The sequence below is a fragment of the Arvicanthis niloticus genome, chromosome 1 (genome assembly GCF_011762505.2).
Source record: "Arvicanthis niloticus isolate mArvNil1 chromosome 1, mArvNil1.pat.X, whole genome shotgun sequence".
NCBI classification, from domain to species: Eukaryota; Metazoa; Chordata; class Mammalia; order Rodentia; family Muridae; genus Arvicanthis; species Arvicanthis niloticus.
In genome coordinates, this window is record NC_047658.1 from 162207661 (window position 1) to 162332688 (window position 125028).

The 125028-nt window shown below is 46.4% G+C and overlaps 2 protein-coding genes across 6 annotated transcripts; one reads left to right on the forward strand and one right to left on the reverse strand.

The window, feature by feature from the left end:
- Positions 1-7562: 7562 nt before the first annotated feature.
- Habp2 (hyaluronan binding protein 2) lies at positions 7563-38933 on the forward strand. 2 transcript variants are annotated; one of them, XM_034489379.2, is made up of 13 exons: positions 7563-7720; positions 18080-18116; positions 25817-25927; positions 27951-28058; positions 29076-29192; positions 29913-30032; positions 30488-30659; positions 31365-31462; positions 32501-32756; positions 33757-33899; positions 35139-35273; positions 36636-36781; positions 38407-38933. In XM_034489379.2, exons 1-13 carry the CDS (start codon positions 7652-7654, stop codon positions 38569-38571), a joined length of 1677 nt encoding a protein of 558 aa, XP_034345270.2. In that variant the 5' UTR covers positions 7563-7651; the 3' UTR covers positions 38572-38933. The 2 variants fall into 2 exon arrangements, with proteins under 2 accessions (XP_034345270.2, XP_076781357.1); XM_076925242.1 differs by lacking the exon at positions 25817-25927.
- Nrap (nebulin related anchoring protein) lies at positions 38626-116657 on the reverse strand. 4 transcript variants are annotated; one of them, XM_034483760.2, is made up of 42 exons: positions 116424-116657; positions 116028-116122; positions 115390-115477; positions 112824-112922; positions 109870-109974; positions 108139-108243; positions 107379-107483; positions 106040-106147; positions 105665-105766; positions 101815-101919; positions 100791-100907; positions 95407-95511; positions 93978-94085; positions 92954-93058; positions 87213-87311; positions 86234-86338; positions 84925-85032; positions 84563-84664; positions 82100-82297; positions 81532-81636; positions 77718-77816; positions 76051-76155; positions 74698-74805; positions 72206-72517; positions 70567-70671; positions 67486-67584; positions 65816-65920; positions 64950-65057; positions 64296-64409; positions 61898-62095; positions 60250-60354; positions 57543-57641; positions 56025-56129; positions 55582-55689; positions 54448-54759; positions 48168-48272; positions 46855-46953; positions 45554-45658; positions 42585-42692; positions 40556-40867; positions 39692-39823; positions 38626-39111 (listed from the first exon to the last, which is right to left on the reverse strand). In XM_034483760.2, the coding sequence occupies exons 1-42, from the start codon at positions 116496-116498 to the stop codon at positions 39007-39009; spliced, it is 5187 nt and encodes a 1728-aa protein (XP_034339651.1). In that variant the 5' UTR covers positions 116499-116657; the 3' UTR covers positions 38626-39006. The 4 variants fall into 4 exon arrangements, with proteins under 4 accessions (XP_034339651.1, XP_034339642.1, XP_076781338.1 ...); XM_034483751.2 differs by having other exon boundaries at positions 108139-108246; XM_076925223.1 differs by lacking the exon at positions 95407-95511.
- Positions 116658-125028: the final 8371 nt, after the last annotated feature.

Below are 125028 nucleotides of genomic sequence, written 5' to 3' on the forward strand. Positions count from 1 at the left end.
TGCCAGCGAGGATCGGACTTGGTGTGTGCTTCAGACTGGGTTGAGCTACACCAGGGCTCCCATATCTCTCCAATGCTCACAGTGCATAGAAGTCAGAACTACCAGTGACTTCAAGCTACAGTTAATGTGGCTAAGGGGAGCACACCACAGTTTGGAGCTCAAAGCTTGACCATGAATTTGGCCAAAGGATAGCGTCTATCTTCTGATCGAGCATGTCTGCCCCCGTTCCTTCATGCATCTATCTATTTATCAAGCCCTTCATACATCAACCCATATATCCATCAATCCATCCACTCATCCATCCATCCATCCATTCATCCATCTACCCTGAATACATTCATTCATCTTTTCCTGTCTGTCTGTCCATCGGTCCAGTCCTCATTAATGCATTTGTCCATATATACATGCATTCACATATTTACCTATCAGCCCACATATTTGTTGATTTATCCAGCCAGCCACAAGCCCTACCTATTCACCCCATCTATCATTTTCCCATCTATCCATCCATCTATCCCTCTGTCCATCCATTACTTTATCCATCTGTCCATCTACCCATTCATACATCCTTTTTTGTTATTCCCCACCCATTCATTCATCATCCAACCATTTCTTTACCAACTAGCCCATCTGTTTAGCTCCCACACCTCACCTATTTATCCAACAGATATTTATCAATGATTGCTTCATGGCACCCTAAGTGGCAAGGAGAAGAGCATATTAATTAAGTGGCAGGGCACAGAGCAAGGCTGGTAGAGTCGGTGGGAGCCAGATCAAGCAGGGACTTGGTAGAAAGTGGGACTTGTTCACAGTTCAAAGGAAAGATACTGAAGAGTTTCATGTAGGGCCATGATGTAATCGCATTGAGTTTTAATGGCTGGAAAATGAATGTAACAGCAAACAGAAGTAAAAGCAGGCTGCCCAACAAGGGCTGCAGGAGGGGAGCCAGTAGGTGGTATTCAAGCACTTGTCCACAGGGCACACAGAGCTGGAGGGACTTGAAGACCTTTCTGGAGATAAAAACATGCCTATGACTTGGGTTGGGGAGGAGAAAAGGAAGAATTCAAGTGACTTTTAAGTTTGTAACTTTCAAAGTCAACATGTGCTCCTGAAAATGGCTGGCTTGGAAGAGGCAAGTCACTCCTTCCATTCTTTAGCTGCCACTACCTAAGCACCATTGCATGCTTGGAATTCAAAACTTGACTTGGAGAAGAGGATGGCTGTCACAGGTCCATCTGGCCTCCTGGTTCAGCTCTACGGCAGGGCACACTTCCTCTGGCCATGCCAAAGCACCACCGGGAATCCAGGATTTTCAGTGTCTTTGAGCCTTCCCATCTTGCACATCCAACTCAGGTCTGTGCCTATCAGATCATGACATTTCTTAAAGATCAAGATTAACCAGGAGTTGTCCATGGGGGCAGGAAACCACTTCTCTCCTACAAACATGGCTTTTGTATGGTGTAAACCATGACAGATGTCAGACGTCTCCTTCTCCATCAGGAACTCAACTATAGTTAAAGCAATATTGAACAAGTGTTCCTACAATAGTATCCTGACTTTCTCTTGGGTATCTGTTAATCTACTGAACATCTGCCATCTGCCCATGAATCTACCTGACCATGCCTGTGACTTCAGCCATCTCTTATTAGACCATACAGAGACTAGGGATGTTTATCTAAAACCCAACTATCCTAGTTTGGGTTTCTATTGCTGTGATGAAACACTGTGACTGAAAACAGGTTGGGGAGGAAAGGGTTATTTGGCTTATACTTCCACGCTGTAGCACAGCATTGAAGGAACTCAAACAAGGCACAAGTCTGGAGACAGGAGCTGGTGCAGAAGCCATGGAGGGATGCTGCTTACTGACTTGCTCCCCATAACTTGCCCAGCTTGCCTTCTTAAAGAACTCAGGGCCACCAGCCCAGAGGTGCAACCATCCACAGTGGGTTAGGCCCTCCCCTATCAATCACTAATTATGAAAGTACCTTCCGGATGGATCTTCTGGAGGTGTTTTTCTCAATTGATGTTCCCTCCTTTCAGATAACTCTAGTGTGTGTCAAGTTGACACAAGACAGACCAGCACAACTGACCCCTTGTCAACTTGACGCAAATCGCTGTAAGTCATACCTTTCCTTTCTTATTTATGCTCAAGATCTCACAATAAAAACATAAATAACATTAAAAAATCTTACATTTTTTACTAATTAAAACACATTATATTTTCAATTTTTTTAAAAAAAAAAAATATCCACTCTTTCTGCAAATGTAAAATCTCTTTTAAAAGTTCCAAGTCTTTCCGGCGTGGGCTTCTATAGAAATCAAAATTATGTTAAATACCTTCTTCAAGAGAAGAATCCGGTCACATTCACAACCTGAACAAAGCAAACACAAACTCCAACAGTGTAAATAATTCCATGTCCAATTATCTGGGATTCACTCACGATCTTCTGGGCTCCTCTAAGGAACTCTCTTCCCCAGTTCTGCCCTCTGCAGCACACACAGCTGGTCTTCAAGGCTCCTCCTGGCTCCACTGCTGCTGCTGCTCTTGGTGGTCATCCCATGGTACTGTCATCTCCCAAACTCTGGGGTCTTCAGTACAGGAATTCAAACAGAGTAGGAGACAAGAACTGATCCAGAGGTCATGGAAGGATGCTGCTGACTGCCTTGCTCCCCATGACTTGCTCAACCTGCTTTCTTATAGAATCCAGGACCACCAGCCCAGGGGTGGAACCACCCACAATGGGCTGGACCTTCCCCATCAATCATTAATTAAAATGCCCTACAGCTGGATCTTAGGAAGGCATTTTCTCAATTAGGCTCTTTTCTCTCAGTTAACTCTAGTTTGTGTGTCGGGTACAGAGGCTGTGGCTCCTCAGTTCACAGTAGGACAATTCTGAGGGGTGCCATGGCTCCAAAACTTTACAGAGAATAAGCCCCTGCTTATTCTCTGTAAAGTCTCATTATTCTTATGACTAGTGCAGCCCAACCCCTCCCTCTGTTTACCTGCCTTCCCCACCCCCAGTGGATGTGCATCCTAAAAGCACCACCCAAACAAGCTTCCACACCCAAATTTCAGCAGCTCTGTCTCCCAGGATTCCCAACCTAAGACCACAGTGATGCTACTGCCACTAGGACATGCTTCTTCAATTAACACTGTGGACTGGCTACCCCGACAATCAATAGTAAGAGGGAAAGGAGGCTGCTGAATAGGAAACAGGTAACCTTTGCTGATAAGTCCTCATGGCGAACACACCCCAATACCCAAGAGTCAGTGCTGTGCCAAAAGAAGAGGAGTCGCCTGCAAACAGAAGGCTTGAAATCCTGGCCTTGTCTCAAGCTATGTGACTTTTAACAAATTGCTTACCAAATTTCTCCTGGTCCCACTTAGCTAAAACGTGGGCCAAAACACCTTACATGGCAGTTAGAAAGACTTCCATGAGCTTGTAGATGTTCCTGGAGAGAAAAGATGTCCAGTAAACGTTGATGTCTTTCTTCTCTGCTCTGTTCTGGGTACACCCTAGCATCTCCCAGGCCAGAGAACATAGAATGTAACAAATCTGAAAACAGTGACTGGCCAGGGTCCTTAAACAGAGAAAAGTTAACACCCCTTGTCCTTCCCAGGTGAGGGCTCCTGGAAGTTAATGGAAGGGACCGGAAGCTATAAGCACAAGCGGGTATTGAGGGTAATTAGAAGAATTCTGCCCCACACCTGTGTTCTTACTGGGATGACATAAAGAACCAATCTGAGACCAGCCACTCCATGGGAGTTTTTGTAAGATGATAACTCTCTTCCTTATTCCCCAGATCATTGTCCAACGGTAAGGTAGGCACTTTGTAAATGCTTGCAGCTTGAATGGCTTAGCAAGCTCCCATCTTTCACCCCCACAAAGCCCCACGCCGCTGTGGCACTGAGAAATCAAGGTTCTTCTGAGTTAGCTTTTTGAGGAAGACCATGTGACATCAGTCCAGAGCCCTTCTCTTCTTGTCCAGATTACTGTGTATTGTCTGTGTACCTCCTTCTATAGCAGCACTGTGGAAGCATGGGCCTGCTGTTTGCATACTTACACTGGAACATAACCGTGTTCTTGACATGAACCTGGTCCGTGGTTACAATCATGGCAGGACTGAGAAACTGCTGTAAAAACTCTGTGGCCAAAAACAACCCGAAATATTTATATTCTCTGAACTGTTTAGAAAATGTGTTCACCTTCCTCCCAGAGAGGCCAGTTAAGAATGCAGGACTTCCCCAAAAGGTGGCCATCCCATAGGGGAGTCTCGCTGTCACAAGCAACCTATTCTGAAGATCTCTACTCTTGTCAGTTCCCTCAATAAGCACGAAGCCCTTGGCCCTGACTTCTCCTGCACACCTCTCAGTAAAGCCATGAAGAAGAAACTGCTTCCATTTTACAGATGGGAAAACTGACACTCTGAGAAAGTAGATAATTGACCCCAAGTTACATGGTAGGTGTGGCCAAGAGTCTGGACCCTAGGTCAGTTCTGATTCTAGGCTGCCATCTATCCCAGGGTCTTGTCTCTTCCAGGTTGCCATCTCTCCCAGGCTGCTGTCTCTCCACACTGAAGGCTTAGCAGGAAGAAGACTGGCTTTGAAGACAAGGATCGAACATGAGTCATGTCCATTCACTCGTGACATGCTTCTACTAACGAGAGTCCTGGGCACATCAGAAAGGACCTGTCCTAGCCAGGACTCTGCGAGTGTGTCTTTCCTGAGGGCAGAAGGAACAGCTCAGTGGAAACCAGCTTCCCAGCTTGTTGTTCAGGACAGAGCTCCATTCAGAGGCATGTAACCCAACACATGAGAACCTGACTCCCAGAGAGCCCAGAACACAGACCAGTGGGGACCCCTGAAACCTCCACCACACAGCCTCAAGGAGAAACCCAGGGCTCCCAGGTGGCTCTGTTTCAACTCCCCAGCTAAGCACAGATTACACAGTAAGCCAGTCCCCTTTGTCCTAGGGAACTAAAAGGACTGTCTTATAAAGAATTATCTCTAGAGAGTGTAGTGTAGACATGTATTCAGTTCATATCATCATGATGATAAAATTTTGGAGAAACAAGAGACAATATATTGGAGGCCTGTAGTTATTTTTTTAAAAAAAGTGGAAAAATGCTCCTTTTTTTTTTAAGTAAGAAAGGAAAGATGGCCTGACAGGAAACAAGTCCAGCTTGCAGAGATAAGCAGCAAATACATTCTGCTCACTTCCTGTTGAGGACTGCACTGCCCTACACTTTGGAGCTACTATGTTGCTGTCCACACTGCCCCACGCTTTGGGGCTACTAAGTGCTCTGGTCAAGAGAGAGAGTGGGAATGAAGTGGCAAGAGACGCGAAGAATGGAGACAAGACAGGATATGTGGTCAGGTCTTAAGTCTCGTCCCGTCTCGTTTATTGAAAGGAAATCTGGGGTATTTATAAGCACAAGCAGGAGAACACAGGTGAAAACATTTTACCACGTGCACCATGCAGCTGGGGTCCTTAAACAGCAAAACAAGCTATGTGGGATAAACAAGATGTTTCAGCTGTTGTAGGCTTTTGAAAAACAAGTCTCTCATTAGGGTATATGGTTCCAGATGGCTGCAAAGTTGATCTAGCCGCTTTCTGCTAAAGTAGGCTCCCAACAACTTCCTTTTGACACAGGAAGAGAAGCTTCTGGTTTGTTTTCTGGGAATCTCTCCACCAAGTGAGATTCACTGGTATACATCAGGAGAGGAAACGGAGATGCCGAGTTGGTGAGTCAGAGCGGCGGCTTTACCCTCGATGTCTGCAGATGCTCCAGCTTCAAACCCGGAAAGTGGGGGTGACTCGCATGGCCTCTCACCTTGCTTTACAGTCACATAACCACAGAGAGCACCCTCAGAACACCCCAGTGAGCCACTGAACTGCCACTGTCACCTCCCTGTCTCCTTAAAGCTTCTGTCTGTGCGATTTCGATACCACTGACTAGTTATCCGTCTTTTATGCTTACTGCCAACCAAAGTTAACTGATTTACTTTTCCAATAGCAACCTGCTCCTTAAGAATGAAGCACGAAGCCTAGGGCTATGGTTTGGTAGGTAAAGTGTCCTGAATTTGGTTCCCCAGCACCCACATCAAAGCTAGGCATGGCGGCACACACCTGTGACCTCAGCATGGAGAGATGGAGACAGAAAGTTCACACACACTTGCTGGCCAGCCAGTCTGGCTGAAATGATGAGCTTGGGTTTAATCTCTCTCTCTCTCTCTCTCTCTCTCTCTCTCTCTCTCTCTCTCTCTCCCTCCCTCTCTCTCTCTCTCTCTCTCTCTCTCTCTCTCTCTCTCTCTCTCACACACACACACACACACACACACTGCTTTTTCACATCCAATTTGGTCTTCACATGGATCTGCTTCTACTTAGTCCTTGGCTGTCATCTTGAGATAAAATACCCATCTGCTGAACCAATTGTTCACCTGTTCATGTCCCCTACCTAAATCTACTGAGTGTCCATCTATCTCGGGAGCTCACTGGTCATCTCCCTCAGCCCCATGAACATTCCATCTAAGGGAACAGAGAGAGGAGCTATTGATGAGATAGGAGAAATTGTCCTCACTATGGCCTTGTGAAGTCTGCAGAGCAAAACCCATCTAGTGAGTGGCTTTGACTTAAGGCCCCTGCATGGGGCTTGTGGGGTTCACTGCTGTGGTCAGTGGCTTCTAGAGGGAGGAGCAGCCTCTGGCTGAGCAGCGTGAGTGCACATACCCTATAGGGTGGCTGACGTGAGAAGTCATTTGGCATCATTTCAAGCCTACATTGAAGAATCGGGTTGGAGGATTCCTGGAGCCTATCCATAGATTACTGTGGACAGACAGGAGCTTGGGATCTGCTCTAGCTGAGATCCATTGAGTCCACAAGAACCCATCCTTCCCAGGTCATCACTGTTTCTGTAGCCTGCCCACAACCTGTGGTGCTAGGCTGGGACACACTGGGAACAATTGTCCCCAAAGTGAGCACCATGGTTGTCGAAGAAAGTCTCCAACAAAAGGGGGAAATAAATAAAAGTAAAAACCTTCTGTAATGAAATTTAAAGGAAGACTTTTGAAGCCAACACGCTGCTGTGGGCAGCTCTTCAAAGGGCCCGGGATCAATGTCTGTCGATAGCAGTTTGGCATTCTTTAATTTATCGTTCATGAATATAAAGTGTGATGTTATTAGGGGCCCGTCCATGCCTCGGTTCTGGTTGAGATTTGAAGATCAGAAATCTAGCAGTAATCTCAGAAGTGGCAGCGGTCCTTGCCCTATCTGGAGTCCTTTATCCTGTGGCTGAGACGCCACCCGTGCATCCAGGCCTCAACAGCACTGAACATTCCCGCGCTCCTACCTGCACCCACAAGCCATGTGGCCCTTTATTTTGCCTCCTGTCTTTGGAGACTTTTTTTTCTGCAGAAGACAAGGCACCCCTTGACTCTGCCCAACCCCCAAGTTGCCATTTGTTTAATCAAGATAGTTGGTTCGCAAAACATTAAACAGTATTTGATGCCTAGTTAATAATTTGCATCCTCTTCATTTGTTCCGGAATCCCCAGAGACTGACATCCCCACCCCCACTCCCACCCCCAAAGGAAGAGACAAGAAGAAAAACTGCAGAGGGATCGAACTGAGAGGCCTTCAACTGCACAGATGTTTGTCAGGATGTTGGTGATCCGAGTTCTGCTGCTAATCACCTTCGTGGGGAAGTCATCCGTCGGGGTAAGTGGCCATCTCTCATTTCTATGGTTGAGAGACTCTGAGGGTTTTAGCAAAATCAAACCATCTGGGTTAGAAGCAAGGAAAATCTTAAATTGGGAAAGGCTGGTGTTGCCAAGTTGCGTGTGTTCTGACCACAAGAGCTAAACAGGCTGTATCCTGGACTTCTGGGCAGTCAGGTTTGTCATGACGTGTGTGACATGAGTTCCTGTGGCAGAGCCTCCATGAATTCATTCCCACAGAGGTGACTAGGGCACACAAATACTCTGTAGCATGGATGAAATCCGGCATACACCTCAAGGAATCCTCTGAGAAGTCATGGAGAGAAACCCACATACTCTGTCCCTAGGAGATTATATTAGGGGACCAGCCTTAGCTCACAGGTCAGATCATCTAGCCATCTGGGGCTGACATTAAGGACTCCTGAGCTCTGACCTCAGGGGGATACCCTGGTGCCTGAAAGGATCCCAGCAAAGGATTTACTTAGCTGCCTTCATTTGTGGAGAAGCCCCATGGTTAATACTTACTTTTCTTTTTCCCATGACCACAGTAGATGAGACAGGAAAGATGAGCCAGGGCCCAAGGTAGCTTGTGGTGAGCCAGAAAGGGAAACATTGTAAGGGGGCTTTGACCAAGGGACTGAGGCCTTTGTGTCGAATGAGTAGTGGAGATGCTGGTGCATCTAAGCAGGGAGCAGAGCTTCCTGGAGTCTCCACACTGGCTATGGACCGAGGCTTGAGTGTTGAGCCTTGGAGCCAGAAACAGTCTTGGTTTTGTCATAATATAACTGCGGAATATACGGCCGTAATAATCTTCCCTGAGCCTCCAGGGAATCACCAACAACCAACTGCTAGTGTAGCCATGGTGACAAAAGGTTGCAGACATGGCGTCTTCCAGTAAGCTCTTTCTGCTTTTGTTTCTCTTGGTGCTGCTGCTGCTGCTTAAACCCAAGATCTTTATCATGTGTGCTAGGCAAACTGTTTACTGGGGAGCCAATCCCCACCCTAGAGTCAGTTCTTCTCAGAGAAAATGCCCAGAATGAGCATAACTCCCCTATAAAAATCAGAACATAGTCCCTTTGACGAAGAGACGCAGAGGAGAGCTGGGAGAGGGTGGGAGTCCTTGTAAACTTCTTGCATCAGGTTAAGCACTTTTGAATTGGATTTCCCCTTTTACAGTGTTTCCTGAGGGAATGCAATGAAAGCACAGCCTTGCTTATTAGCATTTCCATAAGATAATAGTTGAACCTCACCTGTCAGCCAGTTAACCCAGCTCAGCCACCTTCCATAGGCCCAGGTTCAGTTGCCAAGTGATCTGCTTTAGAAAGGAGTTTCTTTCCAAACTATGAGGTGGAGGCTGCAATTATAGATAGCTATCAAGCCCGGTGACCTGGTCTTCTAATTTCTTGGTGGGCACGTGGGCCTAAGAAAGAGCAGCTATCACACAGGTGTACAAAAAGGCAGTGGAAATTTTCAGAGGCCCAGAGAGAACACTAGCAGAAAACAACTGAGCCTCAAGTTTGTAGGCAGGAAGGGATGGCACAATGTTTGATGTTTACAAAAGGATAATATTGCCCCAGCCCCCAACTCTCCCACACACGTCTTTTTGTAAGATCCTGGGAATTTTTATGGTTATCAATGAAGCTGTAGGTCAATAATGGATAAAAGAAAACATCTGAGGGCTAGCCTCTAGCCTCTGGGCAGTGAGCTTAGTCGATTCCAGAGAGAAGACTCGAAGTCTTCCCAGTGTCTGCATGTTTGCTTACCCAGGTGTGTGCCAAACAGGTGGTTGGGACATCTTTTCATGTTCCACAGGCTGGTGCACTGCACTGGGACAAAGCAGCCAAGTTGGATGCTTAGGAGAGTTTCAGGTTTCACTGGGGACAAAGCTGCAAAGCTTGATGGGCTGAGTGGCCTTTTCTACATACATAACTAAAAATAATAACCAGTGCAGCACTCAGGAGATTTAGGCGGGAGGATTATGAGCGCCAGGCCACTCTTGGCTATATAGTGAGCTACATGGGCCAGCTTGTCCTATGCAGCCAGATCCTATATCAATATAATAATAATAATAATAATAATAATAATAATAATAATAATAATGAACTGATAGTACATAGTAGAGTCAGTCCTAGTGCTAGCCCCTAAGTTTGCTATGGATTGGTTCACTGCCAAAAGGGCCCCCCAAGCCATAGGTGACCCATTTTACAGAACTGGATAACATGGCCCCAAGCCCCATAGCTGGGAAATAACATGGTTAAACTTTAAGCTTGTAGAGGAAAGGCCTGGGTCCCTAAGTACAAGACCTCTTGGTGATTGTGGTTTCAGGACCCACATCCTTTCAGGAGGCACAAGGTCATTTGTAGGGCAGAGGGTAGTGGGCTCCATGTACCTCTGAAGCTGAAAGAAGGGAGTCTTGGCATCAGGACTACCTCAGGCATCATGCCAACTTATCCTTAGGGTCATGTACATAAGAGGCTCTTTTTAAAAGCATTTATCACCATCATCTTCGTCAGTGTGTGTGTGTGTGTGTGTGTGTGTGTGTATGTACAAAAGGACAACCAGTGAGGATCAGGTATCTCTTTCCACCCTGTGGGTTCCTGGGATTTGAACTCAAATAGTCAGGCTTGGTACCAAGCCCCTTTAGCTTCTAAGCATCTCCCTGGCCTCTGCCTAAGACTTTATTTAGAATTTAATTCTCAGATACCACGGCAGGGAGCTCCAGGCATCCTTCATATGCCTTCATGCCTAGTCTAGACTGGTTTGTGCACATATTTTGCAAATCATGTTGAGAGTCCATCAGCATAGCTGTGAGACATTGTTCCTGGTCTCCAGAGAAGAACATAAGACCCGAGCAGAGCTGCTGGGCTTTTGTGCCAGGCCTGAGACAGAGTCTGTCTGACCCTCATCCTTACAGGAAGACCACCCAGCTGCCAAAAAGTCAGGCACTGTCCTAGAAATCTCTTCAACAGTGATTCTTAGGATGTTTGGTGGTTCGGTACACTGAGCTTGACCACAGTGAAATTCTACCTCTTTCAGGATCAGAATGAGAGAATAATGCTTGTAAGTCCTGTCCTGCTTCTATGAAGATGCTGGTTTCTCCATTACTGCATAAAAGGGATGTGTAAGCAAATGCTTGCTTGCTTACAAATTTGTATTGTTTGACTTCCGTAATCTTCCTAAGGGCCGGACCACAGAAATGGCCTGTGTAGACAAGAGATTGCACACTGGGAGCTTGGAGTACGTGCTTCTGCTCACAGCCTACTTTTGCGTGTTGTGAAGAAGGTCAGATGGCAGAGCATTCTCTTTGTCTTTCAGTTGCCAGGCAGCATTTAAGAAGCAGAACATCTCAAATAAAGATAGAGATTTCCAAGGTTTCATAAAAGTTGCACATTCTGGTAACAGTGAGCATCATTCCTGTCCACACCACACCATGAAGGGGATGCCTATGGTCCAACTCTGTATCTTTCATCACATGATTGGTAGAGGGAAAGGGGGAAGGAGGGAGGGAGGGAAGGAAGAGAGACAGGTGCACAGAGGCAAAGTAGACTTACACAGTTTTTGCCCAAACACACCACAAAGGGTAAAGTATTAATGCCAGTTTGGAGTGGGCCAGTCCCCAGTCTCAACACTCAAATCCACGTGGGTAGAACCTCTGAGCCCCCTTTTGGGTGAAACCCCAACACCCCAGAATGCAGCTTTTTTTTTCATGCTTTGGGGTTCCCCTCTTCTCTAATCCAGGCAAAGATTTCTGGAGAAGGGGAAAGATTGAATTTCCCTGAAACCTCTCATAAATTTAAGGGGGAAAATCCCCCCAAAACAAAAACTTGATTGCAAACAGGAGGACAACTCATTAGCTTAGCAGTGTACACTGGTATTTAGGGAAATCGGGTCGCTGAAGTCACATGTGTATGTAAGCAGGAATATATTTATATTCTAAATGCATTAGGGTTTCCCAGATGCAAAAGAAATTCTGCTGTCACAGAGAAACAGCATGGCAGAAGACTCAGCAGCCGGGATTTTAAATAAAACATGTTTTCTCTTCATAATTAATATAACAAAGTTTCCTGGCTTAGGGTTTGGCAAAGATCCCAGGGAAAAACAGCAAGGGGGGGGGCTGTGTGACTCGCTATGATCGACCCAACCTCGGAGTTTCCTGTGCTCAGAGGGCTCTCCTGGGCCCGCCCCTCCCATGCTGTGCACCGAGCGATTTGAAAATAACAGCAGTAGAATAAACTTGTTGACACTGATATCTTGTAACGGTACCACCATCATCTATTGACTTTTACCACATCTTTCTTGTGGTCTGAACTTCCTGACAAGCCCGCGAGGTAGGGCCATGACCAATTTCATAGATAATAAAGCGAGCTACAGAGATGAGGTAAGCTGTCCAAGATGGTGCCCACGGCAGGCCAGGGCACTGGGCTCAAACACACCTATCCAAAGCCGGTTTCAAGGTTTGTACCCAAGGTGACATCGGTGGGTGGTCACACCAGGTCTGTTTGATGTGGACCCAAAGGTGGCAGGCTAGAGTATGGCTGCTGATTCCTGCTTACGCCGAGGCTCCCTCTAAGAGGTGAAGGTGGTTCATTCTGGCAGCCTCCCTTCAGCCCAGGAAGTTTCCCTTCCTGACATCAGAAGAATCAGTCATGCCGGACAACCAAGTAATTAAACTTCAGTCACGGATGAATCTGCTTCAGAAATTCTGCCACAGCCTATGCTGATAATGTCTTAATACTTTTGTTAAACAGACTTAACCTTTACCTACTTTATTTTTTAAAATTTATTCTTACTACTTTCCGTGTGTATGTACATGCATATGTGTGTATGTGTGTGTACATGCATGTGAGTGTACATGCATGTGTGTGGACCTGAGTGTACATGTATGCATGTGTGTGTGCCAGTGTACTTTCATGCATGTGTGCATGAGTGTACATGTATGTGTGTGCATGTGTGTACATGCATGTGTGTCACCTGAGTGTGCATGCATGTGTGTACGTGAACATAAATGCATGTGTGTGTACTTGGGTGTATTTGCATGAATGTGTACCTGATTGTACATGCATGCATGTGTGCATGAATGTATATGCATGTGAACATGTGTGTACATGCATGCATCCTTGCATGAGTGTGCATGCACATGGAGTCCAGAAGTTGGTGTTAAATATCTCCTCTGTCACTCTTCATCTTGTTCTTTCTTTCTCACTATGTAGCCCCAGGGAGCCTAGAAACCAGAGAGCTCTACCTGGCTCTGCTTCCCAATTGCCAACATTAAAGACGTGTGCCACTGTCCCTCCTTATTTTTTGAGACAGGGTCTCTCTCTGAGTCTGGGGCTCACCTACTCAGCCAAGATGGCTGGCCTGCAAGTTCCAGGAATCCTGCTGTTTCCATCCCTCGCCTGTGAGATCGCAGGCACATGCTACTGTCATGCCTAGCTTTCCACAGCAGTTCTTGGGAACTGAATCCATATCTTTATGCTTGCATGACAAACACTTTACTGATTAAACCAAATCCCCAATCCCTATGCATGTATACACACACACACACACAACTAATAAAAACAAGGGCAAAGGTCAGAGACACCTGTCCCTGGTTAAGAATGCATTTTCTGGCTCCATGGGATCCTGAAGGCCTCGCTTCTCCACAGGGTCCCTATGCACTACAGTGTGAAACCTAGGGATGTTAAACCAGAAGTGCTCCACATCCGGAGATGCTCTTTTGTCTTCCCTGCCCATCTCTGCCTGCTCTTGTCACATGAAACATAGCTCTCAGGCCGCTGGGCAGAGGCCTAGTGAGACAACTCTGGCCCTTGTAGCAAGGGAACCGCTTGGAGTCCCTCTGAGCTAGGTACAGAGGGTCAGTTAGAACTAGGGGACCTGAGCCCCCAAAGTCCTCCCAGATCTTCCAATAGCCACTTTGCTGATGTCAGCTTCCTCTCCTCGTTTGAAGTCTGTTCAGCTCCTCTCTATAAAGGGATTCCTGCAGGTCCCCAAGAAGGAATTTATCTGCAGTACCTTTGGGGCATCCACCCCACAAGAGCCTTCCCCTCCCCACCTGAGCGTGAAGGCAGCACAGCCATGCTGAGCCTACCAACTGAGGCGGCACTGAGAACATTCCGGAAAACCGAGACACCTTCTGGTAAAGAAGTGGTGGCTTTGTACCAACCCCAGTGGCTATAATTTCTTCCAGTGGAAAATAACAAATATGGCTTGGATGTGAAATGCACCCCAGACCCTGGGGTCATTTTGAACACCTGTTCCCTAGTTGGTGATACTATTTTGAAAGGTTACAAACAGAGCTTTTGAGACATGGGCTCTAGCTGCTTGGTAAAGACCACTAGAGGCAGTCATTGAAGACTACAGACTAGCCCCACCTCTGGCCAAGTATCTCCACTCTCTGCTCTTGCTGGGATATGCTCAAAGCGTGCGCCCAGCTCCTGCAACCACAGAGACGACGCTGCACCAGCTATCCTGATAGACTGTGAGCAAGAACAAACCCGCCCTCCTTTAAATTGCTTGCTAGGTATTTGGCCAGGGCGACGCAAGTGTAATGAATACAAGTGTTGTTGCAGATCCAAGGAACCAGAAGCTCGTGCATCCCCCAGTGGGAGGAGCATGAGATGGTGCACCTGTGGAAAACAGCACAGCAGCTCTCAGGAAATACAGGCAGACCACACCTGAACCTCAAGTTTCCATCTAGGGACACGTATCCAGAAAACTAGGGAGAAGGGATGTGTGCACATAGAAATCCAGGATTCAGAGCTGGAATAGTTCTAAATCCATGGCTAAAAGTTCTCTCTCCACTCTGGAGAGGCAACCAGGCCCAGTCCTTTAAGCGAGACCAATCAGTTGTGATTACGTATTGTTTAAATCCCACTGAAACCAGGAACGGAGGTCAAGGGAGAAATAAGACTGACAAAAATGTTTCTTGAGACGTGTTTACCACACTGGACTGGCAGAGACACCCTTTCACACTCTCCCCCAGCTGCCACTGTGGCAATGTGGCTCCCCCTGCCACCTCCCAAGCCTAGACCCTTCCAGATAGAACATCAATGAAGTGTCCCAATAACAGAGTCCTTGGTATTTTCATCTCACTCCAAACCTGTTCTTTGGGATTGAGGAGCTGTTCTGTCTTCTCTGTGCTGGGTAATTTCTGTCGATTTGACACAAACTACAGTCACCTGTGAGAAAGGTCCCTCAGTTGAGAAATTGCCTCCACCAGATTGCCCTGTGGACAAGTCTGTGTGGCATTTTGTTGACTGTTGATTGTTGTGAAAAGGCCCAGGTTCCACCCTTGGGCAGGTGATCCTGGAAGATGTAAAAGAAGCAATTGAACGTGAGCCTGTGATGGGGCCAGCAAGCGTGTTCCCCCATGGCTTCTTCCTCTGCTCCTCTGTGCTCCTCAGTGATATCCAACAATGGGGGCAAGTGAGACAAGTTAACCCTTTCTCCCATGTGGCTCTCGGTCATACTTACCACAGCAAGAGAAACCAAACCAGGACAGTCTCCATCCTTCTACTGCAATGTGAGCCATGTGATGACCCCTAATCTCTCTCCCTGGTGGCTAAGAACCAGGACTCTGATGGACAATGGACACTCACATTCCAAGGCTATGTTAATGCTTTGGGGTAAGTTGATAATTACAGTATTGTAATGATCAATTGCTTTGGGGGATAAACAAGACAGTGTATATGGAACATTTTACCGCCACCCCTGGCTCACTGCCAGTTCTTCATAATTCTACAGAGAGCTCCATTTTCGCATTTGCTTCTTGGCTCTCCCCCCCCACACACCACTTCCTCCACTGAGTCTCATCTTCAGAGTCTTAAGTCCCAGGAGGAAGGGCTCTTCTATTATTCCCTTCCTGAGAAAGGTCAGAATAGAATGGCGGGTGGAAAGAGACAAATGGTATCTGTTCTTCCTGCTTCTGATACAGTGGGGGTTAATATGTAGATACCTAGATACCAGCCAGGTGTAGGGCCACTTCCACCTGGCACCATGGCCTCTCTGTGAGTGGAAACAGGGCCATACAATGAGTACACAGCCCTTTCAGGGGGTATGGGCTGGAGGGAAGAGGGGGGAGGGTTTCCAAGGGGTCAGGCTGGTTCTTCTGGGAAGCCTGCCTATTTCCAGTTTAAATTCCTTCAGCGGCCATGCCTAGAAAGGACATGTCTGCCACCTGCTGGCTTCAGGCAGAACAGCTGCAGCTGTCCCTCAGACTCCCCATGTAGCCAAGGTTTGAGATTCTTAACTCTGGCACAAGTAACATAGAGCTTTTCTCTGCTGCAGAAAAGATATCTCTCCTGTCCTGCCCACCACTCAGGGGTGGCAGCAGCCGGGCATGCCCATCCTAGTCAGTTGAAAACCCGAGTGGTATCTACCTGAGAAGGACACAGACCGTGGGTTCCCCACAAGTTCAATGGAGGGGAGATAAAGCCAAGCAGAGAACCAGATCCGAGGTGCAGTCACTGGCCATACTGGGGGGCGGGATCATTCCCCAGGGACCCCCAGCCTTTCTTCTAGCACCCCGTAACACCCATTTCCCCGGGCCTAAGAATACCCCTTCCCACCTCCAGTGAAGTATGTGTCCCTATCTCATTCCCTATAAAAACAGGGGTGGGGAACCACAAGGTAATTAAACAGAGACACACCCCAAATAGTGGAGACCATTTCCCTTCTTCCTTTTTGTCCCTTTCCTTCCCAAGTTTCATCTTGTCACAATTCCAACCTAAGGAAAGGGGGAGAGAGATGCCAGAGCCCCCCGCCCCGTTCACTTTGTCACCCCACACTTGCATTCACTCTCCAGAGTATCCTTTGTTTGTTTCCTTGTGGTTTCCAAATAGAGGGCAGACAGAACCTAACCCAACTCTAAAGACACTGGGCTACAGAAGTGCAATGCCCCATCCACTCTCAGGAAATTCAGCAGCGACACAACACTATCTAGTACATCTGTATTTGGATTCCCCGGTGATCTCAACAATGCCTGAATCCAGGATCACACCCTGAGTTCAGCGGTCCCCAGCGCTTGAGCTAGAATAGCCAGCCCTCCATCCTTTGCTCTCAGTGGTGTTGAGACCTCAGTGGTGTCGAGACAGGAGGTCCTGTAGAGGTCTTGTGATCTGCAGAGCAGAATGGGCACCTGCTCCACCCCAAGGATGCATTTCTGTCAAGGATGCTATTTAATGATTTTACATCCTCACTGTGCTGCACCCAGACGTTTCCTTTCACTTTCTCTGTAACATGACATCTGCCCAGTCCCCAATATGGGTCAACAGAAAACCACAACCTAAGTGGGGAGTTGTCACAGACAGCTTAGTACAAGCGCAGGGACCTGCATGTGAGCCCTGGAATCTGTGTACAAGTGTGGCCCGTGATAGTGTATGCGTGGAGTCCTAACATTTGGGAGCCAAGGATGGGATGATCTCTGGACCCTTGGCCATCCAGTCTGGCCTTGTCCAGCTCCAAGCCCATAAAAACCCTGTCTCAAAAAAAAAAAAAAAAAAGGATTACATTTAAGGAATGGTATAAAGAAATCTTTGGCTCCCACATGTGTGTCCATACAAGTGCATGCACAGCACATGTGTGTCCATACAAGTGCTTGCACACCACGTGTGTGTCCATACAAGTGCATGCACATCTGTGCCCACGGGTGCCCTCACACATGTTCATCTGCATACATGTGTATGAGAGAGAGAGAGAGAGAGAGAGAGAGAGAGAGAGAGAAGAAATGAATGGAGATGATAGGAAGCTGTTCTGACAGGGCCTCTACTGAGACTTGGTCAAGAATGTAAAAGACAGTTTCAGGTAGAGGGAACCATCAGTGCAGAGGCTTGGGGTGGGTGGAGCCTGGCTTGATCCAGTCTAAAGCCAGATGTGGCAGCTGTTCTCTAGGGGCAGGGAGGAGCATGGGAAAAGATTTGCATGTCAAGGCAGGTGTTTGTATTTTATTTCAAGAATACTGGGAAACCTCTGGAGAGCTTTAAGCATTTGCTCATTCCCAATTCACAGGGGCAGTCCCCCCAAAATCACTTAGACTAGAACATAAATCTTAAGTGTCTTCCTCTGTAAATGGGGTTGTCATGGGAGCATAATATACAACCATGCTACTCATGATCTGGGAGCAAACGCTTAGTATTGCGGCAGATCCCAGGGCTGCCATGTTCCAACAGGTGTGTGTGTGTGAGGGACATGCGTCTGCAGAGAGGAAGGTTAAGAAGTGTGCACAGGAGAAGGAGTATCTTCCAGTGGGCTCTGCATCTCCTTCAGCATGCCGGTGTCTGGGAATGGTGATTTCAGGCCGAGGGCATCAGAGGAAGATGCCAGCAGCTCTTTCACACACTCACTGTGTTGTTTTGTTTTGCAGTTCTCACTGATGTCCTTCATTGCACCCCCAGACCCAGGTGAGTGTGCCACCACCCCAGGCTTCCACCAGCCAAGGCCAGAGCATAGAAGCACTTATGGGACCTTGGGACTCAGCTGGCTTCAGGGCATCACAGAGACTATTGAGAATTATCCAGAAACACTGCAGCTGTATAACACCCCACACAGCTTTGAGCTGCCGGTCTCGGCCACCTAAGGGAGACTACAAATGTGGTTAAACACCCTGTTTTTACAGAGGCCCAGGCGAGGGAAGCAAGTGGGTCCTTGTCCATTAGTGACTGGGGAGAGAAAGAATGTGACTGAGAAAGCCACCCTACTAACTCCATTTCCCCATAGGGAAGCAAAGACACTAACAGGTAGCTTCATGATGAGCTACTCCAGTGTTGCCTCCCCGCCCCCGATCACCACCCCCACTGCTGTACTTGGGCTTAGGGTGTCCAGAAACTCCACAGAAAGTCTCAGGTTAATAACAAGGCACATGGTACTGAGAATCAGGTAGACCCAAGGTGTCCAGCATTGGCACGGTGTTAGGATTGCGTTCAAAACTGGGCATGATGGACGTACCTGTAATCCCGACGCTTGGGAAATGGAGGTGGGAGAATCAGGAGTTCAAGACAGGCTTTAGCTACATAGCAGATTTGAAGCCAGCCTACACTAAAGAGAGTCTGTCTCAAAACAAAGAAAAAGCAGCAACAACAACCACAAACCCACAAAATGATTGCATCAAAGTAGATTGTATAGCAGAATAAGCCCAATGGCCTGCTTCATAGGCTCTGTCTCTCCCGGTCCCTGTCACCTTGAACCCTCTCCGTTTCTTCTGCCTAATGGCACACCATAGTGGACCAAACAGTATAGCACCCTTTGCCCTGCTCTGAGTTTGGGGTAGAAACTCCTCACTATTCCAAGGGAGCAAAGACAGACATCCCCACAGGTAAGGGACTAGTTGGTCAAGCTCGAAAGACCAGAGCCCGCAGCCTGTGCATGGAGAGGACAGCTGTGATTTGAGCTTTCGTCAAGGACTTACTTAGAACAAAGATGGTAACTACAAGCCAAATCTTGATCAGCCATCAATATTCTCCAGGAAAGAGTTCTCTCGATGGGCAGATAGATGGCAGATAGATGGGCAGATAGATGGTTCAGAGCAGATGACCCAGACCTTCATCCCACGTGCTCATGAAATAGAATAGAAGCGTGTGTCCAGGTGAGCATGGACCATAGAGGGACTCTGCCTCTCTCCCCAGAGCAAAGCAGAAAGGCACAACTGCTCAGAGGTCCCACTTCAGACCCCTGGCATGCATGGAGTTCAGAGAGAAACCAAGGCCAAGGTTGGAAGGGGATCATGTCTCCAGCCTCAAGAACAACTTTCTCAGACACCAGCAAAGGGTTCTTGGACTTAGGAAGTCAGAAAGACAGTAAGACATAGCTATAGATGCTATGGGGTGACAAGGAAAAGATGGGGGCATAGAAGCATCAAAGAACCTCGGTTTCAAGTGTCCAGATGTGTCTTTATGTGCCAGGGAGATGGCTCAGTGGATCAAGTGCTCGCTCTGAAGCAAAAGGCGTCAATCCAGAACCCGTGCGAATGCAATTCTCACCTTGGAAGATGGGAACAGGGATCTCTGGGGCAAGGCGGCTGGTGAGACTAGCTGTAGCAATGAGCTCTGGGTTTGATTAGTTGTGGCAATGAGCTCTGGGTTTGATTGAGAGGCCCTACCTCAGTGAGCAAAGTGGAAGAACAGTTAAGGATGATTCTTGATATCACTCTGTCCTCCACATGCACATGTACTCATGTATACACACACATACCACACACACATACCACACACACGTACCACACACACGTACCACACATATGCCACACACACATACCACACACACATGTACCACACATATGCCACACACACATACCACACACACACACACGTACCACACACATATACACATGTGCCCACAGACTTGCAAAAATGCATATACACATGCACCACACATGCACATGTACCACACACATGCATACACACATACCACGCACACATGTACCACACACACATACATACCACACATACATACCACATACACACATACCAAACACACACACACACACACACACGTGCGCGCATACACACACACACACACCACATGAAAAAGAAGAAAATATATTCAAGAAGTGTCTTCACCACGAGGCACTTTACTACTGTCTTCCAGAATGTTGTATATGACGTCTATAGGGGTTTGTGACATTCTGGAATTAGTCAGTGAACTGGTTGCAAAAGAGAAAGGATTCATTCAGTGTGTCTATATGGCTTTAGCTGAACAGATTACAAAGCACAGTGTCAGATTTGGCTCACAGACAGACTTTCCTAACCTTAGACTATCTAAACTTTGAATGGACTGGAGGGCTCTTGAGAAGAAGGAGTGAGCCCCGCAACACCAGAGGCATTTAAGACAAAACCTTCAGTTGGAAAACAACTTAGGAAAGCACGGACAACTGAGCACACCAAGACACCGACTCTAAGAATGCCACAGATAACATCTGAGAGTCAGTGAGCAAAAGAAGAGGGTTGGCCCTGGCTAAAACCTATCTCCAGATGCTCTGTTAGCCTCTGGCTGTGGACTGAGAAAGTTAGAGTTAAGGTGTATCCTTATCTGGTTCCATTGCACATGGGGCTGTCCTTTGATGAAATTCATCAGCTCCATGATCCCCTCAGACAGCAGCATGCTGAAGAGACACTCAAATCATGCCCTCAGGCAAACTGTTTCCTTGGTTGGTCTTACTGGTACCAGTACATGGCAAGGACCTTGCTGGAGCAGAAGGTTCCTGGTCCCTGGTCCCCAGTGTGCAGTAGAGGAGGTGGCCATCAAAAAGCATACACTCTGCCTGTCTCCCCAAAGCAGGTGATACACAGCCAGCAGGCCTGCAGAAATGCATCTTCAAAGCTGGCTTGGCTCTGCCCAGCACCACAGGCTATGCCCATCCATCAGCTGTCCCGCTGCCTGCCAGCAAGGCTCTTGGCTGCAGTTACCTGCCAGCAGGGCTGGAAATGTCACAGGCAGGCCGACAGGGCTGGGGTTTGGGGATAGCATCTCAGAGGAGCCCAGCTGTGGCACGGTGATGGATGAAGCCACCCGGAATGACATTCCAGGGATGTTCATTCCGGCCCACACATCTGGCAAGCTCCTTTCACAGAGCATCTGCAGAGTTCCCATGGCACCGGCGGCTATGGAACTCTTTCCAAGAGGCCTTCCCGTGGACCACAGGAATCCCGGAGAGGGACGAGGGGCATGTGTTAGCTGAAGATTTCCTGAGTAGGCCACTTCCTGAAAGCCAAAAGGCCAAAGGGTTTCTAACCTGAACCACGAGAAGCCAGGCTCATGAAAAGGCACACGGGACTTGGAGTTAGATGAACCTGGATGTGGATGCCCTTCTGCCTGGGTGTTTCGATCTGTAGGACATGAATGATGATTTATCTTCGCCGAGGAGGTTGACCGTTACATGGAATTTTGTTTACACGCAGTTTTGTAGAGTATCTGGCACACAGAAAGTATTTAGTATGCAATAACCCACCATTAGAACTATTTGTGTTAATGCAGAACACCCCCAATACTCTTTGTACTTATTTCTAGCTAGACTCTGGTAAAGGAGCAAGGCCATAGAATCTCTTTTTATACCTAATGTAAAATGCTTCTGAGAGTCATACTTTCTTCCCAAGGTTCTCTCATTCTCAGCATATAGACTGGACAAAGATCATCAGTTGTTTTTTTTTTTAAGTATAAATCTCACCTACATTCTTCCTAAGGTCCCTGCTCATGCTGCTTCAAGCTGGGCCAATCAGAAGGCAAGGAGGCTTGGTCACAGGTAGAATCAACCTGCCACACATGGCAACTGTACATAGGGCTCTGTTCTGAACACTGTAGGAAGACAGAACAGAGGCAGCCTCATTTTTAAGATTCCAGGAAACAAATCAGATAGATGTGTTAAGGCCCAGAGCAAAACAAAGATGTTCCAGCTAAGACATCCATACCCCACAGTCAACAAGGCTAGTGAAGAACACCCCTGTATCTTAACCCCCAATCCCATAACAACCCAATGTCAATCACACCCTGTTTATCTGTCATTATAATGCAGGACCCCAACTTGGAGATATCCATCAATAACCATGTATTTAGATATTAATTCCTTGGGTGCCGTTTAATCTGTGTTCTTCTGGTCTAGACCAGGTCTAGCTGATCTGAGCTGGATATCCTTGCATCTTCAGTCAGCTAGAGGTTGTTCTGGCATCTCATTTTGCTACTGGCTGGCTGTTTTGTGTCTGAGGCTTCATCTGGGCTGTTGATTCATTTGACAAAATAGGCCAGACTATTTCCACAGGAGTCAGGAGGGCAAGAGGAACAGGGAAGAAGGAGGAGGAAAGGAAGGAGGGAGGGAGGGAAGGAGGGAGGGAGGGAGGAGGGGGATAAAGAAAGGAGGAAGGAAGGGAAGGAGGGAAGAAAAAAGGAAGGAAGGAAGGAAGGAAGGAAGGAAGGAAGGAAGGAAGGAAGGGGGGAGGGAGGGAGGGAGGGAGGGAGGGAGGGAGGGAGGGAGGGAGGGAGGGAGGGAGGGAGGGGAAAAGGCAGAAGGACAGAGAACAAGGTTTCAGGGTCAGCCTTAGAGCCAGTCCCAAAGTCAGCAAAGAACCAAGAAGTGGGATATGAACTATCTCTGGCTAAAATAAACTGGGAAGTCCTGCTCTAAGAGAGGAAAGATGCAGGAGGCTGGAGAATTGGGGCATCCATGTTTGGTTCAAACCAGGTCAAATACCCAGTACTGAAAGCAAAGACACCAGGCTTCCATGTGGCCACACCCACTCTTCCTCTGCGCCATCCTCAGTCTGCTCATCTTGCTTTCTCCTCAAGGCTATTCAAAGTGGAGGCTCCTTTAGGACAAGGCCATGTCCACGCTTGTTACTCTAACTTTATAACACTCTGTGTCTCCAGTGCATCCACCACCCAGCATAACATGGCATCCACTGTAGGCTTGCTATATACTGTTCAAACATGGAGTGGGATGGAGTGTCAACATTACAGAAGAGGTAGGGGTCTGCCCATATGGAGAGGCCTTGGTAACATCCTTGTGCAGTCCCCTAAGTGAATGGCTTCTCCTTCCCTGATGATTTGAAGCCTTCACTGAGTCTATCTCAACCTGGGACCCTCACAAACTATCGGACTTAACACATCTCCTCTATTTCATGCTTCTAAAATGTGTGAGTGGTAAGTGTATGTGTACAGATTTGTGTTTGATTTTTATATATGTGGGCAGTGTGTGCATGTGTGTAGGTTTCTGTGTGCATGCCCATGTGTTTATGATAAGTGCATGCACATACAGGTTTGTGTGTTTCGTGTGATTTTTATAGGTGTGTGCATGTACTTGTGTGTACAAGTGCACACATTTATGTGTTTGTGTTTGTATGTCCATACACGTGTAGAGGACCTCAGTTAATGGTGGGCATCTTTCACTATCACTTGCCATCTATTTTATTTTTAATAGAATCTCTCATTGGACATAAATCTCACCAATTCAGGAAGAGTATCTGGAGCTCCAGGGATCTCCCATCTCCAACCCACCCCACGAAGCACTAGAATTATAGACATAAATCACCATGTTCTTCTTACATATATATACAGTAGATAGCTGAACTCAGGCCTCAAGCTTGTGCAGAAAGCACTTGCCAATGGGGCGTCTTCCTAACCAAAAAGCAGAGCTGTGGAGTGGGAATCCTTAATAACACAGTCAAGATTAGCCAACTGACCCTCCAATCTGTGGGACTGCTGAGAGGGGTTCTATGAGTTCCCTGAGAGACTCTTTATCTGTAAATACCTGTAAGAAAAACAAAATAAGTCTGGGAGTGAAAAAAGATATAAATCAATGTTGCAATCAACTGTCTCTTTCAAATGTCAGTTTGTAATCTTTCATGGCCAACTCAGAAAAACAGTTTTTTCTGTCACCTTCTCCTTCCTTCCTCTACTTTATTATATTTATGGAAGGAAACTTTATTGCTCTAGGAAGACAGCAGTCTTATCTTCAACCAAGACCCTCATCCCTGGAAAGGTGGCCTCCTCTGGGAATATTTTCATAGTGGGGGAAAAGCAGCCAGGGAAAAATAATGAGCAAGCAAAGAGAGTCTTGACTTGACACTCTGATAAATGAGGTGAAATTTTGCCAAGGAACCAGGGTTGGCGTATTAAAAAAAAAAAGAAAGAAAGAAAGAAAATGATAATTCCATTTTTAGTGGGAAATATAAAACAGTCATGGTGCAAAAGTCGATTCTTCAGAAGCCAGAGATATAAAGACTATTACAGAATGCTGGGAAGATGCACAAGGCAGCGTGTTTAGTAACCAGGCTTGGCCGGAGAGTGGTTCTCCACGCCATTGCCGCCTCGTCGGATGGCCTTTCCGGTGTCGGCATCTGCTCCTGCCTCATTATCATGTGTCTCTCTGAAGAGCACCTTCCCGGCTCCCTGTGCCAACTTGCCATCCTCTCATCAGCTGGCAGAAGCAAAATGAAGTCAACTTTCTCCCAGTTCCAAACTCCTCTCTGCCAGCCACAGAGCCTCCAGCATCGTTCAAGACTCCAAGTAACCAAGAGCTCAGACACACACGCCTGCTTGTCTCAAAGTCCCACGTAACTGAACTGTAACTCTCCATCTGTGGGCATCATGGCACTCTTGTCTCCATTGGTAACCAAGATCCAGGAACAGTCTGAGGGCATGTATGTGAGGAGTCAGTACATTGATTGGGTTCATTGAGAAGAGTTCACCATTTCCTGGCTTTAGACCTAGGCTGTCTAAAACGGAGACAGTGAGCCGGGCGCTAATGCTTACTCATCTCTCTATTCCTTCTGACTGAATCCAACGAGACCCCTGCGCTAAGCCTCTGGTACTTTGACTTCCTCACCATGGGCAACTGTACCCCTAACCTGTGAGCCAAAATAAACCCTCCCTCCCTTAAGTGGATTCGTTGGGGGTCTCTTTATTTCATATCACATTGAAAGAAATTAAGACATTTAGGATTACAGTGTTCCACCACAGCCGGTCCACGCAGAACTAGAATCTGTATATAAAGGCATTCTACCAGCTGAGCTACAGCCCTGGCCCAGCTTCCCTGAATTTTATGAGGATAAATGAGGAGGTTCCTGCAAAAAGCTCACTAAAGATTGGCTGTTAAATGCTCTGTAGGAGCAACTAAGAGATGCTTAACCCGAGAGGAGAGTGACAAGTGTCTTAGTCTTCATTAAGCTAAGACTAGTGAAGTCTCATGGGGAAATACCATGTCACTCACGGTGACAGCACCATGTGCTCTATCCTTGGTAGACCCTATGTAGATAGGTGATGACCTAGAGGCCACAGGATGCTTCCTGCTGTTCAGAGCTGAGAAACCTGAGGCACAGAGAATAAATAGCCATAGTCAAGGTCACACTTAGTGCAAGGTTGGAACTTGATCTCCATTTCTAACCAGGCGCTACCATGCCAAATACCAGCACTGCCTTGCTAGATCATAACATATCCCAAATTAAACATCACCAACCTGACCCTCCTGCCTTCCAGTGTTGTTGGGGAGAGGTGAAAAGAAAGGTAATTCTTCCTTAAAGCAATTGAGCTCACAGGGAAGAGGTGGTCCCCTAAATCAAGGATGACTTCCTTAGGCCTAATGACGAGGGTGTCTTCTGTCCTATTCCTGTCCCTGCAGACTGGACCCCTGATGACTATTACTACAGCTATGAGCACTCCAGCCCAGACAAAGATCCCAGTGTCACGCCGACTTCCCTTGAGAACCCCGACTGGTACTATGAAGATGATGGTGGGTCAATTCGGAGGGAGCGGGCATGACTGGTTTTATGTGTGGCCATGTGCAAGAGCCTTTCTCTCCCCTCTCTGACCTGCGTGGTAAAATAGGTATTGGAGAGCCTCATAAACTGGAAGCCCTACACAGCGAAGGTGCTTAGAAGCATCTCCCTACCTCTATTACCAAGTGAAGTAAGGAAGGCCAAGAGAGGAGCAGATGCGACCAAGTTCATGCAGTAAGGCAACGCCTCGTCATGTGGCTCTCCTGACACTGCCAAGAGATCTCAAGTTCAACATCAGTTCTGTGTCTTTCACCTCAAGCTGTGTCCTAACCATGCAAAAGAATTTAACTTTGAGTATTTACATCCCAGTATATGTGAATGTAGTTGCATGTGTGTTTGTGTGTATATGTGAGTGTGTTTCTGTGTGTGTTTATATGTATATGTGATGTAGTTGTGTCTTCATCCTTTTTCTTTCTCTTTTTGCTATTTATAATCTCTGTGTGTGCATGCCTGTTCGTGTGTGTGTGTGTGTGTGTAAGTCTGTGTGTATGTGTACATGTTCATGTACATGTGTGCATAAAAGGCAGGCAACCTCTGATGTCCTGCTTCAGGATGTCTTCTTCAGTTTTCAAGACAGGAGCTCTCACTGGCCAGGGCTTACCCTGATTAAACTGCACCGACTGATCAATGAGCCTCGAGTTCTGTCTGCTTCTACCTCCTGGGCACGAGGATTATAAATATTTGCTACCATGCCCAGCTTTTTATTCAGAATCTTTTCACAGTTGTTAGTGTGGTTGTATGAAGGTTTGTAGGTATTTGTTTGTATGTTTTATGTGTTTATATGATGTGATTGTGTATATATATATATGTGTGTGTGTGTGTGTGTGTGTGTGTATCTGTGTATTTGTGAGTGTGGTTGTGTGCATACATGTGTGTATATGTATGAGTGTACTTGTATATATGTGTGTGTATATGTGAATGTGGTTGTGTGTATAGGTGTGTCTCTGTGTGTGTTTGTGTGTATATGTGACGTAGTTGCGTTTGCATGTGTGAGTGTTGTGTGTGTTTGTGTATATGTGATTGTGCTGGTGTATGTGTGTGTTAGTGTGGTTGTGTGCATGTGTGTGCAGTCACACACTTAGTTTTGGTTTATGTCTCCTTAGACTGACCAATAGGACAGAAAAGGAAGGTAAGAGGCTAGATCCAAGCAAAGCCACGTGACTGAGGCAGGAGAAGGCGTGGAAAGCACTTAGCAGCTGCATAAAAAGCTGTGTTACTGCAAAGTGGTCTGGAAGGCAGAGCCAAGATACAGGGCACAGGGGAACATCAGAAGAGACCATCAAAACAGGAGCCAGGCCCCGGGATCCTACCTCCCGAACCAAAGAACAATGAGTGTGAGCACAGGACAAAGGATTCCCCAAGGGAGGATCCATTCAGACAACCATGAAAAAGCCAAAGGCACAGATGAAATATGACAAAATCTAACTGAACAAGGAGTTGAAGAAAGGCGAAGGCCACTGGGTCATCTCCTCTGAGCTGTCAATTCTCTGTCACCCTCTTGCCTTTGCTCTTCCTTCCTGATGTTCAGAAAGCGTGTTTCATGAGGGGTGGGTTAGCTTTGCACACTTCTGCCTGACCTCCACCCCTGGGCACTGGAAGTAGGGGAGGTCTTCAGGCTTATGAAATGCCTTTAGCATCAGAGACAGACCCCAATGTACTCCCGGCGAGGTGGGAGGGGAAAAACACTCACAAGGGGAAGGGAACTTTCTCAATGAGAAAGCCAGGTCCAAAGCAGGGCTGAGGGATGCAGTCACAATTGTGTCTGCCTGCCTCCCCTCTTACTCGCCTGCACTGCTCTCCCCGGCATGTGACTGTGGTTGTCCTTGATCTCGAAGGATGATACAGTTTTTGCCTTTGTCCGAGCAACAGTTCTATTGTTGATCTCCCGTTTGGGGCAGGAGGCCGACTTTAGGTGAGAAGTGGGTCTTCTCTTTGGCTTCCCCCTCTCTGACCTTGACTTCTGCCTTTGTGTCTTAGATCCATGCCAGTCCAACCCCTGTGAACACGGCGGGGACTGTGTCATCAGAGGGGCTACCTTCAGTTGCAACTGCCTGGCCCCGTTCTCGGGGAACCGGTGTCAGACTGGTGAGCACATTGCTTTGCATCCTTCATCCATTAGGGTTAACCATGACACCCTCAGGAAAGCACTGGATGATCCCGGGACAAAGGTTATAATTCCACAGGCTATGATCATGCATGGTGGCATCAGGCTATGTGTGGTCACAGGTGGCATCCTTGTAAATCCTGTGCCCAATACTGTGACATGGGGCTCATGGTTCCATTCTGCAGAGAAGAATGCTGAGGCCAAGAGAGGATGAGAAACTTGGAAATTTGCTTTTAGACTACCTTCAGCTGAGAAGTGTGATCCTCAAATGCAATGACAGGAATATCCCAGGGCACATAAGGCCCAATTTAGAACAGGGTGCACAGGAGCTACAAACCTGCCCCTGACCACATAGCTGGTCAGGATGTAAGCAGAAACCAGAGCAGCCAGCCTGACTCCTGGGCTCCTTCATCCACTACCCTCCTAGTGTCTGCATTTAGAACTCCTGTAGGGCTGTATAATAGTGAGAGTAGGGACACAGGCGAGGAGCTGGCAAGTGCAGAGAGTGTCATCGTGGCCTCTGGCCTTTGTGACCCTTCCACTTATTCCTTCCATTTTGACCCTTAGGGTCCTTCAGGAAATGGTTGTGATCATTTAGGAACACAGCCGAGAACACCCGATCAGTGAGAGCGGGGAGAACACAGCCTTTGGTTCACCCCTCTCCTCACACCTCAGGAGAATGACCAAAACTGGAAAATCAAATATATGCAGTAAGGGGCAGAAATCACAACTGCCTATTGAAGGTGTGAACATGGAGGTGTGAACAGCTATCAGAGTTTATGTTAGGATGGGGAAAAAAATCAGCCAGGACTCAAAGTTAAGTGGGAATCCTTGTCCTGGAGCAGCCTGACATCCCAGGACTGCGGACAAAGCCACAGAAACAGTCGGCTTGCCCTGCCTCCAAAATTAAGCTAAGCAGGTGCCCCTCTAAGTCAAATGTGCCCCAAGTAATGTCCCACCCCACTCCCATTCTCCACTTCTCTGTGTATCTCACACAGCACAAAACAAGTGCAAGGACAACCCATGTGTCCACGGTGATTGCCTCATCACCCAGAAGCCTCCCTACTACCGCTGTGCCTGCAGATACCCTTACACGGGGCCAGACTGCTCCAAAGGTGAGTGGCAGGATGTTTTCTCTGCTCTAACTGGTGCCTCTGGTGTCTGCACCTTACTGCATGGGTGTGGGTAGAAGAGTGTCTGAAGTTTTTGTGGCATCCAAGACAGCCCTTTTCATTAGGATCCTAGAAAAGGAATCCTCCCTGGGGAACTCAGGGAGAATTCACTAATCTGTATTCACAAACACACACACACACACACACACACACACACACACACACACACACAGTCACCTTGGAAGTTGATTCCTCCAGGAAGTAGGCACTGATCTATTCCTGAGACGGGTTGTATGTGGGACTTACACACTGAGTCACTGCTCTGAGTAGGTATACAATCCCAAGAGATTTACTCTTGTCTAGAAGACATAGAAATTCATAAACAAAGAACCTAATATTCAGAGAGGTTAACTTGCCTGTGGTCACATAGTTCTCAAGGGCCACAGACAAGTTCCTATCCAGATCAGACTATCTTCCAGATCAGTCCATAAGGACTCTGCGACCCATTCTGGGGTTGTTTGTTTGTTTGTTTTTTCCTGTTGAAAATTTCCTCCATCCATCTGGCTTTATGCAGTTGGTCTATGCTTTCTGTGGCATTTGACAGGGTGTCAATGATCTGTCTATGCCCTATGGTATCCTGTCATTTAGGAGAGGATGACTCTAGAAGAGTGCCACCATTAGGGGGTGTTACACCCCCTCCTAACTCATTTTCTGTTTCCACAGTACTTCCGGCATGCAGACCAAATCCCTGCCAGAATGGCGGGGTCTGTTCCCGGCACAGACGGAGGTCCAGGTTTAGCTGTGCCTGTCCAGACCAGTATAAGGGGAGATTCTGTGAAATAGGTATGGGTCTTCACTACTATTACATCTGCAAAGAATCTAGGACAAGTGAGACCTCCGGTGCCTTTTCTGTTCAAGTGACTCCTACACACATGGCTCAGAGTTTCCCAAGCTCTATCCTCCCCAGTCTTCCAACCTCAGAGCACAGAGCCTGCCATCTCCCTGCCAAGGAAGTGATGGTCTGGAGTGTGGTGTAGCAAATCAACCCTCCACCCAGACCACACCAGGACCCCTCCCACCTCCCCCAATGGTTTTGTAAGCACCCACCTTGTCACACTAGAGGATTTTATATTTTAAATTCTGGTTAAATGTGGAACATTCTGGAGCTTTGTGATGACACCTAGGGATAACCCATGATCAAGCCCAGTCCTGTGACCCATCTGATATCCCCACGAACCCTAATTGAGGCCAATGAGTCCAGGACTGACCGTTCTCATAGGCGGCCTGCTCTCTCCGAGGTCCGGACGACTGTTATGTTGGCGACGGCTACTCTTACCGAGGCAAAGTGAGTAAGACAGTCAACCAGAACCCATGCCTTTACTGGAACTCCCACCTCCTCTTGCAGGAGAATTACAACACGTTTATGGAGGATGCGGAGACCCATGGGATCTCAGATCACAACTTCTGCAGGTACAAATGACTGCTTCCCGGAGGTTCCCCATCTTGGTTGCTTGACTTTGAAACTGACTGCAAGCCAGCAGCCTTCCTCCAAACCACACTCCTGGTTTCCTAGCTCTACTTTAGTCTAACTAAGGTCAATGGCGTGCATGATTTGCCTATGGAAAGGGAGGGTGTTTTGCTTGCCTTCATGCTGGCCCCATGAACAAGGTGTCTCCTTTGCACGCGATAGCCTACCTCTGTTCCCCTAATGCTCAATGGGAGCTGCCTTCTTGAGGAGCTATCTTCATGGAGAAAGCTTTGCCTACTTCCCAAAGGATTCTCATGCCTGGGTCTCAGAGGCTGGGGCCAGCTCTCACCATGTCTGTCTGTCTGTCTGTCTGTCTGTCTGTCTGTCTGTCTGTAACACTTTCCTAAACACATTGAGTGGGGATCTTCAGTAGAAACTCCACTTCTCCCATGTTTTATGTCTCCCATGGTCCAGCACACTAGTTGGAAATTACTTTCTGATCCTCAGGATTCTCCTCCTGAAGTTAAGATTTTTGCCAAAAATCTGTGAGCATGCTTGTATTGCCAAGGTTTGCTAACCTGTTGGAGGATTCCAGTGGAGAACGGTTCCAGGCCGTGTGGGGATTGGGTATCTTCTGACTCGGGGTGCTTCCCTGATGCAAAACTCTCTGAGTATTGATGGTCGCTCACTTTAATTTTGTATTTTAGAAACCCAGATGGAGACCACAAACCCTGGTGTTTTGTCAAGGTGAACAGTGAGAAGGTGAAGTGGGAGTACTGTGATGTCACAGTCTGTCCAGTGCCGGGTGAGTCTGTGCTGCTATCTGTAGGGCCTGGGGAGGAGATGGCCAGTCCTGGGCAGTCCTGGTGGGAGTCTTGGTGCTTAACCACTCCTGCCCTACATGTCCCTTGACCCTCGCTTCACAAACATCCATATCACTCCTCCTAGTCTTCTGTAGCCTTCAGGACAATGAGCTAGCCTCTGCACTTCCATCATCTCAGGCTAGATCTAAAACTTTCTGTCCTAACCCGGGGTCAGTACCCTCTGAATCATATACTGTGTGTGTCAGTATATGATGACCATCATATGCTGTTGATCACTGGCTGTGTCAGGTGGACAATGACCATCACTGGCTTGGCCCTCGTGGCCTCTCAGAACGAGCTGTGTTCTGAAGTCCAGCTTCGCATCTTTTCTGACAATCTTCACTGGTGCATCTCTCCACCCACATCTGAAGGAGCCGATCGATCTGACCAAAGGGATCCACGCCCTGTTTCACACACGCAGCTCTGCTCTGTGGGTACCTGTGATGCTCCATCTCACACCTGCTTTTGCTTGGTTTTTAACCATTCTTTGAGAACTGGCCCAAGCATCCCTTCCCCTGACCCGCCCTCTTGAGCCCTTGAATCAGGTGTTATATGTCTCTCTGCACAACCTCAACGAACAGAACAAGGTCGCAGCCACATAACCTCACACTCTTTGCTTGCCACAAATTTCCAGGCGAACCTCCTACCTCCTCTAATCTGCTAAAAATAAAAACCCTGAAGACACATATTAATGATGAGACAGTATGCAAGTCCATGATGGGTTTGTGCATTTTGTGTATATGTTTGTACATCCGAGGAGTAACGCACTTCAAAATGTGGAAATAAAAACAACATCTTTCACATCAATTCTATATGAACTTGCTTTCTATTACCTAAGTCATCCAACAAGACTCAGTCACTCGCCAAACAACAAATCAAAGGTGTGCAGTCTCTCGGCTCTGGCTTGTGGTCAGAGTCGTGACTCCAGCTATGTCCTCCAAAGGAACAGCTTGTGTGATTTACCTTCATGTGCCCCACAGACACTCCTAACCCATTGGAAAGCCTTCTGGAGCCTGTGATGGATCTGCCAGGGTTTGACTCCTGTGGGAAGACGGAGATGGCTGAACGCACAGTCAAGCGGATCTACGGAGGCTTTAAGAGCACAGCGGGCAAGCACCCGTGGCAGGTGTCCCTGCAGACCTCACTGCCGCTGACCACCTCCATGCCCCAAGGCCACTTCTGTGGGGGTGCCCTGATCCACCCCTGCTGGGTGCTCACTGCAGCCCACTGTACCGAGTAGGTATCCATGGGGAAGGGAGAATATCACAACATGAGTGGGCACAAAACAGGCTCTCTTCTCACCAAGTGATATCCCTCAGAAGTTTGGCAGGACTGGGGCTAAATGCCCAGAAGAGAAAGAACAGAGCCTTGAATGAGAGTGGATATACCTACCACGGCTTACCACAGCTGTTCCATGAAGTTTACCATATATAGCTAACTACCCAGAGAGGTCAGGGTTTGTGTGTCTTGTTATTTGTGACATCCCCGATGCCTTCAGTACAGAGGTCTTTCCATGTAGCAAGTATTTAGTATGTATGTTAAAGGAAAGATATAGTTATTCTCTTTTTATAAAAGACACTTGGGTCTTAGGAAAGTTTAATGTCTTAACTAAAGTCTCACGGAAAGAAGGCCACTGAGTGAGACTGAATTCAGCTCTGTCTTCTTCTTGAGCTTCTTGAGTCTACTCTGAATGGGTAAAATGGCCCGTCATCATCAGTGAACCACCAGGTCAGGCATTCTCATATGTACCTCTGGTGACTTCTAGGAGCTGAGATATCATCACCTCTTCCAGATTCTCTAAGTTCAGAGTCAGGGCTGGTCTCATGAGCCTCCTCGGCTTGAGAGACAGATTGTATAACGTCTGGTCTACTCTATCCTTTGGGATTCTAGCGTGGTCCCCAAGAGAAATTAGACTCATGAACATTAGCACCTACCCACGAATTGTAGCAGACTTGCTCAAGACTTCAATGGCTGACTTTTAGCCAAGCCCAGAGAGAAAAGAGATCTCCCAGGAAAAGCGAGTGTATGCCTGCACTCTCCGTCCACTGATGAAACGTTCCCTTGCGTTGTGTTATCTGGAACCCAAAGAGAGTTTTCTAAGGGAGCAAAGAACTTCAGATAAGGTGCTGAAGCTGAAGGTCAGGCGCTTTACCAGGGACACAGGGCTTCTTAATTGCATAGCTCCTGCCTCTGACATCCCAGGGCAATTTCCCGAGCATCGTATTTTACCTTGTAGCATGAACAGCAAGCATCTAAAAGTCGTGCTAGGGGACCAGGACCTAAAGAAGACAGAATCCCATGAGCAGACCTTCAGAGTGGAAAAAATCCTGAAGTACAGTCAGTATAATGAAAGAGATGAGATTCCTCACAATGACATTGGCAAGTATCCCCCGGCCTCCTCTGGGTCTTACCCTGGGTGGATTTCTCCACAGGTAAGAATCTAGGGTTTGGTTATAGAAAGTTCCATGAAAAGTTTGCTTTATATCCCTTGGGGATCCTGTAATGTAGATAATTTATTTCAAAGCTTATTATGTCTTGGGAGTGTATGATAGTGTCTTAGTTAGGGTCTTACTGCTGTGAACAGACACCATGACCAATGGAAGTCTTATAAGGACAACATTTAATTGGGGCTGCCTTACAGGTTCAGAGATTCAGCCCATTATCGTCAAGGCAAGAACATGGCAGCATCCAGGCAGGCATGGTGCAGGAGGAGCTGAGAGTTCTACATCTTCACCTGAAGGCTGCTAGTGGAAGACTGATTTCCAAGCAGCTAGGATGAGGGTCTTAAAGCCCACACCCACGGTGACACACCTACTCCAACAAAGCCACACCTCCTAATAGAGCCACTCCCTGGGCCAAGCATATACAAACCATCACAATAGAATTGTTAATAATTGGGTAAAACTTTTCAGTTGCGGGAAAGAGATGTGAAGACTATTATATCATGGGAAGTGCTTAGCCTTGAACCCCAGCTCACCGGCTTAATAGCTAGAATTTGGATCATCTTCCTGACCCTCGGTTTTTTGTTCCATAAAATGAGGTTGCTACAACATGGCTTGAGACTATGTGTTGTGACATAATGTGTATGTGCACTTGTGTGGCACCTACTAGGTGCTTGGGTGCAGAGGCAGGGCTGTTTTCCGCTGCTGGATGCTCAGGTCTGTGGTGCTGTGCCCTGACCTGTTCACATTATGGGTTCTCTCTCTCTCTCTCTCTCTCTATATATATATATATATATATATATATATATATATATATATATATATATAGTATCTCTCTCTCTCTCTCTCTATATATATATATATATATAATATATATATATATTCTGTGTCTCTTCCTTCTTTATCAGTAACCCCTTCCATACAGCCTGCTTTTGAAAAGTGAATCAGGAATGATTTTGAATCCAATTAGTTTTATTGACTATTGATATTCTTTTTGTATTGTGTTACCCCTTTCTGGAAGTTTAAAACACAAAATGTGGATGAGAACATTTTTCAGTTGTGGAAGAAATAATATGGCTTGCCAACTCTCTTTCCAAAGCAACATGAAGCCGACACTTCTCTGATCAAGAGATGACATCACTCCCAATTCTCCCCACCCCTTCTGTCTCTCATCCAGCTTTGCTCAAGTTAAAGCCAGTGGGCGGTCATTGTGCTCTGGAGTCCAAATATGTGAAGACCATATGTTTGCCCAGTGACCCCTTTCCCTCTGGGACTGAGTGCCACATCTCTGGCTGGGGCGTAACAGAAACAGGTGAGTCTCCATATACACAGGAGAGCTATACCATCCAGAGAATAAAGGAGCAATGGCATCTGTCCTCCTGCTCCTGAAACAAGTTCAAAATGCATCACCAAGAATGTGTCTGCCTCATTGCCCAGGCCCTAGTTGAATATAACCATTTCATGGAGCTTGCCCTGTAGGCCTCTGATCTCTACAGTGGTCTCTGGCCTCCTGTTCTAGACATATGACCTTTCTCAAGCACGGAGTGTACACCAGGGAAGACCACGCTCCTTCTCTAAGGAGATTGCAAAGATGCTGGGTACGTCACACATGTGGGCACTTGTGGCATCGGACAGGCACTCTGGATAATGCTGTTGTAAGCTTCTGGCACTGACAACTCTTCAGTGTCAGGCAAAGAGTCTTGGTTGCTTCTCAAGCATCTCAGTTTTACTTTCTCAATTGTCATTTCTACCTTCGGGGCTTGGATTACGTGCACCGAAATTATATCTTGAATACAAAGAAGTTCATAAGAGTATTTTCAAATTTTTGCCAAATACTCAAAACATGTCACCTCCTACTAGTAGAGTATCCTTAATAATGGGCAGGAAAAATCACTTTGAATAGGTTTAGATTCATAAAGAAAAGGAAACAGAATGTATGTGATACATTTGCCAGAGGCTCGGGGAGAGAAAATCTCTGACTAACTGGACGCAAGGTCGACCAGGAAGTTGTTTGTAGCCCCTTGTTGTAGTCCGTCTAAGCCTTTCCACTGTCGCTCTCCTTAATGGGGTCTGCTCAGCGTGGTGATGTCTTCCTTGGGAAACCTTTAGGGCCTCAGATTAGAATGCCTTTATTTTTCCACAAATAGCTCTTAAGATTGTATGTTCAAAGTCAACGATGCTTCGAGCAATTTCGTTATCCTTAAGAAGGGGATAGATTTTCTAGGAAGCAGATAATTTACTGTATCTGGGCACTTCACCTATTCACCCACCCATGTACGTATGCACGATTCCATCCGTCTGTCTATCCTCATCCATCTACGCATTCATCTATTCATTTCTTCAGGACCTACTATGTGTTAGCCCTTCTGCTAGATACAGGAAATTTAAAGATGGTTATGAACCATCTCCCCTTTCCAGAATTCGCAATCAGGTTGAAAAGGCAGAGTATGGAGCGAGTGATTTGTTCAACTGTGATCAGAAGGGCTTTGAAAGTGCACGTAGGGGTAAGGAGGGTGCAGTGAAGTCGGCTCTGGTGTTGGAAGATGGGATGTTTCTCCCCTCCTCTATAAGAATGCCATTTTCCCTGAACTGAGAGTTGGTGGCTTCTTACTAATGGTGAGTAGGGCGGGTATCATTCCAGTCTTCATGGTAGTGACTGTTTCCTCTCCCACAGGGGAAGGGTCCCGCCAGCTCCTGGATGCTAAAGTCAAGCTGATTGCTAACCCTTTGTGCAACTCCCGACAACTCTATGACCATACAATCGATGACAGTATGATTTGTGCAGGGAACCTTCAGAAGCCTGGATCAGACACCTGCCAGGTCAGAAACTCCACATGGTACTTGGAGGTAAAGGCTCACTGAATATCAAGCTAAGCAGAGAGGCCTATGGTAGCTCTGGAATGGGAACCAGGGTCAACAGGCCACCTGCTTCAGCATCAAGACACAGAAGGGTATATCTGTCTGAGCCTACATCAAGATGGGGTATTGTAATAACTGTAATCACATATTGCTGCACCAGCATCCTATGATGTCACCATCATGCATTACAAAGGCTTGTAGATATTATCAATGTCAGTAGCAGCAGAGTACAAAGTGACAGACAGGAACGAGATCAGAACAACCCAGGTGTGTGCAACACCAGAGCCTTTGCTACCCTGCTCCACTCTAATAACGGCAAATCCTCAGCAGCTAAGGTCTATGGAGATTCAAACATGATCCTGGAGACAGAGGAGGTAGTGATTCCATCACCTGTAGGCTAAGGGGAACTCAGGTCCCTGCCCCAAATCCAATCCCACACCCCATTTAACTCAGGGCTTGTATCACATGGAATGCATTATCCCTAGACTCCCAGGATCAGCTCCGTTTAGGCTTTCTGCTTGTCCTTACACACTGCCCAGCTGTCCTAAAAAAACCCAGCATAGCCGCATCCTGATCCTGTACCGTGACAGAGCCTCCCTACAAATGGACCCAATGACAACCAGCCAACACAGAGCCTGTTTGGGCTTGGAAACTGGAATTCCTCTCTCCAGAGTTTACGGCTCTGTTTTGATCCTCTATACCTCTATAATATAATATAATATAATATAATAGTCACATACTCAGAATGGAGAAGAGAAAGTAGGTGTGGTTTTTCCTAAGCTCTTGGAGGATAAGCAGGGTCACCAGGGTCACAGTTTGCTAGGTTTTCTGCATAACTCAACTCACGTCTATACTGAAAGGAAGCCCTGATAGCTATGGTCTTGAAGACTGATTCTGTCTTGTATTATAAGACCTCGATCAATCATTGAAAAGGTGTGTCAGACTTCAGATAGCTATAATGTGACCATAAGATCACAAGGTATTGATTGGTTATAATTAGGAGAGTAAGTTATGTAATGAAAGTTGTTAGTTGTGATGACTGAGCAAGCTGTTTCCTCCCTGCTTCCCTCCTGCCCATCTCTCTGCCCTGGCCTACACACCTCCGAGAGAATCTCCACAATTCCCCTCAGGAACAGAATTCCTCTGTGGTTGTCCATAGCTCTCTACTGAAAAAGCAAGGCCTCAGGTCACAGGTCAACAGGCAGTAGGTTGAAGATACAGGCTACCTCTGAGTCTCTGCCCTACTCCTTAAATGTGGGTTTGTCCAAACAAACCATCACCCACCTTTGGTCAGCTACTAAAAGACGTTGAGGAGACCTGGGAACTGAAAATTCTAGAATTGAGAGTTAGGAAGCATTACTTATCCACAGTTCAGGGCTTCAAGCTTTTTCCAAACTAAGGAACTGAAGCTGGGGTTAGCTTCTCTCCCTCTGGAGCCATGCATCATGGGAAGCTTGAAAAGAGCCTTGGTACTGGTATCTAGAGAAGCCCAGAGTAGCTAGCAGGCTCTACCATCCCCTCATAGGCAGTTTGGGACATGTCTGAACCTATTTCCCAAGGCTGAACCTCTTTTGCTCTTCCTTTAGGGCGACTCGGGGGGCCCTCTAACCTGTGAGAAGGATGGAATTTACTACGTCTATGGGATTGTAAGCTGGGGTCAGGAATGTGGGAAGAAGCCAGGAGTCTACACTCAAGTTACCAAGTTCCTGAATTGGATAAAGACCACCATGCACAGGGAGGCTGGCCTCTGAGGTGCTGTCTGCAGAGCCTTGAAGCCCCTCTTGTTTGGTGCTAAAGAAGAGGGGCTTTATCTCATGAGACCCACTCTGCCCTTCTCTCCCTGGGAACCAACAAGAAATACATTACCTTGCTCTGCTCCTGACAAGTGTACCTTCTAGAAAACCAGAATTCAGAGACATTCTTCACCATGGAGACCTGCAAATCTGAGATTCCCGCATCCCTAGCACCAGGGAATGTTACTCTTCTGCCCACAGCATCAGGGTCCTCCACAGAACGAGCCAGTCTCATGCAGCCATCAGAGAAAAACCCCCCAAATCACAAGCTCTTTGTTTGCTTCCAGAGTTGTTTTAATAAAGGCAGATGTGAAAGTGGGGAGGATGTGACATTTTTTAAACACTCGCTCATGCAGACTGAAGCCCTCAAGGTGGCTTCTTTCTCAAGGAGGCTCACATCAGCAGAGTCTTCTTCCTGTTGATATGCAGGATCTCCGAGGCATCTGGGTTCACTCCCCTGCTCTGATGATCTCCAAGCTCCACTGCCTCTGGTTCCACCTGCAGAAGCCACACATAGTGCCCCCACTCCCTGAGTTCACACAAAATCCCCTTGCTGCTCACACAAGCCGTGCTAAGATGCCCGGCAAACATCTAACACATTTCCCTCCCCTCCTTTGTCCTCTCTTCCACCCTCCCCAAGAAAAAGGAACCTCAAGGCAAAGATGAGACAGAAGCAAAGCCTGTTTCTCATTTAGATGTGGCGTCTCTCTCCTGAACAAAGTAGGGTTCAAAATGTAGACTGCTGGAGCCAGCAAGTCCCTGACCCTTTCCGAGAATGTAACGAGCAAGCAGTCAGCGCAGCCTGGGCTGCCCTGGCCCGGGATTGATGTCGCCCTGGTAGGTTTGCCTCTGCAGAACTAATGGCTGTGACTTCAGAGGAAGCCCGCAGGAAGTTTAACCCACGTGTCATCTGCCCGGTCATCTCAGACCCATGAAATTAGGCGCCTTGTTCAGCTGCCTTTCACGCTTCCTTAGAACTAGCTGACCTTTGGCCAAAAATAAACTTTGAAAAGCAACAATGAGTTTGTGTTTCCCGTGGTCTCGCAAGGCAGGGTGCAGCTTGTGGCTTGTTACTCACAGAAGCCCCCTGGATTCCCAGGCCCCTCCTGTTGGCCAGTTCTGCAGCCCGTCGAGCCATTTCCACTTTGTAGGAGCCAGGAGGGGTCCAGCCAACACCTCGAGTCAGGTTTAAGTCAGATTTGTACTTGACCTTGAGGGAAGGAAGAAACAAGAGGAAAATCAGCGGGATTGGGTGCTTTGACCGCCAAGTGAGGGATTGAAAGGCAGCCTGGAGATGCAGACGACACTGACATCATTAAAGTCAGGACAAAGAGCAGTCAGGTGATGCACAGAGGACCTGAACAATGAGCCCGGCATGCCTGAAATCCTCCCATTGAAACAGTGGGAATTCCAGTGGGGTAGAATACCCTGGGGACACATGGTTCAAGTCTAAGTGCCTACTGAATGTGCTCTGTGTCCTTGGGAAACTCCCCTCCCCTCTCTGAGCTTCAGTTGCTTATCAGGGAAAGCATAAAACTAGCTTCTGTAATTATCAAGACCCCATGAAAATAGCAGAATGGAACCATCGGGGGGGTCAAGCCTTCAGACTGGACAGCTCTGAGTGGCTGAGCACACGAGGAACATGCATAAGGCCCTTGGCTCAATCCCCAATGCCAATTAATTAATTAAGAAAAATAAGAAGTTGGGCTGTCACAACAAATACACTGGAGCTGCTGCTTATTTCCCTTGTGATCTTAGGTTGCTGACTCCTCCTGGCTTGGGTTTCTTGTCTGTTAAAAAGACAGCACTGGAACCGGAAATAACACGCTGCCCAATCCTGAGAAAGCATTTGATACAGGTGTGGCTGAATTGGGAATGGCTGTCATGCCTTCTCAGCCTGCTCCCCCCAGAATGTGACGGGGCATATATGGAGGCAGCTCACATCACTCTGTAGCTGGTGGGCTTTCTGGGCATGCTTCAGGCCCAGTTGTTCTGGGTCGCTGGTGTGCTGGGGCAGCGGCTGCCTATAGAGCACATCACTGGCCAGTTGCTGGCTCCTCTTGGCCTGGAGAAAGCCAGGTTGGTCAGCGCGGCTGTGGAACTGGGAGCAAGCTTTGGCAAAGTCCTTCCTGTACTCGTTGTCACTCTGGAGCCTGCTGACTTGGAGGAAATGCCTCATCCTCGGGTCGTCATTGATGCTGCGGTACCCAATCTGTAGGCCCCGGTCCCTCAGAAATGCCTCTTTGTACCGGAACTGCAAATCAGAGAGGCAGAGAGAGGTGATGAGGGTGCCCTTCCCCTTCAAAGCCAGCCTCCCTACAGAGGATAGACTGCAGGATTTCAGCAGGAAGCGCAACGGTGGATAAGGGAGTAAGCTTTGGAATCAAAGCAAACTGTATGGTCTTGGAGCAGCTGTGGAGCCTCTCTGAACATCTGATAAAACAGGAGAATAAATCTTCACCCCATGGGATGTTGAGAGAGGTCAAAGATACAGGACTGAAATGCAATCCACATCCATTGATGATGCCCTGTATGTATACTTGTAACCTAGGATGTGGTAGGATGCACCTGTAACCTCAGGTGTGTGGTGTGCACCTGTAACCTCAGGTGTGTGGTGTGCACCTGTAACCTCAGGTGTGTGGTGTGCACCTGTAACCTCAGGTGTGTGGTGTGCACCTGTAACCTCAGGTGTGTGGTGTGCACCTGTAACCTCAGGTGTGGTAGTGTGCACCTGTAACCTCAGGTGTGTGGTGTGCACCTGTAACCTCAGGTGTGTGGTGTGCACCTGTAACCTCAGGTGTGTGGTGTGCACCTGTAACCTCAGGTGTGTAGTGTGCACCTGTAACCTTAGGTGTGGTAGGATGCACCTGTAACCTCAGGTGTGTAGTGTGCACCTGTAACCTCAGGTGTGTAGTGTGCACCTGTAACCTCAGGTGTGTGGTGTGCACCTGTAACCTCAGGTGTGTGGTATGCACCTGTAACCTCAGGTGTGTGGTGTGCACCTGTAACCTTAGGTGTGGTAGGATGCACCTGTAACCTCAGGTGTGGTAGGATGCACCTGTAACCTCAGGTGTGTAGTGTGCACCTGTAACCTCAGGTGTGGTAGTGTGCACCTGTAACCTCAGGTGTAGTAGAATGCACCTGTGACCTCAGGTGTGGTAGGATGCACCTGTAACCTCAGGTGTGTAGTGTGCACCTGTAACCTCAGGTGTGGAAGAATGCACCTGTAACCCTGTGTGGCTGCTGTAAGTACCACTCCAACAGGAATGGAAGTGAGTCATTCTTTCTTCTGTTCTCCCTACATTCGGGGACCAAGGCTAATGCTTTTCAAATCACTTAAAAGTGAAGAATCTAGTTCATTTTACACAGTCACACTTCTTATTTTATCTTGTGTATATGTGTATATGTATCAATTTGTGTGTGTGTGAGTTGGGGAATATATGTGCCACAGTGTACTTGTGGAGGTCAGAGGACAGCACTTGGCCTTCTACAGTGTTAGAGATAGTCTCATGTTAGCTAGTATATGTGTCAGGCTAGCACATCTGCAGCTACAGACACATACCACCACACCTGGCTTTACATGAGATCTGTGAGTTTGAACATGAGTCCTCATGCTTGCACAGAAGCAATTTCACAAGAGGTTCATTACTACAAACTGATCAGACACAAAAGCACAGATTCCTTGGCTTCCAGATGACCCTCACCAACTACTGTGTACCTCTCCTAAAAACGTTGCCAAAACCAAACCAAACCAAACCAAACCAAACCAAACCAAACCAAACCAAACCCTTCGCAAGCCCCTATTTGTGGCTACAATCCTAAGAGCCAGGCCCATGTTCTCCATGCATTCCACTTCCCTTTTAGTGTGGAGAAACACAGTCTGGTGGCCCACGAGTCTTTCCTGTGCCTTTTGGCTCACTCGGATAACCAGGGAGAACTCTATCATCTGCAGACAGGGTTTGGAGTCTTACATCACTGGCAATATCCCTGGATGCCCTCGCAGTCTGGAATGGGATAGCATCCAGCCTGAAGTCATAGCCGCCAGCCCGGTTCTGCTCCCAGGCATTCCTGTAGACTTTCTGGTGAGAGAACAAGAACACTTGAGTGAGGAGCAACCACTGCTTACATGCTATTTGGTCTCAGCTGATCCCAGATGATCCCAGCTGGTCTCATCTGGTCTCAGCTGGTCTCATCTGGTCTCATCTGGTCTCATCTGGTCTCAGCTGGTCTCAGCTGGTCTCAGCTGGTCTCAGCTGGTCTCAGCTGGTCTCAGCAGGAATCAGGCTCCAGGGATATCTGAGTTCATGGCCCTTTTGAGGCTAGGGACTTCCTAACTCTAGGATTGATGGGACTGGCCATAAAGGGTTTCTGCTCTTCAGGAGTTGGGGTCTGTGGGTCTAGCTTGCTTACCACACCCTGCTATTCTCAGGGGCCTTACACCATCCATTCTTTGTCTGGATCTCTTGTCGGTCTTATCTTTTCAGGCTCCTGACCCAAGAAACATGAGGTGCTCCCACATGTTAGAAGTGCTCTCTCTCTCCCACCTCTTGTTCCACTGACTCCCTGAGGTTCAGTCTAGCTGTGATACCTCACCCCACCACTAGGAGGCACGGTATATCGCTCAAGCACTCCAGAGCTGTGCAGGGAGGTCAGAGCTTTCATCTCAGTTAAATGAATTGTCAAGAACATGATAGATACTTGGGGAATGAAACAAGGGAAGACAGGCAGCTGAAAAGCAAAGTGCTCCGCCCACTTTTATTCTGGCCCTAGCACTGAAAGAGAAGCAGGAAGTAAGTGCCTGGGCCAAGCAGAGCAGATCTTATCCTCTACCTGTGACTGCTATGATCACACCACCTTGACCTCCAACTCTAACACTCAAATACACCAGTCCCAAGAAACACAGAACCAAGCCTTGCAATGGGAACCATCTAACTCCGGTCACGGTCAGAGCCAACTGCTTCCACGGACTGGGTCACTATCTAGCTTAATTTAACAGTGTGGACCGGAAGATATTCAAGAGGAGGAGGAGTCAGAATATAATCCAGCAACAACCCCTTCTAGCAGTCTGCTTCCTGTCCCGAAGGCTTCCAAGGATGTGTGAGTGGGAAGTGGAGACAAGAACCCCAAACACTTTATGGGGGGGGGGGACCCAGTGCTTTCCCGATAAGAGCCTCTGCCCCACATCTGGGCCAGTTAATGATGCCAAACTTTCCACCAGCTTCAAGTCTAACACCAAGCTGTGTCAGTGGCCTGTGCACTCCAGCCTCGGGTAACTTGGGGACACCTGTAGACGCAGTGGCCTGAACTGGGGTTGTCCTCAGTGCATGAGCTCTCTTTCTCCAGTGCCCCCCCACCCCCACTGCTTGCTTATGGCGGCATCCTCTTGTGTTTTCTATGCTACTGAGGTCTCTGGCATTCTTTACATTCCACAGGCGTGGCGGCGGGCTTTGATTCGGAACCCTGGGCGCCCCTCTTCTTGATCACAGTTTTGTCCGCGGCCTCACACATTAGAGTCATTTGATTTTTGAGTTATTTCGGCTGCCTTGCACATCTCAATGGCTTTCTTTGCTCGGGAAGGTCACTTTGCCTCCACATCCTCCGCACAGCGCACTTGATCCAATTGTACACAGCCCACACGCCCCTGAAGAAGTGCTCTTTCAAACGAGGTTCACGAGTTCTCCACACCCCATGAGCCCTGGTGGCTAATTTCAGCTCCAGGACTCTGCAGGCTGTCCCCTCCACCTTGTGAGAGCAAGCACACTGCTCTTGCCAGCCCAGGGTAGTTGTCCTCCTTAAACTGGGACCCTCATGAACTAGTACTTTCCTCCCATCCGTGGGCTGAGGGCTGGATAGTTGCTTCAGTAGAGACCTGGCCTCCCCATCCTTGGGAATTAATGAGCTGGGCCTTCTGTGCCAGTTCTGCAGAGGGGGCGGTCCAGCTTCCCCAGATGGAGGCCAGCCCACCAGAGCTGCTTTCTAAAATTATCCCTCGCTCGTCGCTCGTTCCTCAAAAGCATCAAATGGTCGTAATAACTCATATTTACAAAGCACGAAAGCATTCACCGTGCGGGATCCCACAGGGCTTTACAACTACAACAAACTAATACACACGCTAACTAGAAGGCGCCTCTCTCCAACCCCTGCAAGGCAGCCACCTCTGGGGTGAACAGCAGCAGCTGTCGATCCACACACAGCCCCAGGACACAATGGCCAGGCCAGGCAAGGAAGAATGTCTGGACGCCAGGAGGCCGCTCGCTGCCCCAGGCCGACACACTCAGCCTGTGTTATTCCGACCTGACGGTGTCTTTTGATTGCACCGTTTCTTTACCTGTCATCTGGGGATCACAGCGTCGCTGGCTGAGCGGCTGCCTGTTCTATTAAACCAGGGGCCTCCAACCCCTGCCAACAACAAGCCCGAGTTTAGGAAACAGTGTGTTGGTTATGCACGCAAAGGGCAGGTGTCCAAGGGAAGCTGGACTGTTGGCAGGCACGGTTCCGTGCACAAAGGAGCCGGCGACGTTGGGAACATCTTTTCAAACCTAAAGTAAGATGGTGTCATTCCATCCACCAGACGTCTCTGAATGGCTAAAGAGAGGTGACCAAGAAATTAACAGAGCAGGTATGTCTACACCTGCGAGCTCCTGGGACTATACCCCTGACCATTGCCAGGCACATGACTGAGGCCTTCGAAGCCCAGCCTAGAATCAGAACGTTAGAGCCACCAGAGACTTTCATTTAGCTCAGCTCTCTCGCTTTCCCTCAGGGAGGGAAAATGATAGGAAATCACGGGAGCAGTTTGTCCTGCTCTGGGTACAGGGATTTTTTTCACTTCTACATCCTCCTTCTTGGACTTAAAAAGAAAAAGTCAATAAATCACTTGAGGGCTGGAAGTGTTACAGAAGCTGGCACACAGCACCCGTGCCTGCCTATGGCTACTTACGTCACTCAGATGCATTGCGTTCATGCGGGCTCGGGTGAAATCCGGGTGGTCTGGGATTGGGGTGTACCTATGCAGGGAGTCTGCGTCTCCCAACCTGTACAGGCGCTGCGGGCAAGACAAAACAGTCACGGCAGAGCTGAGGTAGAGCTGTCCTTGGTTCCCTCCCCTGGGCCTTCCCATCAGCTATGTGAAGCAGAATTCAGCACTGTTCTTTGAGACAATCCTAGAATTTTCTGCTGAGTAGAAGGTGCCTACGTGGCCAGGATCACGCGATAGTGAACACTGTTGAAATAGTCACATGATCTGTTCCAAAATGGACCACAAACCAACAACTCCCTCATTGGTCATGCCTGTGTATGTCACTTGGCCACAAGTGGGTGGCTATGTCTCAGACCCTCTGCAACTCAATGCATGTGTTCACTGGTAACTAGAGACAACCCCCAGCCTCGAAGCCCAGTTGTTGAGCATGAATTGTTGTAATAAGGAACAGAAAACCTTTTTTATTAATCATAAGTCTTGGTGCTTACTAAGGTTTCCATAGTTTACCCAGATCCCACAAAGACACAATTTTAAAATTGATGCTTCGCCTTGGTTTACATTCTTAGAGCAGCAATGTAAGTAAAGCCTTGCCAACAGCTCCAAGAAGCAGTTGGATCCTGTTTATTTCTACAGGTGTAAGCATCCTATTTCTGATCACTCCCAACACCAGTTAGGCTTGGAAAATGGGAACCGTTCAGGACAGCATTCGGGACTCTGGACGTCCTGTAACTGTGTGGGGAATAAAACCTCTTGGCAATTCAAAGGGGAAAATATACATGCAGTTTCCTGTCTCTTGAAAGAGGAAATGGGGCTAAAATACACAGGGAACACAGGCAGAAGGAAGCTTTGAATATAACAATCCTCTTTTTCACTAGCGGGTTACATGAGGCCTTTTAATTCCATTGCAAACATCAGTAATTAGGACGCGTCTGATCTCACGTTTGGTATTACCAGGTATCATTATGATTAAAACTCAAACCATAATAATGGGATTTATAGAGGACTCACTGTGTTCCTGGGCCTTGCTTAAAGCTGTATTTGTTTTTTCTCATCTAATCCTCTGTAAATTCACTCAACCATATGAAATGACTGCTGTCTCTATTCTCCCACCCCATCCCTCCTTCAGGTAAGGAGAAGGGGAGAATTCGGTCAGAGGAGCTTAGCAACTGGCCCACGATCGCCCAGATGGCTTGCATGCCGGTCTGGCACCAAGCCACAGCGCCTCACTGCACGGCCTAGGTGGGTGGGGTTGAGGAACCCACCTCGTTACAGTGCACATAGCTCTCCCTGGCATGAATGAGGTCTGGAGAGTCAACCACGGTTGTGAACTTGATGCTGTCTGGTCTTTTACGGTACTTGGTCTATAAAAGAAAGGATTCCCATGGGAGATGATTAAATACGACTTCCATCTTTAATCCCAGCTTCTTGGTTCCAAATGTATATCAGGAGACCAGCCACTAGGACTGATAGGCACCTGAAAATCAGGAGTCTGGGAGGGGCTCAAGCTTTCTGCTATGATTAAAAGCATGTAACAAATATTTAGCCTGACCAATACAGATGAGGATTCTTCAACCATTGGACTGGGCATGGGGACCCCAATGGAGGAGTTAGAGAAAGGACTGAAAGAGCTGAAGGGGTTCATAACCCCATAGGAAGAACAAAATCAACCAACTAGACTCCCCCCCCCCCGCCCCCAGAGCTCCCAAGGACTAAACCACCAACCTAAGAGTGCATATCAGAGGGACCCATGATTCCAGCTGCATATGGATGATGCCTTGTCTGGCATCAGTGGGAGGGGAAGCCCTTGATCCTGTGGAGGTTCATTGGTGCTAGGGTGGTGAGGCGGGAGTGGGTGGGTGGGTTGGGGAACTTCCTCATAGAAGCAGGGTGGAGGGAGGATGAGATAGGGGGTTTGTAGAGAGGAAACTGGGAAGGGAGATAACATTTGAAATGTAAATAAATTATATATTAAATATATATTAAATATATATTAAATATATATATGGCTCAGATATATATATATATATATATATATATATATATATATATATATAAAATTCTGTAAAGGAGTCCTCTTGTTAAGGAAAGTGGAGCCTTGCTTAGACCCTCTCCAAGCAAGTTCTGTTGTTAATAAAAAAAAAAAAAAACCCAAAGATGGCAGTATTTTCTCAAGGGGACTCTAGGGCAGAGGTTCTAGGCCATCAATCAGTTGGTATTGCTATACCTATGCAACTTTAATACCCATATGGGAGCCAAGTGACCTCACAACACTGGACCAACTCTTGGGTAGATAGAGATTCCCCACATCGGATGATGACTGGTCACAATGTATTTAGTAAGAAGCTCCTAATATCTTTAATGCCCTCAACTCCCAGGCAATGAATTAGTTATAGGAAAAAATATTGTTTTAGGTTTGGCTTGCAAATGGCTCAGAAAAGATGCACCCAGAAAAGATGCTGGGTGTCTGTCAGCTGTGGGTCTGTCTTGGCATGGTCTCTACTGTGTAAACAGGTTCCCTATTCAAAAAGGAATGCTCCAGTTGCACGTGCCACTCAGGAAGATGCGCAGATGGTACCTCACTGATGAGCTCTCCAGCCTTCTTTGCACTCTCTATCTGAGGAGATCGTAGAGCCAGCCATCCTGTTCCCTTCATGCCCATCAAGTCTGCCTTGTAGCGAAACTGCAGAAAGAAAATCAGGGGCTTCTGTCAAGACCATGCCTAGGACCATAGGGCATCTCAGGGAGGCCTTTGCTGTGTAATAATAACAATAAAGAAGAATGATAAGGCCTTTGCAGTCATGCTTCATCCCGTCAGCTCACTGTCTTCACTAAAAGAAGACTCTGGACACCAAGTCCAGCTGTTGTGGGTTTGTGCATTTTTCCACGAATAAAGGAATAACCTAAAGGTACACGAAGGCCCGTCAGCAAGACTTGAAACTGGCAGCAATGACATCCATGGAGAAGAAGCGTTTAAAGGAAGAGCTACGTGCTCAAATCCAAGGATCAACCAGGATTATTCGGGTTCATTCTGCCAGTGAGGTAATCTACCACCTGTCAACCCAGGACGATCTGCACTCGGGGTGAACTGATCAAACGGTTTTGAGCCCCGGATCGAAGCTGCCGTGACTCAGATCAGAGCAAATTACTTTTCCAAAATGCAACTCAGTCTCTGTCATGTGTGAAGGCCAAGACAACTCTTCTTGTGAACACACACACACACACACACACACACACACCACATGTTAAGAGTCCCCGGGGACAAGAAACAGTCAGATTTTTTTTTGTTGTTCTTGATATAGTAGCCACACAGGGTGCCAGAGTCAACTACAAGACAAATTTAAAAACTAAAACAAATTCCAATATGACGGGCCAGCAATGAGCAGGCCCTTTAATCTCCTCAGGCCTCAGTTTACTCTTACCCCCAGCTATAACTTAGTACGATTTGCTCATATTGCAAAACCAGGCAGTCTTCTCTGCTTTCTTTATTTTAAAGGCTTAGAAGGTTAGGCCAGTAACACCATCCCTGGGAGAAAATAAATAGGCTCTTTCCAGCGGTGGCTCTGATTCAAGCCCCCAACCTGTCGAATCTCATTAGGAGTCCTTGATCTACCTGCATCACCTAAATGATGCCGTCACCCAGCTCCCTTTCTTCTCCTCTTTATGGAAATTGGGTATTTTTTTTTTAAAGGTAGAAAAAGCGTCTCTAAGGAAATCTGAAATTCGGCACTAAACGAAGTTTGATGGAGTCTGTCTAATTTAGATATAAGCCCTGCTATAACGCAAAATATCGTTCCAGATGTCAGCCTCTCGGTCTCTTTAGCTGGCTTTCATTTCAGGATCCACAGTGCTCCTCACAGCCGGCCTCAAAGAGGGTCTGTTTCTGATCTACTGTCTGCTGGTTAATGCCCCTGTGTCAATCCCACACTGGTCTCCGACCGGCGAAGGGGAGGGCATTCCTCATGCTCGGGAGCAGGTTTCAAAACCCCATGTCAGTAAGATTGCTTTTCATACCGTGTCTTTTCAGTCTACCGCGGCAATGCTTTTGCCTTCGACTCTGATAAAGAACAGAGAAAATTGGATAAATTTCTAAGTTGGAGAGAATAATCCTACAGGGCCTCTTCATAGCCAGGCTCTGCTCCTTTTATGAGCGAGATGAAGTGCGGGGCACCCTTTCAACTCGCCTCTTGTTCAGCGGAACAGTCCGATTACAGGTAAGACAGAAAGCAAGATGCAGGTTCCCCGAAGGGCTGACTGTGCCTTGACTGCTATAAACAGATCATCCATTGATATCTCAGCCCCCAGCCCAGCTTTCGCTATCCACGCAGACCCTAAAAACAACACCCCCACCCCAGACTTCACAATGAAAGAAAGGAGAAAGTAGGGGAGCCGAGAAGACTGAGCTATCCAAAGATGGTTTCAGAGAATTAGTCTAAGAAAGGAATAAACCTTCTCAGACTGCCCAAGCTCATCTGACTTACCCAAATGGCAGATTCCCTTTCCCCTTACACAAACTAAGGCCTGGAGGCCCACTAGAGACATCACATATAGAGCTTTCCCAACAGCTCCATCTTGGAGCAATCTCATGGAAATTCTGTAAGCACAACATTCACTTTCTGAATAGCAGTGATTGTAAGCACTGTGCAAGCAATTGTTCCCAGGAGGTACCTGGAAGAAACTGAGTATTTGTCATTTGAATACACAAAATGCATCCTGACTACCTAGGCAGTGCTTGCGTAGAATCTGTCTCAACGCATGCCCATCCCGCCTTGCAGAGAGGTTCTTGTTCTCACCCACAGAGCAACTTTAATGACCAAATGCTGTTTCATAGACTAAGAGCCACGGGCTGTTGTGATCTTGGTGAGGCCACCAGAAGCCCTCAGGAACACAGACTAGAGCATCTGGGTCATAATATAGCCACCTATGGAAGCCAGAGAGACTGACTGATCATGAAACTAGAGCCGGAAGCCCTGCTCCATCTCTTTCTAGCTGTAGGGCCCTGGGAAAGCCATTTTCTGACAGCTTGTGACCCAAGGCAGATGACGTAGGTGATGATGGTATTATATCTGCTCCTGCAAAAATATGAGTGATATGTGTTCTTTTATATTAAATGAGATTGCAAAGTCTTTATACTAACACCTGGCCCAGGAAGTAGTAAGGGGTCTGTATGTTTTAGCTATTCTTTCCCCTCATGGAGGAACTGAAGCCTGGAGTATTTCAAGAGTCAACTCAAGGTTACCACCCTGGGGAAGGGTGGGGCATGTATGCTTTAAGATTTTCTACAGCCCTGGGATGAGATTACACAGGAGCAGGGAATAACAAACGGACCAAAGAGGTCATGGGAGGCTCTGCCAAGTGTTCATAATGGATGTCCCCAGGCCAGAGTGTACAGGTCGTGACCCTCAAAGGAAAGCAGAGCTTGGGCATGACAGCAGCAATCACGACCTTGTGACGTTTAGCCCAAGCCTGGAACATGTCTCAGACCTTCTGGTACAACCTAATGCTTTCTTCTGGTCAGGGCAGGGAAACACAGAAGCAGCTCAACTAACAAACTCCTGTGGTAGGTGTGGTGCTTAAGAGCACTTGCTGCTTCTGCAGAGGACTGCTCCTTTGACCCCTGCACCAACACAAGCCAACTCCCATCTGCCCATAACGTCAGTTCTGGGAAATAGGGTGCCCTCTTCTGGTCTCTGCAGGCACTACACTCATATAGTTTATGTATGTATGTATGTATGCATGTAAGTATGTATGTATGTATGTATGTATGTATGTATGTATTTATGTATGCATGTATGTATATCAATCATATATATATATATATATATATATATATATATATATATATATATATTAATGAATGAAATTATGAATGAAAAACGGATATGATGATGACTACAATAAAGTTAACACCCGGAACGCTATCACTGTTCATCACAGCTGGGAGTTTGGACTTCTTAACATTCAACCAATCGTAGGCTAAAAACAGTATGAGAGCATCATGTGGTCATTTCTTAGAATGAATTTACAATCCAGAATTGTAAATCTGACCCTGTTGTTAACATGTAAATATTCGGTTTCCAGCTACTGTTTCTCCTATGAAACTATGGTCTCCATACTTTTCAAATGTTAAACTTTTTCTTCTTTCTTTTCAAAAATAAAAGTAATATAAATCATACCTTTGGGTGGTATTTATTTTTTTTTCTCTTTTTTTCCTTCATAAAATAAAACTTGGCATTATGCTGATCCTTTGGTTAAAAGAGAATTTCCTGTGACTCTCAAAAGTCTAATATCATGGGACAGATCAAACTTTGCTTCTTTTCTGATTCTGGGATGGAGTATAGGAAATATAATGACTGCTCAGGTTCACCAAGCTAGCCTAGGGCAGAGCTGGGTATGCATCCACCTGCTGGCTCAGCAATGAGGTATGGTGAATTGTTCATCAATAAGATTATTATTCTACTATTCCCTGGCCATTTCTGTGTCTGTGATACCCTGCTTATTGCCTTGAACTAAGAGCAGGCTATCACAGACACAGAAATGGCCAGGGACTAGTAGAATAATAATGTAGTATTATTACTCTGCCCGGGGGGCAGCAGAACTGAGGTCAGGTGGGGGAACTTATGAGAGCAGCCTGTTTCTTCTAGGATTTTTGTGGACCAGGCTTTAGGCTAAGTTTTTCGAATAGACCAGCCCTCAGCTACAAACTGGGTTCTCAACCTAAGTTAATTTCACTCCCCTGAGGATTTCTTGGAGGCACTTCATTACTTTAGTAAATATAGGCTTGAGACATGGGTGCTCTAAGTGCCTTGTGGTGCTCTGAACACACTTCCACTGTTGGGCCTAAGATCTTCCAATGGTAGGAAGACATGACAAGGGCCAGATGCCTATAGCTTACCGTCTAAAGTGGGAGTACCTTTTGCTTAGGGTTGGCATAGGGCCCAGAGAGATGGTGGTGGTGCTATCTTCCACTCTGCGTGTCCTATACAACCACAGCACACGATCACCGAAGTATCATCACCATGTCCAAGGCTGGGCGAGGATAATGGGCCTGTGCAAGCTCACATGGATGGTGTGGAGGAATGGGAGGTATACCTCAGAAATAGAACTGCAGAGCCTTCCTCCAGGGACGTGGAGCCCAACTGCATCCTCTTCTCCCCACACCTGCCACTGCTCTTGATTAGGGAAAGAGTTCTCCTTCAGGAGCCTTGGGGCCTATACCTGTTGCTACTGTTTTTAGATCCTTTTACAAGAGAGCCAGAGTTCAGAGGGTGAGATCTGAGCCCACCTTACCAAGCCTCCCTAGCAGCTGTAAGCAAAGAATAGCTGTCAGTGTGAGCCACGGTCGGATTCTCTTTAGATCCTCAGCTCCACCCTGTGCTCTCTGCCAATCCACGAAACTTCGCTTTGTTCACCCACTTTCATGTGTATGTAGTGTTCATGGTGTGTATGTGCATGTTCACATGTATGTGGGCATAAGCTTATTCATGGGGGATGTACACTGTGTATGTGCGTGTTCACATGTGTGTGGGCATGAGCATGTTTATGTGGGGTGCACATAGTGTATGTGCATACTCACATGTGTATGAGCATGAGCATGTTCGTGAGGAATGCACACTGTGTACACATGTGTTCACATGTGTATGGGCATGAGGGTGTTTGGGATTCACATTGTATATGTACATGCTCACATGTATACGGGCATAAGTGTGTTCATAGGGTGTACACTGTGTATGTGCATGTTCACATGTGTGTGGGCATGAGCATGTTCGTGGGAGATGTACACTGTGTATGTGCGTGTTCAAGCCTGGAGTTGTCACCAGCTACATTCTGCAGACATTCTCTGCTTTCTTTATTGAGGCAGGGTCTCTCACTGAACCTCAAGTTTGCTGATTTCTGGTGAGCCAAGCTCTCCAGCTTGTCCTGGAGACCCCCGTCTCTGCTTTCCGAGTGCTGAAATGACAGCTGGCTACTATCATCATCTGGCTTTTATGTGGGTTCTGGGGACCCGACCTCTGGCCCCCACACTCGCTTGTCCAGTGCTGTCCACTGAGCTGTCCCCCGCTGGCTTCTGTTTGACATCAAACATATTACAACTGGTCCTGCTCATGGTTTAGCCTTGAAACTTACTGCTCTGGCTGCATAGATTCCTCTCTCCCCTCCCTCATCCCCTTGAGGCCTTTTTCTTCACAAGTTGGGACGTTTCAGTGAGAACTATACGCATGCCCCGTTGTAAATGGCACATAAGCTAGGTAGTGGCGCATGCTGGCACCACTTGTAATCACAGCACTTCAGAAGCTGAGGCAGACCCCTCACATTTGAAGCTATCCTGGGCTACACAGAGAGGCCCTGCCTCAAAAACTTGCATATATGCATGAACACACGCACCTGTGCGAGCACACACACATACACACAAACGTATCTCCCTACCATGGCATCTCCATCTGAGAGATAAGATATTCACCATATCGATCATGATCAGTCTCCCCTTCACAGGGGCTCCACAAGCCTGGGAGATAGGTTTTACTTTTGCTGATGACTGACTACATTCTCCCAAAGGGAGAGAGGAATTGAAGGGATGGAAGAGAAAAGAAGAGGAGAGAGGTGGGATGGTTGGAGGGGAGGAAGGTAGGAAACTCACATCAGGAATTCAGGTGAGAGAAAGTTTCTAAATAGAGATGGAAGACAAGATAAAGCCAGCAGACTGCTGGCTATAGTAGGCGCTCAATAAATATCAGTTGAACAAATAATTCCAACCTGGAGGGCACAGGCCAAGTTCGCAATGGAGAGGGTTCAAAGGTCAAAGAAGAACCTCATGTGTGGCAGAAAGAAGGTGGGGCTGTCGGCACCGTAGAGCCTACCTCACTCTGCAGGGCATGCGCTTTCTTGGCCCAAGCCATCTTCAGATCCTCGGGCAGTGCGGTGAACTCATGGCACTGTGTCCGGTAGTCGTGGTCACTGGCCAGGGCCTGGGCCTTCCTGGCATGGACCAGGTGCACCATATCCATGGGCAGGCGGTACTGAGCTCGGCTGCTGACTGCCTCCTTCCTGTACTGATTCTCACTCTGCAGCTGGCCCATCCGTTGGCAGTGCTGTAGCCGTGGGTCGTCATTCACACTCTGCACCCCAATGAGCTGTCCTCGCTCCTTCACAAACTCGTGCCTATAGAGAAACTGGAAGGGGACGGCCAGCTGAGCAGGCGCCAGTGCACGCATGCCCACCTCACAGCAGCATGGACCCGATGGGTGCCCACTTGTGTGTGTGAGATGTCAGCACAGGCCTTGTAGGGAAGGGGATCACCTCTTCTTGTTTTAAGTTGTGAGAACTACCTCAGGCAGTTTGCCTGAAGCATGCCCCTCCCCGCTCCCTCATGGCTGAAGGATGGAAACATTATACCTCCCTCCTATCTCATTAAAATCTGATTCTCAGAACTTTGGGAAGCTCCCTGCTCCCCTTGTGTGTCCTGTGGCCAGCAGGAGTTTTATCAAATAGGGTAAGAAAGAATCTTGTATTTCATCCACTCATATCTGAAGAACCCTTAGATGCCCCAAAACAGATCTGCCCACTTGAAGTCCATGTTTTCTGTGATTTGTTTGCAGGGGGTGAATGGAGAGAAAGTCACCGTCATGTCCCAAAGCTGTGGATTCTAAAGGGAAGTGACAGCGAGCCAAGGGGAGGCGATCGTCATCTCTTATCTTGCCCTTATTCTGGGTGATGCTTCGAACAGGCAACTCTCAGGTGACTGCTGCCCGCCATTTGCAGGTAGACCAGAGTGGCCAGCTCCTTCTCCTAGAGACCACTGCACACATTTAGCCTATGACTGGCCCTCTCTCCTTTTGTGGAAGGACCTCATTCAGAACTAATATGTTCTACAGGTGACACCTTGTCTCACATGGCTATAGATTTCCTTTAAGTCAGGAAAAATCCGCCTCACACATTGTTTTACATGAAGTTAACAGAGACAGGCAAGATGGAGACCAGGGGATTCCACTCACGTCACTGGCTATGTCTCCAGAGGCCCGTGCAGCCTGGAAGGGGAGCGCGTCTATCGTCAGCTTGTAGCCTTGTGCACGAAGATTATGCCAAGACTCCTTGTATTTTGCCTAAGGTGGGAACACAGGTATATCTTTTAAAAACTATGCGTGAATCGATTAGCAAAGGGGACACGCTCTCTCATTTGTGTCACGGTGTCCTAGAATCTATCTGTGAGTAGCAAATGCTTTCGGTCTCACAGAGCAAACTCTCGTTAGCACACGCCCTGTGGTAGGTTCTGAGCATACATGTACATATGACACGCATGTGGATTTTACATGGGCATCTACAGTGAGTGCTTTTTAGAAACTTCAGCAAAGAGTGGGGAAGCGGCTGTTGGATCAGTTGTAGCACAGAACACGGCAGCTTCAGAGCGCGCTTGGACTTCAGCCGGAGAAGGGCTTACCTCGCTCAGGTTGGCGGCGTTGGTTTTTGCTCGGCTGAATTCAGGCAGACCAAGCGTCATCGTGTACTGGTGTCGCGCAACCTCGCCAGCTGCTCTATAGAGACGCTGAACCCAAATTAAGAATAAGTAAATAAACAGACGAGCGAACAGATGAGTAAGTAGTGAGGCGATACACACAAATTAAACATTAATTAACTGACTAATTAATAATAAATAGATAAGCAAACAAATAGTGAGACACTACACACAAATTAAAAATTAAGTAACTAATTAATTAATCATAAATAAATAAATAGTGAAAAGACAGTGGGCCCATGCTTGCAGCTGGGAAGGCTTCCCCGGACACAGCTTCAGCCTGGGTTGAGGGACATTTCTTTCAGTACAGTGAGGTTGTTTGAGTCACATTGACAGAAATGGAAGGACCGTGTAAATAGCTGCTTTCCTAAACACGGAGGAAGGTAAACAAGGGGCGAGTGTCCTGATATTCATTCCCCTGATACAGAACAAGATGACCTGAGACACCTAATGGAAGCCCTGCTGGTGGAAAGAGCCCTGGTCTGCACCTTTCCCTGATGCCTCGGGATCCCTTCTGAGAGCAAGCTGAGACAGGGCCACCCTGGAGGGCCGGTCCTTGTAATCAGAAATGGGTCAGTGCATGCCAGCTTCTGTAGGGTCAGAGGCCGTCCTAAAACAGCCTCTCTGCAGCACACGGTTTAGAAAGAGCAGGGAGGGGCAAGGAAGAATTTTAAATCTATGGCATCTCTGTGCAAGGCGCTGAACTCTGTCTCTTTTGGGTCCTTTATCTTCAGCTGCCACTTCCAACTTCTGAAGACTTGGGTTGGATGTGGAGGTGAGTGGGAAAAATAGCCAGATCCCCACATAACTTCTGAGAGCTAGCATTGGGAAAATCTTAAGAATAAACATGATGTGATAATAAGTGTCTACCCAGCTGACATGAGAGTCCCAGCAAGGAGAAGAGCTAGGAGGGCAGGAGAAATAATTTTGGCAGAGGAGACCCTTTCCCCACTTTTCTTTCTTATTGGGAATAGCAAATGTTGGGGTGTATAGATCTAAGAGGTAGTGACTGAGGTTAAGGTGAAAAATTCCAGACAGATGCCATGCAAGACCTGCCTTTGGATAACCACATGTCGTCCACAAATGAACATTACATTGGCTACCCACCATCTGCCTAGAATAGGTCACAGGCTGGCTATGTCCAAACAAGTCAGCTGAGGGCCTTGATCACAACTCTATGGGTCCAGCCACTGTAGGGTGTGGCCTGAGGCTGAGATTCCAACCTGCCCCTGGTCTAGAGGAACCAGACCAAAGTCTAAAGCAGATGCCCACCTGGCCCTCCTGTCCTCTCAAAGATGTTTAGGCTCTGTACGAAATGTGCTGTTCTTTCCAAATCCCCCATAAATACAAATGACCTTCCCTTCCCCAGTTCACCAAAATCCACACATCTTTTATCTTTTCTTTTACAATCTAGTCATCCTTGAACAGCATTGGAGATTTCACCTCATTGGTGATCTGGTTGCTGAACTTGGCATGCAGAAGGTTGGGAGTCTCTGTCACAGCCGTGTACTTGAATGACCCAGGATGCTGACGGTATTTACTCTGAGAAAGGAAAGAGATAGCTTGGTAGGGGAGGAAATGGTGCTGTAAATCCTAGTTAGTGTGTGTCTGCATCTGTGTATATGAGCTCACACAAACACACACATGCCTGTGCATGTGCATGCACACGTGTGTGTCTCTATGTGTACATGCATGTAGATGCCAGAAGATAATTTGAGGTATTGTTCCCCTGGAACACTATAAATATCTTCTTTTTGAGATAAGTCCCTCACAGGACATGGAACTTGCTGACTAGACTGCCTGGTGGCCAGAGACACCCCCCTCCCCCCAGGATCCTCCTGCCTCTCTGCATTTCTCCACATTGGAATTGGAAGAGTTTGCCACCACACCAACTTAAGCCTCCTTCTGCACAGGCTGCCAGCCCATTCCTCTAGAATCCAGCAGGCAATCTCTCTCTGCAGGCAAGCTGGACCGGCTACACTTGAAGTCTGCATCTGAAGAAATGGATGTTCTCAGCATCGAGGACACACATGACACACTGTGCACCTTCAAAACCACACTCATGCGTGGTGACAGATTTGCAATCCCAGTACTAGAGAGGCAGACAGGCAGATCCCTGGGGCTCAGGGGCCAGCCTGCCTAGACTACTTATAGAGTTTTGGGTCATGGAAAGACCTTGTCTCACAAAGCAAGAAGGATGGTTCCTGAAGAACAAAGTCTAGGTCCCATGTACACAGCCACACAAATGTACATACAAACACACACACACACACACACACACACACACACACACAACACACACACACACACCCCACATCTGCCTGAACCAGGACTCAGAAAGGTATGGGCTTTATGGGTTCTCTGAAGGCCATGGGCCATGGAGAGCTTTAATGCAGAGACTGTTCTTGGAATGCAGAGCCCAGGGCCCCTGAGCTCTCGCAGGGCACTGTCCACCCACCTTAGCTTGCAGGATGGCGCTAAACATCCATTTCTCCATTCCCACCACCATCCCCACCCTTGCGCCCACCATAAGCATCATGAGGTGGGCGAGGCTCCCATGCGTTTAGAGAGCTTAGCATTCTAAGTCTGTTTACTTTCTTACCAACTAATCTGCAAACACATAGCTGCCATCTCAAACACAGCTGTCAGAGAAACACTGGGCTTAAGTCAGTGCCAATCCCTACAAAAGCCGGTCAGAGGTGCTCTGTATAGCCCCGTGTGACTAATTTAGAAGCTGAGGATCAGAAAGGGCAGGTAACTAGGCTGAGGTCACAAAGCAGATGAGAGCCGACCGAGAATTTCAATGCCTCATTTGTTGGTTTTTTAAAGCCTTCCTGCTTTCCGCTGTGCCACGGGGCTGCCCTTCAAAGGACCTAGGAAAAGTGCATCTTACGGGCTCATGAGTCATCCAACTTGATATTCTTGTAAGTGTGTTGGGGTGTATATGCATGTGTGTGTGCAGTGTTTATGTATGCATGTGCATGCATGTGTGTGTACAATGTGTGTAGTAAGTGTGTCTGTGTCTATATAGTGTATGTATGCATATGCATGCATGTGTACAGTATGTATATGCACATGCATATTTATGTACAGTGTATACAATGTGTGTACACGACACCCATGTGTGTGCAGTATGTATGTACGCATGTATGTGCAGTATGTGTGTAGTATGTGCCTGTGTGTATGCACTGTATGTATGCGTGTGCATGCATGTATGTGTACAGTATGTGCATGCACATGCATACATGTTTGTGTGCAATGTATACAATGTGTGTATGCATGTGTGTGTACAGTGTGCATATGCATGTACATGCATGTATGTATATAGTATGTGTGTAGTATATATCTGTATGTATACACTGTATATATGCATGTGCATGCATGTATGTGTACAGTATGTGTATACACATGCATACATGTTTGTGTACTGTGTGTAGAATGTGTGTGCATGTGAATGCATGTGTGTAGTGTGTGTATGCATGTACATGCATGTATGTGTATACACATGCATACATTTTTGTGTACTGTGTGTAGAATGTGTGTGCATGTGAATGCTTGTGTGTGTACAGTGTGTATATGCATGTACATGCATGTATGTATACAGTGTGTGTAGTATTGTGTCTGTGTATATACACTGTATGTTTGCATGTACATGCATGTATGTGTACAGTATGTTGTGCATGTGCATACATGTGTGTGTAGTATGGGTATGTGTGTGTGTATAAATGCCAGACATCAGCACTGGGTATCTTCCTCTATCACTGCCCACTTTGTTCTAGAAAGGGTATCTCTGAACCTGGGACTGACTGACTCATTGGCCAGTAAGCTGCAGGAATCCTCCTGCCTCCCTTAGCCCGGAACTGGGATAACAGATGAACACAGTGGTGCCTGGCTATGTAAGTGGGTTCTGGGGATCTCAACTTTGGTCCTCACGTCACTCATTTAATCTTATCTCCTGGGCCGTCTCCCCAGTCCCCACCGAGCTTTCTTAGGTGGTGTCCAGTCTGAACGAAACATCAGTGAGAACAAACACTCAGGACAAGAGGTGACAGCTTAACCTCCAGCTGCCTGAGCAGTGGGACACACATCCACTGGGGCATCTACCGTGGACATCCCAGTAGCACTGCCACCCTCTGGGGTCCCATGTTACCTCGCTGATGAGCTCAGAGGCTTTCTTTCTTCCTTCAATCTCCAGTGCTCCAGGAATGACACAGGGAATACCACGCATGAAGTTCAAGTCCGAGCGGTACAGATTCTACAGGAAAACATATAAACATCAGAATTGCCAAACTCTGACAGAGAAGCAAGGGAAGCCAGGGTCTCTGGACACCATCTGGAAGCGCATGGCTAGGACTCTAGGCAGCCTGGGTCTGTCTGTACAGATGTGGCACCACTCAACAATGCTGTTCTTCGTGTTTCTCTAAAGGCTTATTGGGGTGTGGGGGAAACGTGGGTCAGAAGGAAGTCACTCGGCTGTCACTTCTCTGTGAGTGGCTGTGACAGGGATACCGGATGGAGTTTTGTTTTAATGTGAGCTAAAAGCTGGAGAGGATCATGGCTAGAAAGTCAGGTGTCTCGGGGCAAACGTGCAAACGGTTTAACCAGGCTTTCAAACAAAAGCCAGCAGCAGCGGGTGGCATTAATTAATCATGGGTAAAGGAAGAACTAATGAATGAATCCAAAATACGTTGGCAAAGACTCATTCGGGTCTGCACCTCTGTGGGCAAGTGCAGTTCAAACCCTAACCCTGAGTGATGTGGAATGACAGTTAAAGAGTCCCCACGCTTACTCCCCTCAGCCAGCAAAGCACCCGGTTGTGCAGTCCTCTGACTGTTACCACAGCACCAGACAGGGCAAGCTTCAGGGCTCTGCGTAAGTGACAAATGGCCTGTGATGAGCATGGCACCTCCTTCATCCCTACAGCTGCACTCAGGTTCCTAATAGTTAGCACCACTGTTCAGTAAATGCTGTGCACAGGCGCGGTGTTCCAAGGGTGACAGATTCCGATTCTGAGCGCCAACTGCTTCACTTGCCCACACCATGGAACCACAGCTCTCGCTGTCTTCCATCGTGCGTGTTGCCTGCACATTCCTGGAACAGGCAAACCTAGCAGGCTCAGGAGAAAGGTGGGTACCAGGGAGGAAGGTGGGTACCAGGGATGCCATTGTCTTGGAGGAAAGCACACCTCATTTCCTCAGGAACGTAAGACTACCTTACTTACTCCCCTCTCCCTCCTTGCCTTTGCAGAACAGGCATCAGGAGTTGGGCATGGCACCAGAGGTATGAAGATTCCTCACCAAAAGGACCCTGGGAGGCATCTCCAGGCCTGACTGACTAGCCTTGATCTGTGCTCTCCCCATAAAACAGTAAGAAGGTTTTCCACCCAACCTGAGGCCAGGGACAAATCCTGAAAACCCACAAACCCATGTGGCGTCTCACCCCATCCCTCAAGTATAGTTGACCCGATTACAATACTGAGTTCCCTTCCGTGAGTCTGCTACAACTCCTCTGAACAGTAAGAACTACTAACGCAGGGGTATTGTGGGGATTAAATGAGGTAATTTCCCAAATACAATGCTTTGAATTCAACAGGGACTCTTGGGGGAACGGTGGCTATTCTCACTGGAGTGCTGTAACTGTGTGGTAGGGCAGTGTGCAAGCTCTTGGGCCTAGAAAGAGAAGAGTTTAGGATGCCTGAACTAAAGAGGCTGCAAAGAGCCATGAGGAACTTGAGGCAGGGGCCTTGTGATCTGAGCTGCCAGGAGAAGGGTCCTGAGGGAGAGGCAAGGGCACTTTACCTCACTCTGTAACTTATGAGCTTTCTTGGCACAGCTCAGCCTTAGGTCTTCTGCCAAGGATGTGTGTTGGGGGAGCGGATGTCTGTAGTCCTGGTTGCTGGCCAGGGTCTGAGCCTTCTTGGCGTGCACCAAGGTTACCATATCCAGCGGCAGATGGAAGTGAGCCTTTGAGTGTTCAAAGCCTTTCTTATAATTCACCTAGAGGGGCAGGCAGATCAGCAGCCGTCATTTCAAAGCTACTGTTTGCACAGAATCATCCGGAGAGCAACTACAACACAATCATCCCATCAGCCGGAGACACTGACGCAGGTCCATGTTGCCCCCTTGCAGACACTGACCTAACAAGCATGCTTGAGTCTGGCTCATGACTTTGCAACTCTCCGCCCTGGAAGTCACTGGCCTGGGTACAGTGGCCATGGCTCCCTGACTAGGGGAAAATATAAAGAGACATATCCAACTCCAGGGATCCCCTTGATCAATTTCCTAGGTCACCCTCATCTTACATTGTCAAAAAGTCTCATGAGATACATCCAATATATCCCCCCAATATCCACTCAAGTTCAGGGGTTCTCAGGTCATGGCAAAGAGCTTCATCAAACATTACACAGATTCCTAGTCAATCTGAGAGCCAGCAGGAAGAGAGGGCTGTCTGAAAAGTAAATCCTGAGAAGAGATTCTCATTCCCAAGCCTAACATATATCTTGAAAACTGAGGGAGGAACCCATTTCAGACTCACACAGCCCCGGAAGGAGCTGCGTAAAGCTGGTGGTCCTCACCCAGGGCCTCCTCAGAAATAGGGTGCAGACTCACCACCTTTTGCCAACTGCCCTCTGACACTCAACCTGAGTACGTGGCCCAAACCTCCCACTCTCACTTCATGAATCAGGCCCTCACTCTCAGAACAAGGCCAGCTGCCATCTAATCCCATACTCAGAGGTCAGCGACCCAAGACAGGAAGCAACGGCAGAATCAGGAAGAGTGAGGCAGAGAAAAATGGCATAGAACAGATGGACAGATGGGGCAGGAGATGGGGAGAGGGAGAGAGGGAGGGAGAAAGGGAGGGGGAAGTGAGGAGGAAGGGAAAAGGAGGGGAAGGGGGAAGAGGAGAGGGAAGGGGGAGAGGGAGAGCATGTACTGCCTCTTTCTAGCTGACTCTGGGCAAGGGACTGAGCCATTCACACATGACCTCAATAAGCCAGCAGAGATCCCAGTTAAATGAGATAATACATAGGCTAGACCTCTGTAACATGTTGGGCACAGCTTTCGCCCCTGACACTTGCCCCTCGCACATGTGCAGGGAGGCTGTATGTATACCCGTGTGCCAGAGTCCACAAGATCATATTAATTGTCAAAGGGTGATATCAAATCAGGTGCCTATATTTATGCAAGCACAAATAAGAATAAAGTGGTGTGTGTGTGTGTGCGTATGTGTGTGTATGTGTGTGCATATGTGTGTGTATATGTGTGTATGTATGTGTGGTATGTGTGTGTGCATATGTGTGTATGTGTTTGTATGTGTGTGTATGTGTGTGTATGTGTGTATGTATGGTGTATGTGTGTGTATGTGTTTGTATGTGTGTATATGTGTGTATATGTGTGTATATGTGTGTGTATGTGTGTGTGTATATGTGTGTGTATGTGTGTGTATATGTGTGTATATGTGTGTATATGTGTGTCTATACATGTGTATATGTGTGTATATGTGTGTGTATATATATGTGTGTATGTGTGTGTATGTGTGTGTGTATGTGTGTGTGTATATATGTGTGTGTATGTGTGTATGTATGGTGTATGTGTGTGTATGTATGTGTGTATATGTGTGTGTGTGTGTGTGTATGTGTGTATATGTGTGTGTATGTATGTGTATGTGTGTGTATGTATGGTGTATGTGTGTGTACGTATGTGTGTGTATGTGTGTGTATGTGTGTGTATGTGTGTGTATGTGTGTGTATGTGTGTGTATGTGTGTGTACAAGTACATCTCTATCTACACATGATTGTTACTGAGCAACTTCAACTGGCTATAGCCTCAAGGAATCCAGTCTAGCATCTAACAAGCATTCTAGAACTTTCATATAAATCTTTTCCCATTTCTGAACATTTGTGGTAATTCACTCTGTGGCCTACAAAAATAAAGCATCTCTGCAGGCCAAACACATCTCACAGACCACCTAGATCCAAATCAAAGAATGCCCAGTCCAGAACGGATCTAGGAGGTCCACACATCTTAGCACATGTTAAGGAGGAAGAAGCTAAAACCCTGAAGGAGATTTCATAACTGCCCAGCAAGTCAGGAGCAGCAGCATCACCCACTTCCCAGAGCCTGGGCGACCTGGGCCGGCTATTCCAGAAGCATCGTCAGGTGGGCCCTCCTCAGCTCCTGCCTCTCTCCTACTTACATCACTCTGCAGCGAGGTCGCGTGTACTGAATGTGCAAGGCTGAGGTCATCTTCCAAGCTCCGGGAGCCGAGCATCTGGCCTTTCATTCTCTCAAATGCCTCTTTGTATCTGTACTAAAGGGAGAGAGAGCGAGAGAGAGTAACAGCTCGGGGACAAGGGACACAGAATGGAAGAGGTGGGTATTGGGCGAAAATGTTTTGTTCTTTTGACAGTAACTGGGTGAGTTAAAAGGGAGAGCGAGAGCGCAGGAGTTGTCAAAAAGTCTATTCTTTCATATGCAAGACTCCCAATGACTAAAGGGCTCCAATTTGAAACGGTGTGTAAGCGTTAGCGCTTGGGCAGCCTGGGCTGGGAGATGGCGCAGGCATCGTTAGTGGGCTAACACAGGCTGGCTTTATGAAATCTCTTGGTGGAGGGCGCATTTCATCTGCCCAGGTTCCGTGTTTACAGTCGGGCATTTGGCTCTGTGCCCCAGGCTAGGAAATTTTTTGTGTAAGATGCACTCTTTCTCACCGATCGTTATCAGATTGCCCTAACACAGTCGGTTTGGACAGGAGAGGATATGAAATCCACAGGCAAAAGAAGGCAAGAGTTAGAGGCAAAAGAACTGAAACAGGCTTGGATTAAATGTTGCCACAGAACTGGATGCTCACGTCACTTATAACTTCACTGGATGCCTTTGCTGCCTGGAACGGAAGGGCATCCAACCTCAGCTTATAACCTCCGTCTCGAAGCCGGCTCCAAGACTCCTTATAGCGGGTCTGGCAGGGAGAAAGGCACAGGTCTGATAGGCTCCTACATTCTGCCTCCCCCCCACACAGGGATCTAGTTCAGTAGGTCTCCCTCTCCCACCTACAGCTCCATCTGGGGTTAGAAATCACTGAACCTTGGAATGGATTATATCCTAGAGTGAGTTCTTGCCTTCCATCCACCCTTGGCTTGTGAAGCCATAGAGGGGATGGGTTCAAAACAAGGGCTTGGATCTGACAGACCTAGCTAGTTTGCTGAGCAGCAAGCTCAGTAAGGAGGCCTAAGGCCTAAGGCCGCGCTCGGATAGCTCATTATATAGATAGAGAATAGCCAAATGCCACTACCAATGACTAGGAATGACTGAAAGGGGGCTCTTAGAGAAACTTCAGAGGGAGGAGTTGAGGTCCCCAAATGTGTCCTCGGCACAAGCACCAACTACATCTAGCTTTATTAAGGTGTGTCTGTATTTCAGCTCCTCTGCATGGAGGCCTTGATACTAAGGGAGCTAACTTTTCCACACTCCTCCTCCCTAGCGAGCTTGCATCTGGCACAGGACACTTACAGAGTCCAGCACAAACACAAGGGTGGATCCCCTTGTTCCCAGCAATCAGAAACCCCAATATCATGAAGCTCATGAAGGCACTCCATCCCCTCCTGTCTCTGAACCCAGTATCCCATCATAGTACAAGCACAGGGCCACCATGACGCCCATGAAGGCAGGCACCCTGGCCTCCCTCCCTTCATCCAGTAGCCCCCTGGGCAGTTTTACCTCGCTGATGTTCATGGAGTTCAGCTTAGCCAGCAGGACTTCAGGCAAGTCTGCAGTCTGCGTGTAATGGTGCTTCATGTTCTCTCCTTGTTCCCTGTACAGTCTCTGTGGGTACAGAGAGGTCTTTGCATTACACCCAGAGCCACCCCCGTGCAGCCAGCAGCCATGCTGTGCTCCCAGAGTCAGAGGGCCTGCAGCTGCTATGTCATCGTAGAGAGCTGATCAAGGCACCCTGCCTCCACCCTGATCTCTCACAGCTGTCACAGTGAAATTCATGTGTCTCTCTCCTTAGCTTTACATTCCAACTCAGAGCACGACGGTAGAAACCTTCCCCATCACCAAGGCTACACTTAAATTCTGCTGGGACAAGCGTCACCTGGAGAAAATGAGGTCTGGCCACCCTTGACTATTCACCTCAAACTATGCAATAGGGACTGGGGATCCAGAAGGCACATAGATGATGTCATTCTGCATGGGGTGTCACAAGCCTACCTGTACCTTCTTTCCATCCCAGCCTTTAGGATTCCTGACCTAATAAATATTCTCCTCCTCACAAGTTCAGGTTTTCTTTACCCAGAACTCCCACAGAGCTTCGGGCAGCTTCCAAGTTTGTTTGATGACATACAGAGTTGGCACAGCCACCTAAGAAACTCTCAAAATTATGTGTTTCCACCCCAGTGCCTATCGGACATGTCCAGGGTTCTGCATATCACAGCAGTGCCCCCTAGAGTTGGTTAGGATAAGGACACAGCAAGTGCTTCTTCCTCCTCAAGAAATTCTGGTCCAACTATGTTCCTCAGAATTCAATTCCATTCTGATGAGCAGGTAAACAGGAAATCAGTTCAGAAGTCCAAAAGTCTGGGAAGCAGACCATCTCACAGCCTGAAGAGTACCCAGGCCCTTTTGGGGTGCCGGTAGACAAAGATACAACCAGAATTTCTTATAAAGCCATACAGAGAATTTTGAAAGTTGGATCCCAGGGTTTGTCAATATTTTTGTGTGTCAGACATTGAATATTTTAAGATATTTCAAAGCCAAGCCTGCCTTACACACAGATCTGTGGACTTCGCTCAGTAGTAGTAGCCTGCTAATTCCCATGCTTAAGGGAGTTTTTATAAGACCTCAATGTTCTATTTAATCCCTAGTGAAACTGAGCATGGGGTCAAATCTTGGTTTCCGGTAATATACAGAATATGGTAAGTGACTTAAAAGTCAGGCTTATATTCACAAATCAGCCTCAAGTCATTTTTGAAAATGTGGGGAAATGAGAACACAGTGTCAGTGTCTCGCCTTGGATCCCAAAGAGCCTTAAGCCTCATTCCAATTAGCCAGAATCTTACTCCAAGTTCTAGCTCTGAAAACAGCACTTTTGAACAAAAGGGGGAGGGGGAAGGGGGCCTCGTGACCACGAATCTGCGAGCTACGCAGAGGCAAGGAGGAAGAGCGTCCAAGGCAGCAGTGGGATGCAGAGCCCCACTTGGCACACGAGTACAGGAACGCCCCGTTTGCATCCTAATGAGGAAGGAACCCCACCAAGGGGAGCATCATGAAAGACAAGGGTCCCTTCATCCTCAGGACGACAGAAGGAGCAGACCCCAGATCCCCTCCGCTTCAATCATACCACTGAAAGAGAGCACACTCTCGGAGTCATAATGTACATTATCACTTACATCCACTGCTTGGGTATAACTAATCCTGGCCTGGACCATCTCCGGAGTGTCTTTAATACTGGTAAACTTCAAAGCGTCTGGATGCTGACGGTACTTCTTCTGTTGAGCAGGAAAAGATCAAAGCTGTGAATTTTGTGCCACTCTTTCATGCCATTTGAAAGGGAAAATCACAGGTTGCTTGAGATTAGAGTGAATTTGTGAACATAATTATTATTCGGCTTCCTCCATCCTTATTTCTTAGGTACCTTCAGGTTAATATTTGTTTCAATTTAAGAATAACCTCGTGTCAATTAACATTAAAGTATTGCTACCCGGTGCAAAGACAACATCTCAAAATTAGATTACACCAGTAAAATACTGTAGGGTATACACTTCCAAAGCCGTTCTTTCGAGAGGCTTCAAATACTATGTCGCGGGTGTTTACGGCTTAGTTCGGCAAGAAAGTGCATTCCTGGTTACATTTATCGATTGAAGCTTTCTGTTTTCCTTCCCCCAAAGGACCCTGCAGGCATTATCACAGCCCAAACCCTGCAATTAACACGCAGGGTATGCTTTATTTAACATATGTGCTAATTCTCAAAGACATTACAGTAAGGAAAAGGATCCCATTACTATTGAAAGGAGCACTCATAACATTTGAAAGACACAGAACGTGCGCACTAAACAAAACAAAAAGCAACAGAAAATATAAACGCCGACAGAGGTCCAGATGACTCCGTTTGAAGAACTCTGGATATCAGGTCAAGTTCATTCCCCATTCTTTTAATCAAAGCACATTTTTTCAGAGCCTGAAATATTACAATCTTAATGGTACAGCGGAGTTTATTTTCCCCGGAATCATATTTTCTAAACACCTGCTCATTTGTCTGCTTGAGTTTGTGTGTGTACTGTAGGCTGTCTTAGGTGCAATTAAACCCAGCCAGCCACCTGGGGTTTGCAAATGAAGCTTTACTATAATGCAGCCACACTCATTCACTGACATATTCTCTACAAACATTTTCAGTGAGCTGTGATGGAGACTATGCAATAAGCAAAGCTAAAAATATTTACTAACTGGGGCTAAGCAGAATAGTTGTCATGACTCCTGTGTCACACCTCAGGTGTGTGTGTGCTTGCACGTATGTTTGTATCTGTTTCTGTGTTTATATGTGAATGCATGTAATCATGTATTTGTGTATATGTGGACGAACACATGTATATATGTGTGTACATGTGTAAATTCAATTACACATGTCTGAATGAATGTATACATGTACATGTGCATATGTGTGTGAATACGTGTGTACATGTATGTGGATGAATTAATGTGTGAATAAATTATACATGTGCGAATGTATGTGTAAATGTATGTGTGAAGGTATGTTTCCATGTGTGAATATATACACGTATGTGTACATATGTGTGAATGCATATATACAAATGTACATGTATATGGAAATGCATGTATACGTGTGCATGAATGTGTTTGTGAATTCATATATCCATATATTTGCATAAATATGTGTGTGACTGTGTCCATATTCATTTGTAGCTCTTCACAGTGTCTAGTATTCGCTCTGAAAGCTAATCAGCCAAATTTGACAGGAACCTAAAAACACCTGGTAGTTGGGGGGAAGTTATTAAAATACATCTTGCCTAATATAAAGTTTGGTACCTGGTCTGAAGCAAAGATGCTAAGAAAATAAGTAAATTTCTTGAGAAAGTCTGCAAAAATGAGGATTCTTATGACAAAGCTGTACCCACTATAGAGCAAACGATTCCCCTGAAAGTCCTTGGTGACACAGAAAGAAATCATCTGGATGCCAAAACTGAAAATGAGCAGGTAGGGATGAAGCTTCTCCTTTATGAGAGGGCCCAATGCTAAAAGTTGGGAGTGATTACACTTTTTATTCCCACAGTTTTGTATGTTTACACTGCTGAGAGGCCCTTTCTCTAATTTAAAAAAAAAAAAAAAAAGACTAACTGAGACCCACTGATGTCCCAGCGTTCTCTGAGTCTTAAGTGACAAAGAAGGTCTCTGAAAATTAGGTCACTGCATAAAGGCAAGTTTAGCAGTTTCATCTAATGTATGAGGAGACTAGACTGCGGATCCTTGCATCGCTGGGCAAGGGCATTACAAAACCAACATGGCTGCCATTCTACACTGAAACAACAGCTGAGGAGCCTCTCTGCCAAAACTAAAGTCGTCAAGGGCTATGCAAACTTAGGCTTTCTCCCTGTCCAGAAAGTTCCAGAAAGATTGGTCTACTCTAAAGGCAATGGAGTGTTCACTTGCCTTCTGGACACAGGCCTGAAGGGGTGAATTTGGGAGTTTGGTGGTGCTGACCCTCTAATGAGCCTGAACTTCAAACCACAGTTCTCAGAGGTGCTCTGTGCGGCTGCCGTTCTGCCCCCTAGAGGGCATCTGCTGCCTGCCAGCATCTGCAACCTTTCAGGTTGCCACTGCTGGACAGAGAGTGCTTCTGACACCTAGAGGCCAGAGATGCTGCTGCCCGTTCCCCAGAAAGAATGGACAATATGTCCACAGCACAGAGGCAGAACCCGACCCTCACGGTCTTTAAAACTGCTGCTCAGGGAAACCAGCAGAGAGCAGGAGAATGGCTGTTCTCATAAGCAGAACAGCCTTCAGGTCCACACGGGTAGCTGCACCCTGACAAGGTGAGACAGCAGAAGGGACACGTCCATCCCACAAGAACGAAACAACCATGTCCCTGTGTTGGACAGCACTGTGAATAGTCACAAGCTGTAGAAGAACCTCCTGGGTGCCACAGAACTATCTTTCGCCGTTTCTCCTGGGCCACTTCATTAAAAAGGTAAGGCGTGGGGAGCAGTTGAACCCCGTTTGGTTGTCATTAATATACATAATACCACTTGTCACCCACTTTGTTTTTGCTAGGGCTCTATGGGCCCCTACTGGTGTGTGTTTGGTGTGTGGGTTCTCTCTAATTACCAGCCCTAGTCCGGGCTTGGAGACCTTTCATGTGGCTTCGCCTTTTGAGTGGAAATTATTTTAATTTCATACAGAAATGCCGCACGCCTAATGCAACCAAGCCTGTCACATGCGCTGTCGGGGAATCTCACCTCACTAATGAGTTCTCCTGCCTTCTTCGCCTGTTCCACATTTAATGACCCGGTGGCCACCCAGCCCGTGCCTTTCATCCACTTCATGTCTGCCCTGTATTGGTTCTGACAAAAGAAAAAGGAAGGGGGAGAGGCAGGCCACTGTCACTGCAAAGCCTTTTAAAGGGCTGATAGCATTCCCGATGTGCCCTTGGCGCCAGCTGAGTGAAATCAAATGCCATTGTCTTACCTGTTTCTGAGGAGTTATGGGCAAGGCCCCCAAGTATACAAATTAAACCCCCCCCCCTTTAATCAGAGGTTTACCTGTAGATGGTGGCTTTAGGCCCTACCCAACATTACTCTAGGTATACAGAAGGTGCTGAGTCAACCTGGGCCCTCGTTAGGGACTCACATCTTCCCTCTGGACAGGAGCATCCTCATTGTTGGCTTGACCAGGATTGTTTAAAGTGACATTTGGGGGACAAGACAATGATGGCTCACAACACAACTAAGTAGACAGATCATCGTGGCATCAACTCTGTCCTCCCTGCACTGCGGGTTGTGGGAGGACAGGTCTCACTTCCTCACTAGCTACTGAATGAATAGTTTTAATGAAAATTATTTAAATGGACACTTTTCTCTAAAAGCAGTCTACCATCTATGGATCCTGAAACAGACATGCCAGAAAGGAATACAGGGATATCCTTCCTCCCACTCCCTCTCTCTCTTCTTCACACACACACACACACACACACACACACACACACACACACACACACAAGACCAAGCACAGAGAGAAAGCAGAATCAAGCAAAAGGTGCAAGGGGGAAGCAGAGGGAGCCATTGAAGGTCAAAAAACTGGTCATTCACAAAACAGGACCAGCAGAGCTGGAGCGAGCTCAGTGACGCTCTCACAGTTGACCAAAGCTGGGGGTGACACCCACACATCCAACTCCAGCAACAGAAGGAAACGTCCAACATATGCCAATCAGAACTCCTACAGTAGCTCTGTCCAGCTGGCTATTGATACATAATTGCAAATCAGCATCAGATGAACAGAGTTCATCAGGGGGAGGTAAACCTGTGTCCACTGAGGGATTCAGAAATACGGACCCCAGAAGCATGAGTTGTTACCCCGAAGAAACTAATAAAACCAAGATTTAAAAACAGATAAAAGAAACCAAAACAAGCAAAGGCACACATACACGCACACACACACACACTCACACACACTCTCACACATTCACACACTCTTCTCTCACATGTACACACACACTCTCACACACATGCTCATACTCACACACATATTCACACCCTCTCACACACACACACACGCTCTTACACACACTCTCACACTCTCACACACACACACTCCTCTCTCACACATACATTCATGCACACATTCACACACTGACATACTCTCACACACACTCTCTCACACACTCATACTCTCACACACACATACACTCACACACTCTCTCACACACTCACAAACACACACAATCTCTCACACATAGTCACACTCTCTCACACACATTTATACACACTCTCTCACACTCTCACACATACTCTCTCTCTCTCTCTCTCTCACACACACACACACACACACACACACACACACACACACACGGGTCTGTATACACAGAGGCTCTGAGCTTACATCACTCTGCAGGCTGTAGGCCTTCTTGGCCCACTCCACCTTCATGTCTGTGGGCAGAGCCGTGAAGCAGTGAGACGCCGTCCTGTAGCCTACATCTGTGGCTAGGTGCTGTGCCCGGCGAGCATGGGCGAGGTGAATCATGTCAAGGGAGACGTGGTACTGAGCTCTGGTATCTTCCAAGCCCTTCTTGTACTCCAGTTCACTCTGTAGCTTCGACATCTGCAGCGAGTGGTTCATCTGCGAATCCCCCTGGGCGGTCTTCGCCCCGATGAGTTTCCCTCTCGATCTTTCATAGTCCTCCTTGTACTTCACCTAAGTGTCAAGCGTGGAGCAGGACACAGGTCAATCTCCACAAGAAGCCAGGAGGCTTCAAATCACAGGCACCAGGTTAACAACAGCCATCTACCTGGTCGAACCCTATTAGTGAGCAACTGGTGTGTTTTGTAGTTATAATTCTATTTTCCACAAAGATTCAATGTCAGCCATAATTCTGCCATATACCATGTTATGATGCACTCAGTACAAAGAAGGAATAAACTGACAAATGGAGTATCGCCACCAGATGCTGGATGTCATTACAGACCTACACCACGCCTCTGTGAGGCGGCATCTCCACCCCCTCAACTCGAGGTGTCCTTCACTTGAGTTCTCTTTAATCTTTTGTGCTTTTAAAGACTTAATTTATTTTTAGTTTATGTTTATGGTTGTTCTGCCTGCATGGACAGTTATGCATCATGTGCATGCAGTGCTCACAGACGCCAGAAGAGGGCAGCAGGTCCCCAGGAACTGGACTTAGAGAGGTTTGTGAGCTGCCACATGGGTGCTAGGAATTGAATCCTCCCAGTGCTTTTGACCACAAAGTCATGTCTCCGGCGTTTTAAGATAGTGTGTGTGTGTGTGTGTGTGTGTGTGTGTGTGTGTGTGTGTGTGTGCCTTTATACACATGCACACATGTATAAAGACGCTAAAGGAGAGAGCAGAGGAAGGCTTCAGAGGTCCTGGAGCTAGACCTACAGGCAGGTGTGAGCCACCTGATACGGGTGCTGGACCCAAACTCCAGTCCTCTGGAAAAGCAGCAAATGCCCCTCACCTCCCCCACTTTGGATTTCTTGTTAAATACCCTGCTGTCATCCATAAAAGCTGACTTGGAATCTTTATGGATAACAGAACATTATAACAAAAAAGCAGTCACAAAACTAAGACAGCCCAGAGCGTCCCAAGCGCAGCTGTGGTTGTGTTGGTTGGGGGGAGGGGGTGTTCCAGAGTTGGGAGAGGGAGCAGAGGAGGGTGTGCTGTCTGGAGACAAACGATGCCAGGCAAAGCATAAGGAGAACCAGAGGAAAGAGCCGTGGGGACGGCTTGAAGAACATACAGAGTCCAGCCAGATGGTGTTCTCGCGCTGTGAGGAGACTGTACACTCATCTCCCAACAACAGCATTGACACCGTCTCTGTTTACTGTGGGCCAGACATAGCCAAGGGCACTCATGTACCCACTGATTGAGTTATAACATTTTATATGGCAGACTTTAAATCAACCCCATCACCAAACAACTGAATAAGCTGTTATGCTGTTGTTCTCTTTCTCTCTCTCTCTCTCTCTCTCTCTCTCTCTCTCTCTCTCTCTCTCCTCCTTCCTTTTTTCCTCCCTCCCTCTTCCTTTCCTCCCTCTCTCTGTCTTCCCTCCTCCCTCCTCCCTCTTCCCTCTCCCCTCCCTCCTTCCTCCTTTCTTCTTCCTTCCCTCCTTCCCTCCCTGTATATGTGGTTTTTTTTTTTTTTTTTTTTTTTTTTTTTTTTTTTTTTTTTTGGTTTTTGTTTTGTGCTCTTCTTGTTTGGTTTTGTGCTTGTTGTTTAGCTTGGTTTGCTTGGCTGTGCCTTTGGAGGTGGGTGCTGAGACGGGATCCCCACAGATCTTAAACTTTTATCTTCTTGTCACTGGCTCTAGAATATTGAGATTACAGAAACGGGCTGCTGTAGTGCTTCCCCTTCCTCTCCCCTGCCTCCTTCAGTTCTGTCTATGTCTTTCAAACATGACTTTCTCAAGGAAGGAAGCACAGATCTTTTCTATACCCTGGCCCACTTAACTGCCCATCTAGGCCATAATGGATTGCACAGGACAGACGAACAGTGCACATTGCTGTGTCTCGGGTCTTTGTAATCATCTTGCAATTACCAGTTTGCCAGTAATTGGGATGCGGAAAGGTTTAACCATCTAACTGACAAAACCAATACATGACGGGGAAGTGGTTTCATCCAAAGTCCATCTAACCCATGAGCATATTCTCTGAACCACGAACAGACTGTGTCTCAGTCACCTGAGAAGAAGCGGGTGTTGCAAGACTCTTGCCACTGCGGTCTCGGCTTGCTGAAAAGGTATGTGACAACGGCTCTGACCACAAGAGCAACGGCCTTGCTGTGAAGGACTTGTCATGATCCCTGCCCAGACAGGCGGCAGCAGAGTGCGTGCATCTGGCTCTAGGCCTGAAGGACTCACCTCACTAGCCAGGTCTCTCTTGGCTTTGGCTGTCAGGAATGTCAAGGAGTCGAGTCTCAGTTCAAAACCTTTTGCCTTCTGCTTTTCCCAGCTGCTCTTGTACAGGGTCTGGGGAGATTTAGGGGAACGGTGGTTATCTTTACGTGAGAGGGTTCCTCCAGAACAAATGGTTCTCGACCTCCCTAACGCTGTGAGCCTTTGATACACTTCCTCATGCTGTGGTTCCCCAACCACAAAATCATTCTCATTGCTACTTCATGACGGTAATTCTGCTACTGTTATGAATCGTGATGTAAATCTCTGATATGTGGGACATCTAATATAGGACCCCTGTGAACCCCTAAAGGAGTCTTGACCCACAGGTTGAGAACCACTGCCCTAGACTCTGTTAAAACCTTTCTGAGGAGCAACAACAGTGGCATCCTTCCCCAGCCTGAGAACCAGGCCTCTTCGTTCTGCCCGAGGGCCTCCTGGCATATCTGACTTCCATCACAAGAAGCAAGGATTAAACCTCCCATCACACATACCCTAAGTATATCATAGGACTCTCACCAACATGACAGATGCTACAACATTCTGTGGGTCAGCATAGGACTCAGCCACAGGACTAAGTCACAGGACTCACAGGATTCTCTCCTGAACCATCCCTCTTCCAGCCTCCAGACCTAGGGCTGTTCTTTGTCCCTTCCAACCGAAACCTCTGCCTCCAAGTTTTAAGGCCTTTCTTCTGGAAGGCCTCCCTCCCTTTCAAAGTGACCTTCAGTTCAGTTCAGTCTCTGCCTGCCTTCTGTTTCTCCTCCCTGCCTAGTCCCAGGTCAGGATGACCGAGACTTGGGAAATGTGTGTGTAGAGAGTCAAGAGCAGGCGTACTGGGACGGAATATCAACCATGGACACTGCCACATCAGGGAGTCACCATAGTGCACGATCCTGAAGAACATCATGCAGGTACACTTGCCAAAGGCCATGGCAACCCACGGAGGAAGAGCTGGTATTAGTTTCATTTCGCTAATGGTCATCCAAGAGTAAAGGTCTGGTCTACAGTTGCACCCCTGGGAAGTGGTCAAACTAAGGACCAAGGTTTGGAGTCAATGACTGGGTCTCCCTCCTTCTACCACTCAGGGCTGACTCTTGGAACAAGCACCCTTCCACCCACTAAGGTCTAGTCAGTAACTGAAGACCCTGCCAGCCATTGCTAGGAAGTTTGTCTTCCTCTTCCCCAAAGCACTGGTCAGGAGCCACACCACATACACTACAGTGGAGCCAAACACTGCAGGTAGCTGGTAGCTTTGGTGACCAGGTGACCCCAGAGACACAGGGGAGCTGAGCCCTTAGTGCCCACCCCTTGTGGTACCTCGCTGAGTTGAGCAGCATTGGCCCGGGCTCGTAAGAAGAAAGGCTCGTCTTTGCTGATGGTGTACTGATGGACAGACTGCTCGTTTCCTGCCTTGTAGGCCACCTGACAGAGAGAGCAGGGTCGGTGGGTGAGAAAGGAGCAAGGGTGGGCTGTCCATCACAACTGGGGTAACATAGATGGAGTCATGGACATTGAAGTCAACGCAATATGTCAGGCACAGACAAAGACCACACGATGCTACTCATCTGTGGAAACTGAAAGAGCTGACCTTATAGAAGTAAAAAGCAAAGGCGAGAAAGTGGGCAGGAGTCAGCGGACCAGAGAGAGGGTGCATGACGGGTGCAAAAATACAGCTGTTGAGAGGTGCTTCTGTATATAGCACATATACGCGTATGCATATATACATACATATACAAGCATATGCACATACATACATATATTGTATATATGCATGTTCACACACACACACACAGCACGCGCGCACGCGTATATGTGTATGTGTAGGCTAGCCATGGACTCCAGCAATTAATTTTATGTACTGGAGAGAGATGCCAAGAACATGAAGGTTCCCAACACATAGAAATCACACTGAAAACAGGAAATGCTAATTATCCTGGTTTGATCATTATGCATTGTATTCTTGTATCACATTGCAAGACTGTACTTCGTGCATGTAAATATTGTAAGTCAATTAAATGCAAATAACAGTCTTATGCCTGTAATCCCAGAACTTGGAAGGCTGAAGCAGGAGGATTGCTGAGGGTTCAAGGCCAGCCTGAGCTACAGAGTAAGATCCCTACCTCAATGTGTGTGTGTGTGTGTGTGTGTGTGTGTGTGTGTGTGTGTGTAACACCAGGCCAGACATTAATAGACAACACAGAAAACAAAATGTTTAGGGACAGAGACCAACACAACCATCCTCCTGGTTTCCTATTTCCATATCTTTCCCTAGAATTTGGCCTCCCAAATCTATTGTCATCTACATTCCCGTGAACATAAAAAATCTCCCAACCACCAGAGGGCGCCAAAGTAGGCTGGGCAGGAAGCACACTCCCTCCTGCATCTGTGATCCACTCATACACTGAAAAGTGCTGACACCAGGAAGTAGACAGTGACCAGACCCACTTTTCCCTGGAAACACATCTCTGCCTTCTTTCTTCCTTTCTCCCTTCCCTCAAGCCATGCTTGCAAGTAGTAGCTTTCTACTGCCTCTGACAGCTTTCCATCGGGGATGGGGAGGAGGGTAGAGCATCTGCTGGACCTATGGGAAGAAAAGCTAGGAAGGGCAGGCTGGGACAATTAGTGGGGGAGGGGGCTTTGATTGAGCACCAACCTGTACATTATACAAATGGCACCTTGTTGTTCTGACTCCCTTATTAGAACTCAACTGGCACCTGGCCAAAAGCAAATGCTCCTCCAACATAACTCTCTGTTAAACCAGAATTATAGTCTTGGATAACAAAACAGAAGAAAGGGCAATTAAGAAAGACTGACAGCAAAGGGGTGCTCAAATCTGTCTGTCTCGGTGAGTGGGGAGAAGCACGGCGTGTCTGGTCTGCAGACCTCCTTAAGGACTCCTGAGCTGTGTCTGTGGGCAGCACCTGCTGCTGTCTCCAGAAGATCCTGGGCCCAGAACAGAGGCTAGAGGGCAAGCAAGGACTCACCGCATTCTGCAGCTCCTGGCTCTTCTTGGCATGCTCTATCTGGGAGCTGTCAGCCACACTGGTGAACTTTAACTCATCCACCCTCTGCCGGTAGTTTTTCTATATTTGCAAAGAAAAGGTATGCCATAGTGTTAGGATGGAGCTGCCCCCTTCCACCGTATGCACATGCACTTTTGTGCTTTTTACGGCTCAAGCATTTCCTTGCAGGAGGGGTGTTCTTGCAGGTCCTAAAACAGAACTTCTTTCTCTCTCTCTCTCTCTCTCTCTCTCTCTCTCTCTCTCTCTCTCTCTCTCTCTCCCCTCTCTCTCTCTGTGTACACACATATGGATGTGTGCATGTTTATGAAGAGGTCAGAGGTCAGTCTTGGGTGTCTTCCCTGGTCACTCTCCATCAGAGAGAGACAGTCTCTCGCTGAGCCTGGAGCTTGTCTCTGCTACACTCCTGTAAGCTTCCTCCCACCTCTGCTTCCCATAGGCTGATTTGATGGCTGCATGGAACTTCAGTGCTTCTCAGTAAACTCTGTGTTACATTGTGCACACTGGGGTGTTTCCCCCCTAAAGACCTGAGGTCTGACATTAAGGTGAAGTGGAAGGAACTTGGACTCAAGACTATTTCAAATCTCACCTCCACCTTTTTCCAGTGCCCTGACTGGGCATGTCACTAAACAGACCCATGACCCTCTTCCTTCAGTTGTATAACAATACCAGTGATGAAGGAAGCCTTGTCACCCTGAGGTGAAGTGAATGCTTCAACATCATTCTTTCCATGTGACTCAAGGTCATGGTACCTGCACCACAGGGGCTATCACCACTGCCCATGGGGTTCCCATGACTATCCAAGGAGCTAATGAAGAGAGAACCAAAGCCACAGATGGAAGGTCAGAGGTCGTAGGTCACTCTGCTTCTCTGAGGTCTGTTTTCATTGTGTCCTCACCCCACAGCCAATAACTAATTGGAAATTTCCAAGTGTGCTAATTCTGTCTCCCCATGGGGACGGCTCATCTTCCTTGAAGATTACTTCCTGTGGCTTTTCCATTGGAGCTGCCAAGATGGACGGGAGCAGCTGCCTCTGTGGAGGGCTTGCTGAAGCAACACTGTAGGGAACTCACAAGCTCATGACAGCAAGCTTCTACTCCCTCGGCAGAAGCAGTATCATACCCACGGAGGGCCAGACAGTGACGGGAATATTGGACAGCTCGAGTTTCCTTCTTTTTTTGGGGGGGGGGGGTTGGTTTTTTTTCCAGACAGGGTTTCTCTGTGTAGCCCTGGCTGTCCTGGAACTCACTCTGTAAACCAGGCTGGCCTCGAACTCAGAAATCCGCCCGCCTCTGCCTCCCAAGTGCTGGGATTAAAGGTGTGCGCCACCACCGCCCGGCAAATTTCCTTCTTTTAAATGGAAAACACAGACATAAGACAAAGCTCACTGCAAGCATCAGACTCCAACTCAGAAGGAATCACACACTTCCCCAACATAGGCAAGACACTCAATACTAATTGTTCAACCTGCTGGGGTGTAGCATCAACCTAGGAGGCATAGCCTCTGGGTGTGTCAGTGAGCGTGTTTCCAGATGGGTTCAACTGGAGTGGGAAGACGTGTCCTGAATGTGGAGGTGCCATCCCATGGACTAAGGATCCAGATAGTATAGAAGAAAGAACTGAGTATCAGTGCCTGTCTCTTTGTGCTTCCTGACAGTAGGTGCCAGGGGACCAGCTGCCTCCTGCTCTGCCACCATGCCTCCCACATCATGATGGACTGGACCCTCAAACCCAAAGAAAATAAACTTTTCTTGCCTTAAAAAAAAAAGAGTCTAGAGACAATATCTCATAGAAACTGCTGACTTTCCTCCCTCGGTTCTGTGTTGGACGAAAGCTCATTCACCATGTAACTGAGGGAAGTCACATGACCCTTCTGTGGCTGGAAATTCCCAGTCACCATAGCACAGGCACTGGTCAAATTCTGAGTCCTTACTCAGAGCTAAGAGTTCAGTCTACTATATTCTAGCACACTGAAAATCACTAGGAGAGAAACCCTTCAAAGAGCTTCGAAGGCTGTAGTCAGCACAGGAAGTGAAGTAGACACCCACATCTCTGACACTGTAAGGACAACTTCCTGAACCCTTCCCCCACTGCACCCTGATCCAAGATCTGCCTGGATCTCAGTAGATCTCACAGAAGGGAGGGACAAGAACCTGTCTCTACTGCTTCCATTACTGACATTTTAGAACCAAATATATTTTTAAGAGTAAGTAAGGTAGAAAAATAAAAATAAATTATAAAGTATATGTTTGGGGATGTGATACTGCCAAGGAGTCACTGGGTCTCATGCCAGGTACTGACTACTGAGCACTGAGCACTGAGCACTGAGCACTGAGCACTGAACACTGAGTACTGAGCACTGAGTAGCTTTGCTCCTGACTGGAACCATGACTTAAGTCTGCTTTTCCTGTGTGTAAGACAGAGCTTAGCAGAATAACCTCGGGATCTATGCATAGGACCGCAGTGACCAATACACTACACCATGAATCAATACTCTCAGAGTGACCCATCAACTACACCAGTGACTGAATTATTATCTGTCTATAAATGGTGGCTCTTTTATCTCTTTGCCATGTGCAGACTCAGCCTCCCTGGCCCAGAAGCAAGAGTCTCCTTGAAGATCCCAAAGTTCCTGACTGTCCCTCTTCCACATAGGACAGACACCCTTCCAGAGTCCCTCTCTGCTTGCTGTCAAAGCAGCTCTCCAAGACATAAACAGACACACAGTTTAGACCATGGGGCCTGGAAGTGTCTCTTCTTACTCAGCCTCCCCATTCTTCCATGAGAAAAGGCTCCACAATATTAAGTGACCCGGCCCAAGTCTCCAGAGTGTGGCGACACTTACTCCAAGTGCCAGACTGTGACTCAAGTGTTCTTTGCATAAGAACGACATCACAGGTTGATTTCTTGGAATGGGAGGTTTTTCAGATGTCAGAGGATCTTTCTCCCTTTGGTTGGTTTGGGGTGGGTATTTGTACATGAGATTTATACATGAGATTTGAGGATGAGACCCCGATTTAAATTCATTTGTGTTTCATATATACCTATGGTAGCTATAACCTTAAGGCCATTTTATATGATGTTTTTAATAATTTGGTACCTAATGAAAAGTGACATGCTGTGAATTGTGATGTCTTGTTCAAAATGTTGGAGACTTTGAAGCATCTTGAGTTTTGTTCGGTTTTTAGTTGCTCTATTTGTACAATCTTTCTACACTAAATGATTCTCTGGATAAGATTACTCCTTTCCAGATGGTGGTGGCACACGCCTTTAATCCCAGCACTTGGGAGGCAGAGGCAGGTGGATTTCTGAGTTCGAGGCCAGCCTGGTCTACAGAGTGAGTTCCAGGACAGCCAGGGCTACACAGAGAAACCCTGTCTCTAAAATCATTCTTTAAAAAAAAAAACAAAAAAACTACTTCTTAAAATAAATTGATAACCTTCTTTAAAATACCTCCCTGGGCACGGTGGCACAATCCTGTACGCCTAGGTAGCGTTCAGGAAGCACAGCCAGAAGGCTGTGGGGTCCAGGGCCAGCTTGGGCTACATAGGCAGATCCTGTGCCAAGAAAACAAACAAAGAAAACAAAACCTACAGGGAATTTAAGGGGGCAGCAAGTTGGTTCTGGAGACTTTGTAGTTATAGACATGAAGATATCTCCCCTTTGATTTGAATTCAGAATAAAACCCTGGAGGTGGGGAGGACACTGGAGGGAACCGGAGCTCCGTGACTCAGAGGTTAAGAATCGCTTGGAGCCCAGGGACAGACACTCAAGTTACCTCGCTGGCGAGCTGTCCAGCCTTCTTCGCCTGTTCCAGGTTGAGACTCCCCTCCGTCAACCATCCGACTCCCCTCATCCATGCCAGGTCAGCTTTGTACTGCAGCTGCAGGAGAAATGTCACTAAGCTCTAATCCAACACACACAGTTGTGGGGAAATACAAATCTGTCCTCCTGGAGGGCTACTCCCCGTTTACCCTCAGCGGCTCTTCCTTGGGGAGGGAAAGCCACGGGGAGCTCCCTGCGAGGGAGATGGACACGTCCCCTCTTAGTGTTGTAGCACTTTGGCCTTGCTGAAAGTGGGGTCTCATATTGTTGACCAATATTCCAAGATGTTTCTCCTCCTTGACTCTTGTTTCTGGTATACCTTGACTTTCACACTGGCTCCGAGCCCCGTCCCACCTGAGTCTCCACTGTCTTGGCTCTTTGTTTCTCTACACCTGTCGTTCCTGGACCTGGAACAGCTCTACTCCCTCTCTGAGCTATACAATGGACTCAGGTTTAAATCATTCTGAGAGTGCATCTAATGGTAAGGTGCTGGGCCGAGCCGGCAACTGGTGACCCCTCACCTCGCTCTGGAGCCCATAGGCTTTCTTGGCCCACTGAGTTCTGATGTCTTCAGGCAGCACCGTGTAGTCATGCAGTTTCTTTCTGTAGTCGAGGTCACTGGCGAGAGCTTGGGCCTTCTTCGCGTGCCTGAGGTTCACCATGTCCATGGGCAGGTGGAAGTGGGTTTTACTCTCCTCAAACCCTTTCTTGTATTCCACCTTGAATGCAACAAAACAGGGCTCATTGGTTAAAGGCTGTTCTTGCAGGAGTTAAGAGAGAATGGGAGGAGAGACTCTCCGCCTTCTAGAAGGCTTAAGCACTCTGGGTGAGGTCACCTCTCTGCTGGAAAGGTGGCCCTGAGTCAGTGTTACCAATGCTGTACTGGTGCTGTTCCCTACCTGCTTGTCATCTAAAGCCATCTCTTACTAAACTTCACCCTGTGCATGACTGTTACAGGAGAGGCTGCCACCTATGCTTTCTGCAGAGGCTTTCCGAAACAAAACCACAAAGTGTGGGCTATAGAGTCAAAGAAACCTAACTTTGGGCTGGAGAGATGGCTCAGTGGTTAAGAGCACCGACTGCTCTTCCAGAGGTCCTGAGTTCAATTCCAAGCACCCACATGGTGGCTCACAACCATCTGTAATGGGGTCTGATGCCCTCTTCTGGTGTGTCTGAAGAGAGCAATGGTGTACTCATATGCATAAAATAAATAAATAAATCTAAAAAAAAAGGAAGCCCAACTTTAAACCAGCTGATTCCCACTGCCCCTTAAATGCAACTCACACTGCTGGCCAGGCAGCCTCAGGAAAGTTACATCACCTCCCTCCCTCACATCACCTTCTTTAGAGCTCAGTTTCCTTAAGGAAACAGTTGTGGTGAATCTTACTACAGCAGCAGGAATGTGCTTGGGATAGGGAGCGTTGCATGCCAACGGCACATGTTAATGATGGAGAATACAAGGATGATGGTGATGGTGGTGAGGATGATAGATGTCAATGGTTGTTCCCATGGAAACGATGATGATGACTGATGGTGTAAGGATGGCAGTCATGACGTTAGTTACAGTGGTGGTGATGGCGGTGACACTGGTTATAATGGCATATGGTGAGGAAAGACAGTGCCCAGCAGTATGAGGGGCATGGTGCCAGATATTGAGAGATCTAGGCTCTAACTCTTGGCTACCTTTGACTACCATATAGCTTTGGATCACAGACACTCAATATAACAATTTGTAGTCCATTTAAATCAAAGCCCGACTCTGGTTCTTACTGTCTCTTTATGCTTCATGACCATGCATTTCCCAAGACATGTTCTATGATGTGTCTAAATGCAAGAGTTCAATGCCAACTCCCTATGTCACTCAAGCCATGGCCTGCCAGGTAAATCTGCTCAGCTGCTCAGTAGAGCTGCATGGCTTCATTGCTTGGCTCCGGAAGGATAGAGCAGGAACTCAATGTTCATGTGACCATCGTGTATGCTTTGCACTGGGTGAAAGATTTGTCTGGAAACCATAGGTGTCCTTCCAATAGAATTCTCCTTTCCCAGTGGCTCTGCAACCAACCTACCATGGTCTTTCCTAGGTGACAAGCATCAATCTCCAGACATTCCAGTGATTTACTACCAATGACATTAAGTTGGCTGGAGCCAGGGATGCCTCATCAGCCTGGCAAATGTTTTGAACACTATGCTGTGACCACCCAGAATGTCATCACAAAAAAACTACAAGCTTACAGCTCAACTCCCTGGTAATTTAGATGTAATTTGTCTCCACTGAAAGTTATGTTGAGGTTTAATTCCTCAGTAGTAGGTGGTGGTGATGTGGTGGTGTGGTGGTGGTGTAGTGGTGGTGTGGTGGTGGTGTGGTGGTGGTGGAGGTGGTCGCATTGCTTGCCTCTCCTGGGGCTAGATTCATCATGAACACATTATTATGAATATAAAGCAAAGGTGCCTTGTGTTCTCTCATTTATATACATTCTCTCCCCTTTACACCGTTTTTCATCCAGAGCCTTACTAGATGCAGCTGCGCATCCTCGGACCTTGGAGTCTCCAGAATTACATGACAAACAGAGCCCTTCCTTCCTCAAGTGCCATCTCTAGGATTCCGGTTTAGCAGCAGAAAGGTGGACTAAGACAGGCTTACATTTGAGCTAAGCTCTGTGAGGGGGAAACTTGTGAGCTGCTCACTCTCATAGCTCCAGAGTCTCTTGCAGTATTTTACCAACAGCAGCTGCTTGGCAAATATCTGTGGCATAAACAGATGTACTCAAGCACCTTGATCAGCAGACGCTGTCATCCTTGGGGACATACACCTTACGTACTTTTAAAGAACACTGTACTTTGGCAAATAAAGAAAGCGAACAAGTTCCTCATATAAGCCAAGAGAGAAAAGTGTTGCAGGTGGAAGTCAGCAGAAAAGCAAGTTTGCCGGGAGGAACTTTTAACCACAACTGTCAGTTAGGAGCCGAGGGCGGGAGAAAGTTTACCTCACTGCTCATCTTGGCCACCTGCAGAGAATGCAGAAGCTTGGAGTCGTGGGTTCCCAAGGCTCTCCCCTTTGTTTTTTCATATTCTTCTTTGTATTTAATCTTGAGAGGAAGAAGAAAGTCTAGTGTGAGCAACAGAGAAACTGCTATAGAAGGGACTCTGACTGTAACAAACACAGAGAAGTCTTGCTGTGGAGTGAGGTGGGGGAGTGCCCCCTCCATCTTTCTCAAACCCAGAAGAAGATTAAAGTGTTGCCATGTTTACAATGTTAACAGTCATTATGTTTCCAGCAGCCGGCTGGCATCACATTGGAGCCTTTCCTCAAACCTTACACAAGTCTGAGTTAACGAGGAGAACCTACGCTGCTAGCAAGTTCCCCCGAGGCTTTGGCGGCCAACAGAGACATGGCGTCCAGCTTCATCTCAAATCCTTTCCCCTTTGTCTTTTGCCAGCCTTCTTTGTACTTCACCTGACAAACAAACACAAACGCAGGTGAGTGGGTGCTGCTACCCACCAGTCTGCTGGAAGTTGAGAGGATTTTTCTTTAAAGCAAACTTGGTTTCTTCCATTGTTGTCAAGCAGGAGAGTCTTGGCTACTATTGTCAAGACTGTAACAGTAATTGTTAACACTGATCCTTAGGGCCACTCATGGGGACAAGGGGACAGGGAAAAGGACCCTCATTGCCTGGTCATGTGACTTTGGGCAATTACCTCTCTGAGCTGTGGCTGACCATTTGCAAGATGCATATTATCATTCCCCAGGCTGCTAGAAGTGTAAGTTGGGTGTGGAGCACGAAGGCAAATTGTAAACCGGTGTGGTACTGCCAAGATGCAAGAGACTAATGCTGCCCTTAACAGCCACTGTGTGTGGTCCTATCCTAAATGCGGTGTAGATACTAACTACAAATTTTCACACAAGCCAAGGCTCAGCAAATTGAAGGTATTTGCTGGGGTCATACAAATCAAGAGTCCAGCATGACTTCTGAATCTGGGTCTGTTTCATATCAAAACCCATGGCAACAAATGCTGGGAGGTACATCAATGCCATGGTGTGCCCCATAACATGCCATATTTATGTCACCATATCCTACACCTGAACACAGAGCAGTCTTGTACAAAACAATTTGTCCCTGTTTTTCATTTTCCTGCCCCATAGCTCCCACCTAGGCTAGTGGCCTAGTCACAGTCTACCCTGTGACTCCTTGTCTTTGTTGATCGGATCAAGATTAATCTTGAGCCGGGCGGTGGTGGCGCAGGCCTTTAATCCCAGCACTTGGGAGGCAGAGGCAGGTGGATTTCTGAGTTCAAGGACAGCCTGGTCTACAGAGTGAGTTCCAGGACAGCCAGGGCTACACAGAGAAACCCTGTCTCAAAAACAAAAACAAAACAAGATTATTCTTGAAACTTAAAAATCTCTCCACACACAAGTCGCCAGTCAGTCATCAGGATGATGGTGACGGTGATGACGAGTCTGCGTGTTCACATACCATGTGTGTGTCCATACAGGAGTTGCACTGCTGTGAACAATTCATGCCCAGGGACTGTGTCAAAACTCTAAATCCCACTGCAGTGAACATCCTAGAAGACCCTTCCTTGGGAGGCAAGTAGGCCCTGCTTTTTTGACCATTCCTTTCCACATTCACGCCAAGCTCTCCCCAGCTTGCTCTTACCTCACTGAACAGTTCTGTGTTCGCCTTGGCCTTCAGCAGCTGAGGAGCGTCCTGGGGCAATGTGTAGTTCAGCTTATTTCTCTCATAGTCAGCTCTGTAATTCACCTGTTAGATTTAAAATAGGTCTTCAAGGTTTCTGTGCGACAGGAGGAGAGCCCTGTGGTGACTATTCTGTTTCCCACATCCCTCTGATTCCCGTTGCGGAGAGGGAGTCCATGGGAAAGGCTTTTTACAAGAAAGCCTATAACTTGGGGAAAAGTTCTAAGTTAACAGATCGAATATGTCAAATGAAAAATGAAATAGCTCATGTGTACATCATCCAAGTCCCTGAGTTTGCATGGTACCTTTAAGCCCCCATGGTGCTGAGTGCTTTGCTACGTGCAGGCTAGACCCTCGCCAGGGATCAAAAAGATCAGTATTTTCAGAAGTAATATTGATTATGTGCAGCTATAAATACACATCTTGAATCACATAAGCACCAAAAGAGCTAAACACATGGGTAAGGTGACAATGTGTCATCTGTGAGGACTGTCACTCAAAACTAAACCTGGGCCATGGGCATTGCAGAAAGTTGGGATTCTTGTTAGTTTCTTGTGTTCGATATCAACATTGTAAAAACACATTTCATTCTTTTTTACTTTTTTAGAGATTCAAACTAAAATATTTACAGATGAAGCTAGATAGCATCTTGGATTTTCTTCAAAATAATAGAGACGGGGGAGGTCGGAGGGCTTCCACATGTGTTAGGTGGGCTGTGAGGTGATAGTTATCGAAGCTGATGCTCGGGGCGTCAATATGCTCTGAGCAAGCCTAGGCTGACATCCTCCACAGAAGACTGTTTGGAAGGACGGAGGGGCACCATTTCTTGGCTGTACTCACACACTCCAGCACTAGTAAAAGTAAAACCCTTGGGAGTCGGCTGTCCAGAGGCCTCATGGCAATTGCAAAATTCCCAGCTGGGCAAGGGCTTGCTACGTACGTGGCTCAGCTGCTGGGCATTGATTTTAGCTTGAACAATCTGTGGCGTGTTTGTCACCGAGCTGAACTTCAGTCTGTCGATGTTCTGCCTGTAGTTGACCTGGGGGGGGGGGGGGGACACGGGGACAGGAAATGTCATTCGCCATCATCTCTGGGATGTGTGTTGCTCCCTTACACAGCTATAGTGACTCCTGGAGAATAAAGTAGAGAAACTCCTAACTGGATACTAAGGGACATGCCAAGCCCACAGACCAAAAAGCAGTCTGTTCGTAGAGGGTTGGATAACATGGAGAAGCAATACATAGCAGAGACCAGCTCACTCTGCAGTGGACACAGGAAACGCACTGCCTTCACATTGCCAACCACAGCAATGCCCTCCCCTCCCACAGAGAGAGAAGAAAAGTCGCTGGTAATAGTACATGCTGGCAAGGATGAGGTAGCTATGGGAACTGTAGAGACTTTGCTAGTGGTGCTCGGAATCCAGAACAGCATTTGAGAACATACACAAAGCCTTGTTCCCAGTAATTCCATTGCGAGGCTCACTGCCAGTGAAAACGGACACAGGGCCATTTTATAAAACCATCAAGAGGCAGAAGAGATGGTTCAGTGGTAAAAGCATACACAGGCCTTGTAGAGGACCAGAGTTTAGCCTCCAACTCCCATGTCAAATGTTTCACAAACAGCAATAACTCTGGCTCTAGAGCATCCGATGCCCCGTGGTCCCTGGGAGCATCTGATGCCCCTGGCCCCTGGGGGCGTCCGATGCCCCGGCTTCCCTAGATACTGGCACTCAGGAACACATGCCCACATTCAGGCATATACGAATAATAAAAAATGAGATGCATCTTGACAAAAATTCAACATATATGTATATATGCATATATAATGTAATTTTTCAGTATGTCTAATACTTCGTAAAAGTGATGTACTTTGAAACGAGAACATGGTGGAGAATAAAAAAGAGACAAGAGTCCAACCAGTGTTATACTTGCACCATCTGTTATTCCCTTGCCATGCCAGGGATAAACCCAGGGCTTTGTTCCCACTGGGTGAGCTCTCTCCCAGAGCAATGCCCTGGCCCTTATGTGTGTGTCTGAGTGAGATATCAAGAAGCACCAGTGGCCCTTGAAATGCTGTCCTAATGTACCCACCTTGCACACTTGTGCACCAGTCACTGCTGGGCCCTCTCTCCCACCTTTCCAAGACCCCAAAGAGACTGCCATATTTCAACATCTTCCTAGAAGAGGAGAAGCCAGGGTCGCCAACCTACAAGCTTTCCTACCTCTATATATTTGGGGCTGCTAGATTTCACTTTTGAAACTGCAGATTATTTTTTTGAAGGAGTAAAGTGTCGTCAGCCATTTTCACACAAAAATGCTTTCATCCAGCCTGCACGTTTCCCTACATGCACCTGACCATGAGTCAGAGTGGGAGGCAAGGAACCTGAAGAAAGACATCAAGGCCTGAGGGTACGCACATGGGAGGCAACTGAGATGAGCTGACTGAGAAGAAGCCCTGCATCCTATTCAGGATCTGAAAGCGAAGCGGTGATGTCATGACTGGCCAACACGCTACGGCTGACCAATGGCCCCCTTCACAAGTTCACTTTCCTACAACCCAAGGGAAAGATTAAGAAGTAATCATCCCTACTCTTCCTTTCAACCTGTCTGGCCCCGCCCTCTTAAGTCATTCTTTTGGTCTTTCAACAGACATGGAGTCTGTGCAGAACAAGCAAAATTAGACATAACCCTGCCCACCACATTCCAGGTGCCTACTGTCTATGTACCCCATGCTGATAGTGGCAGCTCCCTAGCAAGTGCCCCACCCCCCATCTCCTGCTCCCTAAGTCCCAGCAAACCCACCCAGGATGCCAGAGTATGCCTCTTTCATCTTACTACCCACTGCTCTCTCTGCTGGGGCCGCTCATGTCCTCATGAGTCAGCACACAGTGGCTCTGTTTTCTGGTTGTTATCAAGAAGCTATAAGCCCACATTCTTGTATAAACCACTGCCATTTTCTGAGCCAATGCACGCGTTCATTCGCTCAGTTTATTCGCCCACGACGTATACACGTTTTAAAGCATCTTTACAGAAAATGTATACACATGTCGCTGACAAGTTTAAAAACAGATCTAGAAAATCCTGGTTTGAGCAAGCTTTAACATGACCATTCCTTGCAGAACTTCTCAGTCTTTAAAATTTTTTCCATAGCATTTTGTCACGTCTAAAGACACAGTTCCAAGACAGAGAAGTTTCTAAATTTGGTCTTAAACATTTCCTTTTACAGAGTGCTTCACTGATCACTCTTGCTACCTGGCCATTTTGTGTTTGTGTATCATGTGTCCCAACCCCCCTCTCACCCACACCCTCCCACATCTCCCTCCCATGCCCACCAATCCTTCCACCCCCAACCTCAGCAGACCCTTTCCCAAATTCATGATTTTTCTTTTATTCTATGACCCACTTAGTTTAGCCAGGGTCACCTGGAAGCACCAGCCAGCACTATCAGTCAGCTCCTATATGCTCTCCAGTGGAGACATAATTGAGGGCAGCAATCCCTGTCATTTCCCTGAAGCTATCAGTAGCAAGTAGCCCAACAGAGAGAGATAGACCACTACCCACTACCCTGAAACCATCTTTCTTCATGCCTGACTTTTGCTAGGCCTATTCTTGTGCAACTCTATGCTCGGATTTGAGGGAATCCATTCCTGTAAACAGGGTTAAAAAAAAATGCACAGTGAGGTCTTGAGATCATAGGCCCCAGGGTAAGGAGGATTAAATGCAGTTTATCTAAATTGACATAATATCAAGTTGACTTCTAAATATGTATGGTTATACCCACAGACAATGCTATTCTCAGTCTTAATCAGGGGAGTTTCTCTCCCCCAAGCAAAGGGTAATAATCACAGAGAGTTTCGAATGCACAAGATGCTAAGGGATGGATGTGTGCTCTCCGTAAATGAGACATGCATACCGTCTCCTTCAACGCTCCAGGAGCTCTGCAGAAAAGGGATCCGAATGAACATGGATGCCAGAAGACAGGAAGATAGGCTGCAAGTGACATCTTCTGGGCAAGTCACAGCCGTGCCAACCACAAACGCCCAGCACGTGCCTGCTCCACGTGCCTGCTCCACGTCCTCTGACATTTTAAGAGCTGGCAAGGAAGTCTGTATTTTAAAAAGCCACTGATATGGACGGGATGCCAAACCATTCATAAACTCACTCCTAAAATAAACTTGAGGGCCACCTTGGGCTTGCTGGCTTCCAGCTGATTCATTCCAGCTCATCACTCCACTCAATATCCCATAGTAGCAATTCTAACCAACACAGGGCACTTGCTGGGCACATCTTGTGGCTCCAAGTGCTCCATACGTCCTAACTCATTTACTCCCCCAGACATCCTGCAATAACCCCAACCTTGAAATGTGGAAAGGGGAGCACGGAGAACTAATGGAAGCTGCTCAGCTAGTGAGGGGTGAGAGCTGCGAACGGCATCCCAGACAAACTGGAGAGTGGATCCTCATGCTGTGCCCCTTGAGTCTTCGCTCTGTAAGCCCAGTTTACCTGGAGTGCTTGGGACAATTACCTACAGTTGGATGGATGGGATTCATCATGGAGAACTTTCTGAATTGTATATTGAGATCAGAAAATCTATCCCACAAGCAAACAAATGACAGATAAATTTGTCTTTAAAACAGCACATATGGACACTCCAAACCTTCAGGCACAGAGCTGACTGCTCTGTTGGGTTTGGAGACCACCACTTTGCTGCTTTTTCATTAATAACTCAAGGAGAAAAAAACTTTGTACATCCGGAGTATAGAGGGAAAACCGAAGATATAAAGTCATTTCAATGTCAACTGCTAATGAGATTAGAGCACTGTGACTGTCTAATGCATTAATTCAGAGGGAAAATTATCAACTCATAATAGAGTCTTATTAGGATTCAGAACTAGGCATGATAAAATGTCACCAAAAAAACCTGTATTTTTAAAATAGCACGTTCCTTCCTGATAGTTCTGCACTAAACATGTCACACTGCACACAATTACTTTTCTCTGCAGGACATAATTAACAGCCTCCACGATTAATTTCACAAACGTTTGGCCACTGCCTCGCTCTACATTCTGAAAGCTTCTATGCTAAAGATAGAGCCCCATTTTAGTTCCATTAGTGTTTATAAAAAGCCATCTATCTACAGGAATGCCCTCTAATTAAGGACCCATGCTATATTTAATTTCATGGCTATTTTACCACCTTTAAGGCTACCAGGTGGCAAGACCACGCGCTCTCCCGAAAAAGAAATGGATTTCCCACTTCCTGAGTGTTACCAATCTACAATAGGACTAATCTGCTCAAACACATACCAGGGCCAAGACAGTAAGAGGAAGGAAGGAAAGAGACACTTGTAGATCAGCCCTGACTCAGTCCCGGCCAATTTCTGCTACACAAGACATAGCAGCCCTTTTGGTTTTGATTTTCCTTCCTCACAAGCACAAGCACACAAGTAAGAAGGCTGGGCATGGCTCATGTGCTGCCAGCTTAGATGCTACCTCTAAACCCAATGTCTATTACAACCCAGTTCAGTCCTGAGCTAGCTACAATGTTTCAGGCATAGCGGTTGATGGAGAGTCCTGCAGACACACTGTAGCAGAGGAGGATGTTACAATGGAAATACAAAGCTAGAGCTATCTCATTGTATTCATGCTAATTACCAGACTTGGTCTCTAGAGCCTGATTGTAAATACACAACTCACGATTTTACTTTTAATTGCTAAGTAGCCTATGAAGTATTTGGAACAAAAAACAAAAAAATAAAGGTGTTTTGGTTCCATTAGGATGCAAGAGAGTCAACCTAGCAAAACTCCTTGGGAAAGAGAAGCGCGAAGTTTGGCACTGCTTCAGATCCAGCACAACCAATTTCACCACATCTACTCTCGGCAAAAAAGAGGTAGAGCAGTAAAGTCCTATCTAGCAGCAGGAAAACCCGGCTGGTCACTGAGGTTGTGCTGAACCCATGGGAGCCGGAGGAAAGCACCTTGGGCAGACCGTGAGCACATGCAGAATTACTTAATCTATTAAGTAATTAGTAGACTAAAGATTGCCTTCACTGGCTAACTGTAAAGTCAGCTCATTTTTGAGCAAGTGAATTACTTTACTTTTTTCTTTATGCTTTTTTTCTGTATTTTAAAGTTTTAATACTGAACATATAGTAAAATTATTATTGCCGTACCGAAAATAGTTTTAATTAATTGTACTAGTCTATTTGGGATGTAAACATAGGTTTAATCCTGTAATAAGTAAGGGATCTAGCTATTCTTCTGTCTGTCTGTCTGTCTGTCTGTCTGTCTAATCTATGTTTGTCAGCATGCCTCCTGAGTAAAAGGTATAGTTAACATTAGCATTTGCTCTTAATATATGCCTTCTTTATCTTTAACATACTAAGTTCTAATTTTTTTAAAGGTCATCATTGCTCTGGAATAATTATTGTAAATGTGTCCAGCAGAGATGTAGCAATCCAAATTCTGAGAGAAGAATTTGAACTTTTGGATACTTGTTTCAAGATTCATCCAAATTTTACCTAGAAAGGGAGTTTTTAGTCATGCACGCATGGACTTCCCAGAGGAGGGACAGACCCCATTCCTAGCCCCTTTGATCTCCTATATATTGATGAGATGTTTTTTCTTCCCATCTTTCTGCCTAAAGCTTGCTCCACAGCAAGCCACAGCTAGTGGGGACTCACATCCTTCAGGGGAACCAGTTTCATCGCTGTTTGGTAGAAGGGCGTGGCAGTGGCCGGGTAGTTGTAATCCACAATGTCATGTTTATAATCAGCCTTGTAGGCAACCTGAAACCCAAAGAAGAGAATCAGTTCCCACTTCCCCCTAACCCCTTTTTGAATGTCATAAATAGTTCTAAATAATTAGAAACAAAATTAATTTGCTTTCATCACCTCAAAAGAGAATTATATCATGTTCACACTTTGCCTTTAACGAGTTTGAATTACTCTTAATTAGTTCAAAATTAGTTAACTTCCATCTGTAGTACATTTATTTTATCTTTCTTTTTAATCATAAGGCTCACGTTTTTGTTTCAAACAAGCAGTTACACACAGGCATTTGATGAAGGTGCTTCTGGGCAAACTTAAAAACAATGAAAACTCAAGAACTTCAGAGTAGTTTAGTTATTTTTACAACATTCAACATCGGTGTCCTCGGGCAGAGGACATCCAACATTTGGATGTTTTGAACGTGAAATGGGTTCTCTATAAGGACTCACTATCTCCAAGGTCTAAAATGCAGTGTTTTCCTATCTGTGAGTTAGTTTCCATGCTACCCACCTGATGTCTGATTACCCCATTACTCTAACTATTGCATGGCCACGGTGTTTCTTCAATGAAAAACAAAGTCACTCCTAAGAACCACCTCCCATTCATAAAAGCTTTGAAATCCCACGGTATTTCTAGTAGGAACCGCACTGGTCCGTTTTACCGTATCATTCAGAAGTGGAGCGTTATATTACACTGAATCAATGGTAACAGACCCTTCGAGTCAAAGCACACTAACTGACACTGGCTGGGCCGCTGAAGGTTTTAAAGGCTTTTTATAATTCTTTATATTTGTCGACACTTAAAGATCTGTGGTGGGGGAGGGGTCTGTTTTTACAAATAGGAGCATACACATTTTAAAAGGAGGATTTAAAAGCAATTGGCCACAATCTTCACACCCCAACCTGCTGATTCCCACTGTCTCTCAAACACCACTCACATTGCTGGCCAGGCTGCCAACTTTGAGAGCGTGGAGCATGCGTCTGTCCATGCCGACTCCGTCATAGTGACCTCTCAGCTGGGTCTGATAGTTTTCTTTATATTTATTCTGTGAGGAAACATTAAACTTTTGATGAAAAGTTTCCAACTAGATGAAGGTAAACTACTTATCTTAGCAGTCTAAGTTTAAATATAAGCATGATTGCACTACTGGAAAAAAAAACTTGTTTTTAAAACAATTTAAATTTCCAAAGAGCACGAGAACTTGAGACAGGCAGACAAGCACACAGAAGTACATGTCGTGGGGAGCACCGAGGCAGGCTGTCATGGGGAGCACCGTGGCATACTGCATGTGTTTCTTTTATTTTTACATGTTTACTTTTGAATTTACCAGGCTTTTCTGGTGTGGAAATTCACTGTGAGAGGGTGGAGCTGGCAGTGAACAACCAATAGACAAGCCCTGGTTGTGTGGTCTTGATCCACAAGCCAAGTCATTACAAGTTATTGCTTCTTTGTCTAAATGCAGTCAGCCCTCTGCTTCCATAGGCATCTACATCTGTGGACACACCCAGACACAGATGGAAGATATTTGAAAAAGCGATTGTATCTGTAGGAAATGTGTGGGCTTTTCTCTTACTGATTTTCCTTTAGAAATCCAGCATTATTATTTATTTAGTATTTTTGATATATCAGGTATTATAAACAATCTGAAGAAACCTGAAGTCTATGTGAATGCCAGGGTCCATCACTACACCATTCTTATATAAGGGACTTGGTATCTGAGAATTGTAGTACCTACCAAGAGGTCTTGAACCAATCCCCAGTGGATATTATATACAAAGAATGGAATCTGATCTTTGTCAAATTTTATGATGTAAAAATTGATCACTGTGGCAACCAATAGGAAAATGAGTCCTGTCCTAAATGCTGCTTTAGCAAATAAAAAAAAATTGAAATGGAATGAATATATCTTCAAACCTTCTCTGAGAATACCCAAACTTTGTAAATGATACTCTAGAATATATCTGGTCATATGTAAAGTGGGGAAATCTTATCCGGCTCTTCAGCTGACTACGTTAAGTGAGATCATGTATTGACACAGAAGCACAAAGTCACAGAAGAGATGCTGCATGCTCACTCAGGTTACCATGCCAGCATTCGGCACCAGGAGCAGCTGCTGAGCCACACAGATAGGACACACGGACACAGTTCTGCCTTGGGAACTCGGTCACATATGGACAAGCAGGGAACGCTGGGGCTGTGACATCGTTTGATAACAGTCTAATCCCAGAAGACACTCCTAACCAAACTCAATGTACCATGCACCTGAGAGGCCATGCTTCTCTGAGACACAAGGATATAGTCACAAAGTTCATCCCTCAGGAGCTGCAGAAGCTCAACTCACAAAACAAGCTTATGCAGTAACTCACATCGCTGGTGAATTTTGAGATCTTGCTCACATTCCTGAACTGGGGTGTCTCACAGTAGTTGATACTGTGACCTTTACTGTTCTCCAGACCTTTCTTGTACTCCACCTTGGAACACCAAACGTCAGGTGCTTAACAGAACCACCCCTGAAGCAATTCTTGAAAACATCCCCAAGGTCTGACTGGAATTTTTTTTTTTTTACAAAACTTTTTTTTTTATTGGATATTTTTAAATTTACATTTCAATTGTTTTCCCCTTTCCAGGTCTTCCCTCTGGAAATCCCCTACCTCATCCCCTCTCCCTCTGCCTCTATGAGGGTGCTCCCCCACCCACCCACTCCTGTCTTCCTGCCCTGGCATTCCCCTACACTGGGGCATCAAACACCCTCAGGCCCAAGGGCCGCTCCTCCCACTGACGTCAACAAGACCATCCTCTGCCACATAAGGAACCGGAGCCATGGGTCCCTTCACCTCTTTGGTTGGTGGTCCAGTTCCTGGGAGCTCAGGGGGTCTGGCAGGTTAATGTTGTTGCTCCCCCCATGGAGCTACAACCCCCCTCAGCTCCTTCAGTCCCTTCTCCAACTCCTCCAATAGGGATCCAGTGCCCCCCCCCCCCAGTCCAATGGTTGGCTGCAAGCATCCACTTCTGTATTTGTCAGGCTCTGGCAGAGCTTCTCAGGAGACAGCCATATCAGGCTCCTGTCAGCAAGCATTTCCCGGCATCCAGGGACTAGACAAGGCTGCCCACTCTCTCCCTATCTACTCAATATAGTACTGGAAGTCCTAGCCAGAGCAATTAGACAACAAAAGGAGGTCAAAGGGATACAAATTGGAAAGGAAGAAGTCAAAATTTCACTATTTGCAAATGATATGATACTATACTTAAGTAACTCCAAAAATTCCACCAGAGAACTCCTACAGCTGATAAACAACTTCAGCAAAGTGGCTGGATATAAAATTAACTCAAACAAATCAGTAGCCTTTCTCTACTCAAAGGATAAACAGGCTGAGAAAGAAATTAGGGAAACAACACCCTTTGTAATACTCACAAACAATATAAAATATCTTGGTGTGACTCTAACCAAACAAGTAAAAGATCTGTACAACAAGAACTTCAAGTCTCTGAAGAAAGAAATCGAAAAAGACATCAGAAGATGGAAGATCTCCCATTCTCATGGATTGGTAGGATTAATACGGTAAAAATGGCCATCTTGCGGAAAGCAATCTACAGATTCAATGCAATCCACATCAAAATTCCAACTCAATTCTTAAGAACTTCTGGGGGAATCACCATCGCTGACCTCAAGATATACTACAGAGAAATAGTGATAAAAACTGCATAGTAGCCGGGCAGTGGTGGCACACGCCTTTAATCCCAGCCCTTGGGAGGCAGAGGCAGGCAGATTTCTGAGTTCGAGACCATGCTGGTCTATAGAGTGAGTTCCAGGGCAGTCAGGGCTACACAGATAAATTCTGTCTCAAACAAACAAACAAACAAAAAACAAAAGAAAACAAAAAACTGCATAGTATTGATACAGTAACAGGCAGTAGATCAATAGAATAGAATTAAAGACCCAGAAATGAAACCACACACCTATGGTCACTTGATCTTGGCCAAAGGAGCTAAAACCATCCAGTGGAGGGAGAGGGGGAAGACAACATTTTCAACAAATGGTGTTGGTTCAACTGGCAGTCAACATGTAGAAGAATGCAAATTGATCCATTCTTATCTCTTTGTACAAAGTTCAAGTCCAAGTAGGTCAAGGCCCTCCACATAAAACCAAATACACTGTATTTAATACAAAAGAAAGTGGGGAAGAACCTTGAACAAATGGGCACAGGGGAAATTTTCCTGAACAGAACACCAACAGCTTATGCTCTAAAATCAAGAATCAACAAACAGGACCTCATAAAATTGAAAAGCTTCTCTAAGGCAAAGGACACTGTCAATAGGACAAAACAGCAAAGAACAGATTGGGAAAAGATCTTTACCAATCCTACATCCGATAGAGAGCTAATATCCAATATATACAAAGAACTCAAGAAGTTAGACTCCAGAGAACCAAATAACCCTATTAAAATAATGAGGTACAGAGCTAAACAGAGAATTCTCAACTGAGGAAACTCGAATGACCGAGAAACACCTAAAGAAATTTTATGAAACTTGTAAGCCAAGACTTAAGTATATGGTGCTTTCCTTTCTAAAAATAAAGAATTAAGCAAGTTATTTCATCCTGAAAATTACAAATACACAATCCTTCTCAACAACAGGCCCTCTAATGCTTCACACAGATCAGGAACCCTAAGACAGGGGTTGGGGCTTAACTCATGACGGAGTCTCCCCAGTATGGGGCTCTGTGTTTGTCCCGCAGTTCAAATAGTAACAATAATTCAAGTAATAACAGTAATAATGGTGGCAACTGTTTAGAAATGGCGTGGGTACTCTTGGGGTGAAATGTCTTGGGTGTTGATGTGACATCCAGACTTCTAGCCCTGTCCTGTTTCTTCTGAGCCCACCACATAGACAAGTCTGCCTAAGAAACTCCTCCCACCGTAGACCCACATGCGTGTCTCGCTGTGAACGCATCAAGAGAATTTAACAGATACGCTTTCCAAAGCAATATCATAAAGGAACCCACTCCAAGGCAGGCCATCTTTAATTTAAAACAAGCTGGTCTTTGAGTTCCCTGGGTGAGGGATGTGAAGCTATTGTTACCAAATAGACTGAGTCAGTCCCACGTGATTGCAGAAAACAGCTAATGGTGAGTACTATTAGGAGACAGAGCTGGCTCATCTTACTGGTTAATCATGAGGGCAAAATGAAACAGAAAGTGCCCTTGGGATGGCTCATCAAAGGAAATACAATGCAAATTGTTTTAGTTCTTGATCAAATGGCGTGGGAGAGCCATGCCCTTTTAAGGTATGCAAGGCTCACTTTAATGCTGACCATACGATATATAGGTAAGAGTGCAAAGCCATGTATGTATTTGAACCTCAACTCTAGAGCTGCATCCTTACTTTAAAGTGGGTGAGGGGAGGCTGGAAAGATGGCTTAGTGTTAAGAGGTCACTGCTCTTGCAAAGGACCTGGGTTCAGTTCCCAGCACCTACATGGAGGATCTCCAGTTCTGGAGAATCTAATGCCTCTTCTGACCTCTGGGCATGCACATGATACAAAAGCATACTCATAAAATAAAATATATTAAAGGACTTAACATTTTAATTGTGTGTGCATATACGTCTCTGTGCTAGTGTGTGCACATATACGCACTGTTAAGTGCACATGTGGAGGCCAGAGGTCAATATTGAATGCATTTATTATTACTCTCTAACTTCCTTTTTTGAGGCATGGTGTCTTGCTGACCCTGGAACCTGCTGTTTCAGCCACACTGCTTAAAGAGCAAATTCCCAGGACATAGCTGCCTCTGCTCTCCCCACCCCATCCCTGCCCATAGTGCTCAAGTTGTAAGTTTGTACCTCCATTTCTGGCTTGTAACAGCGCTAAGGGTGCAAACTCAGGTCCTCATGTTTGTGTGGCAAGCACTTTACCCTGGGTGGTTGAACTGTCCCTGACCTCCACTTACCCAATGGACTCTGGTTCTACTTCTGTCCCTGAGATCAGTATATCAGGTCAGATACTTTCTTTTTCTAGGCCTATGAAAAAGGGATGGCCTAATGATTGATATATATATATGTATATGTATATATATACATGTATATATATATATACATATATATGTGTGTGTGTATACACATATATATATATCACATATGTTAACATTAACTATATGTTGATATATATATATATGTTGATACAGTCACATATTATATATTATATAGCTAACAAAATAGATCATATAGTTATATATGTATATATGTATATATATGATCACATATGTTAATATTAATTATATATTGATACAGTCACTATTATATTATATATCATATAGCTAACAAAATAGGTCAAATGTTTCAGGCTTTGCCCTCCACACACTCTCTGTGTCAAGTTCATATTTGCTCTGTGAACCTAACGGCAGCTGAGGTCAGTATATAAGCAGAGACAACGTGCTGGGTCCCAAACACAACTTTTTATTTTTTATTTTTTTAAAAACGCCCTGAGCTGGATTTGGGCCGTGAGCTAGATCTGACACTGAGGCCGCAGTGTGCTGACATCTGCTCTAGAGAACTGGAATCATCTAGAGCTTCTATCAAGACGCAGAGTCTAAGATCCCAGCACTGAACTTACTACCTCAGTGTCCAGGGCTCTTGATGAGGCTCAGGAAAGTATGAAAGTCAGAGGGTCACTCATCAGCTCGGCTTGAGATTAAGGCCTGACCATTAGAAGTAACAGAACGTTCCAGGATATTTACATCTCAGCAGAGAGCATTTTTTCATAGCCACAAATTCTTCCTGTTGTCAGAGCAGCCACTCCAAGTTCTTTGAGTACTGAACGGCAGGGCAAATGGCAGGAGCCACTATGAAGGGACACTACAGCTCAAGGGAGCTACAGGACATATGCCCTGGTTCAGAAAGGCTTAAGCATGGCGTGGTTTAAACAATGTGCACCCTCCAGCAGCTAGGCCAGCCTGGAAGAGAAAGCGGAACTTGTGTGGTAGACACAGCTTCTCTGAACTCTGACTCCAGTGATAAGGGAAATATGGCATTCAAGATAGTCTAGACTTTGATTCGACACTAATGTAACAATTTATGGCCTCAAGGTTTGGAGTGCAGGGGGGGGGGGGACAGAGGGATGTCTCAGAGGTGAAGAATGCTTGCAGCTCTTCCAGAGGACCTGAGTTTGGTTCCTGAGTTGATCTGCTCATAACTGCCTGTAACTCTAGCTTTACAGGGATATGGCGCCCTCTTCTGGCCTCAGAGAGCACCTGCATTCACATGTGCGTGTGCGTGTGCGCGCGCATGTGTGTGTGTGTGTGTGTGTGTGTGTGTGTGTGTGTGTGTGTGTGTGTGTGATACACGCATGCATGCACGGACCCACACATGTGCACTCACACAGGATTAAAGATAAAAACAAATCTCTAAAAGTTGCGTCCTCTAGTGTTCTTTCTAACAACTACAAATCTGTTGACTGGCACTTCTATATAGTAAGAAAGTTTTTAGCCAACAGGAAAAGGTTTTTTTTTCATTCTATATTTAGTCCTTTATGTGGAAACTTGCCACATGAGGACAGTCTGCATGGTTCCATTTTGTTTATTTGTTTTGAGCCAGGATTCCATGTAGCACAGCCTGGCCTCCGACTCACTATGTAGCTTAGAGTGGCCTTGAACTCTTGATTCTCCTGCCCTATCTGTCAAGTTATTTATGTTTGAGTGTGTACACACACACACACACACACACACACACACACACATGGCTCTCCCCAATACTCACCTCACTCACAAGCTTGTTCACACTCTGAGCTCGCTTGAGAACCAAGTTGTCCTGGGCCGCGAGGGAGTGAAAATGTGCCGCGCCTTTCATCTTATGGAAGTCCTGCCTGTATTTTATCTGAAAGAAGCACACAAGGGAGTCTGGAGTTGTGGTTGCCACGTTAACATTAACTCAATAGGATTCACTAAAGGAAGGAAAGTTCCTATGGGCTTTCTGAAACCTCTTAGTAAATCTAGAAACCACTTGATTCTTTTTGTGCTAAAACCTTTCCTGTGGGCTCTGTCCACACACTTCTCACTCTTTGCACTTCAACACTGCCTGGAGGAAGGAGATGGGTTCTTCAGGCTACGATGGCAAAGAGAATAAAATCTAACCACATTCTGCCCTAAATTTCAACACCATTTCTGCAGTGTCTCAGAGGAAGGAGTAACATCTTGCATTTCCCATCTCAGGGCACAGGGGGTGCTGTTCCAGGTACCTAGGTACTCACTGAACAGTGGCAGAAAGAAGGGCATAGTGTGGAATGAAGGCTAGAGACCATGTCAAAGCCGGCATGTTAAGAACTCTGGTGAGCACCGCACTCTCCCAAGTTTAATTATAACCTGTCTCTCAAGGACCGACTGCCAGCTGCCTACCATTCTGTAAATAAAAACCACATATCACTCTCTGGGTCACACCCAATTTGATAATATATGACTTCCTTCAGTGAGCTTTCCCCTTCAGTTTCACACTGGTGTTTTGGCAACGGCTCACCTCATCCCAGCTGATCTGCTGGCACCAGTGCTTGTACTTTTTGCAAATGGTCTAAATGAGCAGCAGGGTTTGTTCAACTGCATTTCCATGCAAACAGATAACACAACCAAAGTCTATGAACAGGTCAATAAGACACTCTGAGTTTGGACAAGAGGCTGGGCTAGCAGTCTACTTTTGCTTGGCTCTAGGAGATGTGTCTGTGTGTGGCTTTCAGCAAGTGTGGCTGTCAGCATCCCATAGTCCACACCTTAGTGGCTCTGCCAGTACTTACGTCACTAACAAGTTCATTGGCCTTCTTGGCGTTCTGATAAGCTGGGGTGATCATGGCCGGGAAGCTGCCCTTTCCCCTAGGTTCATCACACTCTTCTGAGTAAACCTGATGAGTCAATTGAAAATTTTGATCAGTAATATGTCCCTCCTGGCATGGGTGGGGTCAGCAGTGATAGTCCCAGAAACTGAGCACAGAAAAGCTAGACATTCCACTGACTGAAAGAGAAGTACATGTGGTGAATGAGATACTAGAGCTTGGAGCCTGGACCACTATATCATACATACATACATACATACATACACACATGCATACACACATACTACATACATGTATACATACATGCATACATATACTAATCATACACACATGCATGCATAGATACATACACTATATTATACATGCATGCACACATACATACATGCATGCATGCATATATACATAAACTATATCATATGTGCATGCATACACTATATCATTCATGCATGCACACAGACATACATGTGTACATAATAAACTATATCATACATGCATGCATGCACACGTGCACACATATGTGCATACATACATGTACTATATTATGCATACATACATATAAATACTATATCATATATATACATACTATTATGCATGCATGCATACATACATACATATATGCATGCATACAAACATACACCTGTCATGATCAACTTTCTCCTCATCAATCATCACAATATCAGATAAGTCAAGAGACTCTCCCACTCCCGTGCTGTTATTGAATACACATGTTGAACTCATGCCAGGGAAGAGTCCAGTAGTCTCAAATACTACTTTGCTTAGACACAATGGCAGATGCATGCAGAAGGGCGTTTGACATCTCTGATACTGCTCCCCATTAGCAAAGTGTGTTGTGTAACCAGATACTGGGTAGAACAAAACTTTTTGTGACTTTGTGAAGGGGAACTTCGTGTTACTATCATTCTCTGAAAAGGGGTAAAAAGATGTCTTGAAAGATGAGATTTATCATTCTCATTTTAATTTTTCCCTTCCTTCTCCAACATCACACTTCAACTCCCATAAAGAAAATTCCCCCCCCCCTTTTTTTTTTTTAACAAAACCACCATCTCATGAATGAGAAGAGCCATGGTAAATAGAGACAGTTGCACCTTCTCTTGGAAATCCAGTCCTTCATCCCAGACCTGCCCTGGGCCGAGTCAGCTGCTTCTTCATCTGCACTCTGCCCTGGGCAGGAGACAGTCTTCAGAACCCCAGGATCACAGCACTCTCCCTGGGGCCTCCTACCTTCAAGAGACCCATGATGGACTCTAGCAAATACATTTTAAGTAAAATCCTTGGATCAAATCTAAGTAGCCAGGCCTCTTTTTACCACCAAAATGAAAACCAATTAGCTTGAGCCCTCTGTCTTTGCTTGGCTGCCAAAATGTTTGAGTCAAATATAAGTGGAAAAAAGAAAGGTAAGTTTGGAGGAGAGAAAGGATCTAAGTTTGTTGTTTGGTTTTGGTCTTCTGCTCTCTAGTTTTGTTTTGGTAACTTCCTTTTAGAGGGGTGTGTGTGTGTGTGTGTGTGTGTGTGTGTGTGTGTGTGTGTGTCTTTTGTAAGGTACTGACTTCTCTTGGGAATTGCTCGGTTATGAATAACAAATTTGCATAGTCTAGATTTTTCATGGGTGCAGTCATTAGCAAGAATGAGCTGTGTGCTATTTAAGGCACTACAAATATTTATCGTTTACCTACATGCCTGCCTCTAACTCCAGCCTACCCATGCCCTGACAAGTCATGCTAAATCAAATAGCAAAATGCCACAGTAGACTGAGCTTCTCCACAGCTGCTGCTGGTGCCGTCCAACATCCACCTTGACTCTTGAGTGTGTTACCATCAAGACTGGACATTGCAGTCAACATGCTGTAATGACCAGGACCTTCTGGAACACTACCACATGACATTTCAGCTACAAGACAAACTGTGTCCAGGTTTCCTTTTGACCCTCTTCCCAAATGAAAATTGATTGATTAAGCCCTCCTTCCTGCTCGGCTGCCTGAATATTCTGGGTCAAACATAATCAGTGGAAAGGGTTTGGTTTTTTTGGGGGGGCGGGGTTGAGAAAACGTTCTAAGATTCTTCGATAATGGGCTTTGTGGTTTTTCAAGTCGGATGAACACAAATGAAATTATGTGTGTGTTAGAACTAGGGGTGGGAAGATGGTGAAAAATACAGACTGAATTTTTATTTATTTATTTTTTGCCAAATATAAAAGTAAGAGTTTTCTGCTGTTTTGTTTGTTTGTTGAGGCAAGATCTCACTATGTAGCTCAGACTAGATTGGAACTCACTGTGTTTTCCAGGCTCGGCCTCCAAAGTTGGAGGAGTATAGATATGAGACATCACACTTAGTTCCTGCTAGTTGGTGTGTGTGTGTGTGTATGTGTGTGTGTGTGTGTGTGTGTGTGTGTGCGCGCTTTTTTAAAAAAAACCAAAGCTTCATGGACGTTTTTCTGCGTCTTCTAAACAATGGGATAGGTAAGGGAGTATCTCACTGAGTTTAATACAACAAGATGCGTGTAGTTTGCTTGTATGATTTGATTAAACTGACTTTTAAATCAAAATTGAGCATTTCTTGCTTAGGCAGACACTTTGCATAAGGTTCAAAACCTATCTTCACATACATTCCAAGGGTCACATGGGCATAGGCCCACCTGTGGTGACTTGGTTTTTCTTAAAGAGGAGAAATTAATTCTTTGTGGTTTGATATATAGTTCGTGTATGCTGCCAAATAATTTTTAAAAATACCACTTTACCTCATTGACTGTATTATTAAAACACACACACTTACACACTCATATACTCTTACACTCACACATACACACACTCACACACACACATACACATTAATGCACAATCACAAACTTCCAATAATTTTTACCTGTTACTGCAAATGAATAGTGCTTCCTTTATGTCACGATGACTTTCTAATACCACATGATACACAGGAGGGTGAGGATAAATCACATTGAGTGTGTTATCTTGACCTTTCTACTCTGTGACCTGATATAGTCTCATTGAAAGATGGGATGGGGAACAAGGCTTCTGCTTTCTAGAATATACTACTTTATCTAGCAATCTAGGTGAAATATTTACTTCCTAAGAAAGTAATTCCTGTGACTTAGATAAGTATTCAATATTTTTCAAGATATACATCTTTGGTGTGTGTGTGTGTGTTCTGAATCTGCACATGTATGTGCAGGTGTGCACGGGTGTAGACACCAGTGGAGGACTTCTAGTACCCTGCTCTCTCATGCTCCACCTTACTCCTTTGACACAGGGTCTTTCATTGAAACTGGAGCTAGGCTGTCAGCCAGTAAACCCCAGCAACTCCCACCTCTCTACCCTGCGTTGAAGTTATAGTTACACATGCCAATGCCCAGCTTTTGTCTTCCTTCCTTTCTTCCTTCCTCCCTTCCTTCCTTTCTTCCTTTTTTTTTAAACGTAGATGGTAGAGATTTGAACTGAAACCTTCCTACTGACACGACCACCACTCTTACCAAGCTATCTGCCCTGCCCCTGAAGACATACATTTGATTTCGCTCAGTACTCACACAGCGATGACCTAACTCACCAGATCGGATTCCTAGTAACAGTTTTCCAATGAACAGATGGGAATGTCTTCCTATTGGCCAAACCACCATATTAGCATAGGCTTTCTTTTCTTTAAGGACTTGGGATCTGTTACCTAAGCAGATGAATTGAACTCTGTGTACTGCCTGCACCAAGTACGAACCCTGATCACATGTCCATGGCTGTCACAGCTCTAGGGAACAAACAGCTGGCCTTAGACCAGCTCCCAGAAGTGTCATGTACCTGGCCACATCGGTCTACAGAGTCCTTTGTCATCGTGCCCTCAGCTCCGACAGAACTGGCCGCTCCCTTCATTTCTCTATGATATTGTTGATGGTACCTCACCTGTTTGGAGGAAGAAAAAACTCAGAGTCCCAATATAAGAGCCAGGAAAGTAAAAACCAATGCTTTGTGGTGTCTTCACTCTCTGCTTGGGTCTACAGAAAACACCACAGACAGAAGTAGCAAGTCGTTGTCATGGGGGAAATGATTTACAACCATGAAGAAAAGGTGCTTCTTGTCTCTTAGGAATATATAAAAACAGACAGGAAGGTGGGCCTCCCGAACCAGGTTAACTTCCTGCTTCCTCCTTGAGACAACACAACCACAGGCACTTACGTCACTGGCCAGCTCAGTGGCCCTTTTGGCTATCTGATAAGCTGGTGTGATCATAGCAGGAAAACTGCCTTTCCCTCTCTGCTGCCCACCGTCTTCCGTGTACCTCACCTAGAAAATTCAAAAGAGAAAAACTGAGTGACTTACGGCGGTTGTCCTACAGGATCTGAGAGGGGAGTCCTCTGAGAGCCCCTGGAGGCCTGCCTATCACCTGGGACAGTTTTTCATGTACGGAACAGCTTATAGCTTGGTGGGCCACACTCATCTGCCTGTTCATTCCCAATACCCAGCACGGTGCCTGGCTCCTGAAGACACACAGTGTGGAGTTCAGCACATCCTTAGGTGTACCTGGTGTGGGCCAGGGGTGAGGCTGGGCAAAACAGTAAGTCTCTCTCTGAAAAGCTGATGTCATGTTTGGGAGAGGAAGGGGGGCATCTCAACCTCAGATCTCAGCCAGGGCAGGTGGAGACCACTTGTGAGCACAGTGCTGGGTTTGGGAAGCTGGCTTTGTGCTTCGACCTTCCATTCAGAACCACACTCGGTTCGTGGACTTAGTACAATGTGGAACTCGTGGGCTGAGAAAAGGGAAGTGGTCACCCCTTCAGAAGTCATCCTCTTGGGGCTGAGTGGCTGGAGAGGTTTCTCTCGTCTGCATCTGATATGCCTGGCTTGGTTCAAATATAATGGAATGGCTTCTGTTTAAAGAGTTTTTGCAAGTCCCGTGAGGGCTGACTTATAGCATGTGACCAACCCCAGAAACTTCTTCCTGGTACCTGGGCAGGACCAGGATTCTCCCACCATTCTTCCTTCCCTCTCCTCCAGATAACAACAACAAGAGGGGTCTTAAGGATCATTGTGCATTAGACTGAATCATTTGTGCATGTGTGTGTGCCATACACATGTGTGTGTACATGTATGTTCACATGAAGGAGAGTACACACAGTGTAGGCTCATTTGCATATGTGTGTATGTGGTACACATGTATGTGTACATGTATGTTCACATGAAGAGGAATACACACAGGGGAGGCTCGTTTGCATATGTGTGCACTTACATAGAGAGACCTGAAGTTAATATTTGGCATCTTCCTTGATTGCTCTTCATCTTATGTACGGATGCAGGGTCTCTCGCTCAACATGATGCTCTCTAATCCTGGCTAGTCTAACTAGCCAGCTTGTCCCAGCATCTGCTGTCTCTGCCTTCCAAGCTCTGGGACTGCAGGCAAGGCAGCACACTTGTCTGCTGTTTGTAAGGGTTGTGGGGAATCTAAACTCTTGTCCTGACGCTTGTGTGTCAGATGTCCACTGATACATCTCCCTGGCCCTCCTGCATCATTTCTTACGTCATTTTGAAGCTGTCCCCCAGCTTTGGCCCTCAGCAGCTCGGGAGTGTCTGCCACCGGAGTGAATGTGGAGACTCGCTCATCATGGCCTCTCTTGTATTGTACCTGATAAGGAGAAACTGAGTCAAAGTTGTGCCACACCTCCCTCAAGCCTCTGTGAGAACCTGCCCTACCACTCTCTAGAAGCTACACCTTAAAGCATTAAAACAAACCTGTTCCAAGTCTGTGCCCACAGACATTATCTTTGCTGATGTACCAACTTTACAGAGTACCAGACACTTCTAAAATGTCACCAAATAGCAACTCATGTGACCCCCTTCAATGGGCACATCCAGTGGGACTCTTATTTACCACGAATAACAGAGAGGCTAAATAATTTGACAAGAGCATCATAGAAAATGTTCAAGAGTGTTAGGATTCAAATACTAAATTTCTGTCTCTAAAATCTGAGCTTTAACCCACAAGCTGCACCAATCTCCAGGTAAACCCACATCTTCTCTAAGAAAAAAAAAAAAAAAAAAACAGCAACCTGGAGAAACATTTACTTTAGTCATTGGGTAAGTTACAGGGTCTCTGTATCTTTCTCTTTTCCACATCTCGTAAATGTGGCCCAAGCAAGGCACAGAGGACACAGCGTTGGGAAAGCGTGGCTTTTTTTCACAACCTATACATTTTTTTTCCATACTGTTTTCCTGAATTGCAGAGCTGGCTGTATTCATGTCAAAAGTTAGCGTCATCAAGGGAGCTCAGGGACTCTCACCTGGCTGGCCAGCTGGTTGGCTGCCTTGGCGCGTTGGTAGGCAGGGGTGATCATGGCAGGGAAGCTTCCCTTGCCTTGCTGTTGTTCACTGTCTTCTGTGTACCCCTGCTGGTCAGAACCACAACAGCATGAGAACTGACGGGAGCTCATAAAACCGCCACCAGACCAGAGACGCTGGACTCATTCCATAAGTGGGAAACACATCGATTTCTGGGCTAAGTTTGAACCTGGCACTTGACTAACACCATCAAGACGGAGAACCCTCAGTGTTTATGTCACATTATGGGGCGCCTGGTACAACTCCCTCAGGTGCCCTTGTATCAAAACACAGCCAGTAATCCAGGAGTCTTGGCTAGACTCACCTCCAGGGAAAGTTCTACAGCACAGGAAGGAAAATGTCTTATTTTAACTCCTTACTTTCTGAGTTACTCTGAAGTTAACTTTTCTAATGAGAAACAAGACCTCATGTTTCTATCGCCTTCTGTTTCCTAAAGGGAAAAAAAACTGCAAAAACTGTAGTCAGGCAATGGTGGCACATGCTTTTAATCCCAGCACTCTGGCGGCAGAGGCAGAAGGATCTCTGAGTTTGAAGCCAGCCTGGTCTACAGAGTGAGTTCTAGGACAGCCTCACACAGAGAAACCCTGTCTTGGAGAAAAAAGAAAAAGAAAGAGAAAGAGAAAGAGAAAAGGAGAGGAGAGGAGAGGAGAGGAGAGGAGAGGAGAGGAGAGGAGAGGAGAGGAGAGGAGAGGAGAGGAGAGGAGAGGAGAGGAGAGGAGAGGAGAGGAGAATAAAAGAAAACAAAAACCTAACAGTAATTTCCCAAGTAGGTTTTTCAAAGGAGCGCTGTGTGTAGAAGGAGCGCTGTGTGCAGAAGGAGCAGGGGTACCATCTGCCATTAAGGATTTCTGCAATCCTCTCTATTCCTACACTGTCTAGCATTCCCTTACAGTCCTGGAGGTAAAGAGTCTAGTACAGGTCCTTAGGACTGGCTTCTTCTGAAGCAACAAGAGGAGATTCTTATTCTTCTTCCCCTCCCCCCGCCCCCTGCCATTCTCCAGTCCTGACACGCCCATCCTAACCAGGCTATGTCCCACTGGTCCCTTCCTTTCTCCAGTTCCACCACGCCCAACTTAGCCTGGCCCTACCCACTGCCCACCCCTTCCCCTTCTCTCTGCGCCTGCCTACTGGCTAGAGAGAATCTTGTGGCTCCACCCCTAGAGTCCAGGGTCTTCCCATTGCCAGACCCTTAACTTCGTCACATCTGTACGGTGTCTTTGATGGGTGAAGGAACAGAATATTGGGGTCCACAGATTGGAACCGCACGGGGATCTGGCAGGACAGCGGTGTTAAAACTTTTCTACACCTTTCCTGGCCCACTTGTTGAACAATTGTTCGCTAGCTCAGTGTGGGGCACTGTTTTGAGGTTGGAGCCTTTAGAGATGGAGTATAGCTGTCAGAAGTAGCTGACGAGGGATCAGCCTTTGAAGGATATGTCTACTCCAGGTTCTAGCCTGATTTCTCTGCGTGAACGAGTCACTGTGATGACCCATAGGCCCTCTGCAACCATGAACCAAAATAAACCCTCCCCCTTTGTTTCTGTCAGGTATCTCTTGCCTTAGAGACAAGACTAATAAAGGGGTAGGGTGTTCTGTCTACTGGCATCTTAAAAATAAAGGAATATTTAAAGGAATTGTTACCTGCTAGTTGTAAGTTGTTCATAAGGCCCTTACCTCACCAAGAGACTGTCGGGCTTCAACCATCCTTACAAGCTCAGGGTCTGGCAGAGCGCCTGGACACCAAGTGTTCCCTTCTCCATACCCTGGCCAGTAGTCTCTCTGTAAAGGAAGCATGAGCATGCATTTAGCCACACTCCCTGCACGCTTGACTGTTCACCCCACACCCCCATAGTCCACCCCTCACCCCCACAGCACCCACACTTCCCACAGTGCACCACAAACTCCCCCAGCTCTCCCCCACACTCCCCAAGCTCATTCTACATTCCCTTAAGTCCACACTCTATTCCCAAGAGGACTCCCTCACTGTCAGAATAAGCTGTTCTCTAAAAGCAAGAAGCCCCTCCACTCAGGGTCTCTGCCTACCATGCTGTTCAGACTAGAAGATGACCTCATATCTTGAATAATTGAATTCCCTGAGACCTTCTATGTTGTGGAAACCTTCCAAATGCCATTAAAGATTTCTTTGCTCACCGGTGTGCTAAGACTGATCGGGGAGAAGTCCCCATAGACAGCAAGTCTGAGGTGAGTCAGTTCTATCTGGAAAAATTCAAAACCCACACCACTTGTTTTGTATCAGAAGATTGCCAAGGGGAAAGGCCAAGGGGAAAATAGGTTTTTCTTTTAAAACATTTGGTGTAAAACTTCAGGCCTAAAACTAACAAGGAAAATAAATAATGGTTAGAAAACATTTGTGTGCTTACATATGTTTTAAGGAAATTTAAAGACATATACTTATTTCTCATTGTTCTACAGAATCGCTCTCCTTATGCAAAAGAGACTGAGGGAAATAGTGTTTGTTGCAACGTTGTTGTTTAAGATGTGCAGACAGCCTGCCCATCAAAAAGAAGTCACCTACATCTGCTCTCTCAGTGATGCACTCTGAACACATGCACAGGAGCTGAAAAAGGGAGCTGATGTGAAAATGGCTCTCAGGTGTCTGTAGCATGAAAAGACAAGCTGGAAAATAATGCATATTGTTTAGTGAAAAAAAACCAAAGATTATGATTAATATATAATAATACATAGTATGTAGTATGATGCATAATGTGTAATATATAAATATGATGATTAATATATAATTATCACTACAAATATTAATAGCTGATGTTTTTGTACCTGACACTATTCTGGTATCTTTGCATTTATCTATTCTTTAATCTTTACAGCAGCCCTGTGGATTAACAAGTTTTTTAAGTTTACTTTGTGTGTAATAACATTTTCTGATTTGATTTGAGAGCGATTGTATGCTACACATGGGTCTGGTACTGTGACCCTGGTCAACATGCCAGGGCCAGAGAGTGTTTGATAGGCGCTGGGGTCCGCCCACTGCTGCTGTGCTAAATGAAAATGTTGTGAACCTGCCTCTGAATACTAATGTTTATATCGGCAGATCAGCGATGCTCTCGACGCGTCTGAGACACAGATGTTAAGGCACAGACTCATAACTCGCTAAAGTTCCAAGAATATGAGACAGTAGACTCCTAGCCCTAAATGCATCTATACCCCCCACCCCCACCCCCAACCCCAACCCCACCTCCACCCCCAAGGCTCAAGGGAAATCACAGGAAAAGGGGAGAAAGAACATAGAGGCTGAAGGGTGAGAAAATGGGTCACCATGAAAGATGATGCTTGGACCTTGCCCTCAGGACTGCCTGCAGTGTTGCCATCTGCCCAAGACTGCTCCCAGCAACGTTATACCATGGATTGGGAGGGACCCATGAGATCACAACCTTCCTTGGAGGACTGCTGGCCATTAATGGTTGTTGGGTGAGGAAATGTCATTTTCTTCTGTGGTGTCACCACTGATGAGTGGTCCATATTCCAGTAAATAACTTCCCACCCACTCATGTTAGTAATCTCAATTAAACTCTGTCACTCAATCTGTCTGTCTGTCTCTTGGTGTCTCTGTCTCTGTCTCTCTCTGTCTCTCTCTCTGTCTCTCTCTCTCTCTGTCTGTCTCTCTCTGTCTCTCTCTCTCTCTGTCTCTCTCTCTCTTTCACACACACACACACACACACACACACACACACACACACACACACACACCAGTCAGCGAATAGGTGTGCCCCAATGTAAATACTCGATGCTAGAGATGAATAGGACACCGACAGACAGGTAGATGGTGGAGAGACAGACAGGTGACAGCTACAGACATAGAACTATCAGACAGATATACGTACACAGAAAAGTCAAGATGTATACACACACGATTAGTAAAGTGAGCACCCGAATGGAGTGAACTGGGGTCAGAGGTGGTGGTTAAAGGGTAGCTCTCTGCTCTTCAGAGTCTCACACCGAGAAAGTCTTAATACTATATATGCAATCAGATAGAAACAGGCTAAGGACATTTTAAAGAACCAGTTATCAATAGACAGGCCATGAGATGAATAAGTCAGGGACATCCAAGAAACTGTGTGACCGATATGGCATGCTGGACTGGGGATGAGAATTACGGGAGAGGGGAAGCCATTCTAGGAGACCTTCCTAGGGCCAGGGGGAATGACTAGATCAATGGGGACAGAGACATAGAGACTGGGCCAGGTTAAATGTCACAGGAATAAGACAAAACAGCGGCCACAGGCAGGGGTCATTGATGCTGATGACAGAAACCCTGTGATTGGAGGAGAGCAGGCAGAAACCTTGTGATTGGAGGAGAGCAGACAGAAACCCTGTGATTGGAGGAAAGCAGGCAGAAACCCTGTGATTGGAGGAGAGCAGACAGAAACCCTGTGATTGGAGGAGAGCAGACAGAAACCCTGTGATTGGAGGAGAGCAAGCAGAGGTGTTGAGCTGGAGCAGGCGCTCTTAGGAAGGATTGAGGGGGTCTCCTAAAGACAGGTGGAGCGACACATGGACAGAAGAAAGGCTAGCTGGCTTTCTCTAGAAGTGGTGACGCGATCGCTCTTCATTCACACAGTCCCGCATTCTCTCTCCCTCCGCACACTCACCTCGTTCATCAGCCGGCTAGCTGCCCCTGCTCCGGCCTTGGACTTCATGTCCCAGTGGAGAACGGATTTAAACTGCTCTCCATCTTCTTTGCCGTTGATCTGTGTACAATGAAAGCATTTTCAGTAACACCTCCACCAGAGAAGAGAAAGAAAATAAGCGATGCATAGATAAATTGGGGCAGTTCTTCTGAGACTAGGCGGTGAGATGTTAGTGGTTCTGCAAAGCTCAACTCATTATCGGCACGTCATCTGTTCCCACTGTGGTTTCATTTGTGTCACCAGCTGGATGACATGTTGAACTCCTGCTGTATGCAAAGCTCTATTGAGTGGTGCAGTTTAAAAGGCTAGAGTTACTCCAGCAATGTGGCTCAGCTAGTAAAGGCAAGCCTGACGACCTGAGTTCAGTCCCCAGCACTGACTCCATAAATAGTCACACACACACACACACACACACACACACACAGCACAAATATACATACACACATACCCACATCTGTAAAGTAGGAAACCATGGATCTGTGACAAATCCCCACTCAAAGTCCTTATCAAAATTCTCATCACCACCGCCTTTTCTCCCTTTTGAAAATTTTAGCATATGCACAATGCACTTATCTCTTTTTGAATTGGCCTTGTCTCTCAGAGAGGTGAAAGGGTAGTATTGAAAATCGCATTTATCACCCATACACATAGGTATGTTCAAAGAACTGAAGCCTAGAAAGAACATGATTGGCCATTTCAATTCAGGAGGAGAAAGGAGAAGAAAAGAGGAAAAGGGAGTTCTAATAATCAACTGTTTATATGCACACACACACTATATATATCATACATGCATGCACACACACATATATGAATGTACACATGATATAGAACTGTACATGTGCACACACATGTACATCCATAAACAAAAATACACACTGCAATATATCAGTGTACAAACACATATATACAGAAATATACAGACACACACTTTTCACAGAGACACTCATCCATGCATACACACATATATATTGCACACATATAATACACATAAATGTATACATATATACAGCAGTGCACATGTCATGTGTCTGTATGTGCATGCATGGCTATTCACACTTCCTATATGCACTCTGCCCATGTAGAAACATATGAATATGGTCACATAGAGACACACTCAGCCCTCCTGGGAAACTGGCATTCCTTCCTATAGTCTAAAAGAGAATGAGAGGTTATGCTAACATCCTGCCGGACTAGCTCTGTCATACATAGTTAGAAGGACATGAGTCTACTGCCTCCCAAGGAAAGGTAAGCACTGTGTGTCTTACAGAACTGTAAGGTAACCTTGCCAGCTAAGGCTTGGGGGCGGGGGAGCTGGGCAAAGGCAGACATTGTAGATCTGTTTGTACTGAGTATGATATAACCCAAGAGCATTCTTAGAGCAACTACTTCTCCCTGCATGCATCTGCAGAAACATCTGGATGTGTGAAGTTTCAATTTTTCTGGCTTTTGAAGTTTGCTACCTTCTGGATACACACACACACACACACACACACACACACACACACACACACAAACATATGATGGACTCTACAGCCATACAGGTCTGGATTCGTACACAGGGATCTGGATGGAATTGTACGCCTATATAATGTCTTTGAGTCTCAGCTTCCTCACAGGAAGGATGGGATAAGAATAGTATCTGCTCCCTTGGTCTGTAATGTGTACAGAGTGAAGTAAGTGATTTCCAGTTAGTGCAGTTGCAAAATAAAAGCATAATGCAGAGAGCTTAGGGAGGTAGGTCTGGTAGCAGCAGCTGTAAAGTCACATGCAAGGACAGAAGCATTAAGACACTTTCTTAAGTACAGTCCTGTGAATACCAGAGTCCATGCAAGTGGGACGACACCAGGAAAGGACTCTGGGGTGAAGAGAGATTACTAGAGAGCCCTCCACCTGCTGGGTAATTCCTAATTTTAGAAATCTGCCTAAGTTCCATCCCATAGAGCAGTTACTCTTGGGCCTGCTGACAGGGCCAATGATTCATTGGTTAATAGACACAGCAGTTCTGCCACCAGCTGAGTGGGCGACAGAAGCTCACTGTTGGATTTAACGCACCATCTTCCCAAAGCAAACTTCATTTCTCAAAGTATATCTTTGCTCTCCAAAGGGGGATCATGAGATTATACATAATTGTAAACCATTCCTCAGTCCAAGGACTGCAAACTGGAGGGTTTTAATATTCTATTCCAAAATACTACAGAGGAAGGAAAAGAAGAGTGCTCTTTGTAATATTTTTCAACTATGTAAATTTTGTTTTATATGTTAATGACCTAACATATGCAAGGCCTGTGGTATAAAGTGATACCACGTTCTGGCTGGCCAGACATATGCTAGAATCAAGGACCTGCATTGGCCTCTAATGTTGAAACAGGACAAAGAACAGCAATGGTCTTTTCAGAGAACTTTGCATGTGTCTGAGGAGGAAGTGAATTGGTCCGTATATAGACAGAATCACTTAAAAACCAACAGGTGTCGGAGTCCATGGATTTTCCTTAAAGTCTATTTTAAAATGCAAAGCTGAATGACTTACCCCACCCGTGGCTGCCACAGACTTCTTCAGGGTTAGATTTAAGGGTGTGTGGTAGACACTAGTGAATGTGTTGTTCTTAGGGTTATGGCTGCAGAATTAAATACAGATCAAAATTAGGAATGTGCTTTATCCAAAGGGATGGGGGATTCTTCTTAAAATACTAGTCTCTTTTTAAGATGGATGAACACAATACTCAAGGATTCAGCTCCTTGGTTTCCCAATGAAGCACCCTCAAAAACTCAGATCACGTAAACTGAACACATATAACAGTGAGGTGCGTTTCACTGAGGACAGTCACTCGAGCAGTTTCCAACAGAATAGATTATTCTGGACACCATTTAGGAGAAAAACTTTAAAGCTCCATCTACTCCCACCGTCAGCACTTCCACTATCCTGCAGAGTTCATTGTCTGACACAGTTACAAAGGTGGACTCGGTCTCTCGCTAACCAGAAATTTGACATTTATTGGCCATATCTGAAAACCGCACTTTGGGCTCGTCTGTGACTAGATACGAGTGAGCAGTTGAGGAGAGGTGCTGTTCACAGTCCAGCCTGGAGCTTGGGAACCTATCCCTCAGTTGACTACTTGTAAGAAAACCTAAAGTCATGCAGTGGCGATCAGGGTGCCAGACACTTACGCGTGACAGTACGGCTTTTTCTGGTGACTCACGAAGTTATTAACAGAAAGCATCATCTTGCAGACTTCACAGTGAAAACATGCTTTGTGCCATGTCTGAAAGTCACAGAGAAGATCTGCCAGTTAAGCTGCCTTCCTCCAGGCCTGGAGCTCACAGACTTTAAGGTACAAAGTTGGGAATTTGAATAAAATTCCAGAACTCACATGTGAGTATGCTACATTAAAATGAAACAATTTTTCCCCTTAAAACAGCACAGAAGACATAGAAATGAACAGAACCTATGTACGGTAAAAAAAAAAAAAAAAAACTTCTTTTCCTTATCATTCAATATACATGAGAAGATAAAATCCCAAGTTGGTCACTCTTCCCAAAGACCATAAAAACGAATCCACTGACCTGGTCTATGCAGCTGATCTTCTCAGCAGGGTAAACCCCATAGCCACACCTAGAACAGGCCTGCACATTCATCATGGAGTGTGGGAGACAGGGAGAAGCAACAGGCAAAATCTGCTAGAACCCCCAGTTGAGTCTGTACCACCTTCAAAACCCCACCACTGTGAAACTCCTCGGGACGCCTGGAGCCTTCGGGATCCAACTTCCACTTTCCTACGCTGACCTTCTGCTTTGGAGTCTGCAGCTGGTTGGTTTTTAAAGCTGCCACTTACTCAAGTGACAATTTTGGCAACTCCGTCAGCACGCATGCGCCTGAGACAAGATAGAGGTATTTCACGCTGACATGCTTCTCAAAATAGAAAAGTTAACTCACGACAGCATCATGTTTATGTAGATAACCAACTCTTGTGTGTGTGTGTGTGTGTGTGGTCAGATGCTTGGGCCTGGTGAACACTAGCTGTGTTCATACTCCAGAAAAGGAGCCTAAAGAATAGCCATACTGCCATGTGGGTATCAAATTAGAAAAGCTGACTGCAACGCCTCTGACTAAGGCATACAGGCCTGTCCCCAGAATATGGATGATGAAGAAAAGAAATAAAAGGAAAAAAATCATGACTGCTCCTAGGTGTAGTGGAGGAGAAAGTTTACTGCAGATAAAAGGGAGAACACAGCTTGAGGCAGGGCCATCTGGGGGAGTCCAGAGTGGACATGGCCAGACTGAGCTGGGCCATGTGTGAAGGTAGGGGAAGGGAGAGAGGGAACTTGGTGCAGCAGCCAAGAGGCCAAAGGTACAAAAAGGGGCAGGTAACCAAATTCCTAGGATTGTATAGGAAAGAGACTCTGGGGAAGGGCACTCCAATCTGGAGGATTCAGGGTAGGGGACAAGGTATACCAGCCGTACCCTGTAACAGGTGGGACCAAGGGACGCTGGGAGAAACTGGTGACCAGGTCTACTTGGATATGTAAAATAGGCACATCAGCTGTTTGCCCAGGTTTTTGAGATCTAACACGGGATAAATGAGGATTGATTCACACCCCTGCAAGGATAAAGACCAAACCTGAATGGTATTGATTTTGCAGAAACAAAACTAAAAACATATGATACTCATTTGTGTTTAACTTTTACTGGAATTAAACATTATGTAAGAACAAGTAAGAATGCTTGGTGTTTGGCCTTCTATATCTTGTCCTAGAATATTCCAAAAAGGCTTATTTCCTTGACTCAAAGGTCCTAACAGAAATAGTTTAATGACAAAAATCTCCTCTTGGCTTTGGCAAGTGCCCGTGACCTTTAGTTTCTGCTCAAAGGCGACCTATGACCTTCTGGGATACCCTCTACAAAATGACACTTCCCTTGTCCACACCAGGACCCGATTGCTTTATGTGTCTATTTCCTCCTGATTAGTCTCTTACAACAGTGATTGCTACCTGGAAATACTAAATATGAATACATCTACTGTTCAGAATCAAGTCACCTCCACCAAAATAAATATAACTCTGTGGTCTAGATTAAGCTTCCATGTCCCAAGGTGTAAAATAAGGCCCATCCTTGGTGTCCATTAGAGTAGTAAACTAGTGTAAGAAACTTAATTCTTACACTATGCCTACAGAGGCTAGATCTGAAGTCTTGGGCAATGGTAAGATCTCAGATGGATGGGTAAATGTTCCATGCAGGCAAGCAACACGCCCCAGTCAGTTGATGTCAAGAGGAAGCAAGTTCTCAGCATTGCCAAATATTCTTTCCCCTTGGAAGCCAGAAATCTGGTTTGCACATGAAATTTCCTTTTAAAAAGTGTGAATGGAACACTGGGAGTGAAAGCTATTAAACAGGGCTGTGGTCAGTACTCCTCTATCAGACTACCAGTTTGTGACCTTGGGCCTTTCTTCCTGGAGATAAGGCTGGGTGTGGGGATTTCAGCCAGAGAGGAGGAAGCTGCAAGGCACGAAGCAGAGACTAGGGTGGGGCTGGGCAAGTCTCACTAAGCAGAGACTGGGGTGGGGCCAGAGGTTGCCCTCTCTGTGCTGGAAGGGACTCAAAGCAGGAACTCCAGGCTCAACTGCTCCCCACAGCGCAACCATCATCCTGGTAGCAGGATGGCCCCAGCCTGAGCAGTGGGAGCAGACTCAGATTGCTTTGCTGTGTATCAGAGTTCTCATGCCTGACTTGGGAGTTAACTGGGAGCCCCCAACCATGAGAAGGAATCACTTTCACTTACCAGAAAAGCTAAGGGCATTTGTACCCTGGCAAAGACCAACCGCACCCTACGGCTGCTTCAGGTTCTCTATCCACTTACAACAACAAGAGTTGTTGAAAGAAAAGGCATTTTGTTTGATTTTGTACCAGAGCTCCTGTTTCATGAGATACTGAAAGTTGGGGTGGGGGGGGGGAGGGTGACAGCACAGAGAACACAGATTGGGACTTTTTAAAGGTATCAAAATGCCTATTGCAGGACAGACAACACAGGCATCCCTTAGCTTAAAAAGACACTAAATTTTAACCATATCCTCCAAAGTTTATGTCTTAGAAATTCTATCACCAATGTAACAATACTGGGAGGTGGGGCCTGAGAAGCAATCAGTGGATCAATGTCACTGAAGAGACACAGAGGTGCCCCCTTTTTCCCCTCTCCTCCTTGATCTCATCCCATTAGTCAAGGCATGACGCAGCAGGAAGTCCTTCCCAGATGCCAGAGTCATGCCCTTAGCCAGCCTGCTCTCCAGAGGTATGAGACAAATGCCGTTGGTCATGAGCTGCTAAACCTTGGGTGTTATTATAGCTGTAGGAACAGGGTAAGACAATAAATTGGGATCTTGGCGTATACCACGGCTCTCTACTTTTCTTTCTTGGTCTAAGCTCTGCCCCTTGTATCCAGGATTATATCAGGCCACCAAGCCAGGGGACACCGGGAGTTCCTCCAACCTCACAGAGTGGTCCAAGTAATACGAGCCTTAGCCTCAGTTCTCCAAAAGACAGAAGCTGAGGCAAAGGCCTGTGTTGAAGACAGTATCTGGGAGAGTACTTTAAGTTATAACTCAGGAATCAGAGTGAGGAGGCAGGAAACAGGAGGAGATAGACACTGAGGTTGGTCCTCAAGGTAACCAACATTTGTATCTAAAATTTTCAGGACCAGAAGCATCCAGGTTTCCGTTTATAATTTATTTTGGAATATTTACATATATTATGAGATATCTTAGGTGAACAAGTCATATATAAGTATGAAAATCATGTTTCATATATACCCTAAAACACAGCCAGAAAATAATATTATGCATATCTTTAAATTATTGTGTGTATGAAGCGAAGTTTCCTGGTGTGGAATATCCACCATTAGCTTCATGATAGTGCTCTCAAAGTTTCAGATTTCAGGGACACTTAACCTTACAGAGTGGATTAGCCCAGTGATCTCCTTCTTTCAAGGGGGCATCTGTGTTAATTGGCTTTTCATTGCTGTGAGGAGTATCCAAGAAGAGGAAAGATCTGCATTGGCCTGGAGTGTCAGAGAATTCCTTCTATGGCTGGATGATGCCATTGCTTTAGACCCAGGAGGAGGCAGAAATGGGTCAACAAGCAGATGGTGGGAAGAGCGGCTTACCTCACCACAACCAACAAGCGTCAGAAGTCAGAGGAAAGGGCCAGAAAACAGACACATCCTCTGTCTTGGTGGCTCGGACACCATGACCAAAGCAAATTTAAAAACAAAGCATTTAATTGGGATCTTACAGATCCAGAGGGTTAGAGTCCATGCATGACAGAGGGACAGGAACAGAGAGACAGAGGCAGAGAGACACTCTGCTAACTGGGAAAGGGGACTTTTGAGATCTCAAAGCTGGCCCCCAGTAACACATCTCCTCCAGCAAGGTCACACCCCCTAATCCTTCCCAAACAGTTCCACTCACTGTCCACCAAGCACTGAATATAGAATCTTATTGGGACCATTACCATTCAAACCACCACGCCCTTCAAAGGCAGGTCTCCGATGACCCTGGTCCTCCAACTAGATCCCACCTTCCACTTTCCTGTTACTTCTCAGCCTATTCAAATTGAGACTCTACCAATGGACTAAATCATGCATGAGGTCAAAGCTGTTATGAGCTAATCTTCTCTCAAGTGCCTCCATAGGCATACACAAGACACACAAGCGTGGACTTCATTAATTTCCTATGAAATCTCTCAATCCAATCGAACCAACAATTAAAATTCTCTGTCACTCTATTGAATGACTGCCAGAGGAAGGAAAGAGAAGAAATTTACCATTAGCCCTTGCTGATGATAACTCAAAAGTATTAACTCTCTGTGTGACAGAGCCAGAGAGCGGCTTGGCTCCTAATACCAGCAGGCAAATACCAAGCAGCAGAGGGCCATGGTCACTGATACTTATCCATATGAAGATGGCCAGTGTCTGGAGAGCCAAGGCTGGGCTGGCACCAGAAGACACATGGGGTCCCTCCACACCCCTCCCAACACACATGTGTGGCTGAAGGAGTCTAAAGTGGCAACTGAGAGCAGTCAGCAGAGTCTAGCCCTTGGGGCTGAGAATGACAAGTTACAGATTAGGACAGATGACACAGTTTTATGGACCTTTGGCAGGAATGCTTCTGGCAACAACATCCCCCTGGCTTTGGCTTCAAGTGTCGAGCCACAGGGAGCTGTGGTCAATGAAAAACTCCACAGGCTTTGCTGTTTATTACCGACGATGTTCGTGATGTGGCAAGGGGTTTCCTTTGAACTAAAGTACAGCACTCTGTATTCATTTCTTAAACCCCATCTTGTTGACAATGGGCCGCTTGGTTCGGCTAATCAAGATCTTCCTAGACCACAGATATGTCACCAGAACAGAGTGCTTCTCGTTGCCCCTGAGTCACTTCCAGCTCTCTTTGGAACTGCACAAGTGACTTTGTTTTGTAGTGTCAGGACAACTACTGAAGGCCATTGGTCAGATTAGAATGGGGCTGCCCACCCTGTCCAAGTAGCTTATATCTGTCTTGGTTCAGGCCTCCCTAGAATTGGAACTAAAAGCAGAATCTTGAGTGCAGGGGATGGAGGACACTTAGGAGTTGGCAGGAGTGAAGGTTTCAGGAGAATGGGGCAGGGAAAAATCAATAAACGAGTATGTGCTGTGCCCATTACTGCTGTGAACACTGAGGCTAAGTGCTGCTGGGGACTGTCTGAGGAACTGTATAGAATGTGTACCTCAGAAATGCCCTACAGGGGCACGTATCCACTCAACTCTCAACTGTCATTAACTCCTCTATACCTTCAAAGAAAACCAGCTGAGGAGTTAAGTAGACTTCCGGGGAGGATGGCTGAATGGGTGGTGCTGACACTGGGTACCCTATGAGCCAGAGTTAGGAATAGGAAATTGGATGTGAGCTTGGTAAATAGTTTGCACTAGACTCACCACGTGCTTCCACTGTGCTGGAGCTGATGGTGTCCATCTGTCTACCCCTCTGCTCCAGAGACAATGCTGGTGTAGGAAATTCACAAACCATGGCTTCCAAACCTTTCTAAGTCAGACCTTCAGCAGCTACAGACGGAGCACACTCGAGGTGCTTCAGTTAGCTAATGCTGTCATACAAATTTCCCAGGAAGGCAGTGTAAACAACAGAAATTCACTTCTCACAGCTGCACATCACACTGAAGGTATCAGCAGGGCCCGTTTTTCCTGAGGTGTCTCCACTTGAGAGGCCACCTGCTCCCTATGTACTCACATGGGCCCTCATCTGCATCTCTTACCAGGACAAAGATTATGCTGGATTACAGCCACTGTGGCCTTATTTTACCTCTTCAAAGACCCCCAGCTTGGAGAGACAGCTCGGTGCTTAAGAGTTCGTACTGCTCCTGCAGAGGACCTCAGTTTGGTTTCCCAGCACCTACACTGACAGACAGCTCAAACCTCCTGTAACTCCAGCTCAGGGGTGATCTGTCAGACTCTTCCAGACTCCAAGGGCATCTGGATATGTGTGCATGCAAGTGTGCACACACACACACACACACACATACTCAATTAAAAAGTATAATTTTTTTAAAAAAGACATTATCTCCAGATGCAGATGATTCTGAGGTACGGAGGTTAGCACTTCAGCACCTGAGCAACTGTCGTGCAATGTAAAGCACACTATAGCAGACACAATGCGCAGATGTAATGGAATGTCACAACACACTCCTGCTCACAGAGGTGAAGGAAGGGGCTTGTCCCCGTTTATTTCCTGTTGCTGTGACAAAACACAGACAAAACCAACATGGGGAAGGTCGGAGTTTACGAGGCTCAGACTTCCAGGGTGCAGCCGGTCACAGAAGGAAGGCAGGACAGGAATTCGAGCAGAAACCTGGGGACAGGAACTGAAGCAGACACCATGGAGGATTGCTGCTTACTGGCTTGCTTCCTGAGTCTGCTCAGCTAGCACTTTACAACAATTCAGAGCCATCTGCCTGGGAGTGGGTTAGGTCCTCGTCTATCAAACAGCAATCAAAAAAAAAAATGTCCCCCACAGACACACCCACAGATCAAGCTGATCTATGCTTAGAATTCTAACAACTTAAGCTGCCCCTCCGATTAAGTTCTTTCTTAATTGTCAATCATAAACAGCTATCACAGGGACAAAGAAAAGTCTCATGTCTCCTCTGAGCTGAGGTTCTGATCTGGGTGGAGAGGGCATGGCTGAGACTCAGTAGATACACAGTAGAACTTGCTAGAAGTTCCTTCTCTACAACTCCACAGCAGCTGATACTGTAGGTACCAGACAGAGTAGGTCTTGGGGAGGGGCCTTTGCTGGGAAAGTTACTGACTGCAGAGAGCTTTGTACCACCAGGTGGGCTATGGGAACCTGCCACTGAGGGCCCACTACTTCTGCAGGATGCAGTAAGTACAGAAACCACAAGCAAACCTTTTCATCATGGAAAGTCTCCTTGGCTCCCCACTCATAATGTGTAGTCCTAACACTGGCACAGGGAAACTATGTAAAGGACCCGAATGAATTTTCATAGAGAAGACAGAATAAGTACATCTTGAGTTGAGAGGCAACATGAATTCATTCTGTAGGAAAAGAAGGGATTCTGCCTGGGCCCTGCCCCCTTGCTCCTCAACCAGCAAAAGACTGTTGGTATCTCAGCAGGGGCCTGAGTTTGGGTCTGAGTCTGTGGGTACAGACAATGGCACTTCAGCTAGTCTAGGGGTATCTCTATACTAGACTCCCGTGTAGTTACAGTTTAAGCTGTTTGTAGAGTGTTAGATTGAGAACAGTCACTCTGGTACCCCGAGGGGTAAGGTGTGGGCAGGTGTGCCCTGCAGCTAGGCATGGAAACTTACTGGCAGTTTGGCTACCAGAGGAGGCTAGAGACAAGGTCTAGAGAGATGAGGCCAAGAGCAGTTGTGAGGTCACCCCCAGGGAAACCACCTGATAGGTAAGGCTGGTAAAGGTCTTAGGAGGACTCCCATACACACACTCAGTATAGACCAGAAGCTCAGCACAGTTCCATGGCTGGGAACAGGGGAATAACTTAGTGGAGTTCTCTCCAAGGCCCTGGGCTAAGCCATAATGCCAGCACACCCAAAGCTGGGGAGACCTAGGAGAGACATTCAGGAGAGAGCGTCACTTGCATTCAAGATATCAGCGCAATATTACAGAGCGCAAGCTGCCATGGGTCTCTTTTCTGTGCTTCCAGAAGTTTAAGTGTTGGTATTGTAATAATCCAGTCTGGGAGCAAGTAACTGGAGATTCTTGTGCCAGCCCACAAACAAGAACAGACAAGAGCTTTCCCATCATGCCACCGCCCTACCTCTCCACTGAGTCAGCTATGGATTCCTGTATGCCAATGCATCATGCATGCTATGGCATAGGCAAAGCCTTCTTGTGGCTAGAACATCACTGTCTGTCTAGGAAACAGGACCCTGGCTCTGTCACGTGGGCAACTCCTCACATTCCTTACCAGCAAACAAGTGGAGACTGATTGTTAAGGCTCTTCTACATTTCAGGATTAGACTAGAAAAAGTCACGGTTTACACTTAGATAAATTATAGTGTCCATAGGATTTCTTCATTTTTCAAAGAATTGTCAGTTGAATTATTTTAAAAAGCAAATCATCATACCACCACCGTAAGCCATGGCTTACCCTAATATTTACCTCGACAGTTCAGGGACACCAGCATTAAATAAAAAGGTGGGCTGAAATATTAAGAATTGTTCGTTTTAATTATGTCTTCACACTTGCTTGGGGGTGAGTCTTTCTTGACTTCCAGAAAGTGCCCATACTGGCTGAGATTTTAGAGATAGTGCTGAAACTCTGGGGTTCAAGGAAAACACAAATAAAATAAAATAAAATAAAATAGCCCTGATGCCTCTGGAGACCAGTATGTTTGAGAAGCAAGTATCTCCGGTATGCCTATAACCAGTTCTCTGACATAGCTCGCTTCAGAGTGAGTGAATAAGCTGTTCTGAGTACTCTCAGTGGAGGGGAGGAATTGGAAGTGTCTACAAATGGAAGCCCAGATATGTCTGTCTGTCTGTCTATCTGTCTGTCTGTCTGTGTCGGAGGTGACATGAACAGGAACCCACGTTAGCTCGCTGTGAGCTTCCTCAAACCTAGTGCCTGACACAGGGGAGAGAGCAC

What these genes read in the sequence shown, in the direction of transcription:
- Habp2 (XM_034489379.2), top strand. Translation starts at nt 7,652, where the DNA reads ATGTTTGTCAGGATGTTGGTGATCCGAGTTCTGCTGCTAATCACCTTC. An exon ending in CTGGTACTATGAAGATGATG is followed by an intron (nt 25,928 to 27,950) that starts GTGGGTCAATTC and finishes TTTGTGTCTTAG; the next exon opens with ATCCATGCCAGTCCAACCCC. An exon ending in TCAGATCACAACTTCTGCAG is followed by an intron (nt 30,660 to 31,364) that starts GTACAAATGACT and finishes TTTGTATTTTAG; the next exon opens with AAACCCAGATGGAGACCACA.
- Nrap (XM_034483751.2), bottom strand. Translation starts at nt 116,498, where the DNA reads ATGATGAATGTGCAGGCCTGTTCTAGGTGTGGCTATGGGGTTTACCCT. An exon ending in CCACTGAGCTGGCCAGTGAC is followed by an intron (nt 105,767 to 106,039) that starts GTAAGTGCCTGT and finishes TCCTCCAAACAG; the next exon opens with GTGAGGTACCATCAACAATA. An exon ending in CGACCTCGCTGCAGAGTGAT is followed by an intron (nt 62,096 to 64,295) that starts GTAAGTAGGAGA and finishes CTGCCCCTCTAG; the next exon opens with GTGAATTATAAGAAAGGCTT.